Source organism: Lissotriton helveticus, chromosome 2_1 (genome assembly GCF_964261635.1).
Source record: "Lissotriton helveticus chromosome 2_1, aLisHel1.1, whole genome shotgun sequence".
In the NCBI taxonomy this organism is placed as follows: Eukaryota; Metazoa; Chordata; class Amphibia; order Caudata; family Salamandridae; genus Lissotriton; species Lissotriton helveticus.
Window position 1 is genome coordinate 77,463,288 of NC_136059.1, and position 144,179 is coordinate 77,607,466.

Genomic DNA, 144,179 nt, shown 5'->3' on the forward strand with positions numbered 1-144,179 from the left:
TAACTGCTGCAAATATAAAACTAGCGATATCAAAAAGTTCCCAAGGGCTATTCAACATCTGGAGATATGTTAAGGCTGGTCTAACCTGCACAAAGGCTTTATCTTTTAACATGGGAAAAATAAAACACTTCAGAATCCGCAAGTAGTGGTCACAAAACATTACGAAATGCAGAGTATCTTGCCTCAAAACACAATCACAAGAACAGGGTCCCAGATCCTCTTACTTGTTCCAGCCCAAGGGTTCGGCCAATAAAAAGTTAAACCTAAACCTCGTCAGGAGAAAGCGATGTCGAGGCTTAGTGAATATGTCCAAATAAGGCGCCATCATTAAAGAAGTTTTTAAGATCTGATGAGCACGGACTGTTGGTTTTGATAGCTCTATTGCCTCTCTTTCTGCAGATACCAGAAGCAAAAACTAAGTCTTTGCCCACCCCAGATCTTTTTTAACATATTATTTCAGGGTTGTCAAAGACCCCTGGGTGACCCAGCACCCTTGCTATGCTGCTCACATGACTAAACCATGGAATACTGCTAGCCCTGTCCAGTGCGATACAATCGCAGATAATCTCTTGGTTCAGCACTAATTCATTTTGGGGGTCCTTGACATAAGGGAGCGCAAATAGGGCTGCAATAGATGGTTGTATAGACCCACCTTCCATCTGCGCCATGGTGTGCATTGTCCTCAATGATGTTTTCTTTTCTCTGGACTCCTGTTTGCTTTTGCTGGGCCCCTCAGACAGCTTGATTTCTTTGAACGGCTCGGATGATATTATTGACGGGTTTCCGGCGGTGGTCCCTGCTGCAGCGGCCGCAGTCCTGTGACCAGCAAACCTATGGCACGCGTCTTCGGCCCCCGGCCTGTCATGACCGCGGTGGACTGGAATCTCCTGCTCCGTGGCGGCCAAAATCTGTAGCAAGAAGCGAAGCGCTACAGCTACGCAGCGGGAGCAGCAGCCTGAAGGAATAGCTAAAAGCACTCAGACTGCCAACTCCATGCAGCACAACTCAGTCCGGGTCATCTAATTCCATGATGCTGAGGCATGAGAGCAGCGGTGGGTGATGTGCTCAGTTAGTCAAATGCCATCTTTACTTTTTAGGTTTCGACCTGGCGAGAGCACAAAGTGCTCCGCCCAGGCCGAAAGGTTTTGTCAACAGTATGGATGTTCGGCACCGCCTCTGTTTCCCATTGGCTAGCTCCATAAATGGACGCTAGCCATTGGCAAACAGAGGCGTCCGTCATCCTGCGAGGCGACTCGTGGGCGTTCCTGGGATGTTTTTCTCATCCGGCCCCTTTGGTCACGTCAGTGCAGCGGTGGGCGGGGCTTATTTTTTTGAGGCGTCCAGGTTTGTTTTGGCCATTCGGCGGCCAACCGCCGCCGGAGGAAGTCCACGCTCGGGTCAGGTAATTGAAAGCGTGCGCAGAGAACAGGATATTGACTTCACTCTTATTCTATGTTAAGGCTAAATGCGCCGTGATGTGCCGCAGGTCACACAGAGCGTCGGAAGCCTCGGGGGTGGAGCATTAGGGTGATCCCGACCCTCGGTTGTCAGAGGGAGATGGTACATGGGTCGCCCTGCTCTCCAGGAGCCTGGAAATGGTGAAGAGTGAGTGAGATTTTAAGGCGTCTGAATGTCGGCAGCACCAACTCAGCATTTCATTCTTCAAAGCGGAACACATTGAATAATTGTAACAGCAGTAATTTGTAGCGCCTAGCAACGTCAAAACGCTACGCAAAAACCATTGTTATTATTACAAATATACAATGTCTACTACTTTTTTTTAACTTTGAAAATTAGCGCGGGTCCACTTCACAGACACCGCGCTCGCTTTCTTTATATATTTCTTAACTATAGCACTGAGCGCAGCGCCCACTTCAGGGACACCGCGCTCAGTGTTAATGTTAAGAAATATAAAAAGAAACCGAGCACGGTGTTCGTGAAGCATTGCCGCGCTCAGTTTTAAACCTAAGCATTTGCAATGCCATCGGACCGATTACATTGCAAATGTTTGTTGTTTTGGGGCGTTGAATCTGCCAAACTGTTGTACTGGAAGAGGCCGCTTACATTTCCTTTATTAGTAACGCCCTGCGTGCTGCAGTGGTAGCAGCTTCAACGTCTGTCGATGATCCTTACAGCACCTAGAGGCGATGACTTGCCCATCATGGCGCTTTATATAAATCCCCACATTCGTTAAGGCGATGGGTAAGTACTCGTCACCCCCCTTCCTTGCCTCTGGGCGCTGAAGAGCCCCCCCCACTGGCAGAAGAGGGGGCTCACGTGGAAAGGAGTGAACCAATTCTAGTCTTCTCAAAACAGCGCCTTAAATATAGCTCCTTGATGATAACGCTCTCCAAATACCTTGAGGAGCGAGCAGGACATGAAAGTGTCGGGCAGCTGCTCGTGTGGCGACATCCTGACCTGGTGGCCACGCCAGGGCAGGGCAGCTGTCTGTTAGTTTTAAGGGGCATGAAATCAAGGGAGACCCTGTGTCTTCGCTCTAGTACTGTCCAAGTGGGGATCAGTAAAGAGGAACACGACCTAAAGACTTTAAGTGCTCTTCCTAAACCTATAGTTTCTTTGTTGTTTGCTCTCCCCGATGTACTATTTAGTTAACAGTGGAGCATTGCAGCAGCGCGGCTACTGTAGAGAGACGGGAGTCCTATTTGTCCACTTCAGTGCCAGATGTGTAGTCTGTAATCTGAAAATTTAAATAGCAGAACAGCAAAGCAGTGTACTCATTTAGCTGCCCGCGCGCCGCGCTTCCTCTCAGAACTGCAATTCGGGTCCGTATTTGTTTATATTAATTAAGTTAATTGGAAAGTGATGTGCTTCACATGTGGTGAATTGCGAAACATCCAGCCTGTGAATTGGAGCCTGCTGGCTCGTTTCCCAGTGATATCCGTTCATCCCGGGGTGCTCCAACCAGACTAGTCACGGGCCAATCATTTCCTTTTTCTGGTACGTCGAGCAACAAAACAGCCCTGGCAAAAACAGTACACCTTCTGGAAGCATCAAGGGAGGAATTAACCAGGAAAGTAGATGTATGCAAGTTTGGAGTATGAGTGCTCAGTGGAAAGGATTTTACTTTTTCAAAAACCCAACTTCCTCTATGTATGAAGGTTTTGCTTTTAGCAGAAATGCCAGGATGATACTAAATTATAGATATTTTATATCGGCTGTGGTACTCCTTTCTTCAACCCTTAGAAGGATGAATAGCGGCGTTGGCCCTACTGGGCCACGATTCTGTGCTCCGAGTATTGCACACTGACCTCCATAGCGCGCGCTCTCAACCCACTGAGCCTCTTGCTAGAAAATCGGGTCCCATCGTCTTTTTGCTGCTACAACCTGTTCTCCAGGGATTATGCATGAGTTTGTGAAGCGTAATGAAAAATAAACGATAATCAGTTACTTGATAGACTCAAACTAATGTTTTATTCAAAGGCAGGGTGGAAAAATTAAATTAAATGGCATGAAGTGAAATTTAACAAATGTGAACTTCTGACTGCAGTTAGTGATATTACGCGAACCTTTGGCTGATCAGCGATTCAGAGATAATATTGTGCACTGTACGTCTAGGGTCTTGCGAGACATTAAGCTATTGGCATTGTAAATGACAATGCCATTTATTTATCGGTTTTCAAAACCAACACATAAATAAAAAATGTGTCATTTACAATGCCAATAGCTCTAACTTTTACAAAGGCGAAACCGTTGCATTGTAAATGCTTGTTCCACCTTGCAAGGGATTGGGGTGCCAGATGTACCTTTCCAATGTACGTCATTCACCACAGTGAGCCTCACTGGCAACAAATTGAACCAGTAGATGCTGGTTGGTTGAGGACCAACACTAATCGATCTTGTTCCCCAGTTTTAGGGCATGCTAGAGGGCTGAGTGAACCTTGAGGTGGCCACGCAAACTCCCAAAATTGGCCCAGACAGTGAACGAAAACTCCAGTGCTCACTGAGGGGGTGGGCCGCCAACCTGCCATAAGCCATACCGTCCATCAGCCCCATAGCATTAAAGAGCCCCCCATAAGGCAGCACTGCTGGGTCATCAGCCACCTGTATTGGTCAGAACCACACTAAAAGGATGCAGTGTTTTAGTTACTCTTTTCTGTGCATCCTGAGATCAGAAAAGGCCCCAACATCGCGAGAACTGAGAACGAGGAAGTGGAAGGAGTCTATAGATTGCAGAGTACATAAACTTCTCTCCCAGCTATGGTCCTGGAGCTATTGCACAAAGACACCTCTCTGTTTGCAACAGCAGCATTGCATGTGGCACATCTAAGATAGCTCTGATATAAATGGTATTATATATATATGTATATATATATATATATTCTTCTTTTAACATTCTGTTCCAGACCTTCGAAGAAATGTGCAAACAGTGGGAGCATGCAATAGCAGCTGTACTAAAGTGTCAAGAAAAGGGTGGTCCTATTAATTGAATTATGGCTAAGTCAACAGATACCCAGCCGCCATTAACAATTGAAATGAAAAAGGGTTATCTCAATGGGATTAGCCAAATTCAGAAATGGAATGTGCAGTGCTGAAACAAATCACCATATATGCCCCTTCCTGAATACAGTTTGCTGTGCTTACACACGTGTATAATGATATTAACTGGAGACCTTACAGTTCTAATATTTTCTGTTTTTCTATGTCCTTCCCTCTCGCTAGTTAGCCTCAATATGATTGTGATACAACTAGCACATCAGAGAATGTATACAATGAGTGTGTTACCATCATACCAATAAAGCAACAACACAAACAATATTCATATTTATTAAATTTTGTAATTTACTCTGCAGAGATAAATGATGCCCAGATATTCTATATTATATGATTGCTAGGTAATGTTTATTCTTAAATGCAATGTCACATTCTTCAACTTAAACCATCAATGAAAAATATGTTTATTTCACAGAGAATGAAGGTGAAGTCCTGTTGAAGATGCAGGTATAGCATGATCTATAGGTCATAGAAGTCTATGTGTGCGCCTGACTGAAACGTGTCGTCCAACAGAAGGCCCACACATTTTTCAGCCGACACTTTACAGTCCAAAACAGTCCCGCTGTTCTTCATGTTCTGAAAACTGAGACGTAAATCGGGGTCTACAGATGTTGTGCACACCGACTGGAACATATCCGTGTCCAAGGGACCTGCAAAAAGGAGAATATATCAAGCGATGGTCATCAGTGGAGGTCTCAATGTAAACCAGAAAAGTGTTTCTATTTTTTACGCACACTGAACATCAGAAAATGGCGGTCAGAAGTACAATCAACAATGTATGTTATTAATGAAAAGGAACACTCAGCACAGTGGGCAAAAACAACATGCACTGTCTCCTTTGAAACAATTAACCAGGAATGAATGACCACATTCCACTGTGTCCCCAAGATGAAGAAACTAGACCATAACGGGTACAGGCAGCAGTAACAACAAGCATTTGCAATGCAATCAGTCTCACATTTGTGAAAGTTAGAGCTTTTGTTGTTGTAAATGACATTGTGTTTATTTATGTTTTTTGTGTGGAGTGGAGGTATGTTGTTTGTAGTGGGATTATGTGGTACACTCTATACTATATGGATAAGTGAAAGGGAGGGTGGATGGATGAACAGATGAGTGAAAGCATGGATGAATGAGCGAGTGAGTGGATGGGTGAGTGGTTGGGTGGATGGATGAATGAGTGAAAGAACGGATGGATGCCTGAGTGGATAGATGGATGAGTTAAAGGGGTGATGGATGGATAAAGTGCTGAGATGGATGGAGTGAAAGGGTGGATGGACAGATGAATGACTGAAAGGATGAATGAGTGAAAGGGTGGATGGAGAGAAGATGAGTGAAAGGAAAGGTGGATATATAGATGGATGGAGATGGATATACGGAATGGTGAAAGACTGAATGAAAGAATGAGTAACAATGACTGTTTTTAAATGATTTATGTGGATGTGCAGTGTTGCATTAAACTAAAAACAACATGACTAAAATAGGGGAAAAGTATTTTAAAACATTACGTGACCTGCAGTCCTAAAATCACTCTGTGGCTTTATTGAATATTTGGCAAAAGGCCTAGCCCCTCAGCAGAGAAGATAGTAAACCAGCGGGTGTCTGGGGGTGGAAGGGGTAGAGTGGGAAGCTGTGAGGTGGAGTGGGGCAGGGGGTTGCAATGATGCCACCCTGGGTTTCCCAGTCAGATAAAATGGATAGCCTAGTTTTACTAATCACCTGGAAAAAGATAGAAACAGTCAATAAAAATGCATATTATGATTCCTGATGAACTCTGGAGCTTCCCACAAAAAACAGAAAGCTATTTATAATAAGTTGTTTTTTGTAATTTCAATATAGCTCCAACTTGGCAGCCCGAACGGTCATTTTGAGCGTTTCACATGAACATTAGACTACAGTGTACACAGGCAGCTTTTTAAATTATTTAGATGGGGAAATTAAGTGATTTGCCCTGAATTACAGGATGTAAAGTAGACGCTGGGAAGCGAACCTGGCTCCCCAGTTCCATAGTCACCAAGTCCTGCCATTAAGCAACATCGCCTTTCCAAGGTGCTCCTGATGTTTATTCTCCTGAGTAAATTTGTCATATTTTATTGATAAAAAAAAAGAAACCGGAAATCGACTTTCCCGGCTCACATTAGCACCTAATCTGCCTCAAACAAATGTTAAAGTGTGAAGACGATTGTTTGGGCGAGTGTAAAGTGGAAGGAGAGATTTGAGATGAGCTTTGCAGAGGGGTCAATAGCAAGCGGTCGCACTCTGTGTGGTCGTCATCACCGTCGTCATGTAGTGCAAAGAGCGAGTGCAATCTCCTCCCAACTCTCCAGGCTAGCTTGAGTTCATGTTGAATGTTACTAAGGCAACAGAGCACATGGATGCTGCAGGATCTCAGCTTACACATTAGCCTGTGCCTAACTATTCATGTAGGAGCTTCCAAAAGTAGGCCATCTGCACTGATGCATTTAAAAACATGCGCGAGGCGCGCTACGCCTGGAAGACGGTAGAGTGGCACTGGGCCGAACAAAAGAAAGTCTAGCGGCCTCCAGAAGCGGCTGCCATGATTTAAGATGAAGTGTGGCGGCCGTGTTGCAGGCGGCATGCTATTCTTAAGCAAAAGTAACAGGTGGGTGCGTGCATACAAAACAAGCGCGGCCGAGGCAAACTGCTGCGCTCTGAAATCAAGCACTCGAAAAAAGTAAGGCACCGCTTGTCTGGGAGGACGGCGGGTATACTTAGCCAAAAGCAAGGAACGTTAACACACTGAACAGCACAACTCTGGGGAGTTTGCTTTTGAATGGGGGAAGGGGGAGGGAGGAGCTGGTAGAATTCCCAATGAGGAGCCATCGTTTCCGCTAGCAGCACACCCCCAAACAAAGATGGTGTCGGCCTATCCACATGGGCCGTCCTAAAAGTGGACAAGGCGGTAACACAAAAGCCCGATCTTCAATCGGAAATGGCAGAGTAGCTCTACACAAAATGTTGATATAAAAAAGACAATAGATACAACACGTCCTCAACTTTAGGTGAACTCACCTGTTTCGAACGGATTTCAACATTTCCAGCGTGGCATCGGGTATTGGTTTTCGGGGCACTGATCTCCTAGTGCCCCCCACACCAAGCCGTCAGAATCCACACCAGTCCCAGGAGAGACAGCTGTGTCTCCATTTTTTACTACATTGTCGCCGAAGGGGCTGATTAAACACTATTATTCCGAGGAGGTTTGGTGTCGGAAGTGATACAAACGCATTTTAAGTGAGCCATCACCCACGTGTCAAATGCTTGTCCTCAACAGTTGGAAAAACAAGCATTTGCAATGCAATAGGTCCGATTGCACCTCAAATGCTTAAGTTTAAAACTGAGTGCGGCGCCGCTTGAAGGACACCGTGCTCGTTTTTTTTTTTTTTTACTTTAACACTTATCTCGATGTCCTTGAAGCGAGTGCTGCACTCAGTGTTAAAGTTAGGAAATATATAAATAAACCAAGCGCGGTGCCCTTGAAGCGGTGCCACGCTTAGTTTTAAAATTAAAAAAAATTCAAAATCAGAGCGTGGTGTCCCCGAAGTGGACGGCGTGAAAATATAAATAAATAAAGTGAGCGCGGTGTCCCTAGCAGGCACCGCGCTCATTAAAGAAATAAAAATAACATACAATTTAGAGGGCATAGCGCTGCAGCATCGTGCTCCGTGGAGGAATGACAAAAAGAAAGTGCCTACCAACTAATTGAAGGAGAAAGTCTAACGCCGCAAGTAAAAGATCCAGTCTGGGTGGGCGGGGTTAAAAGAAGACAGAGCGGTAGCAAGGAGGGACTAAGAAGCCTCCTTTACAATAGACAGACAGCATTTAGCATGCACAATGATGCAAACCAATTAAAAGAAGGGGCAGGGCTTAATCACCACTTCTGAGATCTCCTTGATTACAAGAAGCCACACAGAGCGAGCAGCGCATGTGCGCTGCAACACTAGGCGAGACCTAAGAAGGACATCACACCAGGTGGATGGTGTAATGCCTGTGCGTCAATGGCCCCTACTCTGTCGGGCCATCGGAGGAAGCTCTCCATCAATGGAGCCAACAGCTGCGCTATCAACAAAAGCTTATAGTTCGCCCAGTACTAATTGAGGCTGGCGGACTGAAAGTTTGAGGGACAGGGTACCCTGTCGACCCAACTCTAACTCAGTCCTTTAGTCTTTTCCAGACAACAAATACAGAAAAACACAATTGCTTTTTCTTTTTATACTTTTATACCATCAAGAGTATGAATGCTGCCTACATTCGAGCAGGGCTGTTTAACCTCCTCTCACCAGTTGGAGAAGTGCTCACCCATAATCTTAAAGCTCTTTAACAATGAACTTCCATCCCTCCCTGCCAACACCCAAATGGACTCTTCAGCAATACAACAATCACTCCTCCGGTCTGAAACTGTAATATGGTTCCCCATGATAAGAAGCAGCCCGCTGGCAAGTATAACCAAACATCTAAACAAGTGCAATCCTACCCCTGAATACATCATCATTACGACTTGGTTAGAAAACTCAGCAAGATCTAATAACATTGTCTGATCTACCCTATAATGAAAAACTTCAGAGTCTGATGACAAAGTCTTAACCAATTACTCTTTGGAAGAAGATAAAATGATCAAGAGAGTGAAAAATAAACATGCAAACTGGTTGAATAACCTTAACGGGCAAAGGAAACTGGTTAGCAGCGATCGTGAACTAAAAACACGTCAAGAACGGACTCAAATATAGGAGAACTTTGATCACCCTGTCTCACTATTGCAACTACTCTCTAGACATGTAAACGAGGAAGAGTAATTAACTAAGAAGAGGATACACACCCCTCTGATAGTGAGGTGATTAACCAGCTTCTCCTGAATATTGCACAAGCTTTAACACAAGGGTTCTAAATTTCACATGTGCTACTCTATCGTTCTGAAGAGAAAGAACATTGATTACAGCACGATCCTCTCCTCCACAAACAAAATTAACGAAAAGAATGACAGAGGTTATACTGCACATACAGAACAAACAACTGACACAAACAAAATCTGCTGAGTGATTGCAAATTTACTTTCTTTTATTACACACCCTTCAAAAAGTTGTACTCTCAGGAGTAAATCTCCAACCTTTTCCAGTGTGAGAACGATTAGAAAGGAGTTGGTGAATACCCTTAAACATGTTAGTTTGTAGGTGTGCACAGATTTATAGGACATCTAAACCGAGGATCTACTGCTTCCAGCCTACTACAAGCAACTGCAGGTAGATTTGTGGAAATGTGGAAAAATCAAAACCTTGCTAGAATTGAAACACTAAAAGAATATCAGCTCGAAGATAATAAGAGAGGCTATTATCTAAGCTCTGATTAGTTTAAGTTTAAGAACTTTCGAAAGTGGTTTAATTTTAATGCAATTTCCAAGTCTAACGATGTAATTCTTTGCTAACAACATACATTTTTCAAACGTCATCCCACATGGGTATCAGTACAAAATCATACCCGCCAATGCACGTGTCAGACTATTTTAATTCTGACAAATTTCCTATCAGTATATTAGCACACACTTCTGGAAACACACTAATAGAAGGCAAACCCAATACCGTTATTGGCCTTATCCATGGTATATCTATTTCTAACTCACAATATGGTTTCATGCATGCCACATCATGCAGGAACAGGGGTGCAAACCCAGAGGGGCACATTATGTACACTCTGCCTGCACCCCCAGGAGCGACAGGGGGCCCAGTTAGGGCCCCCTTAGTTGCCTCTCTGCCACCCTTTTTATGGGGGACTCACCGCCATAAAAAGGGTGGTGGACAGGCAACTCAAAATATGCGTGGGGGTGCTGCAGTGTCACTGCCAGCATATTCCTGCTCCTGACTGCTGCACGATCTCTTTTGGGATCCTGGATCTCCGGTGGATGCAGCGATCCTGTGGCGATATGACGACACACTCTAATATTGCGGGCCCGCAGTGTGGGGGTGGACGGACTGCCACCACGAGTACAGCGGTCCTCGGGAACACCGTAGTTGTAATAAGGCCTTTTGTTTCTAGTTCTATTTCTTGTCACTTTCTCTTTTAACTTGGGATCTCCTGCCATCCATAAACTCTCCCTAACTTTTGGATTACATGTCATCATCATTTAATCTCTTCAATACTCATCTAGTTCTCACCTGAATTTACAGACGAATCACGATCCACTTAACACTGCAATGTATTCATACACAGTTTCTGATTCTTTCTGCTCTCTTGAAAATAACGAAATAATCATTCCAGGGTAACATTCAATTTCTTACCAAAGTAGTCTTCAAAGTGTTGCACAGCTTTTTGGCAATTTGACTATTTCCCTTCAATCCCAGCACTTCCTGTGCGAGGAGGATCATTAAATATAATCCTGTAGAAATGCAGTCCTTCTTGTACAGCTTTCTGTTGCCATACCATTCTCCACCTGCACCTGAAAACATCTTCCCATTGTTACCACAGTGTGGTTGGTGTGCGAGGACAAGCCAAAATCGTCAAGGGAGATTTGCCTTAATTTAAATTTTTGTTATAGTCTTGCTGAGTAAACAATGACAGTGTTTCAAAACACCAGCAATTACTGATACTGCTTTATGTGGGAATAAAATGTACCCTTTTTAAGTTTGGCCTAGGCAGCGCAAGCAATGTCTCTTCGAGACATGCTGTATCTACTCTGTGGGCTTGCAGCCCACTGTTATAATTAGTTAAATTGCATGTAGAACATGGAGTGCATGACATCATGGATTGTGGTGAAGGCATTCCAGCTGAAAGAGAGCAGTTGGAGAGCGGGACTTCTTGGTGGTTGTACTGAATAAATCTACACTTTAAAAGATCATCAGGATTGCGTCTTTTTATCACTGGCGACGAGGAACTTGATTGGGGACGAGCACACGCAACCACCAACTCCCCAGTGAACCCACATTTTACAGAGATGCATGGACTGAGGATTTGAGCGGACAATCTCCATCGAGAAACAGTTTCTGGGAAGCTGCCACCACATTGGTCTCTACCGAGAAAATGGAGCCTACAACGTATGTACTTTTATAATTTTCAAGCGACTTACTCAATTTTGGGAAGCCCTGGCAGTTGTGATCTTGAGTCCCCATCGCGTGCCCGCAGTCTCACGCGACAAGTTTATCTTCAAACTTCACGGCGCGCTCTGAACATTCCTTCTTGTTTCTCAACTTACGTCACACTGACACTGACGCTTTGATTCGCGTCAGGTTACTCTGCGTGCAACTTGAATGCAACGTGGCGGCCATCTTTGTAAAGTCGGGAAGTGCTTTTGCATGCGCTTTCAATGTGGAAACGAGAGGAGATTCAACGCGTTTCTCTTAATCAACTCTTCAATGCAAGAATGAAAAGCGAGTTGTAAAATCACCATCATTTTTCAAACATTGTTTAACTCCAAACAAAACGGTGAGGAATTATTTTGTTTATATTACTTTTTGAAACATCGAACAATTGCAAATTATGGCTACATCTATTAGCATGTCGCAACCTCCACCATTTGTTTCTGACGAGGGAGAGCCAATTCTTCCTTGGAAGAGATGGAGGAATTTATTTGATTCTTATATAGTAGCCATTGGAGGAGAAAAAATGTCAGTTTTTAGGAAACAAGCTATTTTGCTACATAATTTGGGTGTAGAAGGCAGAAACACTTATGATAGCATGGACCTTATACCAGTAGGCAATGGTGATGGCGAGCCTGCGGGACGTATATGAAATGTCTATGACTATGTTAGAACGTTATTTCGGTCCCAGAATGAACGTTGTTCTAGAACGACATAGGTTTTTCACAAGAGTGCAGGGTCCTGCTGAGCGTGTGGGGACTTATGTTGCTCCTCTCAAGGCCCTGGCACGTACTTGTGAGTTTGAAGAACTTTCTGATTCCCTGGTGAGGGATCAGCTTGTGAGGTGTACGAACAGTTCAAGGGTTCAAGAAAAGCTCTTGTCTAAAAATCCCACATTATCTGAAGCGGTTGCCATTGTGGAAGGTAAAGAGAACACTTCCTCTTGGGTTAAGGAAATAAGGAAAAATCGAGAGAGACATTTTCACTCCAGGTGAAAATGTCACGAAAAGTCAAGATGGTGTACGTATATTATCTGATGGTGACTTAATGAGGAGTTTTCTGATAACGTTGCTAAAGTTTCAGTGAATGTCAAGAATAAAAATGCATCAAAGAACGTTCAAACTCACCTTCCATCCAGCAGGGATGTTTCACCACCAAATGAACATGATACCCGTCAGCGACGGTCATCTGATCGTGACAAGAATAATAATTATCAAAAGATGCGATGTTATAGAAGTGGTAGTTTTTCTCATTCCTCTAATTTTCCCGACTGTTATGCCAGAGAAAGTATATGCAACAATTGTGGGATCAAAGGGCATTATGCTCGTGTTTGTGTTGTCCAAGAAAAAGAATGGGAGTGAGGATGTTTCTGACACCATCCGCACTATAGTGGGGTCCAATATATCTGAGGGTAATGGTATGATTAACTCTGAGAAGATTAGTATGCCTTTTTGTAACAGTGGTGTGGTTAGTAATGAGTTCTGGGTTGAGGTTGTGGGACTGGAGAATGTGACACTTTTACCCCACGATATTGCTCCTGTAAGTAATGGCGGATCTCGAATTGATATCCTGGGGTATGTGGTGGCGAAGATTGTGTTTAAGGGAAGAGAGAAGATTGGAAAGGTATCTGTAGCTGTGAGGGGAGATAATCTTCTTGGCTGGAGGCATAAACGTGATTTAGGGATAATTATGAATCCTGGTGCCAAGAATCCTCAGGAGCAAGTTATGTTGATGGGTGATTTGAAGGATAATCCTCATTCCTCATTCCGTCTGAAGTTCAGAAACGGCAGAGTAGCCCTACACAAAAAGTTGATATAAAAAAGACAATAGATACAACATGTCCTCAACTTTAGGTGTACTCACCTGTTTCGAACGGATTGCAACATTTCCAGCGTGGCATCGGTATTGGTTTTTTGTGGCACTTATCGCCTAGTGCCCCCCGCACCAAGCCGTCAGAATCCACGCCAGTCCCAGGAGCGACAGCAGTGTCTCCATTTTCTACACCGTTGTCGCCGCAGGGGCTGATTAAACACTATTGTTCCGAGGAGGTTGGGTGTCAGAAGTGAAACAAACGCATTTTAAGTGAGCCTTCACCCACGTGTCACATGCTTGACCTCAACAGTTGGAAAAACAAGCATTTGCAATGCAATAGGTCCGAATGCACTGCAAATGCTTGCGATTTTTTTTACTTTAACACTGATCAAGGTGTCCTTGAAGCGAGTGCTGCGCTCAGTGTTAAAGTTAAGAAATATATAAATAAATCAAGCGCGTTGCCCTTGAAGCGGTGCCACGCTTAGTCTAAAAAAATTTACAAATATTAAAAAACAGAGCGCGGTGTCCCTGAAGTGGACGCTGTGAAAATATAACTAAATAAAGTGAGCGCTGTGTCCCTAGCAGGCACCGCGCTCATTAAAGAAATAAAAATAACATACAATTTAGAGGGCATAGCGCTGCAGCATCGCGCTCCGTGGAGGAATTACAAAAAGAAAGTGCCTACCAACTAATTGAAAGAGACAGTCTAACGCCGCAAGTAAAAGATCCAGTCTGGGTGGGCGGGGTCGAAAGAAGACAGAGCGGTAGCAAGGAGGGACAAAGAAGCCTCCTTTACAATAGAAACACAGCGTTTAGCATGCACAATGATGCAAACCAATTAAAAGAAGGGGCAGGGATTAATCACCACTTCTGAAATCTCCTCGATTACAAGAAGCCACGTAGAGCGAGCAGCGCATGTGCGCTGCAACACTAGGCGAGACCTAAGAAGGACATCACACCAGGTGGATGGTGTAATGCCTGTGCGTCAATGGCCCCTACTCTGTCGGGCCATCGGAGGAAGGGGCGTAGCTAGAGCTTGTGGTGCCCGGGGCTATTCCCTCAGATTGCCGCCCCCCCTTGCTGGGGAAAAAAGACGGCGAGCACTTGAAAAAGGTCCGGAAGACGCGTAGTATCGCAGCTAATAGTTACCTCTATCATGCAAGTTACATGTACATACATGGCACAGTCTAAGACTACACAGTTGAATACACCGGTGACCAGCAGTACAAAGGAGAACACACACACTGCATGATCTATCTGGGGACTCAGAAAAACTGCCTGTGAAATCCATCAGAGAGCTACGTGAACAATTACAATACAAAAGGAGTGCATACCAAATATCAGCCCGACATGGAGTTAGAATTTTTGAAATCCTGTTTTATGCTGCTAAAGTTTTGAGAAATTTCAATGTTATGCTGTCTGAAAAATTTCCCAAGGTAAGTTTGTCTTTGCTTTCCTTACAAGTTTGCATTAAATTCTGCTATGTGCAGTAGCTCCTGGAACCACACTTATTGGACTTTTAAGTTTTGGAATGAAAACCATGTTTCCTTCATAAATGCTTTCAGGCCAAACCTACTGATATCTATCAGGGGAAACCAGGAAGATGGCATTTAGGTGCAGTAAGCAGCAAGATCTGGACGTCAGTCCTCATTACTGGGGAATAACCACTCGTAATGAAGTGTATAGCAACAACAAAACAACAACAAAACAAAAAAAATCAAAATACTTCCCTTCTCCCTCCACTATCCTTTTCAATCCAAATAACAGACTAACATGTCCACTACTCAAATACATTTCCTATTTCACCATACTAGTTCACCACTAATCCTTTATGGGTTCCAGAGTAGCATGCTACTCACCGAAAAAGCACATTAACACCTCAACAGGGGTAGCAAGCGCTATATAAATGCAAACCTTTTTACCTCTTCTACCCCTTCGGTATCCTTCTTTATCCAAATAATTGACTAACATATCGACCACTCAAATTATTAAAAATGACTTGCATATTTCATTATACTAATTGCGTCTGTGAGCTCTGCCTCCCGTGGTCTATCCCACCCTCCAGTGTGAAATAACCAAACATAAGTAGGAAAGGAAAAAAAGTGAAAAACTATTGGCAGTGCCTCACGGGAGTAACACCATGGGAATCTGCAGACTGGTACTCGCCTGCATCCTCAGGTTCTCATCATCAGCGACTGCCAACCGATAACAGAAATTGTGATAAAAAGAAAGAAGACACAGTGCTAAGTGCCTAAGTCTCCATACCTCCACTATCATTCTCAATTCACATAATCTGACTAACATATTCACCACTCACCTTACTTTCATATTTTCATTATACTAGTTCACCACTATTCCTTTCTGGGTTCCTAAGTAACGTGCCACTCGCCAAAAAAACGCTTTAACACCCCATCAAGGGTAGCAAGCGCTATGTAAATGCAAACCTTTTTCCTTCTTCTATCCCTCCACTATCCTTCTCCATCCAAATAACTGACTAACATATACACCACTCAAATTTCTTTCAAATTTTCACTACACTAATTCACCACTAATCATTTATGGGTTCTGTAGTAGCGTGACACTCGCTGAAAAAGCGCTTTGATGCCTCGTTATGGGTAGTGAGTGCTATATAAATGCAATTACAATACAATACAAAAAATAATTGCAAAAGTGCTATCAACACCCTCAAGCAACCAGACAAGGGGAAACCATGCAACCAAATTTAAACCCATTCTTCCAAACTCCTGACCTCCACAAAGAACGTAGGTCCATATCGGTGCGTCAAAGGCAATATATGAAGCTACATGAAATCAACCACATCTGGCCCACATTCTGGGTTACACTAGACTTTAGGTTAAAGTTGTTAGATATATGAGGTCCTGCACCTCAGCCTCCTCTTAGATATGTTGCAGCTTTGTTCCAAACCACAAAGAGCAAATGCTGATTATGCAAGAAAACAGAAGCCAAGGGGTTCACAGGAGGAGCCCGAAACAATTGAAAGGATATCAACAAATAATAGCAAAAATCCTCATGTGTGCATGGGAAGCAGTTAGAAACGCATGGGAAATTGACTTAAAGCCCATTATTATTCACAGAACAATATGGACCTCACAGACCTCCCCAGTGCCCAGTTGGCAATGTTCTGTGCTGTAGCGTGACATTGTATCTGAGGTTGAGGCAGGCTGAACTAAGGTAAGAAGCCACGGCAGGAGTAGGGTTTTAGCTTCTCATAGGGGCTGGGCTTATCAGTGAGACTGAGTGGGGGCCCAATTCGGTTAAAACTGAGTAGAGACCAATGCCCCTATGTCCAGACGTAGCCTAGACCTTTTTTTCTTTGAATTGTTTTTCTTGAAATCACTGCAGAGATGCAGGCTTCAAAACTGGTCGCAGATCATAATACTTGCTAGTGGTACAGTTTAAGTGCAACAAAGCATTATGGAAAAAGAGGGACGCAGTACTTCACATCTTCAAGTGACCCTTTGACACCCCCGTGCCGCACGGCCACCAGCTGCTGCGTGTGCCCCCTGCCTGCCTCACTGTCCCTGCCTGCCGCCGGCCGACCACGCCCCCTGCTGCCGAGCGGCGTGGTCTCCTGCTTCTGGTATTGTGATCGCTGTTCTGTTGCCTTCTGGCTTGTGTGCCCCGTGATTTTCCTGCTGTGTGCCCCATTGTTTAACTGTTTTTACTGTATTTACTCGTATTTTGTCTCCCCTCTGCAGCCCCGGTAACTTCCCACCCCGCTCCCCGCTTCCCGCCTCCGTTGGTTGCCATGCCCCCTTTTCATTCTGTGCCCTCCCCGCTCCCGCCTCCCAGCTGCTCCTCCCTCCCTCGCACTTGGCCATAAATGGCGACCGTGCGACGCAGGTGAGTGTGACCTAGCTTTAGGACACCCCCGCGCCGCACGGCCACCAGCTGCTGCGTGTGACCCCCGCCTGCCTCACTGTCCCTGCCTGCCGCCGGCCGACCACGCCCCCTGCTGCCGAGCGGCGTGGTCTCCTGCTTCTGGTATTGTGATCGCTGTTCTGTTGCCTTCTGGCTTGTGTGCCCGTGATTTTCCTGCTGTGTGCCCCATTGTTTAACTGTTTTTACTGTATTTACTCGTATTTTGTCTCCCCTCTGTTGCCCCGGTAACTTCCCACCCCGCTCCCCGCTTCCCGCCTCCGTTGGTTGCCACGCTCCGTTTTCATTCTGTGCCCTCCCCGCTCCCGCCTCCCAGCTGCTCCTCCCTCCCTCGCACTTGGCCATAAATGGCGACCGTGCGACGCAGGTGAGTGTGACCTAGCTTTAGGACACCCCCGCGCCGCACGGCCACCAGCTGCTGCGTGTGCCCCCCGCCTGCCTCACTGTCCCTGCCTGCCGCCGGCCGACCACGCCCCCTGCTGCCGAGCGGCGTGGTCTCCTGCTTCTGGTATTGTGATCGCTGTTCTGTTGCCTTCTGGCTTGTGTGCCCTGTGATTTTCCTGCTGTGTGCCCCATTGTTTAACTGTTTTTACTGTATTTACTCGTATTTTGTCTCCCCTCTGCTGCCCCGGTAACTTCCCGCCCCGCTCCCCGCTTCCCGCCTCCGTTGGTTGCCACGCCCCCTTTTCATTCTGTGCCCTCCCCGCTCCCGCCTCCCAGCTGCTCCTCTCTCCCTCGCACTTCGCCATAAATGGCAACCGTGCGAACGCGCAGCGGTCACGCGCAGCGGGTGCGCCGATTGTGCGCCGAAGGCGCGCCAAAGGTAAGCCCGTCTGCGCCCGTCCGCGCCTGGACCGCGCCCAGTGCCAGGACCGCTGGCCCCCACCGACAGAAGCCGACCCGACGGACCTACAACGCCACCGAACTCAACGCACTCAACACCGACAGAACCCCGGGCTGCTACCAAGCCACACCGAGACGCACCCACGGACCCTTCAGCTGCCACTCCTGCAAGTTCACCTGCAACCGGACTCACGCCACACCAGCACCCAACAAGCCGAACTCCAGCAGCACCCACCTGAAGTGCATCCTGCTCAACACCCGCTCCGTCCACAGACACGCCGTCGAGCTCTGGAACCTGCTCGACAACACAGCCCCAGATGTCGCCTTCCTCACGGAAACCTGGATGAGCGCCTCCTCAGCGCCCGACATCGCCATCGCCATCCCGGACGGCTACAAGATCATCCGGAGGGACCGCGTCAACCAGACAGGAGGAGGCATCGCCATCATCCACAGGAACACCATCCGCATCACGACCGACACCGACGATACCCTCGCACCCGCCGAACACCTGCACTTCCAGATTCACACCAACCCCAAGACCACCCTCAGAGGCACCCTCATCTACAGACCCCCGGGACCACGCACACAATTCAGCGAAGACATCGCCGACTTCATCAGCCCACACGCCCTCCCCTCCGCCGACTACATCCTCCTCGGGGACCTCAACTTCCACCTGGAGAACAACAGCGACCGCAACACCACCACCCTGCTGGACAACCTCGCCAACCTCGGACTCAAGCAACTGGTGACCACCCCCACCCACTACGCCGGACACACACTCGACCCCGTCTTCTCCTCCAGCAAGGACATCGCCTTCAGCCATGCCACCGGACTCCACTGGACGGATCACAGCTGCGTCCACTTCAGCTTCAGAAGGACCACGTTCCACCATCACCAGCAACAGGTTCCCCGCAGAAGCTGGAACAAGATCACTGCGGACCAGCTCGCCACTTCCTTGAGCATGAAACCTCCTACCAGCACAACAAACCCCAGCAAAGCGGCCACCAACCTCACGAAATGGATCAGCGACTGCGCAGACGACCTCGCCCCGCTGAAGACCCCGCCGAGCCGACCCGGCAGCAAGAAAGCACCATGGTTCAACGACGAACTCAAGAGCTCCAAGAAGAACTGCAGAGCACTCGAGAAAACCTGGCGCAGAGACCCAACACCGGACAACATGACTGCCCTCAAGATCGCCACCCGAAAACACCACCAACTGATCCACACCACCAAGAAAACCGCATTCAAGGAACGGCTGGACAACAACGCACACAACAGCAAGGAATTCTTCAACATCGTGAAAGAGCTCTCCAACCCCAACGCCGGAAACAACGACATCATCCCTTCACAAGACCTCTGCAACTCCCTCGCCTCCTACTTCCACAACATGATCGCGGACATACACAACAGCTTCAGCACTCAACCGACGCACACCACGACCGAACCACCGCCCCCCACAACCACCCTCCGCGCCTGGACCCCGATCAGCACCGAAGACACCGTCCACACAATGAACTCCATTCACTCCGGATCTCCGACAGACCCCTGCCCTCACCACGTCTTCAACAAGGCCGACGCTGTCATCGCACCCCACCTTCGGGACATCATCAACACCTCCTTCGACACCGCGACCTTCCCGGAGAGCTGGAAGCACGCCGAACTCAGCGCCCTACTTAAGAAGCCATCAGCCGACCCCACCGACCTCAAGAACTACCGCCCCATCTCGCTGCTCCCATTCCCGGCAAAAGTCATCGAGAAGACCGTCAACAAGCAACTGGCCACCTTCCTCGAGACGAACGGCTCCCTCGACCTCTCGCAGTCTGGCTTCCGGGCCAACCACAGCACCGAGACCGCCCTGATCGCAGCTACCGATGACATCCGAGCCCTGCTCGACAACGGAGAAACAGCGGCCCTCATCCTCCTGGACCTATCCGCGGCCTTCGACACTGTCTGCCACCGTACCCTAATACAGCGCCTCAGCAACGTCGGAATCCAGGAGAAGGCACTGGAGTGGATCATCTCCTTCCTCGCCGGAAGGACACAGGGAGTCCGCCTCCCCCCGTTCAGATCAGAAGCCACCGAAGTCACCTGCGGCGTCCCTCAAGGCTCCTCGCTCAGCCCAACACTCTTCAACGTCTACATGAGCCCCCTCGCAACCATCGCACGCCAGCACAACCTCAACATCATCTCCTACGCCGACGACACCCAGCTGATCCTCTCCCTCACCAACGACCCCGCCACCGCCAGAGCCAACCTTCACGAAGGGATGACAGACGTTGCCAAGTGGATGATGAACAGCCGCCTGAAACTGAACTCGGACAAGACGGAAGTCCTCATCCTGGGATCATCTCCCTCCGCCTGGGACGACTCCTGGTGGCCCCCCGCCCTGGGCAGCGCACCCAAACCCACAGACCACGCACGCAACCTGGGCTTCATCCTGGACTCCTCCCTCTCCATGACCAGACAAGTCAACGCCGTCTCCTCGTCGTGCTTCAACATCCTGCGCATGCTACGTAAGATCTTCCGATGGATCCCCACCGAGACCAGGAAGACGGTCACCCAGGCCCTCGTCACCAGCCGTCTGAACTACGGCAACTCCCTCTACGCCGGAACCACCGCCAAACTCCAGAAGAGACTCCAGCGGATCCAGAACACCTCAGCACGACTCATCCTGGACATCCCCCGCCGCAGCCACATCTCCGGGCACCTGAGAGACCTGCACTGGCTCCCGGTCAACAAGAGAATCACCTTCCGGCTCCTCACCCACGCACACAAAGCCCTACACAACCAAGGCCCAGGATACCTCAACAGCCGCCTCAACTTCTACGTTCCCAAACGCCAGCTTCGATCGACCAACCACGCCCTCGCCACCGTCCCCCGCATCCGAAGAGCCACCACAGGAGGAAGGTCCTTCTCCCACCTGGCCGCCAAGACGTGGAACTCCCTCCCGACCCACCTCCGCCTGACACAGGACCACCTCGCCTTCAGGAAGCAGCTCAAGACCTGGCTGTTCGAGCAGTAGCAGCCCCCCCCCCCCCCCCCCCCGTCCCAGCGCCTTGAGACCCTCCGGGTGAGTAGTGCGCTATATAAATGCTGTGATTGATTGATTGATTGATTGACATCAGTGCACCTTCATCAAGCCCTGCTTTTGTGACAAACAGCACTTTGCTTTCTGGTGTTTTAGGATCCACAGAAGCAAAGTGGTCTTGTATAAAAAGCCAAGATTGGTAGGCGTTACTTATGACAATGGGCGGTTAACATGCTTACTACTTTCATAGGATTAGCAGGATAGGTTGCCATCTTACAGATTCTTCCACCGATACCAGGCACCTGATCACATTAAAAAATCCCGGGACGGAAGCATTGTTTCTGCTCCACTGCACCACTTGCCCACAGACTTAATTAAGATCATTGAGAATTCATGATGTGATTGTGCACCCAGACCAAAGGGTACTCCCCCTCCCCTTCCACCCCACCCAAGCTCTCTTCAAACGGAATACATCTGCTTGGGCAAGTTCTCTGGCTGTGAAATGTAACTTTTTTTAATCTTGAAAAGCGCCGTTGGCTTTTCTAGCTGGGATTTTTTTTTAGCCGGAAATGCAATGTTGTTCTTACACCGCTTTTTAAAATTGGTAAATATGTTAGATGCACGCTTTTTACATGTTTATACTTTTAATTAACTAATAAACTATTACTAGTCACTTGAACTGTTTACAGACATGACTGGATAACATGGATGCGCTGTCCTGGGGCTCTGGAAAAAAGCATACCGAGACACAAACACAACACACACACACAGAGACACCACACACACACACAGAGGCACACACCACACAGACACACACCACACACAGACACACACACACACAGAGAGACACACAGGCACGCACATACACACAGAGACACACCACACACAGACGCACAAAACACACACAGACACACCACACACACAACACAGACACACACAGACACACACACAAACACAAACCACACAGACACACACAGAGGATGGAAGGCCTATTGTGCAGGGTTTCTAATAACGTTGCACTGAACTAATGTTATACATGAGTAAGACATTTTAGAAATATGATTCTGCATTTCCTGCTGCAATCATTTGAAGGGAGGAGACAGCACAATGCTACACCATCCATGTATTGGAGATGTGGGACACGGACACCCCGCTCCCCACAGACGCCATCCCTTCCCAGTCATGCATAGCTGTCAAGGTTTCAGATTGCCATGTGTGACATTTTCATAATTTCGGTCTATTTAGGAGTGACATTTCAACAACTATGAGTGACACTTTCTCACGAGCAAAATCAAGCAATAAAGACGAGGGACACATAACAAATATCAGAAATTACACCAATTTGAGCAATGATAAGGCCAAATAAGTTTTTTAAACTACTGCAAAGCACCAGTAATCAAATGGCAGTAATATATACTTGTGTGGCAAGGTCAGGAGGTCGAAGACAGGCATTCAGTCTTCCTGCAAATTTACTCAGCCAGCGCCGAGCGGGCGGCAGCAGCAATTACTGAGGCCTGGTTTGTCGGAAAACATTACCAGAATGTTCAAATTAACAGTTTAGTAGGCATGTGTAAATAGAGAAGCAGTACCAGAGTTGCTAGCGCTACAGAGGGCCCCCAAAATTGATCTGCTCAACTGATTTAACAAACCAGTTCAGAGTCCCAGCAAACTGTTGCTTTCGCTTTACAGTTAAGTCGTTATTTATTTGACAACTCCAGGCGGCGTTCGAGCTGTCATTTGCGCCGCCACCTACCCGACCAAATAGAAGGCAAGTAAATGCAGTGAAGGAATACAACAGATATCTACTTAAGGCCAACACTGTGGCAATGTAGTCACGAGTCTAAACTGGGGCTGTGCTCGCTTTGCAAGTGGCAGTCACTCCTTTTTCTCCCCCTTTTGTGTTTCATACAGGCTGGACAGGGGATGGTGTATGAATTGACGGGACTGCTGTATTCTGTTTGTGTTTGTTAATCACCGGGGGCCAGAGTTGACAGACCGACGACGATGAGGGAAAATAACATTAAAAAACAGGAAACAACTTACTTTGAGCTCCCCGCATCGCTGAGTGGCACACACAATAGTGGAAAAGACATGCAGTGGGGGAGCGGTAATCTGCCCCGCCGGTTAATTTGCTGGCTTTCGCCTTGTCTTCTGGTATAAACTCCCTGGACCTGCCCCCAGAGGGGCTGCGGAGGGCAGATATACCGGGACGCTGGCGCCAGGCCGGACCTCGCTGCCCTGGGCAGCCTGGGTCTCACAGACCGCGTGCAGAAGGCCTTCCTGTCTGTGCCCTCTAACGGACCACCAGTGCTGCGCGGTCGCCGCCCCTAAAATAGTGCTGCCTTGCGGACCGCCCCCTCCGCTATGACACTGTCTCCATCAACAGCTGCGCTATCAACAAAAGCTTATAGTTCGCCCAGTACTAATTGAGGCTGGCGGATTGAAAGTTTGTGGGACAGGGTACTCTGTCGCATTTGCTACAAGGTACCCTGTCGACCAAACTCTAACTCAGTCCTTTAGTCTTTTCCAGACAACAAATACAGAAAAACACAATTGCTTTTTAGGTCTTGCGCCTAGCGTGGCACTGCGCAGCAGTGCTCGCGTAGCGCGAGGCATTTAGTAAGTGAAAAAACAGGGATTCAGCAGAGACCTAGGAATCACACACGCTTGTGCGCGGACGATTCCTTTTCTGCTACCCCATTGGCCTTTGCATGCGTCTTTTTATAAAAGACTGCATGCAATTGGTCAAAGGTGGGCGCATTGCTCCGCCCATGGCCTATTGGTGTCTATTACGCGCTTGGTGCGCATAATAGACACCAATAGGCCGTCACCTGGTTTCAATTATCGCGCCCGCGATAATTGAAAGCATATGGGTTGCAGTTGCGTGCGTGTGCGCACCACTCGTGCGTGCAAGAGCAGCGAGTTACTATTGCATGCATCTATGGTGCGTTCAGCGTAAGGCTTTTTTAACTTGCTTCACGGTGATTGCTCACCTCCCCCTCCTGCCCCCTCGCTCCTTCCTCCAGGTTTTCCTCTGTCTGTTTTTTAACTTGCTTCACGGTGATTGCTCACCTCCCCCTCCTGCCCCCTCACTCCTTCCTCCAGGTTTTCCTGCGTTCAGAAAGTTTTCCTTGTTGCTTATTCTCATTGTGGTCAGCTCGCTTATTCCAGGTGCGTACAAAGTTCTCACGGGGTTGAGTTACAATCCTGGCTATTCCACGTAGCACCCCCTGCGACTCACCTAGGGCTTGCATCCTGCACAGTGGTGGCTGACTGCGCATGGTCCCGCCCCCTTGTACCCTCATTGCCCGTTGCCTGCTTTCTCCTAGGGACTGCGGTTTGCTTTGCACACTTCTTTTGAAAAAAGAGGACCCCTATATATCTGGTGAACTAGCTATACATAGGGAAAGAGACACTTTAACTAAAGATCTATAGCCAGCTCAGTCAAACAATTAACATAAGCAGTTCTAGGTCTAATTTTAGCATGTACCCACACACCAGGTTTACTGAAACCATCAAAATTAGACCAAAATTGTCACACATAAATATAAGAAATTCTTTTCATTTTATTATTCAAAAGTATTTTAAATTGTAATTTTTTGTTTCAGAAATTTCTATTTCAACCAGACAGATTACATTTGAATTCATTTTTTATATGAAAAATAATATCCATTTGTGCATTCATATATACACATTAAAAAAAAATCTTTTATATACAACAGAAAAGCCATAGACAAGAATTGATGGGGGCAATGCGGTAGATGTGAACATGCCACAGAGTGGAGGGTGTCTCTACCGGGAGGGGTAGAGAGTAGGGGAATTTTTTTCAAGGTTATTTTGTGGCATGCATGCACCTAAAGCAGAGTTCTTCAAACTGTGGGGCACGCCCCCCTGGGGGGGCACGCACTCCACTCTAATTTTACCTTTGTTCCATGACAAGTTGGAGGGAGGGAGGAGGGAGGGGAAATCGACGGGGCACGAAGTGCCCATGCTTTTATTATGTTTAGCATCCCAGGAGGGGGTTAATCCATTCAGCTTCAGCTGCAGTGAGGAGACGCTAAAACCGAAGGTACACAAACTGAAGACAGCCTTCGCATTCGATATTTTTATAGAGGAGACTCCTAGCCACGCACTGCAGCTGAAGCATTTCAGCTCTATAAAGTAACCCGCTCCTGGGATTGTTAGCTCTTCCCAGAAAGGAGACAGTTTCTTTTAAAACTACACAGGCAGGCACGCAAACTGCCAGCCAGCCATGTGTTCTTTTACAGACTGCATGTTCCCTTTTATTATCAGCAGTATACCAGATGCACAGCTAAGAAATACTGAATGTTATCTTCACATTAGTAAATAGCAAAAGATCAAAAATCTTCCGTTAGTTTAAACATTATTTGTAAAATAATTGCATTACTCGCAATTCATGTAATGATTTTCATTTTGCCAGTTCTTTGACTTGAAAAATACAAGAAAAAACGATGTCGGTACAATATAAAAAATAATGTTTAAACTAACAGAAGATAGTGTGATATTTTGCTGATTACTAATGTGAAGATAACATACAGTATTTTTTAGCTGTGGATCTGGTATACTGGTGGTTTTCCACCATAAGTATATTGTTACTTCAATAGGCTCGCTACCTTCTAACTGGGTTGCACACATTCACTAAGTGAAACTTAGTGAAACTTGATAATTCTTTGTTTACTGTGTTCAAATACGGTGTGCGCAGACTCTCCTCAAAACCCTTTTATTATCAGCCATAGATTATTCAAGCAGCCCTGGAACACAAGTAAAAATTATTCTATTTCTATTTGCTGTTCAAAGTATGCATGGACAGGTATTGACAAAACAGCTTTAGGTGACTGCTTATTTTTGTACCGCCTGGGACATCAAAATAATAAGCTGTCAACCCTAATCACAAGACTGGGAGTTTGTTGCAGGATTACCACATTATTTATTTCCTCCCCCCTGATCCCTGGGAACTGCCATATTAGAAATAGTTTAACACATTTGAAACCCTACGCTGCCGTCAAAAACATTCTGAGTGACTTCAAGTATCTGGGAAAGCACCTTGCATTCAGACTACTCGCTTCTCATTCTTGCCCTTTACTTTCACGCTCACCCTGCACTCACAATGATCCCCATGCACTCACCCTTTACCAACTTACCCTGCACTCACAGTGATCACTCTGCACTCACAGTGCACTTGCACTGTTCACCCTGTACCTCACCCTGTAATCACACAAGCACACTACTCAACCTACAGTCAAGTGACTCACCTGTCCCCCTCATTGCTCAATCTGCAATCTCACTCAAATAAGCCCATCACTAACTATACATTCATTCGTCCCACTCTGCACTTATATCGGCAACCAGATTCATATGGTCACCTCGCTCACCCTGCAGTCACTCCTCTTACCCTACTCGCATACTGTGGCATGGCTCACTGTGCACACATGAGCACTCCTGCCACCCACACAGCACAGAGGGTTAATGTGCCTGCTCCATAGAATGTGTACCATGCAGATCACAGAACTGAGTGGGAGTAGACAATGAGTAGCGCTAAAACAAAAAAAAGAGAGATGAGGTGCATCGTTGGTGAGTGGTAGTGAGGGAATTTATGGAGAAGGAGGAAATGTGGGAGGGGGCATGGCTGCAGTTTGTGCGCCAGCGCAGGGGGAAGCACAGAGATGCATCATATACTTGTAAATATGTTGCATCCCAGTGCTACTGGAAGTTCCGCAGCGTGGCGCAGCCAAAGGGCTTGTGGTGCCACGCTGCGGCACTTCCTTGTAAATCTGCCCCTGAATGTGGATACTGCCTGAGGATGGCAGTAGCAAAAATCCATTAACAGATTGACCGTCTGTGGTGAAAAACAGGCACACCAGTCACATTTATGTTGGTGGTGTTATCAATCAATGTCATGTGTAAAACAAAGCATCCTAATAAATAAAATTTGCGCATATTTTATCTAGGAAAATGGTGTTTTGAGCTGTGTAATAATCTTCAGCACACCCACTCACACACCTGCATTTTATTAAACACTCTTATTATGTTGAAATGTTTTTGCTGGATATGGCCCAGGATATGCGCAAGGCGGTCAATTATGTAGCTGTTGGTTTTGACATAGGCAACTTCAAAATTGCCTACGTCAAAACCACCAGCTTTTGCAAAGGGGGTTACCTGGGTTTTTGGCCCCGTGCTAGACGGCCATCTAGGGAAACCTACCAAACCCACACATTTCTGAAAAGTAGACACCCGGGGGCTTCCAAGGAGGTATGGCTTGCGTGGATCCTCCAACGTTCCTTTACCCAGAATCCCTTGCAAACCTCAATTTTAGCTGAAAAAAATCAGATTTTACAAACATTTTTGTGTGGGAAAGCGTGGCATTACTGGGCTCACACAAATTTCCTCCCACCCAGCGTTCCCCCAGGTCTCCCGATAAAAATGGTAGCTCACTTGCGTGGGTAGGCATAGTGGCTGCAACAGGAAAAGGCCCAAATCGTACGGTGGAGACTTAAAAATTACCTTTAGCAAAACAACCTTATTTTTGGGAGGGGCACCTGAGTTTTTGGCCTGGAGCTCGGCTGCCATCTTTGGAAACTACCAAACCCAAACAGTTCTGAAAACTAGACACCCGGGGGAGTCCAGGGAGGTATGGCATGCGTGGGTCCCCCATGATATTCCGACCCAGAATTCCCTGCAAACCTTAAAATTAGGTAAAATAAACACTTTTCCATACATTTTTGCGTGGGATCTCCGTGCCGGCACAAATGTCCTACCATCCTGCGTTCCCCTTGTTCTCCCGAGTAAAATGATACCTCACTTGTGTGGGTGGGCCAAAGGCCTGTGACTAGGATGACCCCAAAACAGTTAGAATTCTCTGTGCTTTATTTGTCAATCCCGAACGTTCCAATTTCTTAAAAATACATTTTTGGCCTGTTCTGCTTTGGCCGACCCACACAAGTGATGTATCATTTTACTCGGGAGCACAAGGGGAACGCTGGATGGTTGGACATTTTTGCCGGCACGGAGATCCCATGCAAAAATGTATGGAAAAGTGTTTTTTTTACCTAATTTTAAGGTTTGCAGGGAATTCTGGGTAGGAATACGATGGGGGACCCACGCATGAGATACCTCCCTGGACTCCCCCGGTATCTAGTTTTCAGAACTGTTTGGGTTTGGTAGTTTCCCAAGTTTGCCGCCGAGCCCCGGGCCAAAAACTCAGGTGACCCCCCCCCCCCAAAAAATAAGGTAGTTTTACTATAGGTTATTTTTAAGTCCCCACCGTACGATTTGGGCCTTTTCCTGTTGCAGCCACTATGCCTACCCACGCAAGTGAGGTACCATTTTTATCGGGAGACCTGGGGGAACGCTGGTTGGGTGGGAATTTGTTGATCCATGCAGATTCCAGAACTTTCCACCACAGAAATGTGAGGAAAATGCGTTTTTCTTGTCAATTTTTTAGCTTTGCAAGGGATTCTGGGTAACAGAACCTGGTGGGAGGCAGTTGAGTCACCCCATCCTGAGTTCCCCTGGGTGTCTAGTTTTCAAAAATGTGTAGGTTGTCTAGGTTTCCCTAGGTGCCGGCAGAGCTAGGGTTCAAAAACTACAGGTAGGCACTTTGCCAAAAAAGGGCCCGTTTTCACTGCGAAATTGAGGTGTGACCACGTTGCGTTTTGTGCCGTTTCCTGTCGCAGGCACTAGGCAGACCCAGGCAAGTGAGGTACTATTTTTCTCGGGAGACCTTGGGGAACGCAAGGTGGGTGGAAATTTGTTGATCCACGCAGATTCCAGAACTTTCCACCACAGAAATGTGAGGAAAATGCATTTTTTTGTCAATTTGTTAGCTTTGCAAGGGATTCTGGGTAACAGAACCTGGTAGGAGGCAGTTGAGTCACCCCATCCTGAGTTCCCCTGGGTGTCTAGTTTTCAAAAATGTATAGGTTTGCTAGGTTTCCCTAGGTGCCGGCAGAGCTAGGGTTCGACAAACGAAAGGTAGGCACTTTGCCAAAAAAGGGCCCGTTTTCACTGCAAAATTGAGGTGCGACCACGTTGCGTTTTGCGCTGTTTCCTGTCGCAGGCACTAGGCCACAGTTCTTCAAACTGTGGAGCGCACCCCCCTGGGGGGGCGTGGATGGGTTCCCAGGGGGGCGCAAAGACCTCTGCCAGCACATGTAAATGAAGACGCCTGGAAGTGCAGCGATGTTTATTTACTGCATTTCCAAGCTGTCTTCATTTACTCTGAAGGCCTCAGAGTGCCGTGGGGCCAGAGGCCAATGGGTGCACTGCTGGGGGCTCAGCTGGGCAGTGTCTGGAGTCTTATTAAGACTCCAGCACAGCCGAGTTTTTCACAGGTCTTTAAAGACCATTTGCATACATTTGGAAACTGGTTACCAAAGGTTAGTTTTTTCTTTTTTCAGTACCCCCTGTGCCCAGACTCTGCCTATTCCTTACATTTGCATTTTAAACTTACTGCTGTAGTGTGAAAATGCATTTCATGAAAAGGAATACAAAAAAGGATTGCCAATAGAAAAAGTGCCAGCCATGTATGTTTAAAGAGCCTGCAAAGACCTTGCTTTGACACTAAATAGGGTCTTAAATAAAAAGTATGTATTAATTTGTAATGTGACTTACTGTCTGTTGCTTTTATTTTCATTCATGAATCATTCAGGCAACCCTAGAACACATTTAAAAGTACTTTATATTTGCTTTTCAAAGTACGCACACATAAGTGCTGAAAATATGGCTTTAGGTGACTGTTTATGTTTGTGCCGTCTGCAACATCAAAATCACGAGCTGGCAACCCTAATCATAAGACTGGAAGTTTGATGCAGGATCAGCACATTATTTATTTATTTCACCCTTGATTCCCTGATTAATTCCATAATAGCAATAGTTTAATTTATACCTGAAACACTGCGTCCCGCCAATAACATGCTGATTAACTTCAAGTGTCGGGGAATTCACCCTGCATTCAGACAACTCATTCCTCATTCTCACCCTTCACTTTTACGCTCACCCTGCACTCACAGCGCATAGTTATGGTTTTCCCGCATTTGCCACATAATCAATCGTCTGCTGCATAATTTTCAGATTAAAGAATGCAGCAACACGTTACCTCACAGTGGAAGGCCCTTTCTAAAGGTTGACTGGTCACCTTTCTGTGCTTATTGCTATATGTGGGTGTTAATGTGGTACTTATGAGGGGCAATAAAGGCCAGGACAATGTTAACAAGTGTAAAAATAGCAAAATAGTGCAGTAATGCTGTCACAAAATATGCAGCACAATTCGCCTGTGCTTGCTGCAAAATTTAGTCAACCATGCTGCATAATTTTGCCTTCTTCTGCCGCATAATTCAAATGGCCCTGTTTATAGTGCTATGAAGTCCCAGCCTGTGGCAGAAAGCACTGTGAATATGTAAGTCATTATTTTAAAACAGTATTTACATACTCTAAGCTAGACTGCTGCAAAATGATGCAGTGATTGAGATAAAACAAGTTCTTACAAAATATACTTTTTAGTAATAAGTAATCAACCTGTATCTAATGCAGACATTTTTGTAAGTGTCTCCACTATTCCAGATCCCAGCTGATAACTCTGTTACATTACATCTTAAAAAGAATAGATCTTTGCCACCATAAAACTAAGCAGATACACTGGAATTATTCAGCAGAAAAGAACAAAATTTGACTAAATTATCCAGCAAGAAAAGGTAAGTTATGCGGCACAATGCGCCACATTTTATAGTTAGAATTACTTCATTATTTTGTCATTTTAACGCACAGTAACGCTGTCAGGGGAAATATTTCACCTCATTAGTACCAGTTTAACACCCAAATACAGCTGTAAGCAACTACAAGATTACCAGTCTTTGCAGGGCCTTCCACTGCTCAGAGAACACTTTGTCATGCTTTAAGTAACTTTTGTTCCGTTTGAGCTAGAATCAAGTTTTTGTCATTGAAATCTGGAGATTATGTAGCAAATGCAGTAAACTGATAATTATGTGGAAAGCGCTGCAGCTGCAGAAACTCATAATTCCAGTGGCCCTGGTTTTAAGTGACTCAATCAATTAATGGCTGGTAAGAAGGCCGGTTTCTTTTTTAACTTTCTGCACTACCATCACCCACTTCGATTTCAGGCAAACGCATGTCAAAGTCAGTATTAACCATTCGGGGAAGTTTTTTGTGTGAAAGCTGAGTCCATCGGGTGGCTGGTAGAAGGCCAGCAGGGTTGCATTCAGATGCAGAGCCCTAATCCTCTCGATCCTTGGGGCCTCACAGAATGGTCTAGGAGACAGAGGAAAGGATTGAGATTCATAGATATTGTCAAAGAGAAGGCCCAGAATAGTGAGCACTCTATGCTAACTCATTTTTAGGTTTACAAATGGCCAGAGACCGCTTCTTTAGAGAGTTACCCCAAAGAAGGGGACCATATAAGTGTTTTTTTTTAAGGGACATTAGTGAAGCTGGTACTGCTGCCAAGTGTGTAAGTGGCAACTGCTGGTAATCATAAAGGAATAGATGCAGATGCAGAAGGACTTGGGCCCAGGAATTGATGATCCATCATGGTGGGGAAGAGGTAAAAGAGGCAGAGGAGATAGCCTGCTACTCAGGACTGCAGTTATCATTAGTGCAGCAAGTATAGTTGCATTGGGGTCAAAGAGAGTGAGGGGCTCACAACACCCCAATTATAGGGAGCAGTTTGTTTGGGATTACTGTTTTTATTTGATGCATTTGCTGTTTTATAAGTTTCGTATGTGGTGCGGTTCATAAGCTATAAAAAAAGTATTCCTGAAATCATCTCATAAGCCCCGCTCCCTGCACGCAGCCATGTCCCTCCCGCTCCCCCAATCCTAGCCATAAAGTTTTGGAGGGGGGCCCGACCTCTATACATTTTGCTTCGGGGTGGCTCAGAGTAAAAAAGTTTGAAGACCTCTGCACTAGGCAGACCCAGGCAAGTGAGGTACTATTTTTTTCGGGAGACCTGGGGGAACGCGGGGTGGGTGGAAATTTGTTGATCTACGCAGATTCCAGAACTTTCCACCACAGAAAGGTGATGAAAATGCGCTTTTTTTGTCAATTTTTTAGCTTTGCAAGGGATTCTGGGTAACAGAACCTGGTGGGAGGCAGTCGAGTCACCCCATCATGAATTCCCCTGGGTGTCTAGTTTTCAAAAATGTATAGGTTTGCTAGGTTTCCCTAGGTGCCGGCAGAGCTAGGGTTCAAAAACTACAGGTAGGCACTTTGCCAAAAAAGGGCCAGTTTTGACTGCGAAATTGAGGTGCGACCACGCTGCGTTTTGCGCCGTTTCCTGTCATAGGCACAAGGCAGACCCAGGCAAGTGAGGTACCATTTCTCTCGGGAGACCTGGGGGAACGTGGGGTGGGTGGAAATTTGTTGATCCACGCAGATTCCAGAACTTTCAACCACAGAAATGTGAGGAAAATGCGTATTTGTCAATTTTTTAGTTTTGCAAGGGATTCTAGGTTACAGAACCTGGTGGGAGGCAGTCGTGTCACCCCATCCTGAATTCCCCTGGGTGTCTAGTTTTCAAAAATGTATAGGTTTGCTAAGTTTCCCTAGGTGCCGGCAGAGATAGGGTTCAAAAACAAAAGGTAGGCACTTTGCCAAAAAAGGGCCAGTTTTGACTGCGAAATTGAGGTGCGACCACATTGCGTTTTGCGCTGTTTCCTGTTGCAGGCACTATGCAAACCCAGACAAGTGAGGAACCATTTTTCTCGGGAGACCAGGGGAACGCTGGGTGGGTGGAAATTTGTTGATCCACGCAGATTTCAGAACTTTCCATCACAGAAATGTGAGGAAAATAAGTTTTTTGGGTCAATTTTTTAGCTTTGCAAGGGATTCTGGGTAACAGATCCTGGTGGGAGGCAGCAGAGTCACACCATCATGAATTCAAATGGGTGTCTACTTTTCAAAAATGTATAGGTTTGCTAGGTTTCCCTAGGTGCCGGCAGAGCTAGGGTTCAAAAACTACAGGTAGGCACTTTGCCAAAAAAGGGCCAGTTTTGACTGCGAAATTGAGGTGCGACCACGTTGCGTTTTGCTCCGTTTCCTGTCGCAGGAACTAGGCAGACCCAGGCAAATGAGGTACCATTTTTCTCATACGACTTTGGGGAACGCGGGGTGGGTGGAAATTTGTTAATCCCCGCAGATTCCAGAACTTTCCACCACAGAAATGTGAGGAAAATGCGTTTTTTTCCACAATTTGTAGGTCTGCAAGGGATTCTGGGTAACAGAACCTGGTGGGAGGCAGTCGAGTCACCCCATCCTGAATTCCCCTGGGTGTCTAGTTTTCAAAAATGTATAGGTTTGCTAGGTTTCCCTAGGTGCCGGCAGAGCTAGGGTGCAAAAACTACAGCTAGTCACTTTGCCATAAAGGTTCAATTTTTAACTGCAAAATTGAGGTGTGACCACGTTGCATGTTGTGCCGTTTCCTGTCGCAGGCACAAAGCAGACCCAGGCAAGTGAGGTACCATTTTTCTTGAGAGACCTGGGGGAATGCGAGGTGGGTGGAAATTTGTTGATCCGTGCAGATTCCAGAACTTTCCATCACAGAAATGTGAGGAAAATGCGTTTTTTTGGCAATTTTCTAGCTTTGCAAGGGATTCTGGGTAACAGAACCTGGTGGGAGACAGTCGAGTCACCCCAACCTAAATTCCCCTGGGTGTCTAGTTTTCAAAAATGTATAGGTTTGTTAGGTTTCCCTAGGTGCCGGCAGAGCTAGAGTTCAAAAACGAAAGGTAGGCACTTTGCCAAAAAATGGCCAGTTTTGACTGCGAAGTTGAGGTGCGACCACGTGGCGTTTTGTGCTGTTTCCTGTCGCAGGCACTAGGCAGACCCAGGAAAGTGAGGTACCATTTTTCTCGGGAGACCTGGGGGAACGCGGGGTGGGTGGAAATTTGTTGATCCACGCAGATTTCAGAACTTTCCACCACAGAAATGTGAGGAAAATGCTTTTTGTTTGTCAATTTTGTAGCTTTGCAAGGGATTCTGGGTAACAGAACCTGGTGGGAGGCAGTCGAGTCACACCATCATGAATTCCCCTGGGTGTCTAGTTTTCAAAAATGTATATGTTAGCTAGGTTTCCCTAGGTGCCGGCAGAGCTAGGGTTCAAAAACTACAGGTAGGCACTTTGCCAAAAAAGGGCCAGTTTTGACTGCGAAATTGAGGTGCGACCACGTTGCGTTTTGCGCCGTTTCCTGTCGCACGCACTAGGCAGACCCAGGCAAGTGAGGTACCTTTTTTCTCATAAGACTTTGAGGAACGTGGGGTGGGTGGAAATTTGTTAATCCATGCAGATTACAGAACTTTCCACCACAGAAATGTGAGGAAAATTCGTTTTTTTTGTCAATTGTTTAGTTTTGCAAGGGATTCTGGGTAACAGAACCTGGTGGGAGGCAGTCGAGTCACCCCATCCTGAATTCCCCTGGGTGTCTAGTTTTCAAAAATGTATAGGTTTGCTAGGTTTCCCTAGGTGCCGGCAGAGCTAGGTTGCAAAAACTACAGCTAGGCACTTTGCCATAAAAGGGTCAATTTTTAACTGCAAAATTGAGGTGTGACCACGTTGCATTTTGCGCCGTTTCCTGTCGCAGGCACAAGGCCGTCCCACACAAGTGAGGTACCGTTTTTATCGGGAGACTTAACAGATTTGTAAATCAACTGTTATTACCTATTGAGTTTTCATGCATTTCTCCCTTCTCAATGAAAGACATTGTGTAAAAAAAAAAAACTTTTGAAAAATGACCAATAATTCTCATGCTAGTATGAGTATTCCCAATTTTGAAAATGTGCAAATATATACTGTTTCTAAACTCTATAATTTGTACCCAATTCGGAAATACATAGGTGTCTTTCATACCGATTTTTCCATGTATACATTTTCCAAGAATAAGTGCTCTATACTAGGTAAATAGTAAAATACCATTGCAAGATGCTGCTCAGTTTTTGGCTCTGGGTTCGGTTCGTCGGGTTCTTGGTGAAACTACAAGTCCTATATATCCCCACAACCAGAAAGTTCAAACGGATGTAACGGTATATTGCTTTCAAAGAGCTGTCAAAATTACAAGAAGTTACAGGTGAAAACGTTGACACAAAAGGCTGTTTTTTTCAACTATTTTTCAATTATTCCAATATTTAACTGTTAGTTTCTATAAAGAAACCTTCATGGATTTAGACAAATGACCCCTTTCTGAATTCAGAATTTTGGAAAGGAGGAGACCTCTTGGTCACCCGAACGTATGGCTGGGTGCCGCGACCGCCCGGGAAAGCTTTGCAGGCAAGGGGCGTGTCCCCGGCCAGTATGCCCAAAGTGGCGTGGTTGGAGCACGCCCCCGCCGCCTAAAAGGGTTGTCCTAACTCCGCCCGGAAGTCCGTGCACTTTTGGGCGGGAGGGGGATGCCGCCCCGCCTCCCTGTTGCAAGTTAAAAGGCGCGGGAGTCTAGGCAGGCGTCCTCTTGTTCCCGCGCTCTGAAGGCTGCACCACTCGTCGCTCGTGAGCCCTCAAGGGAATAAGCAGCAATTTTTTGTACGTGGTAATCGTTGTTCTTTCTGTTTCAGTCGTCAGGGCGTATCTGGGATCCGAGGAACCGCTGGAAACAGGCAGAGAGAAAAGCAGAACGTCGGATATGCCTGGAAAGAAGAATGGGAAGAGCTCCGAGATGGAACGGATGCTTCGCACACTGGTAAACCAAGTGTTGGCGATGGACAGGAAGTTGGGTAAAGTGGACCGATTGGGTCACGGCTTAGCGGCGCTCCAGAAGAAAGTGGAAGCTCAGGCAGGGCCCTCAGGGAGACCTAAGAGAATTGTGGGGCCTGCTTTGCCAAACATTATTCCGGGGGGGAACAAGGGGAAGAAGAAGAAAGAGAAAGGGGGTCCCAGCGAGGCCCCGGTCCCGATGGAAGTTCCGCCGGTCCCAGTAACCCCAGCAGCCAACCCGGTGCCCGCACCGGATGGGGGATTGCCAATCCCTGTGATTATCACACCACTGGATAAGGAACAGGTACCCCCTGAACTGGCGATGCATCTAGTGGCGGTATTACCTTGGATGAAGAAGGGAGCGGGGGGATCCGCAGCTGCGGACGATCCGGCTGAGGAGGCCAGGCAAATTATCGACCAGCTCAGGCGGGCAAGGGGCGCTGGGGCAGGGAACATGCCTTCTATTCCTCTGCAGGTGGCGAACTCGGCGGTCGAGAACCAGACCGAGTCGGCGGTCGAGAACCAGAATAAGGCGACGGACACGACCGGAGGTACGACGGAAAACGGTAAGAGGTCGCTCCCGATAATGGGGGAGGGCGCTGTGCCTTCAAGGCGGGAATGCCTGGCGCAACATGTTCCGATGGCCACGAAAGAGATGGTGTGGGCCAACAAATATATTAATATGTTTTCATTGTTGACTGACAATCGAGAATTCGAGTATGCCAAAACCCAGAAGGAATGGTTACACCCAAGTGAATGGAGGGCCAAAATGGCGGAATTCAGGGTGGAGGAGTCTATGATGAATTGGATTAGGGCTTTTTCGGTGTTTATGGCAATTATGGGTGAGCGAACACCAGACTTGTTGGGAGACCTTGCTTGCTACCAGAGCAGGATCACAGGCTTCCATGGGAAGTATGGGGGGGACGCATGGAAAGGGTACGATGTGTTGTTTAGGAAAGCGAAAGAGTTTAATGAATCATTGACTTGGGATTGTTTGGACACTGTATCTTGGCATGCGCAGTTCACGCCAGGCTCAGCGGCAGGAACGGGGCGAGTGCGAATGGTTTCAGGGCTTTTCAGCAGAAACAACCGCAGCCCTTACGACCAGCCCACGGGGGAGAATCTCAGTCGAGATCGGGTTGGAATGGGAACAAGCGAGGGGTATGTTGGGGTTTTAACAAGGGAACGTGTAGTAGGCCGCAGGGAACATGCAGGTTCAGGCATGCCTGCGCAGGTTGTGGTAACACCTCCCACCCCGAGACTAGCTGCCGATTCAGAGGCAATGTTACCGGGGAAAAGGGGGGAGGATTGACACGGTGACTCGGACGACTAAGCAATCGCCCGTGGAGATTCTGGCTATGACCCCCTGGCTGAGCAGATACCCTGATCATGTGTCCGCCGGGATCCTGCGGGATGGCTTCTCGTATGGCTTCAGGATCCCGGCGGGTGATTTTCGGGGGCACCCCTTCTGCAAGAACCAACTGTCTGTTACGCACAACCCGACTGTGGTTGCCACAAAAATTGCAAAAGAGGTCCGCTTGGGGCGAGTTGCGGGACCGTTTGGTGAGATACCAGCTGCCAATTTTGTGTGTTCCCCATTAGGGGTAGTTCCCAAGAAGGAGGCGGGCGAGTTCAGGCTCATACATAATCTGTCTGCGCCAAAGGGGGCTTCCGTGAATGAGGCAATCGATGCGGGCATTTGCAGTGTGAGGTATGCATCGTTTGATGACGCAGTGGTCATGTTGAATCGCCTAGGTCCCGGGGCACTGTTAGCAAAATCGGATATTGAATCCGCATTTAGATTATTGCCGGTTCATCCCAAGGATCAACATTTGTTGGGTTTCGCATTCCAGGGAAAGTACTACATGGATATGTGCATGCCGATGGGTTGTTCAATTTCCTGTGCTTACTTTGAAATGTTTAGCTCATTTCTGGAGTGGGCATTCTCAAGGGCCTCAGGGCACCAACATGTGATGCATTATCTTGATGATTTCCTGTTTCTCGGCCCGGCAGGCTCTCAGGACTGTGCAAGGGCATTGCAGGAATTTTGCGTGCTCATGTGGGGTTTCGGGGTTCCGTTGGCGCCAGGTAAGACAGTGGGCCGACTACCTCCCTGGAGTTTCTGGGTATTGAACTAGACTCCGTGGAGGGTTGCTTCCGTCTGCCGGCGGAAAAAATCGCCAAATTCAGGGCCTCATTGCTGCAATGTCTGAAGAACGACAAGGTGACACTGCATCAACTACAGCAAACAGTGGGATAGCTAAATTTTGCGCTGAGGGTTATACCGATGGCCCGCACTTTCTCACGATCCATTGCCCAGGCCATGGTTGGCCTCAAGGAAGGGCACCATCGCACGAGACTGTCGGCAGAGGTTCGCCAGGACATGCTCATTTGGCTGGCATTCCTGGCGGATTTCAATGGCCGGGTAGTCTGGAGCAAAGCCCCGGTCTCATCAGCGGAGTTAGGTTTATGGACTGACTCTGCGGGCAGTGTGGGGTTTGGCGCGATCATGGGTAACCGATGGTCAGCCCAGAAGTGGCCGGAATGGTGGGCGGCGAGTGGCTTGAAGAGCAACATTGGTTTCCTAGAGTTATTCCCGATCTGGGTAGCATTGTCGGCCTGGCCAAAAGAGTTCCGAAACCACTCAGTGATATTCTGGTCTGATAACATGACTGTGGTGGAATGTATTAACCAGCAGGCAGCACGCTGCAAGTGGATATTGCGATTGTTGAAAGAAATTGTTTTGAAATGCTTGAGGCTAAATGTACAATTCAGGGCAAAACATGTGCCGGGAGTACTGAATAATGCAGCTGATGCGCTCTCTCATTTCAAAATGCAGGTATTCAGGGATTGTTTACCATCAGCGGAGCTAGTGGCAGCGCCATTTCCCGAAGCACTATGGCAAATCGCGGCCCCGGACTACAAAACCTCGTGGCAGCCAGTCTAGTGCCCAGGACAAGAAAAGCTTATGAAGGGGCGTTCCGCTCGTACTGCGCCTTTTTGGGCCCTGCATGGGAGCATAGATGGGTCAGGAGGGAGCCTTTACCCAATTTTTAGTGGCACTTCATGAGGAGGGCCGGTCGGCGGCAACCGCCAGTCGGTATAAGGCCGCCATATCGTTTATGGCTCAGCTCCAAGGGATCAGGGATCCGACGGATTCCTTTATAGTCAGAAAGGCGCTGCGCGGCTGGCGGCGCCTAGAGGGGTGCAAAAAGGATACCAGGCATCCAATAGGATTTGACAGGTTGGCCGCCTTGCTGGCTAAACTAGAGGAGACTTGCTCCTCACCTAGTGAGGTTGTCCTATTCCGAGCAGCATTTGCACTGGCATTCTATGGGGCCCTGCGGGTAGGCGAACTAGTGGCTGCCAATAAAAGGGATACCGAGGGGGGTCTGCGTAGGGACCACATGAAAGTGAGGGGGGATTCCCTGCTCATCACGATTGCCAGGTCAAAGACAGACCAGGAGGCCCAGGGGAGTAGCATTGTGTTGCAGCACGCTCCGGGTAGTCCCTGTTGTCCAGTGATGCACGTTGAGGCCTACCTACAACAAAGGGTGGCGACATGGGGGGGGGCCTTGCTGCGGCATACTGACGGCACCCCGTTAACAAAGTTTCAGTTCCAAAGGGTGCTGGCGATCACGATTGCAGCTGCGGGCTTGAACCCTAGTGATTTTGGTACTCATTCTTTCAGGATAGGGGCCGCGACAGAAGCGACGGCCGGGGGTCTGCAGGCAGACAAGGTTAAACAGTTGGGGCGATGGTCTTCAAACTGTTTCAGACGTTACGTGCGGTTGCACATGTTGTAATTTATTGAAGATGGGCACTCACGCTTGTTGTCTTTTGTTTGGATTACAATTTCACGAGCCTGTGACGCAGGGCGGAAATTGGGACTGGCCCAGTATCAGCTAACCACCATGTCAGGAGCAAGGAATGGAAGACGAGTGGTCTGGGTCGTGGGCCACTCATACGTGAGACGGGCCGCGGACATATTCAGGGCAGGTGATGCGAATCACACATCTGAGGAATATGGTTTCAGGGTGTCCTTCTAAGGGAAAGGCGGTTTGTGTATTGACCAACTGCAATGTTTTGTCGAAGAATTGTTAGGACGGCACAGGTCACCGCCATCAGTAGTCATAGTGCACATTGGGGGCAATGACTTGGTGAGGTTGGGCAGACGGGCTCTAATCGAACACATACTTTCAGCAGTTAGTTGGTTGGCAAAGACACTCCCGGGGTGCACTATAGCTTGGTCACACATGATTCCGAGGAGGGTATGGAGGGGTGGGTGGTCCACGACAGCGTTGAACCATTTGGTAAAGAGGGTCAACAATAAAATGGAGAAATTGTTTCGATCTAACCACCTTCAAAGTATACCTCATGGGTGTATCTGGGGGGACCACTGTTATTCAGACGATGGGGTACACCTGTCCAGGGGGGGGAATGACATATTGATAGGAGACATCATAGCTTCGCTAGTGGGATTGAGGAGGCATGACCTATAGGAGTTGTGGGGGGGCCAGATAGTCGGTCAACTATCTGGCCTGTGGCGGTAAGGTCATGATCGGTGAGCAGTGATTTCAAGATCCCTAGTGGGGCGCCACCCATTATAGATGGGAGCGCCCGGGGGGAGGCGGCCATTGGCCCCTCCCATGGGGGGGCGGCGGGATCGCCCAGGGGGAGACGGCCATAGGCCCCTTCCAGGGGGAGACGGCTATATGCCCCTCCCACGAATTTCCCGGGGGGCGGATATCCGCTGCGGCGGAAGAGAGTGCAGGGAAAGGGGGGGGGAGTCCACGCTGTCCTTCTTACGGTTACCCCGCACGGGAACTCGGACGACCTTAAGATGGCGCCGAGTGGAAGGGGGCCCCCATGACAAGGGAAGTTACGGTTGGCTACGAGGGTAAAGTCCTCTGCGCATGCGCCACTCACACGAGAGGGCGGAAATTTGGTGATAGGGATCTGACACCGGTTAAGACCTTGCCGTTGGCCCTTAACGATAGGATGTACAAAATTTGTATGCAATGCATGATGTCATGATGTTAGACTCGGTTAGGAAAATCTTTGTATTAGAGATTTGTTAAGGTTAGCCTGGATACCTGTCTTCATCAAGTGTAATGAAAGTTGAATTTTGTACATGATAAATGAAACGTTTTTAATTTAAAGTTTTAAATTTTGTTTCATATTTTAATAAATACGGCCGGGGGGGTCGCGAGGCCCCCCTGCCTTCCAAAGATTCAAACTGTGTCTGTCTCCTACGATTGGGATTGGTGGTGGAAGGGGTGGCGGGCATCCCGGACCATATGGAATGGAGGAGACCTCTCGGTCACCCCGAACGTATGGCTGGGTGCCCCGACCGCCCGGGAAACCTTTGCAGGCGGGGGGCGTGTCCCCGGCCGGTATGCCCAAAGTGGCGTGGTTGGAGCACGCCCCCGCCGCCTAAAAGGGTTGTCCTAACTCCGCCCGGAAGTCCGTGCACTTTTGGGCGGGAGGGGGATGCCGCCCCGCCTCCCCGTTGCAAGTTAAAAGGCGCGGGAGTCCAGGCAGGCGTCCTCTTGTTCCCGAGCTCTGAAGGCTGCACCACTTGTCGCTCGTGAGCCCTCAAGGGAACAAGCAGCAGTTTTTGTCCCACCCACCAGCCCCTGTTGCAGAACTTTGGGAGTAAACAAGTGGTGAGCTGCAATTGATTGTGATGCAGAAACATCGTGTCTAGGCCTTTTTTCTCCCAGTATAGATTGATTCTGAGGTGGTGTATACAACTGATTACTTGTCTATAGGCCTTTTTTTCCTTTGTAGAAATGTATCATAAACTGTCGTATTTATTAGTCTTCGGTCGGGCGGTAAGGTCATGATCGGTGAGCAGTGATTTCAAGGTCCCTAGTGGGGGCGCCACCCATTATGGATGGGAGCGCCCGGGGGGAGGCGGCCATTGGCCCCTCCCATGGGGGGGCGGCACCCATCACGGATGGGATCGCCCAGGGGGAGACGGCCATAGGCCCCTCCCAGGGGGAGACGGCTATATGCCCCTCCCATGAATTTCCCGGGGGCCGGATATCCGCTGCGGCGGAAGAGAGTGCGGGGAAAGGGGGGGGAGTCCACGCTGTCCTTCTTACGGTTACCCCGCACGGGAACTCGGACGACCTTAAGATGGCGCCGAGTGGAAGGGGGCCCCCATGACAAGGGAAGTTACGGTTGGCTACGAGGGTAAAGTCCTCTGCGCATGCGCCACTGACACGAGAGGGCGGAAATTTGGTGATAGAGATCTGACACCGGTTAAGACCTTGCCGTTGGCCCTTAACGATAGGATGTACAAAATTCGTATGCAATGCATGATGTCATGATGTTAGACATGGTTAGGAAAATCTTTGTATTAGAGATTTGTTAAGGTTAGCCTGGATACCCGTCTTCATCAAGTGTAATGAAAGTTGAATTTTGTACATGATAAATGAAACGTTTTTAATTTAAAGTTTTAAATTTTGTTTCATATTTTAATAAATACGGCCGGGGGGGTCGCGAGGCCCCCCTGCCTTCCAAAGATTCAAACTGTGTCTGTCTCCTACCATTAGGATTGGTGGTGGAAGGGGTGGCGGGCATCCCGGACCATATGTCTACTTTTCGAAAATGTATAGCTTTCCAGGATCCATTATTGCTTTCAAACTCATTTCTACCATTAACTGGAAGGAGGTTGAAAGCTCTCAAAATAGCAAAAATAGGCAATGTCCCAGAAAAATGCCAAAACGTGGCTGCGAGCAGACAGGCTTAACTTCAAAGACAGGTATGTAAAGCATTTAAAAACACCAGTTCAGTAAATATTTACGACACAACACAAAATAAAAATCCCACACCAATTTATAAAAATAGGTAATATTTTTATCTTTTAAATGACATCAAAAATCTACTGTAGGCGCCTGATCCTCTTCATCTAAAAACCTTTTTAAAATTAACCTAATTTATCCTGAACCCAGCGGTCCCTTTTCTCATACGTCATGCTTTGGTTGCTGTTTTTCGTCTCTGTAACTGCTGGGCTGTTTTACTCCTGTTTTTTTTGTGCTATTGATCGATTTCGAGGCCGGCCGGAATGGTTGTGGGCCCGTACCTGTATGCTTCTGACGCACAATAAAGGTTTTAAAAAAAAAAAAAAAAAACTATCTACTGTAGGGAACCATAGATATGAATTTTTCAAGATTAGTCACTTTCTAGTGCTTAGAAACCAACAGTGCCTCTTTTAGTCATTTTGTTTTCTCTGTCAGGGACACACCTTTATAAATTGTTCTGAAGAATTTTCTCACCACTGTGGTGGGCCGCCTTCTTCAGCAAGCTGGGTCCAGTTAGAACACCTTCCTGGAGTTCTGCTTGCGGGTCCCAAAGTATCCAACACACAATCCAAGGTTCTGGAGTCTCCAAGAGGGTCCTTGAAAGTGTGAAACTTCAATTCCGCAATCCACTTGAACAAAACCCTTACAAATCCACTGGTACTCCAGGCTTTGAATTCTTTGTGGGGCTGTCCAGGTGAGCTCTGTTAACCTGTAGCTTGCAGGGAGTCCACTGAGCCCTGTTGCAGCAAGGTAATCCACAGGGATGCAGTTTCACTTGGTGCAGGCTTAAGAGGTCAGGCCTTAGAGTTCCTTGCACAGCAAAATCTTTTCGGCAGGGCACTTCTTGCTTCATTCATTTTCAAGCAGCATATCTGGAGGTCTCTGCCCCTCTCAGATACTTATTCAAAATTCTCTGGGTCACGCACCAGGTCACTGCTGACCAATGAGAGCAGGGCAACTCCTCATAGTTATGGCCACATCCTGTAGAGTGTGACATTAGTTTGTCCCAGAGTGCATCATTCTTCCAAATCCATAATGGCTGATTTTCCAGCAAGGAGGTAAGAGCGGGCTAAACACACCCCCTGGGATGGCTTATTTCCATGGACTCTCCCCCTACTATCTGCACATACCTGCCTTAAGCCTAGTCCTGACTCCGGGTCAAGATTGTCAGAGTGGAGCTGAAACCCAGGCCTCCCCTCTGCCTTTGAAGAGCATAGTTTACGACACCACCTCCTGGCCTGGCATTCCTATAGCACACTGCCCTCCCAGCAGCCTGGCTAATCCACTTAACTCTGACCAATCAGGGCAGACCCCTGAAAGGCTGAATTTGGACTTACAATCAAGAAAGTCTCATAACTTCTTGTAAGTACACTTTAGGAGAAATTCAACAATATAATATTGTTGGATTTACTACTACCATTTTGGGAAGTCTTTGAATGGTCCGGCTAGCCCTCTCCTATCAATATTTATTAATCAATAACTTCCTACCATGTTAACCTATGGGCGATGGGGTTTGCAATTGGGAAAATGACTGGGGCCACTTTTCTAGCACCAGGGCTTATAAAACCATATTTTATAAGTATTTCCCTAATTTCTACAGGACCCCCACCCCCTGTGCAACTAGGGGAGACTTCAAGGGTTCTGAATATGCAGAAATGATGCAGATTATCCTTACCCAATTCTTCTAGCATCAAAGTCGAATTTGAGCAGCTCTTTAACACAATGTGGGGAGTGAAATGTAAAATTTCACTTTAGCCAGGCATATAAAAACTCCTTTTATAAGGGCGTACCTTATAGATAACTGACCTCCCACTCCTGGGATACCTAGGGGTGACCCCGGGGGGTCCCTAATATGCAAAAACATGGTAGGTTTTTCATCTTTAAGGGCCCCTACCCCCAAAGTCGAGTTTTGGCACAATTTAAGGTTTAAAAGCTGTCCTGGCAACCAGTGCTGCTTTTAAACTGACCCCATGCTTCAGCACTGCACACATGCTGATGCAGATAATCTGCTGGCCTCTAAACTGCCATGCCCCAGGATACTAAAGATTTCTAGGTAGTTTCAATCCCCTGCCCTATTACATACTAGGGGCTTATGGGGTAGGTCATGCCAATTACAGCAGTATCCCACCATACCATAGTGTACCCTAGTGTATGTTGGGTGTCTTAACTGTATTCTAAGGTGTTCCTTTTAGCTTGGCACTGGCCCTAGGCCTGGTTAAACAGAGCCCAGGGTCAGTCAGAGTCAGTTATCACCAGTTCCAGTCAGCAAAAAGTTGGGGGTGCCCAGGGCACAGGATGGCTTTGCAACAGGGATGATCTCAGCTTTTGTCACGGTAATCTCATGAGAGGTGGCAGATTAGTTCCACCAAGTGAGTTAAGAGATAGGGTTGTCAACTTGGCTCATGTGGGCCATTTGGGAAGAAGCCTCACTTAAAGCACGTGTCAGGGAAAAATACTGGTGGAATAGTATGGATCGGATGGTAGAGTCTGCTGTTAGAGACTGCCACTTGTCTGCCGTCAATGATAAATCTCGCAGATGACATTTTTCTTAAAGATCTTTGGATTATTCACCAGAAGATGGCTCTGTATTCTCCACAAGCTAATGGTCTCACGGAGAGGATGAACAGAGTTGTGAAGAATTGTGCTCAGCGAGCATTAGATTTAAGGACTTCTTTCAGTAGTGTGTTGAGAGAAACTTGGTGGGTGCATTGTACTGTTCCCAATGCTATTTTACAGAAATCTCCTTTTGAAGCCTTGAGAGGTAGATTGGCGAACTGTAAACTCAATCCAGTTTGGCTTCCTGTTGGGAATAGTGATGGTGTGACTGAAAAATAAGCTCGCTGAATATCAGCAAAAGTATAAACAGCGGTATGATGTCAAGATGGCAGTCAGAGTGAAAAAATGGAATTTGGGAGATCGTGTATTAGTGAAAAGAGCCAAGCATGGTCACAAAGGTTCTTCTAATTTCTGTGGTCCTTTTATCATTACTGCAATAAAAAAAATGTTGTGACTCTGGACAATGGCTGTACCTGAAGTATGTCCAGACTGACGAAGTTCACAGGGTCAAGTGACAGCTCAGCTGTTACTCGTGGTTTTGTTCCTGTGAACAAGCACATAAGTACTGGTCATTTAGTCAGACACAGACATATGCCGGAGAAGTTCAAGGATTACGTTTTGTATTGACGAATTTTCCTTTATTGTGTTTAGTTCAATTAACATCTTATATTTCAGTTTTCTTATGTTTAATGTCATGTTTAGTGATTTATTATTCTCTGTTTTGTTAATTCCTCCTGTAAGGGGGAATGTGTTATAATTAGCTTATTTGCATGTAGAACATGGAGTGCATGACATCATGGATTGTGGTAAAGGCATTCCAGCTGAAAGAGAGCAGTTGGAGAGTTGGACTTGTTGGTGGTTGTACTGAATAAATCTACACTTAAAAAGATCATCAGGGTTGTGTCTTTTTATCACCCGCCCATCGTTTTCTATTTGTTACTTTGCGTGCCCTTCTAAAAGGCTTGCTTCGATCTGGTTAATATGTGTTTTTTGTCCCTCCTTTTGGTGTCTTGCTCCCTTCCACGGAGCATGGCCCTATTATTAGTAAGCTTTCACTTCCTGCCATTTTTGCTTGTTTTGGCACACTTTTGTTCGTTGGTTTCTACCCGTAAGAGGAGCACATGTATTTTCAGTCACTTAGTTCCCGTTTATCGTCACATTTGCTGAAACAGATGTCACTCCGAGCTCAGTTCCCTTTTATTATCACATTTACCACATTTAACACAAGCTTCCAAATTTTTAGTTGCTATGTTCCTGTTCATCGGCAAATTTGCTCTGACAAATGTCGCTCCAAGCTCAGTTCCCGTTTATCATCACATTTGCCAATTTTTTTATATTATGCGCTGTCATTTCGGTTTTTACTTTCTTTTAAGCATAGAGTTTTCTTTTTAAAATGTTGTCATGTGACGTAAACATCCTTTGCTCATTTGATCCTCATAATTCTTGGTCCATTAGCAGAACCAGACCACCTGAGAGGATCATTCATGGGAGGGGTGGGGCTAACGCCCGGCACACTGTGTATGCGCATACTCTCTGTGTGTGGCTCATTACTTGACACTTTAAGGCTGCCTCAGGCGCCAGTACTTCTAAAGCAGAGGGTCCGCATGCGAGTCTGTTTATTCTGCTTAAAAGCACAGCAGCAAGGCATTATAAATGTTGTAATGGTTGCACTTGGCCTCCACCTACAAGGTGGCCCAAGTATACAACAGTACCCTGCCCTTCCGGGCATTTAGATGCCTTGATAGTTAGGCCTGCAGATTGCAGGGCCTTGAAAACCAGTGTTCTGTTTGGTCTAGAGTTTACGGAGCAGAGACTTGTTGATCCCGGCGTAGAGGACGTTTCCATAGTCCAGTCTGCTGGGTAGGAGTGCGTGGGTGATGGTCTTTCTTAATTCGGGGGGATCCATTTGAAGGTCTTTCGGAGGATACAGAGGTTGTTGAAGCAGGTGGAGGCGACGGCATTGACCTGTCGAGTCATGGAGAGGGTGGAGTCGAGTATGATGCCGAGGTTTTTAGCGTGGTCCGTGGGGGTGGGAGGGCTGCCGAGGGCAGCGGGCCACCAGGTGTTGTCCCATGCAGAGGAGGAGGGTCTGAGGACGAGGACCATTGTCTTCTCCAAGATGAGCTTCAGGCAGCTGTTGCTCATGCCAGGATGCGACGCCCTTCATTCCTTCCTAGGAAGTGGAGTCTGGTGGTGAGGGGGTCCTTGGTGAGGGAGAGGATGAGCTGAGTGTCGTTGGCGTAGGATACTATGCGGAGTCCCTGCTCTCTCAAGATGGCGGCAAGGGGGGCCATGTAGATGTTGAAGAGTGTGGGGCTGAGCGATGATCCTTGGGGTACAATGCAGTTGATTGCTGTTGGTTCGGAGAGGAAGGGTGGAAGTCTGATTCTTTGGGTTCTGCAGGTCAGGAAGGTGCAGAGCCAGTCGGGGCGGTTTCCTATATACCGGTGGTGGGAGACGGTGTTGAAGGCTGCAGAGAGGTTGAGAAGGATCAGGGCTGCGGTGTGTCCTTGGTCGAGGAGGGGCGAGTAGAGTGGTCTCAGTGCTGTGATTGCTGCGAATTCTGGATTGGAAGGGGTTGAGGATGGAGTTTTCTTCGATGAATTGTAAAGGAGTCCCTCCTCCCAACAGGCCCTGTGGGAGCCACTGACATTTCCCTATTTCCGTGCAGCAGCTTACTATCACAGACTTTCAAAAGTTGGAAAAGTCCTTTGTCCAAGCCACAGCTGTTCCCTAGACAGTCTCCCTAGGCCAAAGAGCTCAACCTGGTATGGATCAAGTTCCATAGGCTCAGTTGCCTCTTGTGTTGACAAGTCCTCCCCTATGGAAGGGGGTCCTAAGCTTTTTGCTGTACAGAAGCTGGTTCCCCCAGTCAGTTTATCTTTCCTCTTGGAAGGTTGGGCAGGTGTTCCAGACTCCAACAATTCTTTTTCACTGTGTGCTTGGCTCCGCGCCCTTGGTGTTACACACACCAACTCAGGAATTCCCAGCATGGCTGCATGGGTTTTCAGTTATACCACAGCCCATGGTGAGGTCTCCAGATCATTCTCTAGCACACATTCAACTGGGATCTTGGAAGGGACACCACTACCTGTTTCACACAAGAACCCCCTACCCATTCTAATGACATCACAGCCATGGGGTGGACTGTTGTGTCATTATCAGTGTTGGTGTTGGATACGTTTTTCCAAAAACCAGTGTCTCTTTCACCATGGTGACATTGGCATCTGTATCCCTCAGTGTTTCTACTCTAGTCCCATTACTCAAGGGTTGTGGCTGGTACGTCTGCATATTAGGGGGTCAGCCAGCAAGAGTGGCCAAATCTACCCCACCCTGAGAGACTAAAAAAGCTTCAGTGTGAACCCTGATGTGGTCTGGGCACACTATTGATCACACCTGGAGACTTGCCATACCCGTGCTAACTAGAGGAGTACTAGGGAATTCTTTTTAGACAGGCAGGGTCTCCCGTTTTGTGTCCCAACTACTTACAGATGTAACACCAGGCCTTCAGGGGATCAAATATGTTACCTTTGTACCCATTTCTGGGTTGTAAATAGGTCTGGGGCCTCCCCTCCTGTGCAGTTTGTGGGGGGCCATTAGAAGACTTTTGATATTTATCTTTAGGATGATCACTAACTTTTCCCTGGGGAAGTTTTGTAACCCCTTTCTTTTGGTCACCCCAGTGCTGATCTTGGGACTCTAGTCTTGACCCAGTGGTCTGCCTTCCTTCCCAATTCTTGGGAAGAAATTGGACCTAGGTCTGCCAGACACTGATGCAAGTTTTCATTATTGCAATTACTTCAAATGTGTTGTTTCATAAACAGATTATAAAGCCCAACATAGTCACGCACTTCAATTTCAGTTAACCAGCCATCTAGTGTTTTCACTGAGTAGTCTACAAAGTCAACTCAGGACTGACTCAAAGTTATGTGAGCCCCCCCAAATATAATTCTATATTCCTCAGTGGTGAGACCAAAGCCCTCATTCTGCGTACCCTTCATGAGGTCCTATTAAGGATGCCCTCCTCATTGAGATGCCCTTAATGTCACTTGTTGGGCCTGTCCCACCTGTGTGAGATCTAGCCACCCTAATCACTACTGTTGGAAGGACAGGTGCAGGGACCACATCTTCTCTATGTAGTTGTGAGGGAACGGAATTGTCCTCCTCTTCACAACACTCTCCTTCTGCAGGGATGTCATCCTCTTCAGAAGGGTGTTCCTTAGCATACATTTGCCAAGAGCTCCTGGAGTCTGACCTTAGTAGGATTGGAATCAGTTTTGATTTGTTTAAGTTTTCAGAAGGTTCTTAGCTCCTTTCAGCCAAGATGGAGTTAAGGGGTTGGGTTGAGTTCCACAACAACATTCTCTGCATCTTCAGTTATTTTACTAATAGTTGGGGCTAAAGTAAGCTTTTAGTAGTTTTAAAAATACTAAAGGGACTTAACCAAGGACCTAACAAGACTTTTAAACATTTGGAAAAAATGTCAATTCAAAAATCAATTGAATCTAAAAGGCAATTTAGGAATTTAGTTGTGTGACATGGTGTTGACTGAGTAGTCCAGCAAATACAAAGTCATAGATCCCAGCGCTGCCACCAATGTAAGAAGCTGGCTCTGTATATATTATACCAAAGTAAGGTGCAGTGTGCACAGAGTCCAGTGGATCCCCAGAGGCTTTATAGAGGCCAGATTACATAATACCATACTCTCTTCTGTGGTAGTAAGGTTGAGCAGTTCCGATTATCAGAGGGTGCTGTTAAGTATTTGTTGTACACACACAGTCAAGATACGAGGCACACACTCAATGACTAACTCCAAGTGCAATGTTTGCATACAAATATTACATTGTTACTTTTATTTTAGAACCTAGAAAAACTCAGTTGCAGGTCAGTACCAGTTTATAAATAGCAATTCTTTCAGGTACAGTAAAATGTGTTTTAAATAGCAATAGGAATACTTTACAGTTGTATTAGATATACTTTGTGGTGCCAATCAACAGTAGCAATACTTAGCAATGTAGAAAATAAACACTAGTGCATATAGCAAGAAATACAATGTAATCTTATGGGAGGAATATGGTTATGTGCATTACCAGATAAGTATATGATTTACAATCACATTCTATGGAGGTGTGGACCAACACAGGGCAAGATTCAATTGGACACCAAATCTGCACCATCAGCGGCACAGGGGAGGCCGGGTGCAGAGATCAAAGGTAGTGCCTGGAGCCCAATGTAAGTCTATAGAGACTGAGGGTGATTGGAGATGCATGGTTTGCAGATAAGTACCTATGGTTTCAGGGCACAGGCCCCTGGAGTTTAAGCAAGCACAGGGGGGACACGAGGTACCACCAATCATACACCACCAACAGCACAGGGGCAGCCGGGTGCAGGGTGCAAAGACAGCGTCAGGCGCCCAATGTAGGTGGATGGAGTAACTCAGGCTCACAAAGAGGCTGCAGGCTCAGACGAGGAAGCTGTAAGAAGGTGACCAAAGACTGGGTGGGTAAGTTGGGATGTCGGTGGATGCCTGTGCACCATCGCAGAGTAGGCAATCCTCGCAGATCCAGAAGGCAAGGACGTCTTTTGTGTTGGTTCCTTGTGTCCGCTGGAGTTCTTGGTCTCTAGGGAAGGTAGGCAGAACTCCCAGGGTTGTGGAGGGCGCTGGGCCAGCAGGATGAGCCACTTCTTCTAGCATGCTTCTTTGAGGGCAGCAGACAGGTTGGTAGGGTTGAGACCAAGTGAGTTATTGCCTGGAGTCTTCACTATTGCACAGCTCTTCGGTCCTTCTTCTTCTTTAGGTCACCAGGAATCTAAGGATGAAGGTTCAGGGGTGTCCTTAAATACTCAAATTAGGGGCATTATAGGTACTGGCAGGTAGTAGCCAATGGGCAGCCTCCCTTTTAGGGTGGCTACAACCTATGTATATCCCCTCCCTTTGGGGAGGGGGCATGCCCTAACCCGATTGGCTAAAATCCTTCCTTCCAACGTGGAGGATGTTTTAAGGAGGGGGTCAATTCAGCTCAGGACAATTTAGGGTGGTCATGGCTAAGAGGGGACACACCTTTCCTGCTTACTAATTTTCCAGCCAACCTTGCAGTCAAAAGTGGGGCTTGGTCAGGGGGTGGGGCGGGCATCTGCATTAGCTGGAGAGGCCCTGGCTAGCATAACTAAGAGCAGGAAGTCTTTGAGGTTCACCGTCCTGAATTCAGTTCCTCCTTAGGGGTTGGTCAGGCTTTGTTATTGACCCACGAGAGCACAAGGCTCCCCCTCAAGAGCTCTGAAACATGTCTGAAAGTGGCAGGTTGGTGCAGACAAGTCAGCTGCACACCAAAGAGTTGGTGGTTTTTTTCAGGGGGCATCTTTAAGATGCCCTCTGAGTGCACTTTACAATAAATCCAGCACTGGCATCAGTGTGGGTTTATTATACTGAGACGTTTGATATCAAACTACCGAGCATGCTGGAAAGCCATCATGGAACTGACAAATTCATGATGGCAGCCCATGTACTCAATCTGACTTCACTGCACTTACAATGTCTAAGAATGGACTCAGACATTGTAGGAGCATATTGCTCATGCAGCTATGCCCTCACCTGTGGTATAGTGCACCCTGCCTTAGGGCTGAGAGGCCTACTAGAGGGATGCCTTACCTATACCACAGGCAGTGATTTGTAGGCATGGCACACAGGGATGTGTGCCATATTGACTCTTCAGTTTTAGCTGCAACAAAAACACACAATCTGCAATAGAAGTGGGTATATGTTTGGTGAGGGTTCTCTGAGGCCCTCAGTACTAGAGATGCCTTTTGCAAGGGATTTATATGTGTGCCAGAGGTGTGCAATTGTGGAAACAAAGGTACAGTTTGGGGAAAGAACACAGGCACTGGAAACATGATTAGCAGGGACCCAGTGCACATTCAGTCAAAGTGCATCACAAATCAGGCAAAAAGAGGGGGGTAACCATGCAAAAAGGGGCACTTTCCTGCACAGAATACCAAGTGTGAAGCCCAGGACACATGGCACGTCACAAGCAGTGAAGTCTAAGAGGTAAATAAAGAACCAAGAGGTATCAAATACATAAACAAATGTACCAAGAAGACTGGAAAGAGTGTAAACAACAAAAGGTGCAGGGATGGATGGTTGGATGTGAACTAGTAAAAAGGTGAAATATCACAGCAACTAATCACATTACCAGGTATCTGCTCCATCTTGGAATAAACGGCCACAACTTTTATCACAGAAATATTCAAAATACCCAAAAGTGAAGATGTCTACCGAACTGTGTTGTGTGATCTAGTGCCTGCCTGAGCTCAATCTCCACTGCCCTGTCTCCTATAATTGTTAAGTATTTTCAACCCTGCCAATAACTCAATTTCTGAGTCATGTCTGATGCTTAGTGGACTGTTCCAAGACTGGGCAACCTCTTGGGCAACCTCTTGTACATGGAGGACTCTACAGATAACATGACTGACCATTGTCTCGCTATTAACTCTGCTGATACAAACCCTGATTCGACTTCTGTGCTCAAGGAAATCGGAGAGACAAAGAGATTATATGTGTATCAGTGTGCTGGAGGACACAGGGACGTGTAAGGAGATCCTTGCAGGATAAATCAAAGGGAGGGATAAACAGCATTCCCTTTTTAGGAGTACGAAGAAAAAAAAGGGAACGTGCATGTTTTATTCAGAATATCAAGCGTGGCATTCCTTAAGCTCAACCTCAAACTATTTTCTCTTCAGTATCACAGACTTCAAGCAGTAAGAGGTGCACTACGCCATGGCCAGGATTGTAAAGTACATTGCCTATGAGTCCACCAGCCAGAGAAAGAAGCAACACACAATACCGTGGCAGTGAATGGAGTTATTATCCTGCTTTTACCTTTGCTGCTCCAAGAGGTAAAAGCAAGGTTCATGCACTGAAAGCTGAATTGAGAGCTTAACAGATTGAATATGCTATGCTCACTCAGCCAAACTGAAGATAAAAAGTTATAATGAAGTCTGCTTTCTCATGAACCGAGTCATACTATTTGTGAAAAGCATTTATGTTATGTTATATGGAGCTTGATATAGCGCACTACTCATCCCGGCAGCGACATCTCGGCCCGTGTACCGCAGATATTTGTAGCAGCGGCAGTGTTTTAAGATGCTTCCTGAACTCTGCTGAGCTTGAGCATATGCAGATAGTCAGAGGAAGTTTGTTCCAATGGTGCAGGCCGAGGTGGGAAAAGGCGCGCCCTCCATATTTAGCAGTGCGAATCCGGCGGAGGCATAGAAAAGATTGGTTGTTAGAAAGCAGGTTCCTGCTTGGGACATAAGGAATGACTCTGTTTTGCAGGTATTTTGGGCCAGAGCCTGATAGGGATTTGTAAGTTACACAGAGTAGTTTAAACAGGGCTCTCTTGCGGATCAGGAGCCAATGTAAGGCTCTGAGAGTAGGGGCGGATGGGAGTCCTTGGAGGCAGCTGTGTTTTGAACGACTTGCAGTTGGGACAGGAGGGATTCGTTGGAGGCAAGGAACAAGTCTGCGTATGATCATTTCTCGAATCCAAAGGATTTAATCAGTCGGGTTAAGAGGGTTACGTATACATTAAAGAGTGTTGGCCTCAGGGAAGAACCCTGGGGAACTCCTTTGTTCAGGGAAAAAGTCTTGGGGCCAGATGTAGGAGCCCAAATACCGGTCGGTAACGGCCGATTTCGGCCGTTACCGACCGGTATTTGGGTATTGTAATGTAGGGGGCTAGAAAATTACAGAATCGTATATTTATCGATTCGGTAAATTTACCGATTCTGTAAAATACCGAATCAGTAAATATACCGATTCTGTAATTCAATATGTAGGTGGCACAGTTTACAGTGCCACAGGCCCTTAGAAATTCGTTATTTACCACCCAATACTATTGGGTGGTAAATTACCAATTTCTGTGTACATGCACATCTGTGCATGTATACCTGTGCCATGTGACACACATACATGCCCTTAGGGCACACAAGCCAGAAACAGGGGTGCAACAGGGTGTCAAAGTGACACCCTGTCCCCCTTGTAAAATTGGTAATTTTACCGATTCGGTAATTACCGAATCGGTAATTACCGAATCTTACCGATTCGGTATTTTTACCGATTTGTTCCCCTACATAGCAATTACCGATTAGTAAATACCGAATCGGTAAAATTCGGTATTTACCATTCGGTAATTTGCCATTACCTACATCTAGCCCTTGGAGTGGTAAGGACCCATGGAAAATATTTGGACTCTGTCTTTAAGGAAGTCTATCAGCCAGTGAAGGGCTGAGCCCCAGCGACCTATCTGCTGCAGAAGTTGTACTAAGATTGTGTGTGAGATGGTATTGAATACTGCTGATAGATCAGGCAGCACCAGCATAGCTGGTCGTCCGTCATTGAGAGATAGTCTAATGGTGTCTACTACTGAAGGTAGAGCAATCTCTGTGCTGTGACGTGGTCGAAAATCTGACTGCGAGATGTCTAACAAGTTGTTATGTTCTAGGTAGGCCATAAGCTGTTTCTTGATGTGGCCCTCCAAAGTCTTTCCCAGCAGAGGGAGGAGAGATATGGGGCGGTAGTTGGTTGGGTCCTTGGGGTCAGTGGTTGACTTCTTCAAGATGGGCGTTACACGGACTGCTTCCCAATGCCTCGGGACGGTGGCTAGGGACAACGATTGGTTGCATAATAGAGTAATGGGCGGGGCAAGATGGGGGAAAAAAGTAAAATGATATTTGGAGGGCAAGGATCAGCGGGGGAACCTGATTTTGCTTTAGCTAATACGTCGATCATTTGAGTTAGTGAGATAGGCTAGAAACATTAGAGTGTCACAGAGCTAGAGTGTTGTTGGCTAACAGTGGGGGGATGGTTATGGATTGAAAACTGTTGTAAATTGTGTTAATTTGGGTTTGAAAGTGAGTTGCCATGGTGTCAAAAGATTTGAGATGCCAAGGGGTCAGAGGATCAGTTTTGTGGTTGGGTGAAGGTTTTTACAATTTTAAAAAACTCCTTGCAGGAGTTGTCGGCCTGATCCATTTTCTGGACAATAGATTGTTTACGAGCGATCTTTATTTTGGCATGGTACGATTGTAGTGCATCTTTGAATATTTGTCAGAATTGCTTTTAGACAGCCTCCAATTGTGCTTAAGCCTTTTGCAGCGGGACTTATCAGTTTTCAATTCAGCCGAATACCAAAGTGCATTGGGTCTGGAATATTTCTTAGTGAGTGATTTATAGGAAGCCACAATGTCAAATGTCTGTGCAAGGGAGTTGTTAAACTGTACAAGAGTTGAACTGATATCTAATGGGTTATCTAGTTTGAAGATGGGGGAAGGCTGCTTGAAAATAGTAGCCGGTGATCTGCTTCCAGGCTCTGGTGATGGATTGGTGCTGGGCCTCAGGTGAGCTGGGCACAGTGGTAAGTGGAATTAGGAAGCTGATCAGAAAGTGATCTGTCTGTATCAGTGGCAGTAGAGTGTCAAATTTGTGGGAGCTACCTACTGGAGAAGATGAGGTCTAACACATACGCTGCTTGGTGGGTCAGACCAGTTTTTATAAGCTGTAGGTTTAGCATTTCGAGATGTGTTAGCAAGATAGGGACCTCGGGATCCATGGTAACGTCAACGTGGTAATTAAAACCTTCAATTAGGAGAAAATCTTGTGTGGCAAGTTGTTTGTTAGATTGGAGCTGAAATCCTTTGTATTTGTCCAGGGGGATAGCAAATAAGAGCACCATTCCAGGGTTTCTGTTTGGGGGATGCCATTTAAACACAATCAGCTCAACCCAGTTAGTAAAGAGAGAGTCAGGGATTTAGACTGTGAGGGTTTCCCGAAAGACTACGGCTGTTCCACCTCCAGGTTTAAATTCTCGGTCTTGCCTAATTAGCTTATAGTTTTCGGGAAATGCTATAGGAATACTGAGCAGTGCTGCCTGATGCAGCCATGTCTCTGTGATTAAGCATACGTCAGGTTGCATTGATGCTAGAAGCTCCCAAATTTCTATTGAGTGTTTGGGGATTGATCTGGGGTTGAAGTAAATGCATTTAAGTGTGGGGGTAGGAGTATGTAATTTGTCATGGGCTCTGTGCGCCGGATTATAGAACGGAGGACTGGCTTCCTTGTCCAGTAGTGTTGTAGAGCATGTGAATTTGCATGCCCAGCACGAAAAAGTGCCTTCAACGGTAACAGGGAGGTGGGGGGGAACAGTCTAAGCAGTTGGATTTGAGCCTCTTTAGATCACTATTATTTTGTGTATAGTGGAGTTATACCTGTGAACAAAAAGCAGGCTTCCTGGCGCCTGGCAACCGTCGGGCGCAGACGGTCTTGCGTCTGTTGCACCTTCAGAGCATCAGTGGCGCGCCTGCTGCGTGCGTACGCTGCGCATCGGTGCCAGGCTTGAAATGTATACGAAAAGCTGTGGCACCTAGACGGCTGCAAAATACAGTTAGCGTGTGCTACCAAGAGGGGCTTTATTTGCGCCTGATTCTAGATTTTTAAATGGAGATAATCTGCAAAAACAGACTTTGCAATTGAGGTTGCCACATAGTATTCCAGTACCGCTTGACGGAAATTTAACACCCATAAAAGAAATCTGGGATTAACTGTGCAATGATGAAGTTAAGGGAAGCAAGAGGCCTTGGGCACCTCAAATTAGAAACTATCCATTGCTCTGACCTGCTCGTCAGCAGTAGAAATTAGTGGAGTCTGCACTGTAAGAGGGAAAGGACAGCATGCTTGGGGAGAAAACAATGGCACAACTGTTGCTGTAAAGTAGGATAACTGGCAGTTTATTTCACAGAAAATGTGATTGAACGCTGGCTTTTAATAGGCAGTGCTGTTGACAAAAACTCATTCATGAGGGACACAGCTCTAAATGTCAATTTCACACTTTGGCACCTGCATTTTACATGCATTTTCGTTATGGTCGCAGATGTAGGGGGTGGAAGAAAAGTAATGCAGTTAACTTGGTACTTATAGGGCGCACACCTACTCAGTGTCCTGGCGTTTAAAGACCTCAGGGCAGAAATGTCCCTCTTACTGAAGGCTGGAAGAGGCCAATTGGCTATTGCTGAAAAAGCCACGTTTTCAGCTGCTTCCTAAAAGGTAAGTAAGTCAGGCGCCCGTCTGAGTGACACCGGCAGAAAGTTCCACAGACCGCAGCCTGAACTTGGAAAGAGCGGCCACCCAAACGGGCGCGGGAAAACTTGGGGACGAAAGGAGGACCTAAAGGTTCTACCAGGAATATAGTGCTGAACTCTCTTTTTTATGTAAAAGGGCGCCTGTATCATGTAGAGCTTTAAAAGCCAAGATCAAAGCTTTAAAACGAATTCTCTTTCGAACAGGAAGCCAGTGCAGAGCTTTCATGTGAGTGGAGACCCACGCTCTGGGTCCCAGCATGAGAATCGCCCTGGCTACAGGAGAGGGAGAGGAATACCGTGTCACGTAATCTCATATATAGCTTTACAGCAGAAGCTGGACCTTAAGGACCTTCTCACAGAAGAAAAAACAATCAGACTCTGCTGGAATCGCTCCCAACGTAGAGCGGGAGTGTTACATCCATATGCACCCGAGATACCACTTGGGATGGTGACAGCATTGCCGCATGGCGGAGACTGGTCACAATTGCAGATCTGGAGAAGGCGGGGTTGCAAATGTTGGGAGACCTATATGAAGATGTTGCTATGCTGCACTACCAAACTCTCCGAGAGAGGTTTGACTTACCAAGAGGTGATTTTGTTTGTTGCATGCAGTGTTAACTAGAGCAATACAGGCGCACTGGAAGAAAGGGCTGATGGAACCCAAAACGTCGATGGCCTGCCAATACACCATGATGGCGGCGGGGACCTTTAAAGCGGTGACGTGCCTGTATTCTAGAATGCTCAATGAGAGCCTGCAACCCCTAGACACATTGAAGAGTAAGTGGGAAACTGACTTAGGTAAAGATATTCCGGAGTCAACCTGGGCACAGATAATGCGGCGAGCCTGGAAGAGCACGAGGAATGCAAGGTTCCAACTTGTGCATTTCTACGTGCTTCACAGAGAGTACTTGACACCTGGAAAAATCCAGAAATATTTTCAGGTAGATGCGGCAGCATGCCCCAGATGCACGAGAGCTGGTGTAGAATTAGATCATATGCTATGGTCCTGCCCGATGATAGGACACTATTGGAAGGAGGTGGGTGACACCTTGAACATGATAACGGAGAGGCAGCTAGAGTTTGATATGGCCACTAGTATACTGCATTGGTTCCTCCACACTTCCAAGAACAAAATTACCAGTACATTTATAGATATGGGACTTATATTGGCAAAACGTGAAATCACAAAGCACTGGAAGGCAAGAATGGGTCTCATCAATAAAAGATGGAAGGATGAGTTTTTGAAATGGGCCACTAGTGAAAGCACATTGAGATTCCAGCTAGCGCGCCGGCGAAACGATGACAAGGCACTAGAAGCTGCAGCGGCATGGGAAACACTAGTACTAGCACTACGGGAACACGAGACACACAATAGTTGAAATGAGCAGCTCACCAGTGGGAGATCAGCCCCGAAATATGACAGGTACATCGTACAGATTACCACATAGCCACTCCTGTGTACACACATTAAATGAGAAGGGACATGGTCCCCTGAGTCGGGGGTGGGAAGTTGGGGAAAGGGGAAGGAAGTTACTGTTCCAGCAGAACCTAGGGAAAGAGATGGGGCACTGAGGGTTCTGCTGCATTCGGAGCATTGTTTATGAAGGAATAATGTATCAGCATACCATGTATAGTATAACTGTGGGGGGGATTTTGGATTGCTGCTCTGCAGATGCGATAGAAGCTCTTTTATAAGGACGATTGTATGTTTTGTACAAAAAACAATAAAATACGTTTAAAAAAAAAAAAAAAGAGATTCGCCCTGGCGGCCGCATTCTGGATCACTTGAAGTTTATTCAGAAGGTATTCTGGGAGGCCCAGGTACAAGACGTTTACATAATCCAGCCTGGAAATAATGAGAGCTTGGAGTACAGTCTTCCTGTGAGTGATCGATAGTAAGGGAAGAAAATTCTTTAGCATTCTTCGGCGGCCAAAACAGGAACCGGCAACTGTCTGAATTTGAGCTTTCATAGAGTGTCATCCAGACCCCCAGGTTTATAACTGTATTTAATGATGTTAAGGGGGGGTGACATGTCTGAAGGCCACCATTGACGCTATTCTTCGCAGGGTAAAGAACCAAAAAAATCTCAGATTTCTCTGGATTGCACTTTAATTGATACAGCCTTAGCCAAGCGAACACCCATGTCAACCATTTGTTAATCTGCTCTCCCCTGAATTTCTCGCCCTTGTCACATGTAAACAAGAGTTGAGTATCATCAGCGTACGAGATTATTGTCGCGCCATATGACTCCAATGGGGTAACCCAAAAATGTCCACGCACCTGGGTGTCGATCAATATAGAAAACAGTTGGTCCTAGACTTATTTATACTACAGTTCAGATGTAAAGGCATTCATTATTTGAAAAATGCATAAGGTCATGAATGCACACCAAGTTCACAAGTATATAAATATTTGCATCCTCAAAAGACAACAACGGCACTCAATATAACTTCAATTGTGACTGTTTTAATTTTCAATCACGTTTTGGTACATAGATCACCATATTCAATAATGAGATAAAAAGGTTGCTCCAAGGGGAGTGAGAAAGGGAAAGCATGCTCATGTGTAAGACAGATAAGAAGGAAAAGTCAAAGTTGGGGTACATTCAACAAATAATCAATTGTAGTTGTTGTACATCCTAGCAAACTGGCTATAATTTACAGTGACACCAGTTCACATCCGGGCCTGCCCCTCACGGATTATTCCAATTTGACATTAGCAATTTTTTCAGGCGGTGCAAAGAGACATATCATCGGTGGAATGGGCAGGGCAGGGGCAGTATCAGGTACAGGCCCACTTGGGGAAAATGTCGGACGTTTCGACTCTGGTGCATGGAGGGTAAGTTACATCCTCTGCTGATGGGTCTTCCTCAGGACAGGGGAGGGGGAAACAACTTATAAGTAGGCGTAGTCAGGATACAGCCCCGTGTGTTTGTCCGCACAGTAATTGCGGAGTAGCATAGACTTATTCCTGTTTCAAATGTGGCTGCCAAGTAGATGTGATCAAAACAGGGGTGAGTCAATCGCCCAAACGATCATGTTTTGAAAAGTTATGCGCAGCCTGGGGGATACATGCCATACTTCTCGAGTCAGGGATGACTCAGCCAAAGGAGCAAGGGGGGCCATATATAAATTAAAAAGTGCCAGGCTCAAAATCGAGCCCTGGGGAACACCCACCTTCATGGGGGGAATGGGGGCAGTAAAAGGAGGAGACCAAATCACTTGATGCCTGTCCTCCAACAAGCTTGCTCCGTGGAGCCGATGGGGGAGGGAAAGTGAAAGTGTGCGATGCATGCGCTGCCAGCCTCCCGTGACAGGAGATGTGCACGGAGTGCACATCTGTCCTCGCGTGCCACCTTCTGTCTCCCTTCCACCACCAAAGCGGCAGCAATAGGTCTTCGCTAGCGAGACCTAAAAAGGAGGAGAACCACTTGAGTGCCGTGCCACCCAGGCCGCACTCCTGAAGTCGCTGCAGGGGCCTGTCATGGGGCAAAGTGTCAAAAGCCGCGGAGAGGTCCAGCAAGATCAGAACTCTTTTCCTCCGTTATCTAGTTTCTCCTTAATAACCTCAGAGATTTAAAGCAAGGAAGTCTCTGTGCTAAAATTAGTTCTAAAACCATACTGGCTGTGATGGAGCAAACTGTTAGTTTCCACGTATCCTTTGGTAACTAAATTCACATATTTCTCAAGGACTTTGGAGAAAAAAGGGAGTAGTGATATCGGCCTATAGTTTGATGCCACCAAGGGGTCGGCAGAGGTTTGTTTTAGTAGTGGGAGCATTTTTCCATCTGTCTGGCACCTAGCCATTAATCAGCAAATAATACATGATACATGAATCAGCAGAACACGAGAGATGTTCTTAGATCCCACTGCACCGTAGGAGGACTGACGTTTGATTGCCGGGGTAGGTCCGTGTAGGAAATTTTGAGTGCGACATTAAGTGGGTGGCCAAGCTTCCTTAAAGGTCTAATTTGGGCCAGTTAGGGAGGAGCTGTTGCTACGTTAGATGCTCTTGGGAATGTACAATCTGATGGGTTCCTCTCCCCAACCCTTCCGGTGTGGGTAAGATCGTCTCCACAGAGTACTCTCACTGGCGGTTTTCTACGCTAGGAGTGCTCTTTCAAATAAAAACATACAATCTTCGTTTCTCTCCGACAGGTCCCAGCAGGTTTGGATGCCCCCCCCATGTTTCGAATTCTAAACCACTTCTCACGGGGGTCCCCCAGGGCTCCACTCTTAGCCCCTTACTGTTCAATATTTACATCACCCCCCTGGTCTATCTAGCGGAACAGTATGGGGCTAAGATAATTGGGTATGCGGACGATACCCAACTGCTGTTCACCTGGCCTGATGATCAATTGGACTCATCAGTAGTTCATCGGTGTCTGTCCTCTGTATTTCGCTGGCTGACTCAGGCCCAGCTGAAGTGCAATGAGGACAAGTCGGAGGTGCTTTTTTACGGTTCCTTCCCCCCTCTGTTTAAGAACACACTGTGGCCCCCTAACATCCCTAGTCCGAAAGAGATGGGAAGACCCGCTAAAAACCTGGGCATCTGGTTTGCAGAGGACCTCAGATTTGAGGAGCATATAAAAAAACTGACAGGCACCTGCTTTGCCACACTGAAAATGCTCCGCAAGTTTTTCCCTCTGCTCCCTAATGAAGCTAAGGAGACGGTTGCCCGAGCTCTTATACTGGCAAGGCTGGACTACGCGAATGCTTTGTTCAGCGGTATTCCGGCCTACCTGGTGAAGCGCCTGCAAATCATCCAGTACGCGGCCGTCCGTCTGATTTTTAACATCCCCAGATGGAGGAGCGTACGTGCTGAGATGAGCACCATTCATTGGCTCCCGGTTGCGCAGCGCATTTTGTTTAAATCTCTGGTGCTGGCGTTTAGAGCCATTCACGACCAAGGCCCCGTTTATCTGAGAAAGAGATTTATTTGTTATGTGCCAACTCGCTCTCTTAGATCATCCACGCAGCTGAAACTGTACCTTCCCCGTTTCAAACGTGCCAGACTTGGTGGCCAGTCAATCTCTGTGATTGTGGCCAGGGCGTGGAACGCTCTACCTCTTTATCTGCGTTCCTCCCAAACTGTGGCGCCATTTAAGAAAAATTTAAAAACACACCTATTCAAGAGTTTAATATAAGTTGTTTTCTCTGCGGTTCTGTTTCCCGCCTTTCCCCTCGCGCCAGGATACTCTCAAGTAACGGAGCGCGCTACAAAATAGTTTATACATACATACATACATACATACATACATTTCCATGGGGGTCATTTTTGCCGTATATGTAGTAAGTGAAGTAACTGAAGAACGTTTGGATTATTCACAAATACCAATTTCATTTTAGAGTACCTGAGGAAGGGCATAATCAAACTTCTCCCAAAAATACTGCAGATGTGTTTTGTTCAATGGAAAACCCTTTTGGTTGCCATGGCAGTGAAGGAAATGGAGTATGAAGACCCGCACAATTAAGTGTGCGCCCTTAAGTCACTGACTCTCCAGTCTTTGGTCACCATTAAAAATACTGGGGACCCAGACAGACGGATCAAGCGCCTCCAATCGCATTAAGTGTGTTGTTGCGGCATACGGGTAAGACGAGATATGTCGCTGTGTGGTTGCAGCTCCCACTATGCGGGTGGAGCAGATTTGAGGTTGAAAATGTGACACATTGGTGGATTTCTCGAAATGTGGCACTCCAGATGTGGCAGAGTTCAGGAGGCACTGCCTCCAGGACGCTGGCATCTCCAAACTAGGCAATAAAAGAAACCCTAATGGTAGCAACCAGTACAATATTGAGTTCACTTTCTGCTGAGCCACATGCTTTCACTGGCAGCGGTGGCTGAGAGTGGATTTATCACTCAGAAAACCTCTTTAAAAAAGAAGATGTAAGCAACATTACCTGGTGCATAGTTCAGTACTCTAACATCAGGCTGTTCCGCTGCCAACACCTGGAACATCATGTCGCGCGCAGCCTTCCCGGCACAGTAGAGCGTGAAAGATTTATATGGCTGCAGGGCACAGAGTGAAGAAATGTTCACCACCCCCCTGTGGAGGCCAGGACTCTTTGGGAATGCTCCAAGGACAGCTGAGGTGAAACACAGGGGGGAGGTGACATTGAAGGCCAGGTAGCTGTTGACATCGGCTGGGTTCGTAAGGTCGACAAAGTATTTGGAAATGTCCCCTATAGAACCTACAAGACACAAAAACAAAAAACAGGGTGGTTTGAAGCAAAAAGACTGTGGTTTTGGGACAGAGAACACCTCCTTTGAGGACATGTGCAGTTTACTTAAATGGGTATAATTGTAATGACTGCAGGGAACAACTATTCCAACACCCCTTGGTAGTGTCTACTCTACACAGATATGAAAGGCAGGTAGTGCAAATTTACTACATAATAGATTTGTTTGTTTGCTAGTGCTATAGGAAAGAAAGTCAATCATTAACACAAAGTGACAAGAGTATAAACTTAAAAGGTGTAGCTCTTTGTGAGGATTTCTGACCACACTGCTGTTTGTGGGTGGACTGGGCGCCGTTGAGCGTGTTCGGAGTCAAGCTTCTCGTAGACGGCTGGCAAAGCCCCATCCCAGACTCCTGTGTTTTTGTGTGCAACCATTTCCATATGTCAACATTATATCATACAACTAAAAGTGTATGACATGCCTGCTGGTGAGAGGCGTGGCCTCAGTCTCAAATGTAATGTCAATTTCTTCCCTTGATTATTATATACGACAAAAACAGTTTGATAGGTAATGCTGTACACAACAGAAGAATCATGGTACACAACGTCATCATCAGTCTGGGTGTGTTAGGTATATTTTGTATGCTAAATGCATGCTATTTGTTGTTTGAGAGTCAAAATATAGTCTAAACAAACAGTTACATACAGACACACTCGACAACTTATCGTGTATATAGATATGTACACTGGATGTAAGCATAGGAATGCAGAGAGAGTTGGGAAGAATTTGGACAAATTTCAAGCGAAAGCAAGCAAGTCTGTGGGGCACTTGTGGAAGCTGGCAGGAGAGAGTGTAGTTCAGATGGGGTGGGCTTTGGTGGTATGGTCGGAGTAGTTCCAATGAGCGGAACCATGAAGCATCATGAGGGGCTTGGAGAATTCCAGATGGGTAAGATTAGTCCAGCTGAGTCTGCAAGACAGCACATATCTCATTAGTTTGTTTGTTTGTTTCAACTTTATTTCGGCTATCTAGCCATAAAAGCAAAATAAAATAAAAGCATTTTACAAGCAGATATCCACAATGTCTTTTACAAGCAATTACCCACGTGGGCAGGCAATAATGAGAAGGAAGGGGACAGTGCACAATATATCCATGTTTACAATTACCGCACTAAAAACAACAATCTTGTTATATAAAAATTAAAATATTAGTTTAAAAGCCAGAGTATAAAACATTTAAATACATTACTTAAAAGCATACAGTATACAATGTGCAAATGGAGGAGACTAGAACAAAGTAAATACACTATAGCTTGAGGCGATTGCTTCTTTTTGATCAGATATACATTAAACAAGAACCTACTTATACAGAATACCACCAGTTGTGAGGTGTTGGATTTAATTATGCGTTCGGCTTCTTTGTAGGACCTAACGCCCACATTTTTGCATAAGGATCTGATCCATCGAGTCCTAGGAGACTTGTAAGCCGGACAAAAGAAAAGTAAATGTGCATCATCCTCTCTCGCCTTTTGCGGACAGAGAATACAAAGGTCAGTCTCCTTATTACACCCCCACCTACAAGTATTAGCATTCGTCTGCAGGACCCCGTATCTAAATTGCAGGTATAGAGATTTTGCCAGTGGTGGTCCAATCTCATTCATAAAAGGTTCGAAAGAAACATTATCTTTTACAGTCAAGAACTTTTGAGTCAAAGTGCCAATTGATGAACTATACAATCTTTCGCTATTAATAAAAGACCAGAAGGATTTCTTTAGAAGCTTTTTACAAAGAGGTGTCATGCTCAAAGGATCTTCCCAAAAATGAGATAGCCCTAGCCTAATGCACCAAAATGAAATATGTTTTAACCATTCTATATTCTTGTATTCATCAATCTGAATGATTTCCATTAAGCCGCTTCTATAGATATGTACACTGGATGTAAGCATAGGAATGCAGAGTGAGTTTGGAAGAATTTGGACAAATTTCAAGCGAAAGCAAGCAAGTCTGTGGGGCACTTGTGGAAGCTGGCAGGAGGGAGTGTAGTTCAGATGGGTGGGCTTTGGTGGTATGGTCGGAGTAGTTCCAATGAGCGGAACCATGAAGCATCATGAGGGGCTTGGAGAATTCCAGATGGGTAAGATTAGTCCAGCTGAGTCTGCAAGACAGCACATATCTCATTAGCATTTGAGAATGGTAAGTGGGGAAGAGTTATTTTTAGCTTTGAAAAGCAAAATTAGCAGTTTTGCAAGTGGCTTTTTTTGCTGTTCACCAGTTGATTTTATGAAATCCGTCACTGGTGATAGAGTGAGAAAGACAGGTGGCAAAGGTCACATGCACAGTGACAGGGTTGTGGCAGCCCACTGCACATCTATCAATGGGTGGACCTGGAGGAGAACAGACCCCTGTTTAACACCCACAAATAAAAAGAAAAACAATCCACCTGCTATGAACGCCTCGAGATCTCTACTAGTAATGTCTAAGGTCAAATGAAGGAGAAAAAGCCTTTTACACAACCCAGAGCAGAGGCCTCCTACTCAGCTGACTTACACCCGGCTTGTGTATGCTCCTGGGAGTTGTTGGGGGAGGCAGCGATGAGTGAAGACAGAAATGCAAGAGTGAGCCCCTAAAAATGGCCGATTTGAAAGACTGATTCATTGCTTTTAAGGCAACCTGGAACTCTCCACACTTAGTGAGAGCCTATCAGGAACATTCAGGGGCGAATCTCAAAGGGTACAGAAGACCCACTTACCTTCATGAGTACACAACACAATGAAGGAAGCGTTCTGGCATATGTAGAGGGTAGTGAAGTAAACATTCTGCATGCGCAGAGGCTAGTGAAGTAAACATTCTGGCATGAGGAGAGGGCAGTGAAGGAAGCGTCTGGCATGCGGAGAGGGATAGTGAAGGAAGCGTTCTGGCATGCACAGAGGGTAGTGAAGGTAGAGCTCTAGCATGCGCAGGGGGTAGTGAAGGAAACGTTCTGGCATGTGCAGAGGGCAGTGAAGGAAACGTTCTGGCATGAGCAGAGGTTAGTGAAGGAAGCGTTCTGGCATGCGCAGGGGATAGTGAAGGAAACGTTCTGGCATGAGCAAAGGGTAGTGAAGGAAGCATTCTTGCATGTGCAGAAGGTAGTGAAGAAAGTGTTCTAGCATGCACAGAGGGGTAATGAAGGAAGCGTTCTGGCATGTGCAGAGGGTAGTGAAGGAAGAGTTCTGGCATGCACAGGGGGTAGTGAAGGAAAAGCTCTGGCATATGCAGACGGTAGTGAAGGAAGCATTCTGGCATGTGCAGAGGGTAGTGAATCAAGTGTTCTAGCATGTCCAGAGGGTAGTGAAGGAAACGTTCTGTCAGCGGCAGAGGGTAGTGAAGGAAACTTTATAGCATGTGCAAAGCGTAGTGAAGGAAGCGTTCTAGCATGCGCAGAGGGTAGTGACAAAAACTTTCTGGCATGTGCAGACGGTAGTGAAGGAAGGCTTCTGCATTTGCAGAGGACAGTGAAGGAAACGCTCTGGCATGTGCAGCGGGTAGTGAAGGAAGTGTTCTTGCATGTCCAGAGGGTAGTGAAGGAAACGTTCTGGCATGAGCAGAGGGTAGTGAAGGAAGTATTCAGGCATGCGCAGAGGGTAGTGAAGGAAGCGTTCTGGCACGTGCAGAGGGGTAGTGAAGGAAGTGTTCTGGCATGTGCAGAGGGATAGTGAAGGAAGCGTTCTGGCATGTGCAGAGAGTTATTGAAGGAAGCGTTCTTGCATGTGCAGAGGGTAGTGAAGGAAGTATTCAGGCATGCGCAGAGGGTAGTTAAAGAAGCATTCTGGCATTTGCAGAGGGGTAGTGAAGGAAGCGTTCTGGCATTTGCAGAGGGGTAGTGAAGGAAGCGTTCTGGCATGTGCAGAGGGGTAGTGAAGGAATCGTTCTGGCATGTGCAGAGGGGTAGTGAAGGAAGCGTTCTGGCATGTGCACAGAGGTAGTGAAGGAAGCGTTCTTGCATGCACAGAGGGTAGTGAAGTAAACATTCTGGCATGTGCCGAGGGTAGTGAAGGAAGCATTCTGGCATGTGCAGAAGGTAGTGAAGTAAACATTCTGGCATGAGCAGAAGGTAGTGAAGGAAGCGTTCTGGCATGCGCAGAGGGTGGTGAAGGAAGCGTTCTGGCATGCGCAGAGGGATAGTGAAGGAAGAGTTCTGGCATGTGCAGAGGGTAGTGAAGGAAGCGTTCTTGCATGCACAGATGCTAGTGAATGAAACGTTCTGGCATGAGCAGAGGGGTAGTGAAGGAAGCGTTCTGGCATTTGCAGAGAGAGGTGAAGGAAGCATTCTGGCATGCGCAGAGGGTAGTGAAGTAAACATTCTGGCATGTGCAGAGGGTAGTGAAGGAAGCGTTCTGGCATGCGTAGAGGGTAGTGAAGGAAACGTTCTGGCATGAGCAGAGGCTGAGCGGAGTATAGTGAAGTAAACATTCTGGCATGTGCAGAGGGTAGTGAAGGAAGCGTTCTGGCATGCGTAGAGGGTATGGAGGAAACGTTCTGGCATGAGCAGAGGGGTAGTGAAGGAAGCGTTCTGGCATGAGCAGAGGGTAGTGAAGGAAGTGTTCAGGCATGCGCAGAGGGTAGTGAAGGAAGCGTTCTGGCATGCGCAGAGGGTAGTGAAGGAAGCGTTCTGGCATGCGCAGAGGGTAGTGAAGGAAGCATTCTGGCATGTGCAGAGGGTAGTGAAGGAAGCGTTCTGGCATGCGTAGAGGGTAGTGAAGGAAGCATTCTGGCATGTGCAGAGGGTAGTGAAGGAAGCATTCTTTCATGCGTAGAGGAGCAAAGGGAGACTAGGTGGGACTTTCTGGTCTAAACAGCATTCGCACCAAGCACAGCACAGTATAACGGAAGGGTGGGTGTTTCCGGGGTAACATGGGAAAGCAACAGGAGAGGTTTCTAGTTGCCTTGTGTTGTACCACTCAACAGTCTGGAGCCATTCAAGAAAGGGGTATTTCTTTACTTAATGTTAGGCCCTGATGTTGCAGCCACAACCTGATAGCTCCAGTCAGTGCTCCATTCTCCCTTCACTGTAATCCCCTCCCAGCTTCACCCATCCCACAGACACAAACGTTCCATCCGTTATCACATTCTTACAGCATTAACACTCAACATTCTACAATACGCATAGTCACCCTACGCTTAAACAGTCACATCATCTCACTACATCATTCCATTGCTTAGGTGCATGCTCCTCGTCATTAGTTCACCTACCATCTCATGCCTAGTAGTTCTTCTTTTTTTTAAATTATATTTTATTGTCAGTTGCAAACACATAATACACGATATAAGAAAAGACCATTATTTTATCCCCACGCCATATTAATATACCACAAGAAGAGAAAGGAATGGCAGACAAAAAGCAAAGAAGAAAGGGACACACACAAAAAAAGAAGAAAATGTAAACACGTCCAATAGGGACAGACAGAGTGCATGAATCCTTTATACACACCAGACTAAAGTGCAACGTGCCTAACATCAACAACTCCTTGAGTCTATCCAGTCCAGTACCCAACCTAATCTCCTAAGGCCCTTTTTAGGTCGAGGACCTAAAAGCTGCGCTTGCGCAGGATCCGGTCGGAGAATTAATGTTTTTTTTTTACGGGGCTTGAACCCGCCTCTCTCCACCATCTCTCCTCCATTGACTGGCTTCCTAAACGGAGGCCAGCCATTGGAGGAGAGGGGCGTCACTCCAATCGAGCCCCGTCTCTTTCGGATTCGGGAGCGTGTTTTTGGCGTTCTTTCTACCTGTGACATCATCCGTCACTCAGAAGCCAAAAACACGCCCCCGAATGCGAAAATGACCGTGTGTTTCTCTGAGGCATTTCCGCCTCGCCTCGGAGAAACATGGTCGTCGTGCTCCCCCTCCCTCCCTCCAGTCACTCTTTATTTCAGCCCGGGCTGTTTTTCGGGGATCCTTGCGGTCACGCGGGGTCAGTGCAGTTTCCGGAGCAGGGGTAATATATAGGCGGCATGTCTTTGTAAAAGTGCGTCTCTGGAGAGCTCTTTTAACTCCTGTATGCCCCTACCTTTCTTTTCTTAGGCGCTCACCTGTGGCATACTCTGCCGTGCTGGGTTCAAGTGTCTAGAGGTTAGCGCCAATAAGAACAGTGCTGCCTCCCTTCGGAGACGGAGTTCGCGTCACATGTCCCACCTCTGCCTCCCCCACATTCTACAATTGTGTTCCGGTGGTAGAACAAGCGCTATGACGCAATGCACAGGAACGGGGATCCCAAGTGCAATGGTACTGGGGACCGGGTCAGTGAGTGCTTTTACCGTCAGTGAATTTACAGGCGTGGGTAACCTTTCTGCTTATATGTATTATTCGGGGCAAGGGGCACAAACCCTTGGATGTTAAAAAGGTGCCAAGATTCTGGCGGAAGCCAAGGCGTTCCGAACGCATTTATGGCCGGGCGATAGGCGCGTCTGGCAGCGTCAGTTACTTTAATTTACTTAGGGAACTGCGTTTTTCTTTTAAACATGACCGCTGCTGGTCCATTCCATATTTTAATGATTTTGACAATGGAATCCGTGCACGGGCCAGATTACAGAATGAGGGTGTAATATATGCCCCTCCGGTCATGCAGGAATTCAGAGGCAGGCTCGGGGACAATCAAACTCCCAAGAGGCATACTGAGTGCACAACATTAGAAGTGGGGCTGCATGCATAAAGGGTAGATGCGGTTTTCACTTTGCCTCCACAGGGTTGCGACATATCGACCAGATATGTCGCAGGACACATGAAATTTAGATAGACCGCAGGCATCCTACTGAGGAGCAGGACCTTCAAAATGTACAGGAGGCACCCGGGCCTTACCTCCCCCACAGTTGTCACGTGTGCACTGCTGCAAATGTCGCCTGCAGTTTCGCAACCCCCCCTTTGCTCCTTCCCGTCACGCCGTTTGTCCACTCTGGTCGGGGACAGCATTCAGCAACCAGGGGAGAGGGCTATGGGTAAATGGAGGCCACGTACACCGGGACAGCATGCACAGGCTAGGCCCCGACCTTGCAGTGCACAGTGAGCATTGGGGCCGGTTATGCAAAGTGTCGAGAGACAGAGGAGCACAATGCTAAAAAAGGCGTTCTGTGTGCATTTTAAAGGTGTTACCATACCAGCCTCGGGGCCAGGTGCGCGCCCTTCCACGTCACGGTGGAGGCCGGGCACTTTCGCCCTAGGCTGGGGGTGTTTGGGAATACTGGCCCAGCAACATTTCAGGGCCGGCCAAGGAGTTAGCTGGGACATGTTTGTTTGCCAGAAGTTTAATTAACTCAATTTAATGCCCCAGAGTGAGCATAGGATCACGTCGGAAGGTCACTCAGTACAAGGTCTTGGAGTTATCAAACATTTACTCTTCTTTTGGGTAGTAAACAGGCGTCTTTTGCTACCTAGCAGAGACAGCGTGCATCTTAATAGGATCAGAGGCCAGCTGGCAGGGGGTTGTTTCACATTTCTGGTAATAGTTAGAGGGGTCTGGCGACGGTTGATTGATATTCCGGCATGCGCTCAGGTTGAGGTACAACTCTGTGAGTTCTGCTTTTCCCCCCCTGTTGCTGCTATACTTATGGGGCAGTGTATGTGAGGTCGCCAAGGAACATAGAGCCCTGTCAACACAAATGGTAAACTCACATTGACACGGAGCAGGCTATCCTGTTAAGGCAGCTGGCAGGCAGGCTGCAGGCCAGCCTGTCAATATTGTGTGTAACAGCATCAGGCGAGCCTCCTTGATAATTGAAATGGAATGTGGTTTTAAACGGCGGACGGCTTGACTGTAAGGCGTCATGTGTCAATGCGCTGCAAGGGAAAGTTTCCAATTTACTCACAAGCTACAGTTGCTGCTTATTACCATATGCAACCAACTTTTTGACAAAGCCACAACACAGGGTCAGGGAATGAGTCTCTACATTAGTCTTGGATGCAGTGACACTCCAACCTCTTTGTGCGCGCGGCGCCTCGAGGTGCTTCGTATTTACTGCCTGTGAGTCGTGGAAAGCGTTTGAGGGCGCCGGTAAACATTCCCAAACAAAGGGTAGGAATACACTGCATTTGGAAAGGAAGCCATGCTGTGGAAACAGGGGGCAGGAAGGCGTGAGAGATGTGTAAATTATGCATTCGGATGTTCCAGCAGAACAGTCACTGATAGGCAGGGGTCTGCATAAGGGGCTACCCATCTTACTTTTTCCTCCTGTGTAGATAGCTTTTTTTGTAGGTGGCTCTTTGTGTGGGTGGCTCTGTCTGTGTGAGGGTGGCTCTGTGTAGGTGGCTCTGTGTGTGTGGGTGGCTCTATGTGAATGACTGTGTGGGTGGCTCTGTATGTGTGTGTGTGTGGCTCTGTGTGGGTGTAAATGCAATAGGTCATGCATATGCGAGCGATTAAGCTATTGGCAGTGTAAATGACAATGCCGTTTATTTAGGATTTAAAAAAAAAAAAAAAAGGTCATGAGCAATGCCAATAGCTCTACCTTTAATAATGCCGAGACCATTGCATTGTAATGCTTGTTTTTTTTGGCAGAGTTTTATATAGCGCGTACTTGACCGGAACCGAACCTGGTATCAGAGCACTTTACATAGCACCAGTTACGTTACATGAGGACACACATTCATTTTTGTTAGGCACGGGGAGATTAAGTGATTTGCCCAGAATCACAGGAGGTTTAGAAACATTACCGAGACTCGAACCAGGTTACTACGAATCCCTTTCCGTAGGAAGATTGCCTTTTCTAAATTACAGGCTGCCAACACCCTTGCTAGCCACTGTTGAAACACTGGTGGATTACTGTCTAGCCAAGCCGAAGCAATACATAAACGGTAAATGGTCATGGTGATGAAGACCAACCCCCTACCCCTTGCCGCTCTCTCAATTTCAGATACTCCCAGGAGACTCACAGCGGGGGTTAGGGATTCCTGAATATTCAATTTAATGGAAAAGAAATCAGTGATCTGTGATTTTATGAGGGATAAGGAAGGTCAAGTGGCAAACATATGTACCATATCGGCCCCCTAAGTTGACATCTAGGGCATCAGGTACCTTTTCCGTCCCCCCCATTTAATAATCCTGCTAGGAGTATAGTATAAATTACGGCACATTTTATAATACTGCACGTGTAATTTAGGAGATATGAACGTCGACCGACCCAGAGAAAAGGATTCCCGAAAGCAGGCATCTGAAATGGCCAGTTCTTGCCAGCTCAAAGAATGTTTGTCAATGTGGTCCTTCATATATTTGTTAAGGAGGGAATACATGTCTGGCACTTCTGTTGTGTTCTCCCTTCTTAACCCGCTTTTTCCTCTTTTTGCAGTTACCACTAGTACTGCGCATGATGTACGTACCCTTTCTGTCCTGTGCAGAGCTCGTTCCATTATTGTACCACTTCTGACTCTTTCCCTGGCTCAGAGTCCTGTCTTCTTGGTTTCCCCTTACTCCCTGTGCATTCCACTTAGAGTTGAGTTCACAAAGTCCTCCGAAGGGTAGCTAGCAGGTACTCTTGGGCTTCTTAGAAACATTCAGCTGGCAAAACCTGGTTAGTCTAGGGCTGGGTTATAATATATTATGGTCACCAAAACTTATCTGTGATAACTAGTTCATGAATGTCGTATATTAGGACTCTCACATTGTATTTGAAGAACGGGTCCCATTCCTCGCGAGACTTACCTGCATAACTACATCTCCCCAAGATGCCATTTCCAATCCAGAGTGAAGCAATTTCTCTCTCTTCCTTACCCCATTTTCCCTAAAAGGGTTGACTAGCTTCTGTGTCTTTCTCTTGGTCATATATCTCTTTTGGTTCGGAGGATTGGTTTAACAGTAGAATTCTACTTCTTATTTTCACAACCCACCTTTGGTCATAACATAGCCCTATGCAATAAAGGTAAAGCAAGTGAAAGGGCCATACGCTCCATGGGAAACTGATACGGCAATGATAGGGCTTCTGCTGTCGCTAGATGCATGGCTGGTGCACAGCAATATGAGACCGACATTGATAGCATCCCTTACTACCAGTTTTTGTATATATTAAATGAATTCAACCTAGACAGAGCTACTTAGGCCTACTCTCGACCTCAGTGATATGGCCCATTTTTTTTTTTTCAAATCTCAAAACTATCGTACTGCTCTCTGTTTTCAGCATGCATCAGAATTTCAACGTTTTATTTTTCACCGGGCCAGATACATGTTAGACGGATATATTCTAGGTAAGCGGAACTTTAGAAAGTGTGTGGGAGATGGATATGCACTGGCTTCAATAGAAACCAGAAAGTAAGGCAAAGTCCATAGAATTTGGGCCACTCGTATTGGAAATGTCCAGAAACGGGCATTGGAAGCAGGATTTGCTTTGACTTCCTTGGGCCATTCCTGGCTACTTCGCCCACTTAAGGGCTGGTCTTTCTTATCGGATAGTTCCAGGCTCCCTGATGACCGAGAACCACAGTAGTGATTAAGGTTTTGGTTCGGTGGAAGGTAAAGCTAGGGTGCATTTTCCATGTTTCGTAGTTGCTATCATGTTGGAGTGGTGTGGGAGACTATTGAGAGCTCTAATTTGCAGCCATCCTCAGGCAATATCCCTAACTAACACAGACACATTTAGTGTATAAATGACAACTTTGTTCAACGTCCAGCTCAAACACCCAAGTGCGTGGCAGGGTTCTGTTCAATCACCTACCCTCAAGCGAGGAGTAAACTGTATACACAAGGCAGATTAGCCATTAGTTAGGTCTAAAAACAGTCATTGCTATTTCAAAAAGACTGACCAAGAATTCAAGACATCTCACAGTAACTCTTGGGAATGGGAAAGCACACCATTTTCAAAGAGCCACAGCACAACAAAGGCACTCTGAGTGCATGTGAAGGAGCATAGCATTAAAAAGATCAAACAGCGTGAAAAATATCCTATGCAGGCCATGATATATCAGATAGGTGGCATGAGGTTATTAATATCAATAATGATCATAATGGAGGACAACCAGATAACGAAAATCTGTGTTTAAAGTCTGTGGTGCTGGAATAGTTTCAGAGCGGGGTGATGCAATCAGTGTAACATCACTGAAGTCAAAGGAGTGTCAAAAGTCCAAAAGTCACACAAAGAACAAATACAGCAAATGAACCACGCCTTTTCAGCAGGAGAGGGGGAAGTAGGCGATATGTAGTCAGTGCTGCATTTAGGATTTTACTAAAGCATGGTATGGTAGTGCGGTATCATTTACAGAAAGTACATTCTGCATTGAAATAGCCACTAAATTTGCAAATGCATACAGTTTTACTGATAAAACTATAGAGCACACAAACCATAATGTCTGCTTGATTTGTTTTGATTCTTTAAAAATCCCAGTTTCCAGCACATTTGAGAATTACAAAAATAAGCCTTTTAGTGCTTTCTTAATTGCTGATATTGTAATATTTGTGCAGTTCGTGTATAGGTCATTAAATGCTGTTGTGTGTTAGAAAAAATTACAGACTGTTACATAGTTGACTTTACAAAATCCACTCACTTGGCAGTCAGAGAAAGAAATCTAAACACCAGCTACCATATTAAAAGAATAATTTGTCAGAAGACATAGTCTGACATCCGACCTGTCTCTGGACCCACTGCAGATGTGACAAAATGAAACAAAAATGTACAGGTATCTTCATTGCTCATCACTTTCAGAACTTCAGCATAGCTACTTTGGGGGTGCTGCAGCTCCCCGGCACACCTTCTTCCAGTGCCTATGCTAAAATCACATCTGATACAGCCTGAGGTTTGTCTTCTCCATTGTGTTACTGTGAGAGGGACCCCTTCGCCATCGGACTCTCCTCCAGGACAGGTACTTCCCCCCCCCAGATATCGGAGAGTTTTCCAATATGGATCACTGTTGGGACGGGAAGTCTCCTGCATGTCTCTGGAGAGTGTGCTTCCCCTGCCTTATGTTAATCTCCAGGCAAGTCACTCAAAAGCTACTGTATAGTTTCTAGATCCCTACCTCAGTGACCATGACTACCATACATGTCCACTGAGGGTCTCCCTGTTTACATGGATTGAGACCCTAGAGCTTGGCTCTGAGGTCGAGGGGGCATGCCTGGTGCACCCCTATTTTTCAGAGATTGGCTACTGCCCTCTCTATTAAGGCAGTGGTAGACTGACAGTGGTGGCAGCAATACAACTATAGTCAGGAGGGGTGAGTCCTTAGGCCCCCTCCTGCCCAAGTCTGTGCAGTCTGCCATGCCTGTGGTCCTGTTGCCTTTGTCTACCTGACATGTGTTTGAGAGCCTGTGGGTGTACTGGGGAAGAATGGAGAGCTGAGCCAGTGTGAGGAATGAGAGCTGTTCTGCTGGACATCCCAGCTCCCCGTGCCCCTCCCCATTTCAATGGGAAGGCCTGGTGGGCTGAGGTAGACACTCAGCTCTTATCTGGGTTTAGCTGCACTAACTCTGCTAAGAGGACCCTCCCCCACTGGTCAGTGCCTCCTGGGCTGGAGTTAATTAAAATTCCTCTTTAGGGATTTGCACAGGCTGGTACCAGGAAAACATGAAGGGAAATTGTGCATGCTTTACCCATGCATTGGACATGCAATGAATGGTTTTTGGTTGGAGGTGTATTCAGGATGCAAAAGTAGCAGACCCTCTGTTTGGATGAGCCTATCAATCAGAGGTGATAAAAGTCTGGCCTGAGTGGTCAGCTGTTGTTCAAGACTGGTCTATGACTGAAGAGGCGGCCACACCAGGTTTGTCTGAAGATAGCCAGGTGCAACCCGCAGAGTGAAGGCAGGAGATAAGACTGTTCACTGCGTCTGGAACTAAGGCAGTTTTCTCTATGACGGATGGAGTCTGCTGCCAAGAATTCAAGGAGAATCCAGGGCATCAGCAACATTGCAGACCAGCTGCTTCTGTGAGGCTTGTGGAGCGTGCGCTTTTGAACAAGGAAATTACAGACAGCTGCCCAAAGTGTGGAAAGGAAGCTTATAGCACATCAAAGGAGTTGGTGTGGAAAGGAAAGTTTGTGGTGCTTCAAGGAAGCTGATGGAGAAGGATGCTTGCAGCACATCAAGGGAGCCAGAGAGGGGGAAGATTGATTCTAGTCCTTGAAGGTGAGACAAATCTAACCTCCCCTGCGCTGTGGGAGCCTGTACAAGCAGTAGTTGGGAATAGAGGCCAGTGAAACAGGCCCCCACCTTTCTTTTTGTGATCTCTGGGGGTATCAGGATGAACTGGCACTCTGTCCAGCCACTACCCTCCTACAGCTAGCTAGTGGCTACTGGACTAGTGGGTCTCCAGTAAACTGTGCCAATACATCAGGCACCTTTCGTCGGATCCCTGACACCACTAGAGCAGTGTCCTCACTCAGGACGGGAGGGCACTTCTGTTGCTTTGGGTGGGCGTTATGGGGCTGATCAAGAACATTTGACTTCACATCATATGCTGAAACTATATCCTTTTAATCCAAAGATTGGTATAAAGGCTCTAGTGAATGAGAGCAGCCCTGTGTAACATGGTCTGTAATATGCAACGCTTATTGTGTGTTTTCATGTTAACTGTGTTTTATAGTGCTTGGCGTCTTGGCGCTATAATACTGTTTGGGGTCAGAACTCTGTCCCAGAGGGTTATAGAGACATCTGGTTTTCACTGTTTATCCTAGTTTTATGTGTAGTATAATTATCTTGTGTGTATTAAAGTACTTTTCTTTTATAAAAAGTAAAGCACTGACTGGACATTGAGTTTATCAGCTGGTGGCACGGTGTGCACTGTATTCTGAATGTCTAACCCCACCTCACCTCCTTGAGTAAGCCTTAGACTGCTCTGTCTCGCTACCCTGAGAGAGTCAAGTGCTGGAGAGGAGTACTTGGTTATCCAGTTTTAGGTACACTAGTACTGAGGCCCCAGGACACCAGTGGGGGAACACTCCAATTGATGCGATTGGAGCGCAGTTACCCCCGAGTGCCATGGTGCCCAGGAAGCAGGGTCTAACTTTGGTGGCAGTGGTGGGATCACTAGACTTCAGGCTCAGTGGACACTGAGGCCAGTTGATAATTCCAGCAGATATATCTAGCTTATGGGTATAAGCTATATGTAAAATGGCAGATAACATTGGAGAGGAATTGGAACTGCAGAACTTGACTGTGGAGCAATTAAAGCAAATGTGTGCTGACAGGGGGTGGAAAGTCTCACGGTCTAAGGACAGGGAGCACTTGATTAACCACATGACAAAATGCTTTGAGCAAGAGGTCACTGTTGTGCAAGAGTTGGAGAGCACTGTTACCACAAGCCTGCCAAGTCAGTCAGTGCAGGCTTCTCCTATACCTGCCCAAAAGCTTTCCCCAAGGCTTTCCCCTATGATTTCCTCTAGGTATTCCCCTAGACCTGCCCCTAGACCTGCCCCTAGACTTTCACCTCCCCCTATCTCCAGGGCTACCTTTTCCCCTGCCCCAGGATTTGCCTCCTTAGGAGGGACTGAGCTAGCAGAGACCCTTAAACTTCAGCTGAAACTCCAGGAAGCTAAGGATTTAGCAAAGAAGAAAACAAGGAGTTTGAGAGAGAGAAGCGAAGGATGGCCCGTCAGGCAGAAGAGGAGCAGCGAAGGGTCAGACAGGAAGAGTGGCCTTGGAAGGAGAAAGAGAGGGAAAGGGAGAGACAGGAGAAAGAGAAGGAGAGGGAAAGGGAAAGGGAGAGTCTGGAGAAAGAAAGGGAGAGACAGGAGAAAGAGAAGGATAGGGAATTGGAGAAAGAGCGGATAGCCCTGGAGAAAGAGAAGCTCAAGTTAGCAGCTGTTAGAGGGCTTTGCTCTGTGAATGGTGAGTCCACTTCAAAGTCCCAGGGAAAGGAAAATACCACCAAGGTACCAAAAGAATTGATACACATGTATGTCCCTGGCACTGATATTCTCAGTTGGATGCGTGCCTTTCATCTAGCATCTAAGGCTCAAGGTCTTAATAGTCAGTCCAAAGCAGCGACTTTACTGAGCCTCCCTAGGGAAGGGACTGAAGTAATTGAAAGGATTCCTGAGAAAGACAGTCTGACATATGAGTGCATGAAGGATGCTTTGATTAGGCGGTTTGAGTTGAATCACCAATAGTAGAAACATTGGCAGAGATGAAGTAGCGAGTGTGAAGGTACAGAGAGCGCGCATTAGGTACAAGGATCAGAGGGTAAAGCAGTAGTCAGTGTGAGGGTAGCAGAAGTGAGAGAGGTGTGAGAGAAAAAGGAAGGGAGGCACGCTGTTGAGTGGGCTTAGCAGAAGTAGAGGAAAGGAGGTGCACACAGTGAATTGAAGGGCTACAGGGGAAAGGTGAGGAGGAAAATATTTGGACAATTCAAGGATTGTCAGCGGGGAGAGGGGTGAGGCCATGGTGATACAAAGCAAGCACGGAAGGATAGCACTGCAAGGAGGTGATAGAACAGGCACGGAAGGATAGCACTGCAAGGAGGTGATAGAAGCAGGCATGGAAGGATAGCACTGCAAGGAGATGATAGAAGCAGGCACGGAAGGATAGCACTGCAAGGAGGTGATAGAACAGGCAGGGAAGGATAGCACTGCAAGGAGGTGATAGAACAGGCACGGAAGGATAGCACTGCAAGGAGATGATAGAAGCAGTCACGGAAGGATAGCACTGCAAGGAGGTGATAGAACAGGCACAGAAGGATAGCACTGCAAGGAGGTGATACAAAGCAGGTAAGGAAGGATAGCACTGCAGTAATGTGAGGGTGATAGAGGCAGTCAGGGATGAACCACCAAGAGTGGAGTGAGGCCAGGGTAACAGAAGCAGACATGGAAGGATAGCATTACAGTAATGTGAGAGTGATAGAAGCAGTGAGGGATGAATCGCCAAGAGTGTGGGGTCACAGTAATAGAAGCAGGCACAGGATAGCACTGCAAGGAGGTGAGGGTGAAGGAAGCAGGCATGGAAGGATAGCACTGCAAAGAGGTGAGGGTGATAGAAGCAGGCATGGAAGGATAGCACTGCAAAGAGGTGAGGGTGATAGAAGCAGGCACGGAAGGATAGCACTGCAAGGAGGTGAGGGTGATAGAAGCAGGCACGATGTCACGGTTCGCTCCCTGAACTCTCGTGGCCACCACCAGAGGTGTGCATAGTGTGGCTTTCCTGAGTTCTAATAAGCTTCCATGTACTCTCCTGCATGCATATCCTGACTTCCATCATTTGGTCACTATTTGGGAATAGGCATCCATTCACAATCCATGTCAGGGTTTGTGAAAACCAGCCTGCTCATACTTGAAGCCAGCCTGCTAATGTTTGACACTCTGTTACCTAGAATTCCATGCTCACTGCTTCGTGTCCACCCTGCAGGCCAAGGATGGGTGGAGGAATTCTGCTCACCTGTGGCTGGCTGCTGCTAGCCTGCTCACACCTGAAGCATGTGATTAGTGTGAACTATTTTAAGCCCCAGCTCCCTTCAAGCCAAGGTTGGTCATTGTAGCTGTCTTCCGGTGAGACCGATCTTTGTTTCCTGAGCTTTTGATATTACTTAATTCCTGAGCTATAGTTAATCCTTGGTCCTTGATTCCTGAGCCATAGTTAATCCTCTTGCTTGATTCCTGAGCTATAGTTATTCCTTGCGCCTGAATTAGCACTGGCTGCGGTGCTACTTTGTTTCCTGAGCTATAGTTATTCTTTGTTCCTGTTCCTGAGCTTCAGCTATTTTTTCTTGCTGATTTGCATTGCTTGCAGTGCTCTCTTGACTCCTTGGCTCCTGAGCTGTAGCTATTTCCTGTTTCCTTGAACTAACAATGCCTGCAGTGCAACCTTGACTCCTGCGCTATAGTAACTTCTTGTTCCTGAACTAGCACTGCCTGTAGTGCTACCTTGGCTCTTGAGCTTTTGCTCAATTCTTATCTCTGCTCCAGCACAGCCTTCAGTGCTACTGTGTTTTCTTGTCTTCTGGTTCAAAACTAATCTAGTACACCCTTGTAGCCTCCTCTTCTGTATATCCTTTTCCAGTATCTGCTTTTCTTCTCATTTCCTTGGTTCCAGTTCCTAGTTTACAGTCTACTGTTCCTACTGTCTTGCTTCTTTTACCTTGTATGTTTGTTACTTGCTTTCTGCCAAGCGTGCCCTCTGATTTCCGTCCTTTCCTGTTAAACACTCCTTCTTTCTAGCTCCTGGTCTATTGTGTGTGTGTTTAGTTCTACTCCCTTGGTATTACTGCCTTGCGTGTTCATGTTTGATCACCAGGATCCGTGAGCACATCTGACTACCTAGGTGGTGTTTCTTGTTCACTGTGAGTATGGTCTTTGAGTTACATTTATAATATCACCATAGGTATAAGCGCCACAGACCCTGCCTTTGCATGCATATCCTATATGTGGGTATTTGCAGTCCGTATCTGTAACAGCAATTTTGGGTGAGGAACTTACTGAGCTTCAGTCTTACTGTGTGGAGCTCCCGAGTGCTTTACCCCACATTCCCTTTCTTGTTAATGTTGTTTTATATATACATATCTTGCACGTCCATCCTGGGTATAGTTATTCTGATTGCTAAACAGCCTCTTGAGTGCCCATCCTTTGAGTCTTTCCCATCTTGTTTGCTTGTACAGGCTTCCCCTTTGGATGCTTTTTCTCCACTGACTTCCTGTGTGATCCTGGGCAGCGCTGTACTCCTTTTTCGATGTTCCTTTTTATACCCAGTTCCCAGTCCTTGCGCAAGTCCCTGACTGAGTTCCTGACATAGTCCTGGACAGTCCCTGACACACGGAAGGATAGCACTGCAAGGAGGTGAAGGTGATAGAAGCAGGCACGGAAGGCTAGCACTGCAGTAATGTGAGGGTGATAGAAGCAGGCACCACGGAAGGATAACGCTGCAAGGAGCTGCGAGTGGTAGAAGCAGTGAGTGATGAACCGCAAAGCGTGGGGTGGGTCCAGGGTAATAGAAGCAAGCATGGAAGGATAGCACTGCACCTCACTGTGAGGGTGATACAAAGCAGGCACGGAAAGATAGTACTGCAAGAAGGGGAGGGTGATAGAAATAAAAAAAATGAAATACCAGCTTTTGGAAAGCACACAGCGACCTCCAGAGAGGTGTCCCGGCACTGGGGGCTGTCGGGAAGATTAAGCGAGCTAATGCCCAGAGTCGCATGGTGCTGGGCTAACCTGCCGCCAGCACCGGGGATCGAACCGTGAAACCCGTGGTCCGGAGTCAGGCACCCTGGCCGCTGCGCCACACCTCCTCCACAGAAGCAGTGAGGAATGAACAGCCAACAGTGGGTGGGGCCACTGTAATAGAAGCAGGCATGGAAGGATAGCATAGCAAGGAGGTGAGGGTGATAGAAGCAGACACAGAAGGATAGCACTGCAAGGACGTGAGGATGATAGAAGCAGGCATGGAGGGATAGCACTGCAAGGAGGTGAGGGTGATAGAAGCAGTGGGGTATGAACCGCCAAGAGTTGGTGGGGTCACGGTAATAGAAGCAGGCATGGAAGGATAGCACTACAAAGGGGTGAGGGGGATGGAAGAAGGCATGGAAGGATAGCACTGCAAGGAGGTGAGGGCGATAGAAGCAGTGAGGGATGAACCGCCAAGAGTAGGTGGGGCCAGGGTAATAGAGGCAGGCATGGAAGGATAGCACTGCAGTAATGTGAGGGTGATAGAAGCAGTGAGGAATGATCCGCCAATGAGTGGGGTGGGGCCACGGTAATAGAAGCAGGCATGTAAGGAAAGCACTGCAGTAATGTGAGGGTGATAGAAGCAGTGATCGATGAATAGCTAAGACGGGTGGGGCCACGGTAATAGAAGCAGGCATGGAAGGATAGCCCTGCAAATAGGTGGGGGTGATAGAAGCAGTGCTGCATGAACCGTTAACACTGGGGAGGGGCCATTGTAATAGAAGCAGGCATGGAAGGATAGCACTGTAGTAATGTGAGGGTGATGGAAGCAGTGAGCGATGAATAGCTAAGACTTGGGTGGGGCCACGGTGATAGAAGCAGGCATGGAAGGATAGCAACTCAAGGAGGCGGGGGTGATAGAAGCCGTGCGGGATGAACCGTTAACACTTGGGTGGGGCCCCGGTAATAGAAGCAGGCATGGAAGGATAGAACTGCAAGGAGGTGAGGGTGATAGAAGCAGTCAGGGATGAACCGCCAGAGTGGGGTGGGGCCAGGGTAATAGAGGCAGGCATGGAACGATGGCACTGCAGTAATGTGAGGGTGATAGAAGCAGTGAGGGATAAACTGACAAGAGTGGGGTGGGGCCGCTGTAATAGAACCAGGAATGTAAGTATAGCACTGCAGTAATGTGAGGGTGATAGAAGATGTGAGCAATGAATAGCTAAGACCGGGGTGGGGCCACGGTAATAGAAGCAGGCACGGAAGGATAGCACTGCAAGGAGTTGAGGGTGATAGAAGCAGTGAGGGGTGAACCGTTAAGACTAGGGCGGGGTCACAGTAATAGAAGCTGGCATGGAAGGACAGCACTGCAAGGAGGTGATAGAAGCAGGCACGGAAGGGCAGCACTTCAAGGAGGTGATAGAACAGGCACAGAAGGATAGCACCGCAAGGAGGTGATACAAAGCAGGCATGGAAGGACAGCACTGCAGTAATGTGAGGGTGATAGAAGCAGTGAGGGATGAACAGCCAATAATGGGGTGGGGCCACAGTAATAGAAGCAGGCTATGTTGACAGAAACAGGAAGGGTGTGACAGCACTGCAGTAATGTGAGGGTGATAGAAGCAGTCAGGGTCAGACAGCCAAGAGTGGGAGGAGGCCACGGTCCTAGAAGCAGGCACTGAAGTACAGTACCGCAGTGAAGTGAGGGCGATAGAAGTAGCCAGAGATGGACAGCAGAGAGTGGGGTGAGGCCATGGTGATAGAAGCAGGCATGGAAGGATGACACTGCAGTAAGGTGAAGGTGATAGAAGCAGTCAAGATGTTTGCAGTTTTATATAGCGCCAACACGCCCGAGGAGTTTAGAGCACTTTACATTTATTTTTTATTTATTTTGAAAGTTTTATATAGCGCGAACAAGATCTTTGCAGATATCAGAGCGCTTTACAAGGGCATGGGGATAAAAAATAAAAAGTAATAAAGCGTATATACAGAGTAATATATGAGGTAGTTAGGTACAAGGTGCTAGTTACATAGGTGGGACAAAGGACATGAGGTAGGTCACAGGTGAGGTAGTGTCGGTACACAGTGTATAGACAAACAATTGCGTCAATAGTATAAAGTGCAATAATAAGGAGCATATACTTGCTTAAGCGTGTTTAGAATATTTAGAGTTTAAAGGTGGGCACAGTTGAGGTAGGTGTGAGCAGGGTGTATAGTCCCACAGGTGCAAGAGTATTAGGGGAGTAAGGAACGTTGAGATGGAGAGGGTAAAGTGTGCAAAGTCAACCAGGTGCGTCAATAATATAACAATATACATAATCAACCAGGTGCATCAAACATTATAACAAAATACAAAGAATGAGCGTATACAGTTAAGTAATTCGATAACACGGGTGGTACAGTAGACCAGGGTCGGGCAGGACTTACAGGGCAGATTCATGAGTGATACGGAGCAATAGATCATGTGTATTTTGCCATGAGGATCGCTTTAACTTCCCTCTTAAAGATTGTTTCGGAGGAGATGAGCCTTGTTTCCGGAGGGAGTGAGTTCCAGATCCTGGGTGCCATTCCTGAAAAGGAGCGTTTATAAGTTTTTTCCTTCCGAAATCTTCGAGGTTTCAGCAAAAGATTGTTTGTGCTTCTAGTAGTTCGGGAGCCACCCGAAATTGTCAGCTTTTGAGTGAGATAGGCGGGTGAATTCAGGTGCACAGCCTTGTGTGTCATGCATGCGATTTTCAGTTGTATTCTGGCTTCAAAAGGTAGCCATTTCAGTGATTTAAAGTCCGGGGAGATATGCGAGTGTTTTTTTGAGCCAGTGACGAGTCTCACTGCGGCGTTAAGGGACGCTCTTAGGGGTGCCGTTGTAGTTAGGGGGAGCCCGCAGACGGTTCAAGAATAAGAATAAGAATAAGTTTCACAAAGGGGTTGACAGCACAGTGTTTGGAGAGCGTATGATGATAACTGGGCAAGCAGGGACCATTCTCACATAACGGCCATTTGATAGTAGCAGGAAGGAAAGGACAAGAATGTTGAAATCAGTCACGGATGAACAGCGGAAAGTGGAATGAGTCCACAGTGATACAAGCATACAACCTCCCAGTGCATCTCAGGATTTTTACTGAGATCCTTTCCTCTAGGAAGGGGCTGTAAACATGGCTGAATAAGCTGCTGCACCTATGGATACCAGTTAGACAGTGCTCAGCGCCAGGACACCTTTGGGTATAAGTGCGCTTTAAAAGCCCTAATAACATATCATAACATAACAAGCAGGCGTCTAAGGACAGCACAACAGTGAGGAGGGGGTGGTGGAAGCAGTTGAAGATGGACAGCACAACGGGGGTGAGGCCACAGGGCGGATAAAAGAAGGCAGGGAATTACAGCACTCTAGTAATGTGAGTGTGATGGAAGCAGTCAGGGATGGACAGCAAAGAGTGGGATAAGGTCACTCTGATAGAAGCAGGCAGGTAAAGAACTGCAGCGAGGCGAGGGTGACAGAAGCAGTCAAGTATAGATAGCGGAGAGTTGGGTGAGGCAATGTTGACAGAAACAGGCAGGGTTTGACAGCACTGCAGTAGTGTGAGGATGACTGAAGCAGTCATGGATGAACAGCAGGTTTAGGGGAAAGGCCACTATAATAGTAACAGGCAGAGAAGTACAGTAAGAGAGTGAAAAGAGGGCGACAGAACCAGTCAGTGAAGGATAGCCGAGCAGGGTGAGTCCACGCTGACAGAAGCAGGCAGAAGGGCAGTACTGCAGTAATGTGCTGGGGACTGAAGTTCGAATGGTGCGGGGTACAGTACAAAGTTTATGTTTGAATGGCGAGGAGGGGGCCGAGGGCGCTGACAAGCAGCAGGGGTGAGAAAGGTTCGGCACCAAGCCTAAGATAACCTTGCAGGAGTTCCAAAGGCAAATGGGCAATGAGGATGTCATTCTATTTTGCTTTTAACTTAACCATTTTTGCTGTTGCTTCAAAGCAAAGATCAAATGCCAGGCAATGTATTCTGACAAACTGCAGTTACTGAACATGAGTTTGATGTTATTATTTTCTTTTCCTTGATTTTGTATTTGGAATGTTGCCATCTGAATGAAGTGAGAATGTGGCTAGGGTGAAAGGAAAGGCTGCAGAATGTCACATGTTTTCTACCACAAAATGTAAATACTTGTACATGAGATGAGAAATATATCAAAAAACGTGCTGTAAACAAAGTACAAATAAGGTACATTGTTTTTATTGATTCTGGAGGGTGATAGAAACAAAGATTTAAATAGGGTGAAAACAAACCAAAGCACTGTACTTGTATGTGCCCAAAAAATCAATTTTCACACAATGTTTGTGCGCTATATACATTTTCCAGTAAAGCTGCATGGCTGATGCTAATTTAGAGGACATTTCAAGTGATAATTTCAATGCAATTATGCGCTCTGTAAATGGCAGTACCATGCATGCAAACCTCCCGATTTAGGCGGGAGACCACCCATTTCAAAGCTAGTCTCCCGCCTCCTGTAAGCAGAAACCAAACTCAGAGTTTTGTAAAACTGCCCAAAAAAACATGCTGATGCCTCTCACAAACGCTCCTAGCTCTCCCTTCCAAGAACTACCTCCAACATCAAAGGTTGCCGCTCCGCCCTTAATTCTTGGGGGGAGAAAATACAGCATGTGACATGTCGGTGTTTTATTGTTGGCAGTTTTACGCAATGCAAACACAAACAAGAGTTCTTGTTTGCACTTTTTTATTAAACTGCCAAATATGCAAGGCTGATTAACACCATACATACCAGTAGACCCGATTCAAGCAGATTGCCTCTGCTCTGCGTTAAATACATTCTGCAGAATAGTTTTTTTTTTAAATATCCCACTTGCCTGCCCTTAGATATTGATATGTAAACAACTCCCAGGCACACCATAATTTAGTCATATGTTTGGTACTAGGCGTTCCAAAATGAACCTCTTTCAAAGACACCTTCAGAACTAATACTTTCATACTCAGGCCCCTCTTGGAAGTTCACTCCTCATTGTAAAAAAAACATTTTTCCTGTACATTCCTCACTCCTGCGTGCTTTATTGGATTTTGTGTCTATGTCACCTTCATTTTAAGTCTCCTGTTTTTCTTTGCATTGTTTTATTGTATTTACACTGTTCTCTGGTAAAGTAACTGGCTCTTTTGTATAGCGCTCTGACACCTTCGGGTAATGTCCGCGCTTTATAAAAATGCCCAAAATAAATAAATAAAAAATGTACTACACTTTATACAAATGCACAAAATAAATAAAAAAAATAAAAAATGTACTACACTTTATAAAAATGCACCAAATAAATAAAAAAAAATTTAAACTTACTACACTTTTTCTTTGTGTAATGCCTGAATTTTTCAACCCCCTCGACTTGAATCGTGACACTGAAGGCAGCACCCCAAAATCAATCTTACGGGGTACAGGGTGGGGTGACAGCAGAGGGGCAGAGGCATATAGGCATGTATGCAGCCCACCTGCCCTCCCAGCGGTGTATGAGGCCAGCAGTGAACCGGAAGTGAACGTGGTGACGCAGCAGCTGCATCCCTGACGTAGCAGGTGCGTCCGTGACGCATTTTCCGGTTATCTTTACCTGCGTTGTTGATGAGCAGCAGCCGCTCCTGCCCCCGGGGCAGCTCCCGCACGGCCGTCTCCGCCCTCCGCAGGCCCTCCTCGGAGCCCAGGTCGGCCGCCTCCCACCTCACCTCCAGCCCGGGGCGGAGGGCCCGCAGCTCCCCCGCCAGCCCGGCCAGGGCATCCTCCGAGCGGGCGAGCAGCAGGAAGCAGGAGCCGGGGCCCCGCACCCGGGGGGCGAACGCCAGGGCCAGGCTGCGGCCCAGACCCCGGGAGGCGCCCGTCAGCACACAGGCCACGGTGCCCAGGGAGCGGGCGGCGTGCGGGGGCGACGCCGCGGCGGTGATGCGCGCCTCCATCTCTGCCTCTCAGCCCTGCCCTGTGCCAGATCTGTGCGCGGTGCAGACACGGCACCCGCCTCCTCTCCAGGCACCGTGGCAGGAGAGGGGAGTCTCTCCTAATCCTCCACCCAGAGACGGTCACCAATAATTATGGGCGGGGGCTGAACTGACAGAGGATTTTGCAATCTGTATTTTAAGAGAGCAAAGTTGGAGGTCAGTGAACGGTGGTTGGCGGTCTTTGTACACTCCCTTCCCTTATCATTACTTCCAGTGTTTTGAATGAGCCGGTACTTAGTACCGCCACTTTTTTTTCTGAGAGGGGGAGTACCGGCACTTCTCAGAAGTGACGTAATACTTTAAATTGGAGAGCACCGGCACTTCTCAGAAACAAGCATGTGCTCCGGACCAGGGTACCTGCACTTCTATTTTTTTAATTTAAAGCACTGATTACTTCGCTTCTTTTGTTTCATGTACTGGAGGTTTCTGGCAGTTGCATGGTCTGTTCTTTTCTCAGGTCATGAGCTCAAACATAGAAGTTGTATTAACTGTTGGTACCCGTAGCTGCCAATATTTCAGAATGCTGGTGTGTGACATTTCCATGGTTTTAGTTTACTTATGAGCAAATGTATGACATGTAGTGACCCTTTCTTGCAAGCAATAAAGTGCATGCAAAGAAATCTCAGAGGGGATGGAGTCAAACTCATAGAAGTTCTGGCGTATTTTGAGGACTTATCTCTTCAATCAAACACTCGGGGGAATTGTAAGCACGCTACTCACCCGTGAGGGTCTCAAGGTGCTGGGAGGTAGGGGGGTTACGTACGCAGCTCCTTTCAGCTGAAGAGTCAGGTCTTGAGTCTTTCTGAAGGCGTTCAGGGTGGGGTGTGTCTGATGTCTATCGGTAGCTTGTTCCAGGTTTTGGCTGCAATGTGGGAGAACGCTCTTCCGCCTGCTCTGGCTCTGTTGATGCGCGGGGTTGCAGCCAGTGCGAGGTTGCAGGATCAATAAAGGACCACCGTGTAATTCTACACAGCAGGCTCATGAGCTCACGCAGCACATCACACTCACTGCCATAACACTTGCTGCTAAAATGTAGCTCCTCGTTAGTGCTGCTTATGGGTTAGTAATACGTGACTAATGCGATGATGAACACGCCGCACTTAACATGCTTTAGTCTAACCCCTGGTTCATGGTACTGGGCAGGGATGGGTTCCAACTAAGAACACCCTCAAGACTTTAATCCAGCACCCACCAGTGTAGGTCTACACTGCCACAGCCAACAAACCTATTAAAAATTTAAATAAAAAATGACCCGCATTCCAGGGACTGTGAACTTGTTTCAATTTCATTAAGTTTTTACTGGCCTAAAGGAGAGTACTGAAACGTTAGGTTTTCCATCATCATACTTGAGAAACATATGCACTTCAATTTCCCTTTGCATTCTAGGACTTGTCCTGTATTTATAATGATAAAACAATACTGCAATTTTCTAGAAAGAAAATGAAAAAGGGACATGGTAGCCTTGTTTTGTGTGTTTTTAGGTCGAGCCTAGCGCAGCACGCATGCGCTGCTCTAGGAAAACGACCTTTTGGAATCGCCCTGGAAGGCGGACAGCTTACGGTTACGAGCAGCGGCGCAATCGCACCACTCGCGGGACGTGCCACTGGTTTCACTTTAGCCGCCACACTCCGGCGCTTGTTTAATATGCAAGTGCGGCATCATGCTGCTGTGCTGTTCACAACTTGACCGCCTGAAATTTAAAACGTGAAAAGGACAAACATTTCAAACTCGTGAGACTTTACTTCCCTGAATCTGATGTTTCATCTTGTCTACCCTACCAAACGTGCCTGGCTTCCCAGATCTTGAAATCTGTAAATAAGAAGTAAACTGTACGTCTTTTTTTTTTTTTTTTTTTAAGAGCCGGTTATTCCCCCGTTAAAAGAAGCGCGCACCCTTCCACCGTTTAAAACCTGCTTGTCTGGATTGCAGCGAGAATAAAAGGGGCGCACCTTTCATTGTTTCAATTGATATGTCAGTGAAGGAGCAGGGTTGCACAAACCGGGCACATTATGTGTCGGAATAATGCAGGTGGGAGAGTGTAAATGCGGTGGGCTTGGGCAGAGGGGGTGGGAGGTGTAATCCCTCCCTGCTACCGAACCACATCCCACAAGATGCCCTGTGTTTAGTCGGCCATCTGTGAGTACTTGCACTTTAATTTGAAAGAGAGAGCACCAGCACTTCTCAGCACTGCTGCAATACATTTAATGGGAGACTTCCGGCACTTCTTAGCACTGGTGTAGTACATTTAATGGGAGAGTACTGGCACTTCTCAGCACTGCTGCAATACATTTATTGGGAGAGTACTGGTGCTTCTCAGCATTGCTGCAATACATTTAATGGGAGAGTACAGGTGCTTCTCAGCACTGCTGCAATACATTTAATGGGAGAGCACCAGCACTTATTATGAGCAAACCACTACTCTAAAGAATGAGCACCTGCACCTCTCAGCACTGCTGCAATACATTTAATGGGAGAGTACCGGCACTTCTCAGCACTGCTGCAATACATTTAATGGGACAGTCCTAGTACCTCTCAGCACTGCTGCAATACATCTAATGGGGACCAGAATGTCCCAGTAGCAGACAGTACTTTAAAGAGTGAGTACCTGCACTTCTATATTTCCATTTAAAGTCCTGGATGGATGATGGAAAACAGTTTTGTTTCTTATTAAATCAAGCTCCTCTAATGCACTTGCGTCGCTTTTGCTGGTGCATGGAGTTTGCCGCTTTTTACCATCGTTGAAGATGAACAATTTATTCTTAAACATGGTCCGTGGTACCTGGAAAGGTTTAAAAGAAACAATAGATTATGTGATCTTTCTGTGACCCCCCATCATCTCAATCATGCCCTATTTGTCTGCCCTTTGCTGCACTTTAATCGCTGTCACCTATTAAAACAAATATTTCTGAAGTAAGGGGTTCGCACAGTGAACGATGTTCTGCGATTTATAGCTAACCCTTGGAATGAAATCTTATTTTAACATTTGTAAAAAAAATCATGTTTTTAAAGTTGTATTGGTTATGATTTTTGGTGTTATTCATAAAGTGGATTTTATGGTAGATCTAAATCTTAATAAATACATTGAAGTTGGTGCAGTGGTACTAGTGCCCAGGTGGGCCACAGTGCGATGCAGTTAAATGATGCCATCTAACGAGCACATTTCCCTACATTCTCTTGACCTTTAGCATTACACGTGCAACCTATCCAAACCTTTCACATTTCCCAGCTTCATGCATGAGTAGGTCATCCGGTTCAGGTTGTTTCTCTACTTTGAGTCTTGCAGTCCTGTTCCTCTAATTAGTAAACCAGGGGGAATATTTACAAGGTGCTAGCACCACAGCTGCCTCATTTTTTTTAATGCAGCGGCAGCACAATCAGTGCTCCACACGGCTCCATATTTACAAGCCGATTCACTGGGCCCAATGCGTCAGTTTGTAGAGGCCGGCGTCATGTTATACCTAAGCCTGTTATAGTATGTGTGGGGTAGGCGTTCCCACGTTAAAAGCCATGTAGAACTGACGCAGTGAAATTGATGACTTTTTTTTACTGCGTCACTCTATGACTTGACTGCATTCCCTACACCTTCTCAAACCAGGCGTAATGATTGACGCAGGGCTTTTAACATGGGACTCAACTGTGTGTTCTGATGTATTGCTGGAGTTGCGTTAGTCTTATGATCAGCTCCAGCAATGCGTCACTTTAGCGCTAATAGATGCTTCATAATTTCTGACGCATCTGTGAATTGTTGTGCCATGGAGCCTTGTATTGTAAATCCATCGCATCTATGTTGTTGTTAGGGCATTCGCGGCAGGCGTAAAAATTCTGACACCTCGATGCGTCAGGTCATGTAAATATACAGCTAGGACTACAAATCCCAAAATGCAGATCTAAATCCAGGACCAGATGAGCTGCTCGCACGTGGTTCTAGAAAACAACAGAGCTCTGATATAGCAAGGTGGACTATATGGTTATTCCCTGCAGTGACTAACAGTGGTCTGCACGTGGGCCTGTCCTAAAGACAAACAGCACAAGCATTTGCATTTTTTTTTTTAAACCTATTTTATTGTTTTATATTATGATGATCACTCAAAATACTTTACGGTCATCATTTACATATTCGTAGCCCCTTCAATTGTCCAATAGTCCCGAATAACTGTACAAACATACATGCTATAGGACGGCCTATCGCTGCCCCAAGGGAAAAGAGAGGTCAAGTTACTCTGCACCCAGATTATCATGTAACTCTCCCCTGGAGAGGAAACCTAATCATCACTAACTATGAAATACCCCAAAACCAAAGGAACCCCCCCCCTCATCGCAGCACAAACATTTGCAATGCAATAGTTCTCGCATTTACACAAGTTTAAGCTATTGGCATTATAAATGACAATGCCTTTTATTTATGTTTTATAAACCAAAATATAAATAAAACGCATTGTCATTTACAATACCAAAATGGCTCAATCTTGCATAAATGCGACACCTAATGCATTGCAAATGCTTGTTACTGGGAGGATCGGAACATAGTACAGCGAGGTCAATGGACATGCAAGGGAAGTTATTTGTGTTTTGTCCTGGGAATTAAAGAGGTAGGGGGCTTTATTCCAAGTCCATATGAAGAACTGCGCTAACCTCTGCGGCCAATCTGATAAAAGCACTCCCTGCCCCATGATATAGCTGTAGGGGCAGGGATAGTCTTGTTTGTAGGACACAGCTACTCCTCTTCAAAACCTGCTGTGTTTGTGAGAATGAGTCAAGTCAGCACATAAGGTGGCTTGTTAGAGAAGTAAACTTTTCAGTCTGATCCTTGTGTGAGGTGGCTTTGGGTAAACATTGAAGCTTGCGGTGCATTGTAGTTAACATGCTAGTTACCAACCCACTCAAAAACCAGGACATGTATTTAACGTTTTAAATATGGAACGTTAGGACAATCCTTGGCAACATTTTTACTTTCCAGGCAAATTGGGCTGTCTGGTCTCCGTACAGTTTCCTACTAAATATTGGCAACAAATGCAGAACAAAGTTATGCAGTACATAGTCTGAGCTGACTTGATGTGCAGATAGCGTTGCACAGGTGCTGTTTTTTGTTCATTGGCTGCCATAGTTTGCTCCAAGATCATGGGGTATTGTAGTGCATTTTTCCTGGGTAGCATACACTGTTTTGCATTACCACCATCAGGGGCTCAAGTACTAAAAAAAAGAACTGGGGGAGGAGGAATTGATGGAGCAAGAATTCGCACGTTACGCGGCTTGCTTGTATCAAGAACCTCGAATAACAATAATAAGATATAACCAACATGTTCGTCTTACTAACTTTCCCTTTATTCTGACATTTGGGGTATCCGAGAGATGCTTGCTTATATGTGTATTAACCTTAACAACGCTTGTCATTAAAAATGGCCGCTGCTTGGCGGGGTTTACCTCTGCCCATGCGTTGGTCACAATCACGTGATGTGACGTACTCGCAGTTCTGGTGGGAATCTTTTGCACTTGCGCACTAGCATTAAAATGGCTGCTTTGTGTTCTCACATGCCGATGCTTGCGCTGCTGCTTTTGCGCTACTGGTTGTATGCCTCTAATACTAATGCTATAGTTATTATGAAGTAAGGGGTATAGAGTAGCTATTCATGGTATACAGAGTACTCATTTTTTCTTGTATTTCTAATTTGTTCTCGCTTACTTTTCATGTATCGTAATTCATGGGCCTGGGAGGGAAGAAAACCCCATCTTAGAAAAGTCCCTACTGCGCATGTCACCCTGGCAGAGGGAAGAAAACCTTGAACAGTGGAACTCAGCCAGCTGGCAGCCACAGCTAAGATGCTCCTGAGAGAGTGACCTGCGACCCAGCAGAACGGAGCTGAACTGTCCTTCAAAAGCTACATTTGTATATATTCCATTGTATTCTGTAGAACTTCTCATGGGAACCCCATATTCAATAGGCGGTCCCAGAGTATGAAAATGAAGACTTGTAAAGGTGAAATGTGGTTGGTGTGTTAACCTGGCCTACTTGTGGACCAATCAAAATTGGGAATTCTTACACTTGCAACATTTGGGGGGTGGTACACTGACCCGAAAACAGTATAACTAGCCTTGGTTCAGCTAGAGAAATTGTCCGACTTGTCCGAATAGCTGACCTGTCACTGACCCAACGCACTCAATAGGTGACTTGATACAGAGGGCTGCGGAGCACTCTGTCCGAAATTTCCATAGATTCAAGGGTTTTGTTAAGAAACCTTAAGTGCTGGCGGAGCACTTTTATGGGGAGTTCGATAACCCAATCGGGGTTCTGACTGATAGCTGCAGAGAGGGTGGAGCGCAGGCGTTGCTTCCGAACTGCGGGTGCTGGTCGTGCCTTGGTGGTCCTGTCCTGATCTTAATCTAGGTTTCCTGCCCTGTCCTGGGGTGTCCATTCTGCACCTGCTGTCCTACTGGCGACTGTCCTTCCTTGGGGTTCCTCCCGTCCTTAACTGACCCGTGGCCAGGGTTGGTTTTCACACCACTTTAGGTAAATATAGTGTTGAAAAGTCTACTCTGCACCTTCTATATTTCCTTTCTTTTGCTTTAATAAAGTCATACTCTTGCAAAATTGATTTTCTATGCTTTTTCGCATCTCTGAATGAACAAGTCATACATAAAATTGTCGTTATTCTAGCATGTTCCACTTTTTCCCCATCCTTTAAGTTCATTCCTTTTCAGGTCATGATATACAGATGTTCCTTTTTTTACCCGTGTTTTAGTTGATTCAAGTAATTGCACCGGTTTATTAGTACGGTCTATTTGCACCTTACCAGTAGTTCCTTTTTATGGGGAAATATTTCACTGTGAAGTTCTAGTAGGCTCTTTATTCTTCCCCGTCCTTTAGTCTCTCCTTACTAAGTCAAAGTTCTGAAATTGCTGCCTAGCATGTTCCTTGTTCTTACCTTACTGTAGACTCATAAATGGTTGGCTTGATCTATTTCCTTTATGGATATGTGCTCTTTATGATTTTGGTTATCGACTGTTTGTTCATTGTGAAACTCATGTTTTCTGAGATTGAAGAATTTTAGATAAAGGTTTTCAAAACTTCTTGAGTTTGTGGTTATTATAAAAAAATACAAATGGAATATATAAAGTATAAGTATTTCGGTGTCTGCCTTTTATTTACAGCTAGCTCCCTGATCCATTGTGATCATTAGGTACCCGTAGCAGTGGAGTGGTAAGTCGGGTACACTGGAAATGAGATAGGAAGGAACTGGGATACTGGTAGTAGAGCGTAAGGTTACCTGATTATGGAGAATTTATTTTTTATGGGCCCGATACGTATATGGTAAAATTGTTGGTCGGGTGACCTGCGCGCTCTATCCGAATCACAAAGTTAGGCAAAATGGGTGTGACATCACAGTGCGTGACCGCATGTGGCATCACAACTCATGACCTCACAAGAAGGGACATCATATCTTAAAACCTCACATATGTTTAGCAGGTCTATCATGAGTACATTTTAGTGCATTACAATATTTAACAAATTAGGTTTTGCATTGGGGTTGTGCCAAGATATTGCTGCAACCCCACGCAAAATCTGAGCCTTAACTTACACATTTATGTTTTATTAAACGCTGCCACAGAGAAATTGGCAACAAGGAGAAATGAGACAGTAAATCTTTTTTCTTGGTTGCAATATCTGTATTTTAATATATATTGGGGTCAAGGCACCTGCTGCAGAAATCTGCGTGCCACCTAAATCTCAGGGCATAGTAATAGTGATCAGAAAACGCTGGATGATAACATATTTGCTAGAGAGATCTGTGTTTTGCCTAGTCCTAGTTTTGAATTAAAGTAGCATAGAGATTGAATGTCTCCTGCAAAGTACATTATGTAACACACAGATTACATATTTTTATTGTTCATAACTGGGTAAGTAGGTTACTGCTTTTAAGGCAGATATCCTTGCAGTACATACATTTTAATCCTGCTATATAGCACAGCGAAGTATAAAAGACATGTGACGCCTAAACTCTGTAACCCTCACAGTCTTCTGTAATAAATCCTTTATATTGATGTTCACACATGATTTATTCTCAATGCATAATCTGTATGTTTGATGTAAAGCAGGCTGACACCCTGCTTTGCAATGTGCAGTGCTAAAGTGCTGTAAAAGAAATAAACCAAAAAAGTGGTATTTATACTATTTGTTTAAATACTGGGTGACCAACACATCTGCCCAGTAGTAGGTTGTATAGGACTTTATCTGAAAATGTAGTGTGATCTAACTGTAAAGCGCTCTGGCACCAATTTAATTGGGTCATGTTCGCGCGATAGAAAACACTGAATGAATAAATAAATAAATAAATCTGACATTTAAAAAAAATCTTTTTTATTGATACTTAAACAATGATCTGTACATACAAAGAGCAAATATATTATGTCATCGTTCCTTATTTGGTTCTAAGTCCTATTGCATTATATGATTTGCTTCAATCTAAATTAACAGTGTCAACGCGGGGTTTCTGGTCACTAGTTATCTTACCAGATCCCTAATCCTGTCGACTGAATTGTGGTATATAAATAAATAATACCGGGACTATTTTTGACTATATTAACAATAACAGATAGCTCAATAAATAAGAGGCAGGATCCGATGTGTCTGAGTCAAAAGGATTTATTCAGGCAAAAAGGGAGGGGACTGGAACGGGACAGCCTGAAATAAAACAGGTAGGACGGAAGGCAGCTGCAATGCTTCATCGACAATGCAGCATATATATAGTAATACATTTCCAATACATTACATACAGTAGGCGTAACTTATGACAAACGTAAGATAAGAGTGCATTGGGTGGAGAAAGAAGGCGTGTACAGGGCGTACACTGAGACATGTGGTATGAAACGTCACAGAAGTGTCATGAATGGGGCGGAAACATGGAGGGGGCTACTCGAGCAGCTGGGACCTTTAACCTAGTGGTGCGCGCAAACGGGCAATGACGTGTTACCAGGGAGAACTGGGGCTATGACTTCTGAACTAGAAGAGGAGACTAAAGTCTGCGGTGTCAGGACGACATGTACCTATGGCATATCTGGTATCTGGTGTTTGGAGTACATGTTGATAGAATCCAAAAGTTATCAGGGCAAAGGCTACTTGACTCTAAGACTGGTGCATGCATTATTCTACATGTATTGCGTGTGCTAGGAATATTCTATGAATATTAATACAGTATTTCTCTTACATGGAGACAGAAAGGCTAGACCATAGCTGAAACTGTTGATGCGATTCAGTAGCTTAGGAATGCAGAGAAGGAGGGCTGGACTGATAACTAGAAGCATAACATACTCTTGGCAGACAGGCAGGCAGAGCCGGGCCGGGCACCGCGAGGCAGGAAATAAATGAAGGGTCAGGGATGCAGGTGGGGGCTGCATCGCTCCTCGGAGAGGGTTCAGGAGACTGGAGCTGAATCTGATGTCCGGGCCTTTTTGAGGCCTAGGAACGGGGACAATGCGATGAATTAACGTGCATACTGTGAAACGTGGCAACATAGGCCTAATACTCGTTGCTTTCACGAGAACTGGAAACTGGCATACTAGAGTTGGACACAACTGTAATTGCGTCTTTAATCGATCATGAGGGAATACATGCATATCGATCATGCACAAATAACATAGAGTGGGGAACACGTAGGCACATACAACATGGCAAAATTTACTTTTCCACAGAATCGTTGGTACCTGTCATTGAGTAAAAGACAATCTACTACTAGGTTAGTTAATTAGGAACTTAGACCACTCTAAAGAATCACTTACCACTGGGAAAGGTTTAAAAGTTTTAATTCAAAGTCAAAAGTATCTGAAGATACAAACATCTCAAAATAAGATTCAAAAGGTATACAGGTATTAGTACAAAAAGATACTCCCTAAATATCCTTAAACGACAAAAGGAAATTATCAAAACTACTTCAAAGAGCATCAATGTTGCAAGAATCGCTGTGAGTTGCAACCTGAGAGTCATTTACAGAAAAAGAAAATACAAATTAATCTGTCCCTACACTAGACTAAGTGACATCCCTACTTAACAAGATCTTTACCTAAAAAGGTGTCAGCCGTGGTGACTTCCAAAGAAGATCACGCACTTCTCTTAGTCTCTTCTGTAAGTCGGTCTCTTGTGATCAGCCTATCTGCCCACCCAACCGCTTTCTTAGGCTCCCAAAATCATCTGCTCTGCTCTCCTCCCGGGTCGCTTTCCCTAATACAAAATCACATTTTCCGATAGGAACGCCCCTCGGGACGCCCCTCACGTGGTGCAGTTTTGAGCGGCAAACTCCATGATGGTACTCTTCAAGACCCTCGTTAAAGTTGACCTTGGTTCCCAGGCTTCTTCTCCAGCGCGCTGGTACCCCCTGAAATTCCTGAAACCTCCTACAGGCCTGCGCCAAGCGCCACTGAACAAAGCCCCATTCATTTCGACTGATTAGGACCCCTCGCACCTGCATACAGACCGTCCTACAGTGGGCCTCAAATTCCAGACTCCACCATATCTATAGGTCATAAAACATATGTAAAACTCTGTACTTGGCGCCTCTCGACTTCTTCTCTAACGAGCACATTGCAGATTCAAGAAACGACATTATCTGTTCAGGCCTACTTGATTTACATGAAGCGGGTTCCTGCACTCTGAAAACATTTAACTTAATTTAAACAGTATTCTTGGCTAGCACACGTTTATATATAATGCAACACATCTATAAAACATATATTTCAATACTAAATTCGATAATACATTTTGGAAGAACAATGTTAACCCCACCTCACATTATTTTAGCAGCACTTTTATATTTTCTGTGAATTGCCATGAGGCCTACACAATGTAACTGGTTTGCAAGGTTTTGCTTTTCTCTTACATGATCACTTAACATGAGAACGTGAGGTTTTCATATTCCTTCTAACATTTCTACATTAGTCTACACATTGCTATGATTATTGTCACACTACTTAAACACTGTATATTTCACTTCTGGATATCCAACACTCTTGTGCAAAGTATATTTAAACTAACTACGTGCTTGTAAATATGGTGCACTTATACATTTTTTCAGATTTGTGCTCTCTCAGTCCCCCCTTTGATGACTTTCAGGAGTCATCACCATCAAAACACCATCGCTAAAATGTAGAATCCTTCAAAGTGAAGTCATGGCAGTACCACTTCTTTTCATTGTCTCCAATGCCTTCAGACTCTTATATTGGGTGTCTTGCATTGCAGTCAGTCTTCTCTCCTGTTCTCTCATAGATCTCTGCAACCTGTTTGCTCTATACCACTGATACAGACGCACCCATCCCCACAAAGTGATTACACAAATCACAATTATGATGATGGGTTTCAGTATGTACCAAACGATACCCTTTCCTAGGTTGGCAAACCAACCTCCAACTTTACCCATTCCATGACCTACCTTTTCCCACACATTTATTTTTGTCAGATCCTCAATTTCGTGGTGAATTGCAGTAATGTTTCGTATGTACTTCTCTAGAGGTTTTGAATTGTCTGGAATGTAAGTGCAACATTCCTGGACCTTCAAAGCCTTACAGACTCCGCCCTCTTTGGCTAACAGAACATCTAAAGCAAGTCGGTTCTGAAGAACCATTGCTCTTCTCGATTGCATCTCTCCCTCCACCAGCATTAAAGATCTAGCAGTACTGGCAGATAACCTATCTACGACTGTAGCCAATCTTCTAATTTTGATGTCATTCAGTATCAATCCCAAGAGAGGGAATGCAGCACCAAATACATCCCCAATTACCTCTTCAGCACCTAGACCTCTCCTCCCTCTTATTGGTATTCCTCTCTTTCTCGTTTCTAAATTCTCTACATGGTATATTTTGGGGAAGACAATTGCTAGATAGCATGATCCGTACCAATTATCTGGTAGCTTCACATATGCATTTCTCCCACATACAAAATATACATTTGGAATTGCTTGCATCTCTTTCAAAAAATCTTTGGAGTAGTACTCCAATTGGAAAGCATGTTCACAACTGACTTGACCTACATACAGATTCTCATAATAGGAGTAACTCCTGTGAATGCACAGTTTCCCCCGTTTCTCCTTGTCTAAAGCAATTGGACCAAAGCTACCCTTTCTTTGCTGCATCCTTTCTTCCTTGGTCCAATCTGTTTCCCATTGTCCTGAAGCTTTCAAAATCTTTTGCCTCCTGTATCTAGTATCCACCTGCCCTATAAACTTTTTCTCAATTTCTGACACTTGACAAGTCAGATTATTTCTTCGGGCATGTGAAGTATCTAACGTTTTCCATGGAATGAACCATTTCTGTAACCTGTCTTCACACTTGTAATAGTCCCACTTGTTCAGATGCTTGTAATTTGGGACCTCTGGCAATGTCGAGTCAAAATTCGAGAAATAATACTCGAACCCATCTCGTCCATAGAATATGCTTAACAACAAACTACATGTGATTCCATATGTCAATGGAAGATGATGGTATCTGATACCCTCATCCACAGAAGCTGGTAATTGCATACAAACGTAGCAATTCTTTGCCTCCATGATATCAATGTATTCGTATAACAACTTGGCATAAGCATTTGACCTAAAGTTCCCCTTTGATTCGTCAACATGTAATCTTTTGATCTCATCATCTAGCAAAGCCTTTTCTTTCTCAGTGTTTTCTCCCTTTACCCCAGCAATAGTGGTAGGCTTTTGTGTTGATGCTTTCTTTGTTTCTAATCTTGTCTTTGTTTCATTTTCATGTCCCACTATATATGATACAGTAACTACTAAAACTATGAGAGAAATCACTACCACTAAAAGTGTGCCAACTATACATTTTGCCCTGCGGTTCGGGTTGCCAGTCTCCATGATCTCAAACAGTGTAGCTCTAGTTATCGTTCTCAGCAAAGTCTCTTACTTCTTCTCAACGTCCTTTTTGGTTTGCACAAAGCCTCTCTTCATTTGAACCACAATGTCTTTCTTTGAACCACACTTGGAAGCTGACAATTCTCTTCCGCAAGAACAGTCATTAAGTTCTGTAGCAATAGACAACCCTAGCCCTTCTCCATCCACTAAAGGAAGTCCCTACCATTTTCTTCTTCCACTCGGCGCTAGGTTATCTTGCAGCAATATTTACAAAGTTATTTTCAAAAGTCTTTTATCAATCTGAAACTATACGTGTTCCAAGAAGTGCCACCACATCCTCATAAATGTCCATACGAAGAAGGATTCCCTCAAGTATTGGGCATTTCGTACAGCAACATGGAAATTCGACTGTCTCTAGGATTATTCTTCTTATTTCACTCAGGACAAGAGGACAAACAAAATTAAGAGTTAATAGTTTTTCAATCTCCACTCCTGGTACTATCAGCTCTACATCCACAGTTACAAAAGGGTCTGTTCTGATCAGGGTTACTTTCTTCACCTTCCCAGTCCTGCGCCCCTTTGAAGACATCCGCAACACGGTATTAATCCAAGACAATGAGTGTTCCAAGAACTTCCACTACTCGTTCAAGCATTTCCAAACGAAGAAGAGTTCCCTCCAATATTGGATATTGTGAACAACAAACCGGAAAATCAACTGTCTCTAAAATCAATTTTCTGATTCCGCTCAGGAGAGGAGGATAGACGATGTTGAGTGTCAGCAATCTTTTGGCCTCCACTCCTGGTAGCAGAAACCTTAATTGCACTGTGATAATCGGTTCAATTCTGATCAGGCTCACTTCCCTGACCCTCCCGGTTCTGTGACCCACGGACATCTGCGACAAGGTAGGTCCAATCAGGAGTAGAGTATCTTCTGTTAGGTACTCGCACCCTCCTTGATCTTCTTGGACCTTCCTGGACTTGATCCTGGGTATCTTCTTCCGGATCCGAGTCTTCAGATATAGGAACAAGCGTTTCTTCCCGAGCTGACCTTAAGCTTAGCCTCCTCCTTCTTTCCGGCCAGGTGGCTGCTCCACGCCTTGTTCTCCTATTTCTCGTCCTCACACTCGGTTCTTGATCACTCTGGTACTGGTCTGAGTCGTATTCACTGCAGCTCTCTCCTTCAGTTGCGTCTTCGGTCTCACTGCCGTCCTGCCTTCCTTCCTCTTCAGGATCGGATGCGTTCCCAACTCCTTCCGACACCCCCACAGCTGATCTGGTCCCCTCTTGGGATTCTTCTTCCACTACTGGACTTTCGTCTGGGAGAGGAGCTGTTTCTTCTAGAGGTGCTGAAACTCTCAGAGTATGGGATGCATGGATCCAATTTGGCAGCCTTCCGCACTTCACCGCGGTATTCGTGATCAGGATTACCTGAAAGGGCCCACGCCAACGTACATCTAGGCAGTTCTTCCGGACATGCTTCTTGACCAGCACCCAGTCCCCTGGGCACAGATCATGACACAGGTTCCTTGATGATGGAACTTCAGCCGCCTGCACCTGAAGGGACACAGAATGGATGGCGTCAGACAGTCCCTTACAGTAATCCAAGATCAGATCATCTGTAATGTTCAATAAGGCAGCAGTTGGAACAGTGGGAAGTCTCATGGCCCTCCCCATCAGAACCTCGTGTGGAGAGAGACCTGTCCTCCTGTCAGGTGTGCTACGCATGCTTATGAGTACTAAAGGAAGAGCATCTGGCCAACTCAAAGATGTGGATGAACAGACTTTAGCTAGTCGACTCTTCAGGGTGCCATTTACTTGTTCCACGATCCCTGAGGCTTCTGGTCGATAACTACAATGCAGTTTTTGATTGATCTTTAATGCAGAGCACAACATCTTCACAATTTCGCTGTTAAAATGGGTTCCTCTGTCCGATTCCAGAGAGGCAGGCACCCCAAAGCGTGGTATCAACTCCCTGAGCAATAGTTTGGCTACTGTGAGTGTATCGCACCTGCGTGTGGGGTATGCTTCAACCCATCTGGAAAATATGCATACAACCACCAAAACATACCTAAGGCGGTTGATTTTTGGCATTTCAATAAAGTCCAATTGCATTCTATTGAAAGGCCCCCCAGACCTCCCAATGTGACTCAGTGTAACTGGTGTTCTTTTCCCTATGTTTAACTGTTGGCAGGTAACACATCGCTTGCATACTGATTCTGCCGCTATCCTAAATTTAGGGCAATACCAAGTCTGCCTAAACACTCTCAGCATAGCATCTCTTCCTAGGTGTACTGGACCATGTATTTGTCTTGCCATTGGATTCGCTAGTTCCTCAGGTAACACTGCCCTCCCATCTGCTGAAATCCAAAAATCCATCTCGCTTCTCACACAACCTGCTATCTCCCATGCCTTTTTCTCTGTTTCAGGTGCATTCTCCTGTATCATTCTTAAAATCTCCCAAGTGTCTACTGTTTCCAGCATCATGCTCAATTCTGTCTTCTCTTCCGCCCCTTCTATTTCTACCTTTGTGAAGGAATAGTCCTGCTCCGCACAATAGCGGGCGACTTCATCTGCATAACGGTTACCTTGCGACACAAAATCTGTATTCTTAGTGTGAGCTACACACTTTACAATAGCAATGGCAGCTGGACCTTGTAATGCTTCCAACAATAGTCGCACAAATTCTCCATTTCGAATGGGCGAACCAGAAGAGGTCATGTAACCTCTCTGAGACCACAATTGCCCGAAATCGTGAACCACACCGAAACCATATTGGCTGTCAGTGTATATGGTGACTCTCTTTCCGTTACCTGCTATACAGGCACGAGTTAATGCAATGATTTCTGCTACCTGTGCGGAATGTACTCCTTCCACGCAAGCGGCTTCCACAACTCCAGTAATGGTGCAAACAGCATAGGCTGCTCTCAACCGACCAGTATCGTCTCTTAAACATGAACCATCGACAAAGTATATTTCATCAGGGTCAGTCAACGGCTCATCCACGATATCTGGTCTGGGCTTCGTGCATAGTTCAGTCACATCAAGGCAATCGTGGTCTTCACAATCTTCGCCTTCTATTACACTTGGTAGTGGCATCAGAGTAGCAGGGTTCAAGACAGAGCATCTCTTAAGGGTCACGTTCTCCGCAGCAAGGATAACTTGCTCGTAGCGCGTGAGCCTACTATTGGTCAGATGCTGCGTCTTGGTCCTGGTCATTAACAATTCTACTGAATGTGGTACATACACCACTAACTGGTGTCCCATGACAATACTCTCACACCTTTCAATGCTGACACCCGTTGCAGCAACGGATTTGAGACATCCGGGCAACGCTGCGGCTACCGGATCTAATGTAGCCGAAAAGTAGGCAACTGGTCTACGGGCATTTCCATGGGTTTGTGCCAGAACTGACAAGGCACATCCCTCTCTCTCACAGCAGTAACGTGAAAAAGATTTCTCGTAATCGGGCATCCCCAGAGCCGGAGCACGACACAAGTCGTCTCTCAACTAAGGAATGCCACTAGGCCTTCATCGTCCCATGGTACCGGATCACTCACCTCCTTGTGCGTCAGTTTCTGTAAGGGTTTTGCTTTCAGTGAAAAGTTAACTATCCACTGTCGACAATAACCAACCATTCCTAGGAACATCCTAACTTCCCTCTGTGTCGTAGGCGCATTCATCTTCATTATCGCCTCAATCCTGTCTAGAGACACCTTACGCTTTCCCTTTTCTAACCGGTGCCCCAAATACTGTACTTCTGTCAAACAGTACTGTAACTTGCTCGGAGATACCTTATGTCCATTTTCAGCTAAATGGTTCAACAAGGCAATGGAATCTGTTTTACAAGCTTCCTCGGTCTCTGACGCAACAAGTAGGTCATCTATGTACTGAACCAGAACCGAATTCTGCGGCAGTACTAGATTTTCGAGATTCTTCTTCAACAACTGGTTGAAGATTGATGGGCTGTCTGTGAATCCTTGTGGGATTCGACACCATGTTAAGACGCGATTTTCCATTTTAAAAGCGAAAAGATACCTGCTTTCTTCATCCAATGGGATTGAAAAGAAGGCCTGGCAAAGATCTATCACTGTGAACCATTCTGCTTGGCATGGTATCTGAAACAGTATCACTGATGGATTCGGTACCACAGGACAACATGAAACAACTATATTGTTAATTTTTCGAAGGTCCTGAACTATTCTGAATTTCCCACTAGGTTTCTGCAAACCCATAATCGGGGAGTTACAAGGACTTCCCACGATTTCTTGTAGTATTCCCTGTTGAATCATTGACTCGATCACAGGTTTTATTCCTGCAATCGTTTCCTGGGACAACTTGTATTGAGGCGTTCTGGGATACTCGGCATTTGGCTTTACCATTATTTTCACTGGTTCTACCCCCTTGATCAATCCTATTTCCTCGCCTGTGAAATCCCATACCCCTGACGCCACAGCATCTCGTAGGTCCTGGGGAAGATCCTCTACAGTCAGAGTAGGATATAGTTCTATGCAGGATTTTGAATTGGCTACCTTGAAGGTAGCGTCATCGTCTGTAGTCTGTACCTCCACTCCGTGGGGGGTGCAGTATATTGTGCAATTCAATTTGCATAACAAATCCCTTCCTAACAGACATATAGGACTAGAATCACATACCACAAACTGATGTTCATTCATATGGTTTCCTATTTTCACGGATACTAGTTCAGTCAAGGGACTAGTCATCCTTTTGTTTGCAACACCTACCACTTGAATTGTTTCCCCTGACATCGGTAAATCTGGAACCACCGCTGATCTCAGAGTTGATCGAGTAGCTCCAGTATCCACCAAGAACGTTGTAGGACATCCTGCCACTTCAGCCTCAACAAATGGTCCCCTTTGATCCACCTCTAGGACTGCCCCGAGGGTACAGTCCTCTTCCCTACTCACACGCTGTCCTGTCAATGGATCAATATAATAACACTTTTCTTCCTCAATAAAAAGAGGCATCTGTTTAAAGACCTTTCCCCCTGTCGCGATTTTCGGTGGCTGTGGAAACTGAGCTCTTGGAGCCGAAGTCCCCCCTTTGACCACCTTGCTTCCTGGGACTGTCGCCTTATGAGCTGGGACCTCTTGAACTTGCTCTTCTAATTCTAGCTCTCCATTTTCAGGGTTAAAGGGACACTCGCGTCTCCAATGTCCCACCTGGTGACACTGGTGGCACTTTGTCGATTTCTTTAAAGTGGCAAAATCTATTCTAGGTCTCTGACTTTCTTCATTATCCTTATTCTGACCATTCGACTTCCGACCCATTGTCCCCGTTCCCTGTTTCTGCTGTCCGCCCTTCCCAGCTGACTGCATCTGCACCACCATTAGCTTTTCCTTCATTTTCTTTGCCTTGGAATCTATCTCATCGCTACAGCATCTGGCATACCTTAAAATTTCATCTAGAGGTTTGTTTTGCCAACAAATTAAATGTTGCTGAATCATCAAACAAATATCAGGTCTCAACCCCAAAACAAACTTCGACACAAACTGTCCTATATCTTTGGGGTCCATTACATCGAGTCCACTGTACTGTTTGAATATTTTCAGTAATCTCTCATAAAACTCATGAACTGTCTCCTTTGGTTCTTGTCTTGTTCGATCTATTTTTACCCAATCTATGTCCTGAGGTGGTACCTTATCTTTCAGCCAAGCTATTACCCTTTCATACTTTTGCATGACAACTTCAGACGGTCCATTTGTCTGAGCATCCCTCACTGGTTCAGTAGTTGGCCATTCAACACTAGTCTTGCACGATGTCCACAAGTCAGATGGGACCACAATGTCAAACAAAGTGTTCAAATCAATCCACAATACTTTCGAGATCTTTACAAACCTTTCTACCTGCTTATACCACTCAACTGGATTTTCCCGTAGCTTCGGAAATGAGTTGGTAAATGCAGCTAAATCTCCTCTACTCCAGGGCACATGTACATAATTCCCATTCGATATTTCTCGCAAAGGGAATGCCTCCATCTGCATTATCTTTCCCTCAGGAGACATCTCTCTCATACTTCGCCTGACTGTGCCCTTTTTCGACCACCTTTCTTCCCATTTGTCCAGTTCTCTCCACACTCTTATTCCTGCTATCAATTCTCTTATGTGTGTTTTTAATCTGGTAGTTCTCTTCTCATCTAGGTCTTGGTCTGAGTACTGTAATCTGTGGTTACTCTGCAATGCCCTTGTCCGAGATAAATCTACGGCGTACCTGTCTGCCAAATTAGTCAGTTTCTCATGAATCGCTCTAGCTTTCCTAGTAACATCCTTTGCCATAAACAGCAGCTCATCCTGTTCATACAATTCTATCCTTTCTAAAGGCAGCGTACCATCTATTATCTCATCGACATCAGATTTTAAACTGGTGACATCAAGTCTCTTTGCCTTTATTGCAGCTTTCAACACACTAGTTTTAGGTACTCCATCCACATCTCTCCCATCCCAACTCCGAGTTCTACGTTTAGGCTCCGGTGAGTTATGCGGAGTCTTCCCATGCTCCCACCTCTCCAGATCCCATGCTTTTCCATCCTCTCGGAGTGGATGGTGAAATACTCCATTGCGTCTCCTATTCCCACCTTCCCCGTCCAACCTGTTTTCTCTGGATGCATAGTAAGGCATTCCATTACTCCCCCTTTCCTCACTATTCCCCTGTGATTCTTGATTACTCGAGGCATGGCGGGACCTATCACTGTTCTCCTTTCTCCAATGTTGAACGTCTTCTCCGAGTGTATGATGAAGGCACCTAAACCTATTCTGGAATGCTTGTACCATTTGGTCTCCACCTTTCTCCCAGAGACGGGACATCACCTCACACTCCACGCTCCTACTATTTTGCTCCAGCTGTTCCCTCTCGTCTATAGGACGTGTAACTCCTCTATTCTCCTGACTTTGGCCTTCTCGCCCCTGACTGCTTTCGCTGGCCCCACAATGAGATACAGTCCCGTTACCTCTGCTTTCCCACTCGGGTTCTGTTCTTGACCTGTTACTCGGGGTTACTGCGGACCCATCCCATTCCCTCAAATCAGCTCTTAATTCTGAATAGGACTTCGGCTGTGGTCCCCTCAGGTCCATCGGTCCTCTCTGACCTCCTTGTCCTGTGTTGGGACCCACAGTTGCATCTAATGGGGTGTTCCACGTTACCGATCCTGGCAATTGCTTCCATGCATTTGTCATGTTATTCCTCCTTTCCATCTCAATCCTTTCTCTATCCAACCTCCTCTGTTCTTCCTCTCTATCTCTCTCAGGGTTATAGATCGATACTATAGGTCCTATGGTAACAGGCACTTGAAGAGCGTCTGGCAATCCAAAAGACTCAACCTTTTCGGTGGTTGGCGTCTTCTGTACCACAAACCTTCCCACTACACTCTGTACAGTATTGGTTTGAGGTGTCTCCTCGCCTTTGATAGGTGTCCATTCCGATATAGGGAGAGGTGTAAACCCCTCTATGGCAGCCCCATCTTCCCTTGCGAGTCCTCTATCTTCAATCTCCCCAACTCTCGGAGGTGGTCTGTCTATCAGCAATCTGTTTATCAAGTTGTCTTCCGACTCACTTTCCTCATCCTCTTCCATGAGGTTGCTTCTTCCTACCACCTCCCTCATTGGATACAATTTCTCTACCTCAATAGCCTGTACCCTCCATCTCTTTGCCTCCTCGTCCCATTTGGAATCTCGCACTGCTCTTACCGATCGCGTCAGTCTTTGTTGACGCCTGTTCAAATTTCTGTCGTGCGCCGCCCTAATCCATGCATTAAGGGCCTCAAACTGGGTTGGTCTAGGCGGGGGTTTCAATGAGGACATGGTTGCTTTTAGCCGATGTAACACCTCTAACTTAAACGTCCCATACTTCGGGAACTGCATTTCCTCATTTCCTTCTGTAAGCTTATTCCAAGCCCCAATCCATAATATTGTATGCAGCCCCACATTCGCTGCACTGCCATATAATGAGCTGGTGTACCCTCTGGCGGTGCCTCTTCCCCGTAATAATGTTCACTTCTATTTCTTTTAAAAATCCCTTTCAAACACTTAAAGCACTTCATGATTTCTCTTTTCTCAGCGTTTGTTTACTTCCTGATGACAATCCACCAATCTCAGCGCGGTTCTCACTAACTGGCCTATCCGCGCGTGGCTTTCCTCCGACGTCACTCTAGCCGCCCAACCAGAGCGCGGCTCTAGCTAACGTCACACCAACCGCTCAATCACAGCGCGGCTCTAACCGACATCACCCGTCCCCCTTCGCAGCAGTTCCCCTCTTTCAGCTCGTCTCCTCGGTCATGCGTGCATCCCATTCATACTCTGAAAAGCGATTACTTCCGTCCAAACGATCACTTTTCTTGACTGTACGCCCACAGTCTTTTCTGTAGTTGTCACCCTAACTTGACGAGATGTCTTTCCGTTTACGTCCAGACAATCGCCTTCTCTGATAGGTTGCTTACACACAGTAACTTTCGACCAGCGTCCGTTACTTCACGCACCCACTCTTACACTCCCCCTATCTCGGTCCCACGGCGGTCAATGGTACCTCATGACTTCCGTACTATGGTCGACAACTACTCTGGATGTTTGATACACCCAAAACCATTTAAGCTCTGGCCTGAACTTAAGATTCACCAGTTCACCCGTTTACCAGGTAACCAGTTTACCAGGTTGCGCGCGCTCACAACCTTCTCTCAATCACACTACAGGCATTCAACTCCGCAAGACATTACAATACAGATACAACACAAAACACCGCAATCTGTTCACGCATGACCCTTGTTATACTCACTCTCCTCCGATACTGCTGCTTCTCTCGCACCGTCAGCACCTTCTCTGGTACTCGATTCTTCCGCTGCTCATCTCTTGATGTCTAGGGGCCTTGGAGTAAACTAACCTGATCTAGATTACCTTCCTCAAGAAGATAACCATCCTAACTGCTACCAACTGTTAACGCGGGGTTTCTGGTCACTAGTTATCTTACCAGATCCCTAATCCTGTCGACTGAATCGTTGGTACCTGTCATTGAGTAAAAGACAATCTACTACTAGGTTAGTTAATTAGGAACTTAGACCACTCTAAAGAATCACTTACCACTTGCAAAGGTTTAAAAGTTTTAATTCAAAGTCAAAAGTATCTGAAGATACAAACATCTCAAAATAAGATTCAAAAGGTATACAGGTATTAGTACAAAAAGATACTCCCTAAATATCCTTAAACGACAAAAGGAAATTATCAAAACTACTTCAAAGAGCATCAATGTTGCAAGAATCACTGTGAGTTGCAACCTGAGAGTCATTTACAGAAAAAGAAAATACAAATTAATCTGTCCCTACACTAGACTAAGTGACATCCCTACTTAACAAGATCTTTACCTAAAAAGGTGTCAGCCGTGGTGACTTCCAAAGAAGATCACGCACTTCTCTTAGTCTCTTCTGTAAGTCGGTCTCTTGTGATCAGCCTATCTGCCTACCCAACCGCTTTCTTAGGCTCCCAAAATCATCTGCTCTGCTCTCCTCCCGGGTCGCTTTCCCTAATACAAAATCACATTTTCCGATAGGAACGCCCCTCACGTGGTGCAGTTTTGAGCGGCAAACTCCATGATGGTACTCTTCAAGAACCTCGTTAAAGTTGACCTTGGTTCCCAGGCTTCTTCTCCAGCGCGCTGGTACCCCCTGAAATTCCTGAAACCTCCTATAGGCCTGCGCCAAGCGCCACTGAACAAAGCCCCATTCATTTCGACTGATTAGGACCCCTCGCACCTGCATACAGACCGTCCTACAGTGGGCCTCAAATTCCAGACTCCTCCATATCTATAGGTCATAAAACATATGTAAAACTCTGTACTTGGCGCCTCTCGACTTCTTCTCTAACGAGCACATTGCAGATCAAAGAAACAACATTATCTGTTCAGGCCTACTTGATTTACATGAAGCGGGTTCCTGCACTCTGAAAACATTTAACTTAATTTAAACAGTATTCTTGGCTAGCACACGTTTCTATAAAGCAACACATCTATAAAACATATATTTCAATACTAAATTCGATAATACATTTTGGAAGAACAATGTTAACCCCACCTCACATTATTTTAGCAGCACTTTTATATTTTCTGTGAATTGCCATGAGGCCTACACAATGTAACTGGTTTGCAAGGTTTCGCTTTTCTCTTACATGATCACTTAACATGAGAACGTGAGGTTTTCATATTCCTTCTAACATTTCTACATTAGTCTACACATTGCTATGATTATTGTCACACTACTTAAACACTCTGTATATTTCACTTCTGGATATCCAACACTCTTGTGCAAAGTATATTTAAACTAACTACGTGCTTGTAAATATGGTGCACTTATACATTTTTTCAGATTTGTGCTCTCTCAACAGGAAACATGTTACATCAGAGTGTCCGATTTATATGCCTCGATATGTCTGCCTGGCCCCCAAATGTTCTCCTCTTTAGGGTACCCTCTACTATTGTATATCGTTACTTCCTCTTGCCAGCACCAGTCAAGATCATTTTCACATTCCTCCACCGTCGGAATGGCGGTCCACCCCCATTTCTTTGCCACGTTTCGCATTGCCACTACTGCAGCCACATGTCTTTACATGACTTGACCGATCTTCATTTCCCATGGTTATCAGAAGAAACCATTTTGGTTCTAGTGGAACTTCCATACACACCACCTCTGTCATTGCCTCAGGTATTTTCTGGCAGTACACCTACAGGATTGGGCATACCCACAGTAGATGATAGAAGGACACCTCGGACTCACATCCCCTATGACGCAGTCTGTTTTCGCTACCTCCCATTTGGTGGAGCACTGACCTAGGGTAATATAGCCTATGTAGTATTTTAAGCTGTATTAGTTGGAGTCTTGCCCGTCTCGCCATTTCTCTCGGGCTTTGGAGCACCTTTAACCATTCCTCGTCTTCAAAAAAGCCCACGTATCGTTCCCATGTCATCCGGGGGGTACCCATAGAATCTGGGGCATTAATAATTATATTTTTGTAGAGCAGGGATATAACTTTGTCCTGCGGTCGGTCTGTCAATATCCTGTCTTCTAATGGCGAGGCAGATTCCAAGGTCTCTCCTTTCCTGATATATTTTCGCAAGGCATGCCCTAGCTGGATGTATTTAAGCCACTCTCCTTTTCCCATATCATATTCCCCTTGTAGATCAGTAAACGTGACCTATGCCCGTCCACTCCAAATGTTTCCCAGTGTCTCCAGCCCCAGTAACTCCCATTTGGCGAATCCCCCCAGCTTACTTATTTCCTTCAGAAAATCACCCGCCCATAGCGGTGTCATTTCTGTGAGTTTGCCCTCCCAACCCAAATATTTTGTCACTGCAACCATGACTTGATCACTGTTTTAGTATGTGTCGGGAGGTTCTTACCCAATTGCTTTGAGTAAAGTATGTCCTGTTGGCCTCTCGCTCCCATTGCCAGTCTTATCAGCCCTATATGCTGGATCCATCCAGTACTCAAACATCCATCCATTCACATTTCGTAATAACCATGGATGTCCAGTACTTCTAAGCCTCCATCATTGAGCTCTCTTTTGAGTTTAATCAGGGCTATACGTGTAGCCGTACCGCACCACAATAACGCACGATGTTCCGCATTGACTCGTTTGAAAAAGGAGGAGGGTTCCTCATGTGGTGTGTTTTGCAACACATATAACAGACATGGTAGAGCCATCATTTTGAACATTGTCGCCCAGTCCATCAGTGTCGGGGAGCGTGCACAAATGCTTTGCACCTGTTATGAGTATTGAGCTATAGGCCCGCATTCTGCCGATGAAACTCTTATGTGGATCCTGTGATACTTAAAACCGCCCTTTTTCTATTGGTGCTGCACATCTGTATGTGAGGGTGGGAGCGTCCCCGGCCAGGGGATATAGCAATGACTTATCCTAATTAATTCAGTATCTCGAGTATTCCCATATATGCAGAAAATCTGCAAGATGCGGTCAACTGAGTGTCTCGGTTTTCTCACGTATAGCAGAATATTATCTGTGTAGAGCTATATTCATTCTTCTTCACTATCAGTATCCCCAGCTCAAAGGGTCCTGTCGTACCCATGCTGCGTGTGGTACCAGAACTAATGCAAACAAAATTAGAGATAGTTGGCATTCCTGTTCAGTACCTCTCTGTAGAGTGAACGCAAAGGATATTGTAGCATTAACACGCACCCTGGCTAATGGCTGTTCATATAGGAGCCTGACCCATCCGATATATATTTGGAACACATACCGAACTTTCTCAAGACTCGGAAGAGGTAGTTACATTCCACGCTGTCTAATGCCATTCTAGCACCGACGGATAGGAGGGCTGACTGCTCCTTTTAAAAATAATTTTTTTTATTTGGATATTTGTAGACCCCACGGCTACCCCCAACGGAGGTTTCCCTGCGCTAAGGCAGACGAATAAAACAGATGCACAGTGAGTGGATTTAGGGGCAGTTCAGGAGCCAGTTTTTTAGAGCTCGTCGGAAACCATGTTCAGCTTCAGTCAGGCGGAGAGTGAGTGGCAAGGCATTCCATAGTTTTGCGGTCCTGACGGAGAAAGCTCTGCCTCCTGTTCTCGCCTTGCAAAAGCGAGGAATGGGGAAAAGCCACAGATGGTTAGATCTCAGGGCCCTGTCATGATGGTAATGTTTAAGTCTGGCTCTCAGTAAGCTGGGCCTTGGTCCCCAGTGGCTCTGTGCGCCAGGGTAAGTGCCCTAAATTCTATGCGCCTGATGGCGGACAGCCAATGGAGGTCTCTCAAATGGGGTGTGATAGAGTGGCAATAAGGTGCCTTGCATATCAATCTGGCTGCAGTGTTCTGGATCATTTGGAGTCTGCAGGTCATATAGGCGGGTAGTCCCAAATCGAGGCCGTTGGCGTAGTCCCGGTAAGAAGTGATGAGGACGTGGATTACCGTCATTCTGCAGTCAAAAGGGAGGAAGTGGAGGAATTTTATCAGAGTTCAACGCTTCCCAAAACAAGAGGAAGAGCCTTGCCTAATCTGAAATTTACAATAGAGCTCATTGTTGAATCTGAACCCCCAAGTTTCTCACAGAGTCCACTGGCTCGGGAGGGGGATTCAGTTCTTGAGGCCACCGGAACGTAGCGCTAGAGGGGGCCTGCTGGTTGAAGAAGAGAACCTCTGTTTTTTCAGAGTTCATCTTAAGACCGTTATGAGTCATCCAAGATGTTACTCGGACACCTTCTAAAGTTTTCAAATGCAGTCTCTGATTGATCTTTGAAGGAGAACACTAGTTGGGTGTCATCCGCAAAGGAGATCACCTTTACTCCACAGGATTCAACCAGTGGGGCGAGTGGCAGTAGGTAGGCGTAGGAGAGGACTCAGTGTGGAGCCCTGGGGACCCCACATAACAAGGGTTTCTGGGAAGACATGTAGGGCCGGAGAAAGACTTGCTGTGTCAGGTACTTCAGAAAGGACCGGAACCAGGACAAAGCGATGCCTTGAATGTCCAGGCACCTGCTGGAAAAACCTCACCTGGACCCTGATGATCCCAACAGTTATCGGCCAATCTCCAGAATTCCTTTCTTTTCAAAGGTTCTGGAGAAATTGCTTAATATCCAGCTCACCACCTTCATCTCCACAAATCATTTGCTAGACCACTCGCAAAATGGGTTCAGAGAGGGTCACGGTGCTGAAACTGCCTTAATCACTGCGAGCGAAGAGCTCAGGAAATCCTTGGATGGAGGTGGGAAGGTCGCCTTGATGTTATTAGATCTATCGGCGGCCTTTGATACCGTCAACCACAAATTGCTAATTACGAGACTATCTGAGCTGGGTGTTCATGAATCCACCACGACTCTACTGACATCATATCTCTCTGAGAGATCCTTCCGAGTCGAATTAGGCGGAATTAGTTCGCAAACTCTCGATCTGCATTGTGGAGTGCCGCAGGGCTCGTCTCTGAGTCCTACACTTTTTAATGTTTATGTGGCCCCACTGGCCGCATTGATCAGACAGTTCGGGTTTTCTGTAATCAGCTATGCTGATGACACACAAGTGGTCGTTTCAATAACCAACAATGAGGATGAGGTGGCCGACCGTTTTAACATCTGCATGTCCCATGTTAACACCTGGATGCAATCTAATTGCTTAAAACAAACAGTGGCAAAACCTAAGTTCTGTTGTTGGGTGCCAATCCACCGGTCTGTTCTCCAAAATGGGTGGGTGAATGCCCTACACCGGTATCTAAGGTTAAAAATCATGGGGTGATTTTTGGCTGTCTGCTAACTTTCGACAGCCAGATCAACTGCCTCACGGCCAGTTTCTGGGCCATCTTAAAATTGATTAGAAAGATCTGTTCCTTTATTCCCCTGAGGCCTTGAAAACCTTGGCGACTGCCCTTGCCATCTCTAGGCTAGACTATGGAAACACACTTTATTTTGGGATCCAAACACAATGTCTGAATAAGCTCCAATGTTTGCAGACGCAGCAGCAAGATTGAACTTGGACATTCCCAAACACGAATCAGTATCTTAGCGGCTAGTAGCTCTCCACTGGCTGCCGGTTTGGAAAAGAATCATTTTTAAGTCACTGTGCATCACATTTAAGGCGCTCCAAGGAAGGGGCCCCTCTTGCCTGACTTCAAGGATAAAATACTATGTGCCGTCTAGGAACCTTAGATCTGCTCAATTAAATCTGCTGAAAGTCCCCAGGTTCAAGCAGGCACGCTGGGGAGGAAGACGTTTTTTTGCTAAGATCTGCAAGATTTTGGAATCTCTTACCACTAACAATTAAAAACAGCCCGAACCTTACTTCATTTAGGAAATCACTACAAACATGGCTGTTCCTAGAAGACCTTTAATTCTTCTCTGTCACCCCATTTGGCACTACCCTCTCAGTCCTCAGCGCCAAGACGCGCTTTATAAATCTAAAAATCAAATCAAATCTTTAACTGCTCCAAGAGAATCAAATGGGCCACCGTGTCGAAGGCCGCAGGCAGGTCCAGTAGCATGAGCATGGTTGCCTTGACCTGGTCAATAATCTTGCGAACACTCTCGGACACTTATAGGAGGGCAGTTTCCGTTCTTTAGCCTGCTCTAAAGCCGGATTGGGAGTCGTGGAATCAAATTTTAGATTCCAGAAATTCCGAAAGTTGACTGGATTAGTTTCTCAATAATTGTTGCTGGAGGCAGCAGCTGAGCGATAGGTCGGAAGTTTTTAGATTCTGCGAGTTCAGTATCCGGCTTCTTTAGGATTGGCAGTAGGAAAGCCTGTTTCCATACTGCAGGGAAGATGCCTGACCTCAGGGAGGCATTCCAGGTCTGATTCAGAGGGTTATTAATGCAGGTGGCCAGAAGTTGAAAAATCTGGGCAGGGTAGGGATCAGCAGGTGAGCCAGATTTACAAGCTAATAGATGTTTTAAGCAGTCATCAGGAGAAAAAGGAAGAAATTCGGTCAGCACCTCATTTTTCCGAATAGGCATCGTGGTCGGGCGGGGTCAGGTTAGAAGGGTAGGTGTCAAAGATGGATTAGATTTTATCCTGGAAAAAAACCAGATAACCCAGCACAGAGGGAGGCGATAGGCCGTACTGTACTAACAAGAGCAGCAGATTAGCAAAATCTTGAACAATTTTAAAATGTGTTTTAGACGAGTTTTGCGCTAGTTTGATCTTGTAGGCAAAGTAATCCTTCATGGTGCTGCGTTTAAGCTTGTGGGAGTTTTTTTTATGGCTTTTCTGTATGCAAGCTTGGCCTCTAGGTTGTAACATTGTCTCCAGGTGCGTTCTCATTTTTTACAAAGGCTTTTCTCCCCTCGGAGCTCGGGGGAGAACCATGGGGCTGATTGTCTCTTCCTGGTAGAGATAACTAATCTGTAGGGGGCAACAATGTCTAGAGCCTTTACCACCCAGCTGTTGAAACTCACTACATCCTCATCTGGGTGCCCTGATACTTTGAGCAGGATCAGTAAGAGTGCAGGTGGCATACTATCGCTAGTGACATTGAACCAGTTTCTCTTTTCTCTGGGACTTGCTGTCGGGAACCACGGTGAGTCAGCTTGACGCTTAAGGGTAATAAAAAGTGGTCCGACCATGTGAATGGTTGGGGGCCCGCAACTTACAGGTTGGGATCATTAGAAAAGATTAGGTTAGGTGTATGCCCGGCAATGTATGTAGGAGCGGTGACCAGCTGTGCCAGGTTGAGTCCGCCCAGCGTTTCAGCCAGTTGATTAGCACTAGTGCATTTGTCATTATCCATATGGATGTTAAGTCCCCCAGGATAGTGAACCTGGCATATTTGAGGGGTAGGTCAGATGCTATATTGCAGAGTTCAACTAGGTGGCATGCCAGAGTGTTAGGGGGACTGAAGACTAGGATCCCGGCCAGCGAAAGATCAAATGCAATCATGGCCTCTAAGATCCCTGTGTGTTCAATCTTCCTATAAGAGATTTCCCAGCCCTTCCTAAGGATAATAGCTACCCCACCTCTGGTCTTATTGCCACCTCTCTTTACACCGACCAACTGGAAACCAGCCGGAATAGTAAGTGTGAGGTCATGATTAGAGCTTTCCCTGAGCCAAGTTTTGGTTAGAAACATTAGGTCCCAAGAGTTTACCTCTAGGGAGAGCCAGATGTCATCTGCGTGTTTGGGGACGGACCTGCATTTCAGCAGGCAGGCCCTAATAGGGGTGGTGTTTCCCCGAGAATCAGCAATTGGGGAGGAGCTCAGTGGCGAGGTGTGCTTGTGTTTCAAGAGGCCTGTCTCTAAAGTATAAGGACACGAGATGCAGACCGTTTGCTGGTTAGCCACCAGGCGATCTTGTGTGAATGTGAATTTACAAGCCTTAGTTGTTCCTTTGACCAACATGAGCGTCCAGCGGGGAAGCAACAGGCAGATGGGCTTGCCTTTGGTCTGGTGCCCCTTTGAAGCCACGCCGCGGTCCCGTTTAGGAGGTGTTAGACTTGGCATCTTTTGGCGTGTTTCCCCTGAGTTTTCTACTTTCTGACCTACCGGTTCTGACTGTTTGTGCTGGCTTAGTGTTTCTGCGCACTTTTCTCACTGATAATCAGTGGTAAAGTACAAGTGCTCCTGTGGTAAAATGTGTTATGGATTGGTGTTTCCATGATTGGCCTGTTTGATTTATATGTCAGTCCCTAGTAAAGTGTACTGCGTGTGCCAGGGCCACTGTATTAAAGTTGGTGGGCTGCAGCATGGGATTGTGCCACCCACACGAACGGCCTGTAAAAGGTAACTCAGACACGCCATTGCGGAGTCTACGTGCAGTTTATAACTGCCATGTCGACCAGGCCAGTGCACACACTTGCAAGTCCCTCACCTTCCCGTTTCTTACATGTCAGCCACCCCTAAGTTAGGCCCAAGGTATCCCTGTGGGTCAGGTGCAGTGTATGTGAAAGGTAGGACATGCCTTGGTGTGTGTGGCATGTCCTGATAGTGAATTACGGCCATAGGGCAGAATGGGGAGTTTGTTTATAACATCTTCTAAACATATCTGGTCTGAGGAATTAGGTAGGAAAATAAAGTTTAGTGTGCCTGAACTCAGAATCTAAAGATGCATCTTTTAGTGAAGGTGATTTTTACATTCTGTGTTTGAAAATGCCACTTTTAGAAAGTAGGTATTTTCTTGCTCAGTCATCCCCCGTGTCTCTGCTGGATTGTGGATTGTCGGTCTGGGTTTTGGATGGCAGAAGGCTGGGGAGCAGGAGTGGCTCCAGATAGTCCTGGTGGGTCAGGAACGGGCTGACTGGACCTGTGCTGCAATTGGGGAAGGGGAGGAGATTTCCTTGCACCTCAAAGGGCCTAGTCTGTCTCTGACCATGCCGTCTCCACCTCCTGCCAGGAAGTCACACCAGAGAAGGCAGAACTGGTTCTTGCTGGGCACAGACACTCTCTACCTAAGAGATCAAATGATTTGGGATATAAATATTGGGGCCTAGACCCCTGACTTTAGGAACTCTTTAGGATCAAGAAGACGGCCAAGAAGAAAAGCTGGAGAAGCTGTGAGGAGGAACTACCACTTTGCTGTGTTGGCCTGTAGTGGTTGCTTCTGTCTTGGGCAGTGAAATAACTTTTCTCCAAGGGGTTGAGTTAGAGCGTGCCCCCTGTTAAAGAATTCTCAGGAACAGTAGACTTCAAGCTGTTCTGCCCTCAGCACTGGGGACTGTGTGTTTTGTGCTGCAACAGAGGAAAAAGCAACCCGGTGCAGTCTATGACGCCACTGCTGACTCCGCAGAGGGCACCTCCGCACCGCGACCCTGGTGTCACTGATGCCTGCTGACGCCGCCACTGAGCCACTGCTTGTGCCTCTACCTGTGGGCACCGCACTCCGCACCGCCTCACTTCACGACGACGCCTTGGTATCTCCGACGCCACTCCACGCTGAAATCTATGCCGCTGCTTGCACTGTGATTCAAGGGCACTGTTGGTATAGTTACACGATGCACCGCCCTGATGTCGCACCACAACCATGGCCTACCGACGCCGGCACCATAAACTCCAGTTCGTCAGCCTACAACAACGCTTCAGCCACGACGACGACGCTGCTTGCACCGTAACCTGCCAGCACCGCAATGATCAGCGCCTTCACCTCGCACCGCGACCCTGGTCTCACCGACGACCTCTGATGCCGCTACCGAGCCGCTGATCGCACCGCGACCTGAGGACACCGGACGCCGCACCGCTGCATTTCGCGCCGCAGCACACCATGCCGGCCGATGCCAGCTCTCCTGACTTCAACAGAGGGGAGTTCGACCTGCAACACGTGTGACTTCAAGGGCCCCGACGACTCCGGCACTGACCTCCGGAACCGACGCCTGCGGGCGCCATGCTTTCGAAAGCTCAAAGGAGAGGTTGCCGACGCCCTGCATTTCTAAAAGGTACTGTTTGCAGGTCTTCCCAACACTGTAGCTGGCCCGCGACTCTGAAGTCAGCCAAAACTTTTTTGATTTGTTTGCTTACGACGCCGTGATAGCCCTGGGCGGAGCTATCGACATCAAGGAACTATTTTTCAAGCATATTTTGATAATTGAAGATTTTAAGTACTGTATTGTGGATTTTTATAATTTTTGGTCTTGTCTTAAATATATACAAATATTGGATATTTTTCTAACCTGGAGCGGTGTCTTTTTGTAGTGCTTACACTGTATTACTGTTGGTTATGTGCAAATGCTTTACACCCTGCCTTTAACCGCTTCAGCGCGGCGCGAATTTTCGCGCTGTGCTGAACGTTCCATTGAGCTTATGGAACCATGACGGAACGGTTCCGTCATGAGCACAGCTCAACCGACGCTCATGACGGAACCGTTCCGTCATGAGCATGGAAGGGGTTAAGATTAGCCAGACTGCTCGTGCCAAGCTGCCACGGGGAGAGCAGGGGTTATTTTAGGAGTGTTGTTTCTGCCCGACTTTGGCACATGCTCTAGCCAACCAGAAATTCCATTTCTAACAGCTCACCCATGAGCCGGAAGCTAGAGCCATGCGTGTGGATAAGAGCTTGGTGAGCACTTTCACCTCATAGTGAGTAGTGAAATTGATCTGTATCACCGGCACTCTGTGGGTGGTTTACCCAGTTTTAGGATTACTGTTATCTCCGCCATCCTTTGGTCTGGTGGTAATATGCCCTCTTGCCTTGCTGAACATATTTAGCATGTGTTCAGTTGTTACATCTAGCATGGCCGTATACATTTCTACTGGCAGCCCGTTTAGTCCTGATACTTTCCCAGATTGGAGGTCTCGAGTTGCTGATGTGATTTCATCGGCTGCCAAGTCTTCCTGTAATTTCTTCTTGTCCTCCTCAGAGAGTCGCGTCCAGGAGAGGTCGCGTGGAAAGTCTCCACAGTCCTTCTCTGTGTGTTGTGAGCAAGATGTATAGATCCCTTAATAATATTAGGCAAACTCCTCGGCTATTTCTGCCCGTTTCATACTTGCTCCCTGTCTCCTCTTGCAGTCCTGGGACCCAGCTTCCTTTCTTTTGTCCAACCAGGCCAGCAGCTTATTGGCCTTGTCCCCTTCGTCATAAATTCTATGCTGTGTGGCCAGTGCTTGTGCTCTGGCACGGTCTTCTGATAAGTCACTTAGTTCTTTTTGCCGCACCGGTAAGTTCTGCCTATCTCTGATTGCTTGAGAGTCGGCTCCTAGTGCCCGGGCCTCTAGACAATATTTATTTTTCAAGGGAAAGACCTATAAGGTATTTTTCTTTCTTAATGGCACCTATTTGCCTGTGCTTGACCTCTTGAGGACCGCTTTAAATGCTTTCCAGAGGGTCACTGTGGATTCAACTGTTCCCACGTTATCCCCAAAATACTGCTCTGCCCCCTCCCGCATGTCTTCTCTGAAGACTTCATCCTTAAGGAACCATGGGTCTATTCTCTGTGGGATTGTGTGGTCCCTCACCAGACCTTCTAACTTTATTTCCATGGGGAAGTGGTCAGATATCACTCGTGCCACATGTGCAGCATCCCTAAATTCCCCCAGTCCAGGACCCTGTGTAATAATGTCGTCAATCCTTAAGAGGCTTCCGGACGCTGCCGACTAGTGTGTATATTGCTTCGTGTTTGGGTGTTGATATCTCCAAATGTTGCCTAGACCCATCGCCTCAAGGAACCCTTTCAATTGACCTCCCTTTCTCGTGGTGCCTGTCCTGTGGAACCCCCGCCGGCCACATCAAGTTCCGATGACACAATATCATTCATATCGCCTCCCAGGACCAACCTACCCTCTTGCAGCAGCAGTAACAAGGGACCCAATGCATCGAGCATGGCCGTCTGGAGACCCGGGGGGAATAAACCAAGCATAGGTTACGTCTCTTCCTTTCCCATAAATCGCTTACGACTATATATCTCCCCAAAGCATCTTTCTATACATTTTATTTGATGAAGGGAAACACAAGTCTGGTCAGGATTCCCACTCCCCTGGAACCCGAGGTGTACCTTGCATGTGCTATCAGAGTATATACAGACCTATCTAGTGCTTTGCAATCATTTCGTTTAACTTGTGTTTCCTGCAAGAGAACTACATCTGGCTCATGGCATTTAATAAATTGCAACACCGTCAACCTTTTTAATTTATCATTGATGCTAATCACATTCCAGGGCCAAATCTTCACCGAGGACTGGGTCTGTCTATGGGTCACCATCTATGTATATCTTTTCTGTTAGTATCCCCTTCACCATGTTGGTCCTCCTTTCAATTGTAGGCTTACCCTCGCTCCCTCTATATAGATCTGTGATGTCGTACCAAGCCACAAATTCCCTCCCCAAAACTGCCTCCCCCGCTACCCTGCTTTTAAGGTTATAGAAACCCCAACTTTCCAACCCTCAGAGCACCTGTCGTTCCTTAACTTGCATAACAGTTCTGATAGATTTGGGAGGTGTCTGACCCAACAGGACACACATTCAATGTACTCTGTTCTGCCCCTTCCAGTCCAAGCCCATTTCCCGACTGATAACCTCTTTAAGTGTCAGTAGAATAGTCTCTGTCGGGTATTCTGGTCGGGGCAGTCTCGGAGTCTCACTATTTCATGTGCCTCTCTGGACTACAATCAGGAGCAGGCTCAAATTGTTTGTCTTACCTCCACTCCGATCTCACTATTCAGTATTCTTTTGCCTCTTCTATACCAGCTGGGCTGATGGGTCTTGAGGACGGAGCCTGCTGACCCATGCCCCTCCTGTCTCGTCGTCTCACTTGTTATTTTCGCTCCTTCGGTTTGGGTCTTTGCCTTGTGCCCTGCCAACTGTGCTCCATCCTTCCAACCACTCCCGGGCTCCTCAGGAGTTGTAAAGTGCCAGGTCTTCCCCTCGGCTATCACCTACAGTTGAGCCGGAAAGAGCATCACATATATGAGGTTTTTGGATCGCAGCTTTTTTTTTTCACAGGCTCAAAACTTCTTATCTTTTGCTGTACTTAAAGAGTTAAGTCGGGGGGGAAAAAACCTAAGCACAGTGTTTTCGTACGGTAAGTCCACTTTTAGTCTGGCTGATTGCAGTATTGCATCTCTGTCTTGATGATTGAATATTCTGGCAATAATGGTTCGCGGCAGGGCTCCTGGTCTAAGAGGAGGCATTGGTGCGCTATGAGCTCTCTCAATGGAAAATAACTTCGACAGGCGTTGGGACTGCAGCTTGTGAACAAAAGGATTCTCCCAAGAACAGGTAAATGCTTGTCCCTCTGCACCTTCGGGCACCCCAACTACATGTATATTGTTTCTTCGCACTCTACCTTCTTGGTCCCCCAGTCGCGCTGCCATATGTGTTATCTGCTGTGTTAGGGTATGTACTTGTTTTTTAAGGCGCTTTGTCTTCGACTGAAGATGGGCAATATGAGTCTTGGCCGTGGACACTTTCACTGATAAGGGAGACCTCTGTGGACACTGAATCAATTTTCGGTTTTAGAAATCTCTTAACGTCTCAAATCGCAGCCATTATGGCGGTCAGCGAGGGCTCCTCCGCCCCAGCTTAGTCTTCTACATTCGTTGTGCGTCTTGTAACTGCGTAGTTATCCATTTGGTTGGATTGTACAGGGCCTGCGCCTCTAGGCTTCCCCATCTTTCCTTTATCTGCTGCCAGGATTTTGCCATGGGGGTCCTCCACTTCCCCCTCTTAGGGTTCTTCATTTGGAGGGGCCTTCCTCATCTACTTACTCCTGGTTTGAGTTCTTTATGGTCTGTCTGGCACCCTTTCAGAGTGCTTCCTTGCCGTTATGCTGGTTCCACCGGGGATCCACGCCTGGCCCCACATCGTTTGTGTTAATATAAGATATTCATCTGACCCTAAGGACTGTCCATAATTTTATAAGGAGCCTGGGCATATGAACAGAGTCCTCCTGGTAATCTTATATATGTTTGCTGCCAATGCCTTGTGAATCCTGGTTGGGCAGCGTGCCTTTACTCTGAGGGGCAGAGAACATGGATGTAGCCCACAGCGTCAAACCCGTAGCACCACCATCTGCGACGGGCTGCCTTGATTCACAAGTGGCTTCCCCTTTCTTCAGCTGCAGTTGTGGTGAGCGTCCTAAATGGCCCCGGGTGCCTCCTCCCTTCTCTGCTAGGCTTCTGCGACTCTTGTTAACTCCTCCTGCGGTCCCTCCTGCGGACCGCTATAGTCTACCGCAAGGTCTTTACTCTTTCGGTCCAACCACGCTGCTCACTTCCACCTCCACGGGTCTCTGTAGCATCGAGCTGGGGCCCAGTCACAAATTGCAATCCTTACTGCGGGGCCAGTATGAGTGCGGCCCGCTTTGTTTTAAGCTCCGAGATATGCCGCAATCATATGCTGAGGGTAAAGAAGGATTGCAAGCAGGGATCTGGTGTATTGGCTCCTTCGATGGGGCTGAGTAGACCACCAGCGGGACCACTGTTCCAGGGCCCAACTTCCAGGATGCGGTTGGTAAACCGCCCAACACCACTCCTCGACGTCTCCCCTGAGCCCCTCTCTTGCGGTCTTCGCACTGCGCTTCGCTGCTGCTTCCCTTCACGGCCTCCGCCTCTCTTTGATGTCAGACTATGCCGGCAAGCAGGCACAGTCACTCCTCTCACTGCTCTCCTGGCACCCATCGATCATGCAGGCAGTTAGTGCAGCATCGACTTGCGTCCCCAGCGGCCACCTCTCTAGGCCAGGATGATCTTTTGTCTTGATTCCCTGCTTTTTGGGGGGCACTAGGATCGCCAAAGTGGCGTTGGTGGGCTCACCTTCGCCTGCTGCAGTTCCTTGGCTGAAATATGAGCTCTAGAGGCACGGCTAATGTCGCAGTTTCGGGCTTGGACCGGAACTCCGCTAGTCCGAGGCCATCTTAGTCCATGGTCCGGCCCCGCCCCCAACATCTGACATGTTTACAGTGTATGCATATCTGTTATATACAGGGACTGAACAAAGTCAAAAGCATTTCTTAAGTACCTGTAAAGTGATAAGATGTGAGGCTTTGGTTTCCCTCCGTTTCATCTACGTGTGAGGTTCGTGATAGTTCCTTACCAGGATACGCCAAAAAAAGAGGCAAAATGGCCCCTTAACTCAGGCTTTTGTTAGGGACGAAGCTGGAATCTAGTAAACCCCTTCCCTGCTTGCACGTCGCTGCTCGGAACAAAATAAGACCAAGTGCAGGTGCTGCTGAAAGTGTTCAGGTATCAGAAAATGGCACCAGGATGAGTTCAGCGTATTTCTGTGAATTCTGGTTGGAGTAGGAAAGGAATGTGGCACTCCGCTGAAAGTGGCCAGCTTTGCAGCAGGGTAGATGGCATCTAACCTCTGAAAATAGCGGGTAGATGGCGTATACCTGCAACTCGAGCCCTGCCACCATACATTTTGTGCCCTGCCCTGGCTAGTGCTCCCTAAGGCTGAATGTCTTCAGAGAGAATGCTGCCTCACCCGCGTAGCTAGGGGGGGGGGGTGAGGGGGGTTGGGGGTAGTGCGCCCCAGGCGGCACCATTTTTGAGGCTGCCGCGGTCGCGCAGCACTGGAGGCCTGTTGCGGCCGCCTTTATAATTTATTTGTGATTCTTGGGGGAATGACAAGGCGCACAGTGGCCCACATAAATTATTAAGGTGGCCGCGGCCGCAACAGGCTTCCAGTGCCGCGGCCGCCTCCCGCGTTTGTTTGCACTCATTGTGCCTGACAGCTGCAGTTAACAAAAAAAAATTACAAGCAGGTCAGGCGTGTGCAGGCTGCAGCGCGGGCGCGGCGTAAGTCCCGCCGCCGCGTTAGTGACGTCCTTGTCCGTCCTCCGGCTCCGACCGTTGTGGTTGTTGCCCCCCTCCCCTCTCCTACTAGAGCCCCCCCCCTGCCCAGCCTTGCTCAGAGTCCTCCAGAGGAGAGGGCGTCAATCAGTAATGCGCAGCTCGTGGGACTGTTCCAGGGCCTCCCGTCTGCCCCACCCGGTCCGCAGCTTCTCGGCTGCAGCGGCCATCCCGGTGCCGGACATCCTGTACAACAAGATGACGCTGAAATCTATGTCTCAGAGCAGTAGAGATATTGTCCCTATTAAAAAAATGTAAATTCAGATGTAAAACGTTTGTTAATCTTGCTGAAATTCACTAAGTGATTCTTGGCAGATGTAAGGGCTTACAATGAGCGCACATACTTACAAACTAGTAAATGTAACTCAAGGGGTGAGAAAAGGTCGTTCCAAGCTTACATTTGTAGGCATTTCCAAACTTCCACGGCAAATATTTACATTTGTGTCCATTTCAAAACTCCTCATCAGACCCTTTCCATTTAGTCTAGCACATGCCTGTAGTAACTCTCATTTCAGGATGGGAAGGGGAACAAATCATTAAATAATTTGTGGGAGAGTACAGGAAAGGCGTTCTTCATGGGAATAAATATTATTGCTGTAGGAAAAAAGAAAATGCATTTGCTCTGGGAATCCTCTTTTACCTGGTCGACTTCTCTGCTAAGGGAAGTTCTGCTCGAGGGGAATAAGAGAGTGCTGGGAAAAGCCACCTAACCTTTTCAGGAGTATGGCTGGGGCAGGTTTCCAGGTATACAACTTGGAATGTTGGTAAATAAAGAAAAGATGCTAAATATATTTTAAAAATATTGCATTTAAAAACAGTTGTATCTGAATATCAGGTAGGGCAGTAAGGAGGCGAAAAGATTACTTCCGCAGCGAAAGCCACTAATTTTATCATAGTTTGAAAATGTTAACAATATTCTAAATCTTTCTAGAAATTGTTGTTTTCTGGAACTGATCTATTAAAAAAGATAAGTAAACGACTACTGTGCAAATTTTGAACCTTTACAGGGCAATTTGTTGCGCGAAAGTCTCCTATGGCGCAGAAGTGTGGGGCTTCTTGGATAGTAAAGCCCAGCAGATACAGACTGAAGAAAACAAATTCATGAGGAGAATTTTGAAGGTCCCTCAGAGTGTATCGGCCCACATAATCCATGAAGAACTAGGAGAACCCTTCATAGGAGATAAAATCAAAATTAAACCCCTCCTGGCATGGGTCAAAATATGGACTAACCCAGAGGCCGCCCTCACAAGACAAATCATTGAGGACTGCCTCAAAAAAGATAAAGGTGATATCATCCCTTGGCTGAACTATGTAAAGAAATCCCTAGCCGAAATCAATTGCACAAACTTTTTCACATCCCCAGACTCCATAACACCTGAGAGCAAATTATTGGTAAAGAACCTCTTCTTGGCACAGCTCAAGTTATCAAGAGCAGAAAAACAAAATTGTAAACCCACAAATTCCACCTATAACGAACTTACAGCAAAGCATGGAATGGAACCTTATTTAAGAGTCATGTTTAACGCGCAGGACCGCTTTGTCATGACACGGTTCAGACTAAACATGCTACATCATATTCTCGCGGTCCCGGCAGGGTTTACTCACACACTGGCGGAGAAGGGTACCTGCGGCTGCGACCACAGGTCTCCGCAGGATACCCTTCATTTTGTCCTATTGTGCCCATTTTATATTATGCCTAGACGTAAGTTCCTGGTGGGGATTCTGAAAGACATAAAACCCAAACATGCAAGAACGGCTCTGAGATTCCTACAGGAAGCGGAGGACGCATATACCCTCTTTTGTACCATACATTTTATTCGTGTAGCGATAAGACTAAGAAATACTAGAGAAAATTGACCATTGACATTTGCCTGTTCCCATGATGAGTTAAATTGCACGAACATTTTAATCAAAGGACTCCCGTATTTAGTGATGTATTTATGCGTTACACTAAAAGCTTTTTTATGTGTGTATTTTGTATCTGTGCTTTTATGGTGTCTTTTTAAGAACCGAATAAAGATTATAAATTGAAATTGAATTGACTACTGTGCACATAGTTTCCTACTGGGCTTTGGTCATCTGGATGATAAAGCTAATTACTTAAAAAAATAATTTCACTAGTTCTTCATAGCTCAAATACTTTGCATGGCACAAAGACCAAATTCCAGAATGACTCAGTGTGCAAACCTGGTTCCTGGCCTGTGCTATGTACCATCTTAATCATGACTAATTCCTTTTCCTCATTTAGTAATATCATAGCATTTTTAGGTCGAGCATTCGAGCCCTCGTGTATATACGACCAGTAGAGGTCAGTAAAATACCAGACTTGCTTTCTGCTGAGGGACTTTCTTTTTCTATTTTTCTGGCAACTGTCTCTATTTAACTTTCTTGATAGAAAACGACCAGCAGAGATCAGTAAAATACCAGAATCACTTTAGCATTCTCTAGATTCCACTCCATAGACATTGTCTTCCACGCGCACCAGCAGACAACAATATTTTTCTCAAATCATGTATTTTAAGTGATATAACAACAGAAGGCCCTGATTTTATATTAAAAAGAGAGCTTTGGACTATACCATTTCCTGCTGAACGGCAATATTTCTCTCCATGTGTTCCTATAGCTGGTTTATTTTACAGCCATCTCTGTTTAATTAAGTCTACCTCCATTGTGCATTTGAAATACTTTTCTGGTAAATTTTGCTTTTTGTGGTACAGATGACATAGTTCAGTTTGTGATATTAACACTGTATATCCTTTGTAATACTACTGTTCCAAAATAATATATAATGTGCTTGTAGGTCTTTGTGTCAAAAGTCATACACATTTGTTTATGAATTACTCGATTTGTAGCTTAGCGAGATACTTGAGAATTGCTGAACCGAAGTAATATATGTATCGGACCTGCCTTTTACTTTCAGCCCTGGCCCTTTATATTTTACAAATTGAGCATTGTAGGCTTTTATTTGGGACTTATATAGCTGCAGAGTATTGAAGCGTGGAACTTGCAGCTTGTTTGATTTTGCATAAGCAGGTCTGGATAGGGGGTTTTCTCTTCAGCTGAGTTTACACTTATTGTGTTTGTGTCGCTATAAAGGTGAGTCATTTTTTATTTAATTGCAAATAGTTTGAAGATAATTCACCCAAGAGAAGGCATATTTAGGGCCATATTCACAGAATGAACTTAAGACTCAATCCTAAACTTACTACTATTTTGGTATTCACAGAATACACTTACTACTTTTGGCATTCACAGAATGAACTTACTACTTTTGGTATTCACAGAAGTTAGGATTTTGTCTTAAATTAGTCTTAAAACAGACTTAAGACAAACTTAAGACAGACTTAAGACAGACTTAAGACACAATCCTAACTTCTGTGAATACCAAAAGTAGTAAGTTCATTCTGTGAATACCAAAAGTAGTAAGTGCATTCTGTGAATACCAAAATAGTAGTAAGTTTAGGATTGAGTCTTAAGTTCATTCTGTGAATCGGGTCCTTAGAGTATTGATTTTTATCACATTTTTTATGTGTTTTTGGGCATTTTTTAAAGTTTGCTTTTAGCCCCGGCACTTCATGTTTTACAAATTAAGCACTGGGCTGAATTGAATTGTACGTCCAGAGCCTCCAGTGGGTGCTGCCAGGGGCCGCTTGACGGCGCCCAACCAAGTATGTGGCAACCTTCGTCGGACTCCATGACTATGGAAATGCCTTCCCAGTGTGTTCTTGTGGTTGGAGTGTTTGCCATTTATTTATTGCAGTATTATCCTTGTAAACTTGTAAACTTGTAAACTTGGGGATTTGTAGAGCGCAGTTGTTGCCCGAGGGCGTCCAAGCGCTGTGTTTGGTACTCTTTTGTAACATGCACACGTCATTTTTCTCTTGTAACACACTGTTTGCTACCTCTCATATTTTGTTGGCTTTTGATACTTGCACAAGTGCAACCATTGCCTACGTAACGTTTGTTCTTGTGCCTGAGTGTCTGCCATATATTGAAGTATTATACCTCTAATTGTACTTTGTTTTCTCTTGTAACCTGCACTCTTGTCACTTTGTCCTCCTGTAATGCACCGTTTTCTACCTCTTGTATTTTGTTTGCTCACAATTGTCACTTTTACTTCATGTAATTTAATGTTTGCTTTTGTAATTTGTTCACTTGTAATTTTCTCATGTATCATTACTGTTCCTATTGTGAAGTGCTCTGACGCCTTCGGGTAAAGTCTGCGCTATATAAAAATGCATAAATAAATAAAAATAGGAGTGGCGGTGTGACGCAGCTGACCACCCCATGCAGAATGTCAGGAGGGGCCCATATTCTCCGGTAGCTCACAGATATTCGTTCATTGGCCTGGGGTTGAATAGGGACCCCACTCAAGGGTTGTGAGGCCCCTGTATGTTCGCCCCCAGGTGATGTTGTTATGCTGTTATTGCAGGGTGCTGGGACCAGTGTGCTGGGGTTCTTGACGCTGTCCATGTGGTGAAGTGTGGCTTAATTGTTAGAACGGCAGACCCTGATGCAGAGGTCTAGCCCGGGACCAGGGTTCAATTCCCCGCCTCGGCAGGTCTTGGGCTCAAAATTCCACGGACCTGATATTCTCGCCTCGGTGCCTATTCCAGTCATGGAGTCCCACTCTGCAACTCTGGGCAATAGCTTGCTTAATCTCCACAACGGCACCCACAACGCTAAGGATGCCCGGCCTCCACCTTGGGGGTGCCCAGGAGTGGACACCTCACAGGGAAAGCCAGGATGGGTTCCACAGCGGTATTCGTACAAGCGCCTTGAGACCCTTGCGGGTGAGTAGTGCGCTATAGAAGTATAAATTTACATTTTACATGTGCAGCCCACAGCTGTGTGGGGTCGCCTTAAAGTGCTTCAAGGTCTTCTCTGCGCTGTTTAGGGAGCTCTCGGCTGCAGTCTCAATTACCAAAGTTGCTTCCTCTAAGAATGCATATTGTCAGTGCACACCTTGGTGCTGTCCTGCCCAGCGCTGTAACAATCAGAACACCCCATTCACTGTTCCCTCTGCGAAACTGCCATTGGAGAGCATTGCACACAGAGAATGACACCGTTCTCATTATTTCCTGTATTGCAGGGTCACCAGCTTTATTCCACCTGTTTCAGGTGATGCATTCAGAGCTTGAAATGCTGCGTTTTCTTCAATCCATTTATTGCCCGCGCATTTTAGGCTTGACGCTCGTTTAAAAAGCTATTTCCTTTACAAAGAATGTCTCTGGCTCTACAATCTTGTTCACTGATTATTTTCATAACTGTGTTCTATTGACTGTCGACAACTGTGGCATTCTAGTGCTTAAGGCCTGACCTGCTACATAATCCTAGACAAGTGATCCAAGGAAGCTAGGACTCGCCAGTGTATGCATATCAATAAACTAACATGCATTTATTAAGTTTTCCCATTCATCATAATTATCTAATTAATCGATTGTCAGTTAGAAATTATGCCACCGTCTAAAGGCAACGTTGGGAAAACTGCAAAAATGAATACATTCTGAGGTAGAAATACCACCACAGAGGCTGAAGAAGGGCTATTAAGCATCTGAGACAGGTGGGGGGTGATTATGAGATTTATTTGCGAACTTGTTGCAGCAGTAAACAAGCTAAAAGCTGATTCAAATCATTTGACTGATTCTACAAAAAAGATGTGAATAAAAGTTTTTGCTTTTGACAGTTAACGGGCTATTGGGCTGTGCGGTGAGATTTATTACAAGTGCTCACTGTCCTTTTTCCCCAGCACCCCCCCCTCCCAAAGGGGCGGCAATCTGAGGGATAGCCCCGGGCGCCACAAGCTCTAGCTACGCCCCTGTGCTGCCTCTGTGCAGCATAGCATTATTTGAGCTTACAGATTGCATTAAAAAATGTGAGGTGGACTGGAGATGACGGGGAAAAGAGAAGCAAGCAGCAAGACGTGATCTGGTTACAATAAACCAATTATAAATGAGAAACTGTTGTCACCTGTCTTTGACAAAGGCTTGCATCTCTCTCACTCTGTTCAAAAGCATCTAGCCCATAGGCACCAGAAGGAGGGGTGCTGCAGCATCCCTTAGTAATAATAATGCTGTAGTTCAGAGGATGATTGATCTATTAATAGGCCCTTAATTTATCATGTCACACTTTCTGTGCAACCAGGGACTGGTCAAATGTCAGCCTATGTCTTTTGACAGATTGATACTTATTCTTTTAACATGAATATTTATAGTTCTTTCTCTGCAAAGTGAGAGTATTTTGTAAAGTTACCTATGTGACATTCTTCCTGAAAGTCAGCTTAGGGAGAGTGTGTGCACATTATTGTAGCTTTAGCCTTTGGTTAAGCTCGAACTCCTCTCGCACTGGACTTCAAAGACCGCATGCTCTTCTGGAGCACGAGTCAGCAAGCCTCAAGCTGCTCATCCAGTGTACTTCTTTCAGTGCTATTTGTGCTGTACATCAAAGCAATAGAAAGTGTAACTTGGTTATTCACTTAGTCGAAATTGTGCTTATGCTGCCATCTAGTGGAAAGAAGAAAATTGAATTACTAGAAACTGAAATATTACTTAATGCTTTCATAAAACATTTGCATAATGTCCACAAGCACAGTGAATGTCACAGCCTTGCACTCTGGTTAAATTGTGTCAGATAAAGCATTCAAGTATGATATTTAGGCGGCCATAACCTTTTGATATGTTAGGCTCCGTGGCGTAGATAGTGTAATGTGGCCACACTTTACTATAGAGGCCTGTGTAGGAGCAGAACAAATAATACAACCACACTGGTGCTATGGTGTGAGCCGGAAGGTGACGAGCGACCTCTGCTAGTTTATTTAAGCTCTCTGGCCAGAGAGTGATACAATGTGTGGGAGCTCTTCTGGGCCAGCGCCCAAGGGTCCCGCCTCTTCGGGATTCAGATCACTACATCCCTTCCCAAGTTAGTGTTTAAAAGAGAACATCAGATTAACAAATACATTCTTTGAATCTTTGACTGGGAGCGGGATTGGGCCTCAGGTGGTATCTCTGCTGGCTGGATATCTGGCTCTTGTGCTGGCTGTGGGGTGATGACGCAATTGCATCAAAGTCCGTATCATCAGCCCCGGTTAGTGGCTAGGGCTGATTCACCGGGTCTTGTTCTCTGGTGTGGAGTGAAGACATGTCTCCAGCTGGCACCTCCTCGTCATCAGCAAGTCTGGGACTGCTTTCTCCCTGTTGGCTATTTTTGAACCAGGAGATGTTTCTGGTGATTACTTCTGTGCCTTGTTGGGCTGTGACGACGGTTCCATTTGCCTTTATGACAGTCCACGTCTCTGGTTCATAGGCTGTTCTTAACTTTTCCCCCGCTACGACAGTTCCAGACCAGGACTGAGCTCGCTGGAGAGATTATGCGTGCCTTGGCCCTCAGCCGCTGGCTGACTTGGTCGTTATTCTATGCTCGCCGGGTTTGAGGTTCATAGGGTGCTGGAGACCAGGACTCGGCCACTGGGTTGGTGTCTCTCCAGTGTCCCGCCAGCATCAGGGACCAGGGTGACCTCTGAGTTGTACAGTGAGGGGTACTGCAGTACTCTCATAGAAACCGCTGTAGCGCCATCTCACGGGCGGCTTGTTCCACTACTGCGATTCGCAGGATTTTGTTTAGTGTCCGCATGAAACGTTCGGCTTTTCCATTGGCCTGCGGCCATCGGGGAGTATTTTGATAATGGTGAACTCCCAATAGGGTGAGCAGGTTTTTGAACTCTGCCCCTTGAAACGGAGGTCCGTTGTCTATTTTGAGTTCATGAGGGAGTCCGAACAGTGCAAATGTTTTCTCAAGGACAGGTTGTAGATGTGTAAAGGACTTGGACGCAATTACTTCCACTATTGGATACTTCGAGTATCTGTCTATCAGTACAGCTGTCACTCTTCCCGCAGGAAAACTCCTGAAATCTACACTTACTCACGGCCTTGGGGCCGCGGCAGGGGCTTCAGTTATTACCGGAGCTGGTGACTCTTGGCTGATTGTGAGCTGACAGGATCGACAGTTCCTTACTAGTGTGTCTATGGCTGCTTCAAGCCCAGGGAACCATACTTTTTCTCTCATGTGTGAGTTCATTTGTACTGTCCCTTGGTGTCCCTCATGAGCAAGGACTGTCGCTCTTTCTTGGAGACTCACAAGGATCACAATTCGGGATCCTCTCAGCACTAAGCCTTCGACTGCTGCGCTTAGTTCATCTCGTACCTTCCACAACTTTCCAAGGCGTTCTCTGTCTTGCCCGTCCCACTTGTTGGCAACGCTCAGGAAGTTCTCCCAGGTTCCTTTCTGCAATAATCTCATTACTTTGGCCAGTGCAGGGTCATTGCTAGTTGCTGCCTTGATTTGTTCAATTGTGAGTGCACAGGGGCACGCCCACTGGGAGACCATATCGACATACTCTTCGGTTCTTACTTCATGATCACGGTCTTCTTACGCCTGATCTGGAGGGTGTCGTGATTAAAAAGTCTGCAGGGTTTTTCGCCCCAGTCAATATAGGAGATCCATCTGGTAATGTTGACATTGTGTAGCCCACCGTTCGATCTTCGGCAGGGGATGTGGAGCTGTGCCCTTGAACAAAGGAATCAGAGGCTGATGGTCGGTCACGACTCTGAACGGTTATCCGCTGATATATAGGTGAAAATGGTTGCAGGCCCATTCGATCGCGAACGCCTCCTTTTCAATTTGGGAATAGCGTGCTTCAGTTGGAGTGAGGGCTTTGCTCGCGAACGGGAAGGATGCGCACTTTCCTGGTTCTGTTTCTTGTGTTAGGAGTGCTTCAAGCCCCCAGGGCCTGGCTTCTACCAGGAGCGCAGTCATTCGGGTGGCATCGAATTACACCATTGTGGTTTTGCCCAAAAGCGCCACCTTGACCTTCTGAAATGCCTTTTCTTCTTTTTGGTCTCATTTCCATGAGGCATCTTTCTTCGTTAGAGCTCGTAATGTCTCAGCTATTGTGGCGAGGTTGGGTATGAATCGCCCACCATATGTGGCCATTCCGCGGAATCTTCGCACTTACGATGCCATGACTGGAGCTGGGGATTGCTGTATGGCATGCGATTTCCATGGGTCAGCTTGGACGCCAACTTGGCTGAAGACATATCCAAGAATTCAATCTAGTTCTGGAAAAAATAAAAAATTTCCTTGTGGAGGGTCACTCCGGGGTCCGAGAGTCTGGAGAGTTGCTCGAAGATGGCGGTGGTGCTCATCGGTGGTTGATAAGTGTATTAAAATGTCATCACTGATGTTTAACACCTTGTGAAGGCCTGAGGATCTCTCGGACGGCATCTTGGAATATTTCGACAGCGGATGAAATTCCGAAGTTTGAACGCTTATAGCGGCATAGACCTATGTGGGCCAAGAAAGTCGTAATATACCAGCTCTCTTCTTCTAGCATCAACTGGTGATACCCTGCGTTGAGGTCTAATTTGGAAAACCATCAGGATCCATTTAGGTCAGCTATGATGTCGTAAACAGTCTGGGTCAGATGACTTTCTCGAATGATAGCCTTGTTGGGCAGGTGCATGTCAATGCACAGTCTTATTTTCCTGGGTTGCTTTGGTTTTTCGGCTATCACCATCGGCGAAACCCAGGGGGTCGGTGCAGTGACCTTTTCAATCAATCCTTGCTGTTCCAGATTGTGAACTTCTTGTTCAACCATTGGCCGTAGGTGAAACGGTATGCGTCTGTGCCGCAGTGCTAAAGGTTTTACGGCCTTGTCTATGTGCAGCTTGACGGGTGGCCTTTTCATGCTGCCCAGTCCTTTGAAAAGCTGCGGGTACAGCTCTAGGATATAGTCTGCAGGGCTTTGACTGCCTGGGCGAACGTGACAAGACCTAAATCTTTGGCTGTGTGGCTTCCTACGAGGATGTTGGCCTCTCTGTCTACTACATGGAATGCCATTGTAACTTCTTGGTCATCTGACTTTACTCTTAGGAATATTGATGCTTAAATATTGTGTCAGTTGCAGCTTGTACTTGGAGGATGAGGGTTCTATGGATGTAACTTGAATGAAAGGAACATACTACAAGGTTATTGCGTGTCCTTGTCCTTACTGTGAGGTGCTCCCCACTTCATTTTGACGACGAGTGAAAATCACTGTCATCCAGCTTGAAGAAACCTCAACTCGACATTTTCAAGACATCAACAATCGTCAATTTGCCTTACTGTCAATTTGCCTGGATATTCGAGATCTGCTTGTCTTTCGCACTTCTCAGGTACTTTCTCAGCTTCCACAGATTGACGGATGATTTCTGTGTGTACACATTTTGTTCTGCTCCTTTGTGATCAGTGCTTGCTTATTCTGCCCGCTATGTCCTCTTGTTGCCTTTCCTTTAATTTATCGGAGCGGTGTGGTGTGTTGCCCTGATTCTCGCTGACTCCTCCTTTAAGCTTCCTTCGCTCCGTGGGTGCCAGCGACGACAGGCAAGCCTGACTCTACTGTTGCGGGCTCTGCCATTTTGGGGTACCTGACCTTGTCTGCCAAACATAACGTTCTTCCTGCTGCCATTTCACAGTCCCTGACTTTCCTTGCCTGGCCCCACCGCAACATTTACGACGTCACGTTGCGCCAGAAGTCATTTTGAAGTGCCTGACTCAACTGCAACATCCATACGTCGCGGCAATCTTCAGCCTGAATTGAAGATTACCCTTGTTCCCCACCTTACCATTATTTGTCAAGAACAGGAAATCAACTTCGCCGCATAAACTCTGACCTGCACAGCTTGAGTGCAGATTTAATCACTCATTTTACAGCACTACATTTTACAGTACTACAATCCTGTGTTGTGCAACGATAAGTGAGTTGTGTTTTACTCACGCACGCTGCTCATCTGCCAGAGACTGATGCTTATTGGGTTTGGTTCTGAAATGTTCAGTTAGTTCTAATTGTTTGTTCTTTGGGTAAAGGAGGAATGTAATGTTGCCAGTAGTGGAGCAGCCCATCTCGCACCTGGTGTAAGGGGGGCAGTCTAAGCGGACCCCGACAACGCTACGAGAATAGGCTGGAGCGGGAAACATCGTTAACAACGTGGTCACTACACCACAATGCTGTTACAACGCGGTCGTTACAACGACCGCGATGTAACTACGCTATACCATTACAACGCAAGTCTTTACATCGACTTGTGCTAGATGGCGTGCTAACATTACAAATAGTGTAATTTACTATCCTTAAAACCTTCCCTACTGTTAAGTGGACTGGAGTTGGAATAATAAATTACACTTTTTTAATGTTAGCACGCCATCTAGCGCAAGTCGATGTAAAGACTTCCGCTGTAATGGCATAGCGTGGTAACATTGCAGTCGTTGTAACGACTGCAGTGTATCGGCACGCGTTGTAATAGCTAGCGTTGTTCCGTCATACATCCCTGGCCACTACAGTTACCCCACGTGTGCCTGTGTTTCTGTGCCCAACTAGGCCCGTGCCTAGTCCCACACTCTCATGCATGAGAGCAGCTTCAGGATTGGCCGTAGGGCATTCTGGGAGCCTGTGCTGCCTGGAGAAGAGGAGCAGAAGAGCGTGACGCGGTTTGCCTGCAGGTACTTTTTTTTTCTTTTTTCCCACCTGTGTCTCCTATGTCCCTCTACCCCCCACCCCTCCACGGCCCACCACGCCGCTCGTCCAGCACACTGGCCACTTCTATGCAAGTGTCAAATAAGACAACAAACTACTTGCTGGCTTAGACTACCATGAAAATAGGAAACACATTTCAACAGTGTTGAATCCGTAAAGCCTGGGTAACTCGTGTAAACCCATAAAACTACACAAATACATTCTTAGGGGAACCTTGGCAGCAGCTCGGTACCTTACAATCAGGGCCTCTAGAATCGTGCGATTCTGCTGCTTTTTTTTGCATATTTATGGATTTGTCGTGTTAGCCACATAATCCCTCAACTCTTGTATAATCTACAGATTTTGACCAAAAAAACGAATTTGTTTTTAGCTCAAACAGGCCAAAAGTTACTAAAAACGTGATGACGTGGGTTTGCGCTCAGTAGAACGCTCTACTGGTCATCTTTTAGTTGCTTTTTTCAGTTTTTTGGTTGTTAATCCTGTATTAATGCGATGACATTGGTGCCCAGACAGTATTAAGAGGTGAAAACAATTGCTAAATAATAAAGTAAAATTATCAAAAAAGGCGCCACATTGTGCTAATAATGTGGCTTTTCTTGCCACATAATTTAGTCAACCCTGCCGCTTAAATTGGTACTCCCTGCCACATAATTCTAGAGGACCGGTTTATAGTAAACGTTTATTTCAATATGATATGATGGCTCCTGTGGGGTTCTGTACATGGGTGCATTTCGTACTATCTACCAGCAGAGGGCGCTACAATGCTGCTGATGCTTCAGTGGATTTCTTTTTGATACGATAAACACCCATTACTTGTTGGATTGGACAGCGTGTGACAGTCTGAAAACAACGTATTCATTAGCGGGTTCCAAAAAATATAGGGTGAATAGCCGAGTGATTGATTGATTGATCCCACTTGTCTAAAAGTTGGCATATCTGGCGTACTTAAAACATCCAAATGTGTTGGTGTGTAGTCACGGCCCTCAACACTTTTATAACTTGCTTAATTTGAGCCGGTGGCTGCAGGTGGGGCCCACGGCACACATTTTCGGGGACTGAGATGTATGTATCATTAATGTGACTCCGATCCAGAACCGGAGAGAAGAAGGCAGAAAAGAGGGAAATAATCAGAAGGAGAATGACCGAAAAACAGTGAGAAGGGGTGAAACCAGGGATGAAAAATAGGATCCTGCAGGAGTGATTTAAAAGGACAACCGGGGGGTGCACGAAAGATGCATGAGGTGGGATCCACATTCAGCAGCCTTCGCATCTGGGAACCCCAGCATTCAGCAGCTTTGGCCAGGAGCTTCTGAGAAACGCTTTGGGCACCTGCACTGGTTATTTTACAAATTACTCTATGTGTAGCACCCAGTCTGGGGTTGCGTAGGCATGGTCGGTGCGCATTTAAAACATTTTTAAGAAGTTTGGCACCTGTGTGCCTGACTACAACATAGTTACCTGGGCTGTCGCTGGACTGCTGCAAAGTAACAAGGCCTACTCAATGTGTGGAAAACCAAAGAACCAGCAGAAATCGGAGGTCTCCGAGTGACAGCAGCAAGACTCTCAGGATGCTGATGTGGAATGTGACCTAAGTTTGAATGGTGTGAGGAATTGCTTATTCAAGCACTCATCCAGCCATACATTCCTCTCAGTTGGCTTAACACCGAAGCCAGAGATCTATACGTAACCTGCATGTCCCACGTGCCTTTCCGGTCCGTGGTGTGTGAGTGTTGAAAGTTCCTACTAGTCTGTCCTGCTGGATCTGTTCTGGGAGGAACGAAAGGTTCTGCCATCTGTGAGAGAGGGAAGCTTGCTTTGCTGCTCCCATTCTGTCCCTGTTCTGTGAGGAAGCAAAGCTTGCACTGCTGTTGACGGTTTCTACCTTCCCTCTGGAGAGGGAAGCTTCAATGCTGCTCCCTTTGCTGTACCTGAGCTTGGAAGGAGGGAATCTTGCAATGCTACTGCCTTTGCTGTAGCTGACCTCCACAGGAGGGAAGCTTGCAATGCTGCTGCCTTTGCTGTACCTGAGCTCCGAAGGAGGGAAGCTTGCAATGCTGCTTCCTTTGCTGTAGCTGACCTCCACAGGAGGGAAGCTTGCAATGCTGCTGCCTTCGCTGTACCTGAGCTCCGAGGGAGGGAAGCTTGCAATGCTACTGCCTTTGCTGTATCTGAGCTCCGAAGGAGGAGAGCTTGCAATGTTGCTGCCTTGGCTGTACCTGAGCTCCGAAGAAGGGAAGCTTGTACTGCTGCTGCCTTCGCTGTAGCTAAGCTCCAAAGGAGGGAAGCTTGCACTGCTGCTGCCTTCGCTGTACCTGAGCACCGAAGGAGGGAAGCTTGCAATGCTGCACCCTTCGCTGTACCTGAGCTCCGAAGGAGGGAAGCTTGCAATGCTACTGCCTTTGTTGTACCTGAGCTCTGCATCAGGGAAGCTTGCAATGCTGCACCCTTCGCTGTACCTGAGCTCCGAAGGAGGGACGCTTGCAATGCTGCTGCCTTCGCTGTAGCAGGAAGCAGGGTTGGATTGGGATTCAAAATCAGCCCAGGCACTTTAAAAAACAAGCAGTCCTGCCTTTGGGACTTTATAAGTGTTTAGCCATGCAACAGTTCATGTTGTTGCACCAAGGATATTGTGCTGCATAACTAAATACTTATACGGTCCCAAAAGCGAGACCTATTGGCTATGCCAATGCTTGTTTATAAGGCGGCAGGTGAAGGGGGTGAAGTAAGGCAGTGGGGAAATGGCAAATATCAGTGCTTAATTTGAGCTGGTGTGTGACGGTACGATAAAAGGAAGCAGGTGAAGCGTGATATATGAGTCACTAGATGTTGAAGGGTTTACATACAACAGCAGAATGGTGAAAGGATTATATAAGGTACCATGGGGTAACGAGAGAGGATATAAGGCAGCATGTCAATGGATGGTGTAAAGCAGCAGAGGGTCAATTGATGATTTACAGGCGCAGGAAGGTAAAAGACATACAAAGTCATGGCATAGGACAGTGACAGAGAGTATATAATCCAAGGCAGCATATGTAGGTTGACAGTCCTCCCAGGTAGTAGAGGCAGCTGAAAGCTATGGGGGCGGCTCATATTTGGTGCTGGGGTAGACGAAGCAGCTATGTCTCGATACTGACTTTTATTATATAATTAAACTGCAACTTGGCCTATTCTTTCGAACACTCATTCCTAGTATGAAGGGTGGTAACGATGGGGAATGCAAAAATGACTGCTGTCTATTAAGGACTTTTATTACTGAGTGTCAGCAATGCAGGACAGGGTTAGAAGTGCCATCAACATTTCACACTTTCACCTCTGAACAATTTAACATGGGCATTCTGTAGCTGAGAATGATCTTTGGAAAACCTTGTAATTATGGAAGTGTTGACCTTGCTATACCTTTGTAGTGTAACTTTGCTTATGATAACTGCGTGGGTGCTTTATGTGCACTGCTTGTAAGCAGTATTAGCTGTTCTCATGAAAAGCACTCCGATACCCCTCGGTTCATTTGTCAGCTATATAAATGTGTGATAAAAAAGTTAAAAGTACAGAGATGATGCTAATATTCTGGGACAACTGAAAAAATTGTCAGCCATCTGCAATACTAGTCAACCAAACCAAGACAAAAGCAAGCCCAACATTGAAAATTACCAGACATCACTTTCCCCTCCCCAGCCGTGTTTTGCACACGTTGTGTGCTTAAGATGTGAGTGTGTATCGTAGAGCCTGTGGGCGCTCTACTCAAACACGAAGCAAATCCAAATTCCGCTCTTCCGAACAAGGCCTTTGCAGGCTGGACAGTGAGCTCTACGGCAAGCTCCTTACCGGACAGTGTGTGCAAGTCAGCGTCCGTCCTCTGACTGAGAAGATCATACTGGAAGCTTGTGATCTTCCGGCTGATGTCCAGCTGAGGCATGGCCTCGATAAATAGCGCTCCCTGCTCGGAGCTGAAGCAATGCACCTTGCTAGGCCCGCCCACGTGGACCAGCAGCTTGAGTTCTCCATTTTTTTCCAAATAAATATTGGCCCCCCGGGAGTTGGGGCTGAGCTTGATGCAGATGGTGGAGTGCTTGGTGGTGGCGGCCTGGGTGTTGGGCCGCAGGTTGACGATGAGCGCGACAGTCGGGTACATCCAGCAGACAGAGCCTCCGAGCAGCGCAGGTAGACCTGCTCGACGTCCTTCTTGTGCGGCTTGTGCGTCAGTTTACTCAGAGGCAGGGAGACAACTGGATGGGGGGATGGTGGAGTTAGGAGTCAACTGTAGGTCACAGAGGAGTGAATAACAACAGAAAGGAGGATGAAGGCAGAAGGGGGATGGATACATGGCAATTCGAGGGAGGAAAGAAGAAACAGGGAAGGGAGGCGAGTAATGATTGAAAGGAAAAACAACGACAGGAAGTGGGGGTGAACTGTACAATCAAGTTTGGAAATAGGGAAAACTAAACAAATTGAAGCATAAAAGGAATGGAATAGGTGTGTGGACCTTGAATGGAAAGCAGATATAGAACAAGCATTGGCCGTGCGGCCGTGAAAGTGGCGCGGCCGCAAAAGTGAAAGTAATTGCGAGCGATGCGCTTAATGAGGAAGAAATAGGAAAGCCAGATGGTGGCTGTACGCGTAACCGCAACTTTAGACCACAAGCAAAAGCGAGTGGTCGGATTTTTAAAGCGTACATACTAAATGTCTCACCAGATTAGCGCATGCGCTGGCTCAGGCGAGACCTAAAAAGTGGCCCACATTTGCATATTGCCTTTCCTCAAAACTCTGCTTTGGCGACATTTTATTTTTACAAAAGGGGGGGCGAGGGGGATACAAAAAAATCCACAGACTTGTTTACACTGGTGACTGAAAACGAGTGAGGCCCCCTGCCCGCTAGATTTTCATACATTAATGGGCTGGCCCAGAGAGAAAAAGGGAGTGACACCTCTGCCTGTTGCTAAACGTGAGATAATGAGCACCCATCTGCCTCCAGAATGGCCACTCAGACACCCACTGGGCCGCTGTCTGTATCCGAACAACAGCGACACTGCCCAAATCTGCCCCCCAGACTGCTCCAAAAAGCAGCCCACAGTTGGAACTCGGCCATCGCCCAAGTGCCCGCGTTACCAATCCGACACTGTCAGGAGGGTAGGGATTTTTAGGTTTCGCCTGTCGAAAGCTGCGCAAGCAGCCTTTCGCGCAGGCGAAATCTTATATTTAGAGTATGGGTGCTCATGTCCCGCCCCTCTGTTCCATTGGCTAGCTCCATAAATGGAGGCTAACCATTGGAACAGAGATCTGTCCGTCATGGCCGGACCAGATTCGTGGGCGTTCCCGACAGTTTTTCGCATTTTGCCCATGTCATGCGGCGGTGGGCGGATGTTATTCTTTTTTTTTTGGACGCCATGTTTTGGTCATTTTCTAAGTGCCTTTATCCGGAGTGGTCTGCGAGATTTAATGCCAGGAAGTTGTTTTTATTTTTCGATCAGGTAAGCAGCATTTTGTTTATAATTTTGATTTCCCTTTGTATGTGTCCCCCGTTTCATGTGGTCTCCCTGTTTGTTTTACGTTTTTGCGTGTTTTGTTGCTGTTCCACAGTATATTTTTACGTCTTTGTGTGTCTAGAATCCCCTGCCCGTCCCCCCTCCCGCTGTCCGTGAGCCCGTCCCCCTCCCACTGTCCGTGTGCCCGTCCCCCCTCCCGCTGTCCGTGAGCCCGTCCCCCCTCCCGTAGGCTGCCACGACCATGGTACTCCTCTGAGACCTACAGCTGCGGGAGGACGGAGCATGCATCTGCACCCAGTCGCCGCCGGGGACTCCCGACCCCCCCCACCGGGGCTGAGCAGCCGGTGGCATGAGTGCAGAATCCAGGTAAAATCGGACGCCGTTTGTTTTCAAGTTTTGGGGGCGAGTCTATCCGGGGATATTGTTTTGCATTTTACGTAAATGAGGCATGTGCTGGGAGTATAAACGAGGCATGAGTAGTCAGATACCTCGGGAACCCATGCTCTTTGGAAGGCGAGGGAGTGTGTGTGGGAGGTATCCTGTGTGCATGAGGGCGGGGGCAGCAATTAATTGTTCCAACATTAGAAAGGGTGGGTGTTGGGTGACACGTGCAGCAGAAGGCATAGATTATGAACTTAATGCCAGGCAGTCCCAAATATCCCCACCTAGCGCTTTTGTTACCGAACCCAACCTATATTATTCGACGCCAGAACACCACTCAGTACGAATGATCTAACTTCAGGCACTTATTGAGGATTCCTGTTTTAAACACTCACAATCTAGACTAGAACCATGTTTATACCTCACCCATTTGATTTGTGACATGTACTAGTACCTTCTCTTATTTCGTGAGGCTCCCCTCTATTCCTTAAAATATATATAAATACCCTAGAGCCGTCAAAGCCTTTAAATGCACCGTTTGGAAAATGCTTTTATCACACAAACCTAGCATTCTAGATTTGAAATCAGCATCATTAAAGTGAGCAACGCCCCCGCCCAAGAACCTTAAAAGTTATGCGTCAAATGCCAATTTCATGAAATAATCAGATCCCTCCAACTACTCAGTGCATTTACCCGTGTCCTTCTAATAACGATACCATTCGCATAATCACGGAAATGTAAATGCCCATCGCACTAAATACAATCGGTATACAGGTCTTTCTTTGAACACCCCCGGTGCTTATTAAAATGCCCAATCCGCCATGCCCCTCCCCCACTTCCTTCTTAACCCCCACGCCTGCCCAGGATTGCGATCTCGCAGAGGTAGCATGGGATGTTGGGACCTTGAGGGCAGGAGCCTTTACATTATGCAAAGCGTCGCCCCTCCCGCTGTCCGTGTGCCCGTCCCCCCTCCCGCTGTCCGTGAGCCCGTCCCCCCTCCTGAAGGCTGCCATGACGTGGTACTCCTCTGAGACCTGTACTTGCAGAGGGGCCCTTTTGTGTATACAGGTCATTCATACATCAAAGCAGCAATTTGAAATAAATGAAATGATCGCACGGTAGGTGTGCGCGCTCCCAGCTTATTCGTCTTTTGGTTGTTGGAGTCCCTTGTTTAGTTTATTCTCAGCACTTTTTTTTATTCAAGTGCACAGAATTCAAATTATGAAATCATAGTGAACGCAAGTTTTTTGAAAACCGAGCTCGCATACAGATTCAACTAGTGCAATGTTTTTCTTAATTTAAATATCTCCCCATCCCTCGCGTTTAAAAAAAAAAATTGGGTGTCCTTGTATCTACCACTTTCGGTGACAGCAACTCACAATGATTTACTCACATGCCAACTCTCCCTAGTTTTTTTTAGCCATTTTTAAACTGATCAACTGATGTTTTCCCATCGCCCCTTTAATAACCCTATTAATTTATTAAATATATTCCTTAGTATCTGGCTGCCGCAAAACTTTCCTTCTCATGCGAGTCAGAATATCGACAGACCTGAACACGTAGGCTGCCACGACCGTGGTACTCCTCTGAGACCTGTACTTGCACGCTACGGGGGCCACTTCC

At 46.5% G+C, this 144,179-nt stretch overlaps 1 protein-coding gene across 1 annotated transcript; it reads right to left on the reverse strand.

The window, feature by feature from the left end:
- Positions 1-4,838: 4,838 nt before the first annotated feature.
- SPR (sepiapterin reductase) lies at positions 4,839-87,693 on the reverse strand. Its single transcript, XM_078674491.1, has 3 exons — positions 87,209-87,693; positions 63,289-63,579; positions 4,839-5,162 (listed from the first exon to the last, which is right to left on the reverse strand). The coding sequence occupies exons 1-3, from the start codon at positions 87,546-87,548 to the stop codon at positions 4,972-4,974; spliced, it is 822 nt and encodes a 273-aa protein (XP_078530617.1). The 5' UTR covers positions 87,549-87,693; the 3' UTR covers positions 4,839-4,971.
- Positions 87,694-144,179: the final 56,486 nt, after the last annotated feature.

Excerpts from the sequence above, each read along its gene's own strand:
- SPR (XM_078674491.1), bottom strand. The coding sequence starts at position 87,548 with ATGGAGGCGCGCATCACCGCCGCGGCGTCGCCCCCGCACGCCGCCCGC. Across the intron at positions 63,580-87,208 it reads GCTGCTCATCAACAACGCAG|GTTCTATAGGGGACATTTCC; the intron begins GTAAAGATAACC and ends TGTGTCTTGTAG. Across the intron at positions 5,163-63,288 it reads AGTACTGAACTATGCACCAG|GTCCCTTGGACACGGATATG; the intron begins GTAATGTTGCTT and ends TCCTTTTTGCAG.